Source organism: Schistocerca piceifrons, chromosome 11 (genome assembly GCF_021461385.2).
Source record: "Schistocerca piceifrons isolate TAMUIC-IGC-003096 chromosome 11, iqSchPice1.1, whole genome shotgun sequence".
Classification (NCBI taxonomy): domain Eukaryota; kingdom Metazoa; phylum Arthropoda; class Insecta; order Orthoptera; family Acrididae; genus Schistocerca; species Schistocerca piceifrons.
The window spans coordinates 101,741,200-101,885,378 of NC_060148.1; the positions used below are offsets into that span (position 1 = coordinate 101,741,200).

The following is a 144,179-nucleotide window of genomic DNA, read 5'->3' on the forward strand; positions in this document are numbered from 1 at the left end:
CTGCCTCCGGTTCAGAGCGACAACCAGAGCCGCAAGCGTACTGTACCGGCAGGTGGTGTCGCGCTGTGATTTCTTTGTCGACCTGGAACCCGAGGGCGGACACGGTTCAAATGCTAATCATTTCTGCAGAACATAGTAATGTACATGTCATGTGAATATGAGCGTCCTAGCTGTAGTCGTTCATCTGTTCTGTTTTTTTTTCTTTTTCTTCTGAACATAATTGTATTAAATGAGAGTTAGGCGTTTATTCCTAAAGGGCACTCTGCTCGTAATTTTTATTAAGTATCTGCAGACGTAAGTTTCCTGTACCATTTGATTCTGTGCAGAAAAACCTCAAGGAGGGGGCGCTAAAGTTATCTTGAACTACCTTCACTTTTGCTGTAATAAAAAATAAGCAAGTCACGTGCAAAGTTTAAGAAACTTTTACTTAAACTGATTATACACATATACAGGGGAATGCCATCTTATGATATAAAAAAGCTACAGTTGTGGTTGTCTTCCTTAAATGATGAATTCTATGTGCCTATCCTTACTGGCAAATTGGTTAATCACGTCGTCAACAGGACAATCACTGTGAGGGTGGATGTTCAAGAGAGCTGAGCCGTCAAGTCTATCCTGCTCCATCGTCGCCCTCTGCCGTCTCTCTGTATGCCACAGTGTTGAAAAACTTCTTTCTACTGTAGCAACAGATGCAGGTAGACAAGTAAATATTTTGTACAGCGTGTGCAAAGTAGGGGAGTCAAATCTCGGACAGACACACAACGCTTACATAACAGGATCAGTATCATTTATGCTCGTTTATTTGTATCTCTTTTTTAATCGATTAGCGTGCGGGCCTACTGGCGGGGGCGGCGCGCGTGGCAAGGTCAGTGAGGTACAGCGTAGTATACTCGCATTGTGTGCTGAAATATATGAATAAAAAGAAAAAGAAAAGGAAACCAACATCGTTTTCTGATTTAGATAAATCGCAGGTTGTTATTGAAAGTGTGCGTTACACTGATTGTAACAGGAGAGACTTGAGATTGAACGACGATACGTCCGTCGGTAATGACACGCGTAAGGTGTAGTCTAGCCAAGTAGCTTCCGCGGGCAAGGCCTTGTGTTACCGTTGAGGGATGTCCGGTCATTTGGTTAAGCAATGTACCGTACCGAAGCGCTGGCATACGAACAGCTGTGGCCAGCATAAATGGGAGCGTATTGCCTTAATCAGGACATTCCCTCCTGGATGCCGTAGAGTACGTGCGGTGAAAGGCGGGCGGCTTCCATATGCTTGCGCTAGCCTAGGAGGTGAATCTATTTGCGCCTTGTTAGATTCTGGCAGTAATGTTTCATTGATTGATCATGATTGGTACGAACGTTACAAAGGCTTGGCTAAGTTGCTGAAATTAAGCACTGTTAATCATGTGTGTTATTCCACTGGTGTGTAAACCCTTGAAGTGGTCGCAAGGCACGTTTCAAGCTTGGCATTCAAAGGTTCTCTTGGCCACTTGCCTGTTTGGTCGTTAAAAATTTATCTGTGAGGTTTATTTTTGGTTGTGATTTCTTGAAATTAACTCAGTGTGTGATAGACTATGCGAACAAAAGTTTTTACTTCCAGTTTAGACCAGAGCTTAGTTTTCATTTCTGTGCTCATGGGTTGGGGGCTGGTTTGTGTAGAGTCGAGGCATAGCCGGCCAAGGTTAATGTTGACCATCTTACTTAAGAACAGGCTAGGTTATTATTAGAGGCGTTGGATGAATTTCCGGAGGTGTTGACCGACCGGCTAGGGGTCACTAATAAGATCGAATATCGCGTTCAGCTTACTGATCAGATTCCGGTGCGGCAAACTCCGTATCGTTTATCTCCGCCCAAAATGCAGGAACTCCGTAAAATCATTAACCAACTACCGGAGTATGGTGTCATTCGCCCTTCCGTATCACCTTATGCAGCACCTGTATTTCTTGTGCCCAAGCCCTATGGGGAAGGGTTTAGACCCGTGGTTGACTACCGTGCTTTAAATCAGAAGGTTGTCCTGGAGTCTATTCCTCTCCCGGATTTGCACAGTTGTTTTTCTTTGTTCGCGGGAGCCAAAGCTTTCACTGTCCTGGACTTGCACCAAGCGTACTATCAGGTACCGTTGGCTGAGGAATCTAAACCGATAACGGAATTTAGTACCGATTACAACCTTTTAGAGTTTAATAGAGTGCCCTTCGGACCAGCAGCAGGTGCGGCAGTCTTATCACACCTGTTAGACTCGGTGTTAGGCGACTTTAAATTCAACTTTGTGTTCAATTATTTGGACGATGTTGTCATACATAGCGCGAACTTCGATGAACATCTGGAACATCTAAGTCAGGTTTTTGGACAATTGAAAGAGGCAGGTCTAACCGTTAAACCGTCCACGGTAAGTCGCCCGGAACGGGATATCCTTTTTGGGACATTTTGTCGTGCAAGGGAGTAACTATTGATCATAGCAGGACGCATGCTATTCATGCCTTTCCGATTCCTAAAGATAAAAGGGCTGTCGCGCGTTTCGCCGGCATGGTGAATTGTTTTAGGAAGTTCGTACCGAATTTCGATCAACTGGCCACGCCTATTAACCAGTTGCGCAGGAAAGGCGAAAGGTTTGTGTTGGGCGACTCACAACAGGCAGCCTTTGTCACCTTGAAAGCTGCAATAAGCACCGCTCCAGTGTTAGGGATCCCTGATTTCAATCGTACATTCCGTGTTCAAACCGACGCGTCGAACGTAGGGGTGGCGGCTGTTTTGCTGCGGGGGAAGGACGGGAAAAGTCGTCCTCTTGCTTACGCATCACGAGCTTTGTCACCAGCAAAGTACTCAGTGTACGAATTAGAGGCTTTGGCGGTCATATTCGCCTTGGAAAAATATAAATTCCACTTGGGACATCGTCAGTTTCGTTTAGAAACAGACAATCAGGCCCTGAGTTGGGTGCTTGCTCGGCCACGCAAGACAGGAAGAATAGCGCGTTGGGCCGTTCCAGTTCGGTGTTTGTCATATTAGAGGGGGACAGAATCAAGTGGCGGACGTTCTCAGTCGCATGTCTCAAGTCGAGGAAGCGGACGATCATTTCGAGCTAGCCACCTGTAATACGGCTGTGTTAACTGAAAATCCATCTCCGTTCAGTAAACTTAAGGAGGAACAATGACAGGACCCCGAATTGCGAACTGTGGTATACAGACGTAGTGCCGGGGAAACTGTTCCGGGTTACTCCTTGGAACGGGGGTTTCTCTGCTTTCGCACTAACCGCCATAAGGTTCCTAAATTATACGTACCCCGGAGTTTAGTGCCTGGAGTTTTCAAATATTTTCACCAGACCTTGTGCGGGGGACATTTTGTTGTTGTTGTGGTCTTCAGTCCTGAGACTGGTTTGATGCAGCCCTCCATTCTACTCTATCCTGTGCAAGCTCCTTCATCTCCCGATACCTACTGCAACTTACATCCTTCTGAATCTGCTTAGTGTATTCATCTCTTGGTCTCCCCCTACGATTTTTACCCTCCACGCTGCCCTCCAATACTAAACTGGTGATCCCTTGATGCCTCAGAACATGTCCTACCAACCGATCCCTTCTTCTCGTCAAGTTGTGCCACAAACTTCTCTTCTCCCCAATCCTATTCAATACTTCCTCATTAGTTATGTGATCTACCCACCTAATCTTCAGCATTCTTCTGTTGCACCACATTTCGAAAGCTTCTATTCTCTTCTTGTCCAAACTATTTACCGTCCATGTTTCACTTCCATACATAAATGACTTCAAATGGTTCAAATGGCTCTGAGCACTATGGGACTCAACTGCTGAGGTCATTAGTCCCCTAGAACTTAGAACTAATTAAACCTAACTAACCTAAGGACATCACAAACATCCATGCCCGAGGCAGGATTCGAACCTGCGACCGTAGCGGTCTTGCGGTTCCAGACTGCAGCGCCTTTAACCGTATGGCCACTTCGGCCGGCATAAATGACTTTCTGACACTTAAATCTATACTCGATGTTAACAAATTTCTCTTCTTCAGAAACGCTTTCCTTGCCGCTGCATTTTATATCGTCTCTACATCGACCATCATCAGTTATTTTGCCCCCCAAATAGCAAAACTCCTTTACTACTTTAAGTGTCTCATTTCCTAATCCAATACCCTCAACATCACCCGACTTAATTCGACTACATTCCATTATCCTTGTCTTGCTTTTGTTGATGTTCATCTTATATCCTCCCTTCAAGACACCATCCATTCCGTTCAACTGCTCTTCCAAGTCCTTTGCTGTCTCTGACAGAATTACAATGTCATCGGCGAACCTCAAAGTTTTTATTTCTTCTCCATGGATTTTAATACCTACTCCAAATTTTTCTTTTGTTTCCTTTACTGCTTGCTCTATATAAAGATTGAATAACATCGGGGAGAGGCTACAACCCTGTCTTACTCCCTTCCCAACCGCTGCTTCCCTTTCATGTCCCTCGACTCTTATAACTGCCATCTGTTTTCTGTACAAATTGTAAATAGCCTTTCGCTCCCTGTATTTTACCCCTGCCACCTTTAGAATTTGTAAGAGAGTATTCCAGTCAACATTGTCAAAAGCTTTCTCTAAGTCTACAAATGCTATAAATGTAGGTTTGCCTTTCCTTAATCTTTCTTCTAAGATAAGTCGTAAGGTCAGTATTGCCTCACGTGTTCCAGTATTTCTACGGAATCCAAACTGATCCACCCCGACATTTAGCTTTCCATAAAACCCTGCTCAAGGTGAGCGAAAGGTTAAACTTGGAAGGGATTGGTCCGCGATGTAATAAGGCTTGTTAAAGGGTGTGAGGCTTGTAAGATGGCGAAGCCGGATACTGGGCCCAAGAAAGGGTTCTTGCAATCTACTCGAGAATCTCGACCCTTAGATAAAATCTATATTGACTATTTGGGTCCCTTACCGCGTACCCAGAGAGGCAATCGCTTCGTGTTCGCCATGGTAGACACCTTCACCAGGATTGTGTGGTTAATTGCTAGCAGCGGTACTACTGCTAGTGTTAGTATTCAACATCTCGAAAGGGTTTTCGCTAGCCTTGGCCCGCCAAAGTTGCTAGTGAGCGATAACGCCCCCGCTTTTGTTTCTAAAGAGTTTAAACAATTCTGTTTTGACCGGGGTATTTCTCATATTACCACTACACCTTATTATGCCCAACCGTCCTTCGCTGAAAGAGTCCATAGGAATTTAACGTCCGCGCTCATTGCGTACCATTCTGGGTCACAACAACGGTGGGATTTCTCTCTCCACTGGTTTTCTTTTTCTTTTAATACCGCTCACCACGAAGCGCACAAATTTTCTCGTGCTAAATTAATGTTTGCCTTCCCGTTGAATTCTCCGTTGTCCAATTTGTGTTCGCTTAATGATCTGCTACCAGAGCAGGTCAACCCGGAGGAAATTAAAGTAAAGTGGGAGGCAGCACGAAGAAACATCAGACTGGTACATCGCCGGGAGCAGCTGCGTTACAGTAAGGGTAGACAACCCGCGGAAGTCCAGATGGGGAAGGAAGTGTATCTTAAGAATTTTTGGGGTCAGAGTCAGGCCACTCAAGAAGTCACTGGGAAGCTGCTGCCTAGATTTTTGGGTCCATATAAGGTTATTAAGAGACTCTCACCGGTGAACCTTCCACTGCAGGACCCTAAAACAGAAAGGTGAAGGCACACCTGAGTCAGCTCAAATTGAGTACGATTGATCACCGTTCAGAATGTCAGGGGGCAAACGCAGGTTTTCCACCCCCACTTCCGCCTTTAAGGGGGGGGGGGAGATTGAACCGTATCATCTTCATCTTTGCCTAGGTTTGGTGTGTCGTCTTCCAGAGCCTCGGCTTTGCTCTGCCGCGATTGCTCCGTTTGCTTTTAAATTACGGACGGCGCTGCGTGCGAGGAGAAACCTGCTGACGACGTGAGTATCGAGTGCTGCTGCCGGAGTGAGACGGGGAGTTTTGTTTCCGGTTGTGTGGCAGCGCAATGTTGCGGGAAAGGTGGTACAACTTCCTGTGAACGCACGTGATTGCTACGAGTGTGTGTACTGGGGACGGCGGCAGTCGTCCTGGACGGGCTGTGTGATAAGGAAGCTCGGGGTGGCAACAGTTGACGCGGCGGTCCACGTTGCTATGGTGGAACTGGGGCGATTGACATAGCTCGAGTTGGTGCTGGTTGCAACCTGTCGCCGAATGCTTGTCTGCCTTCTGGACTAACGGTGGGAATTTCTTGACTTGAGGTGTCTCACTAAATTTCTGCCCGTGTCGTCGGGTGTGTTTTGCTCTAAGGTCGCGTGCCACGGTGTTTCGCAATTTTAGTGGGCTGAGGCGTGCCTGAAATCCCGATTCAGTGATCTGCTGTTATATTGTCAAGTGTAACTATCACTAGAAAAGAGTGTTAACTCTCTGTGCCTTAATAACTGAACCTAAAATATTATCTGTGGTTGAAATTTTATTCTGACCCAAGTGCAATAACGATCTTGTATTTTACAATTTGTTGGGTGGTATTATTATTTAGTTCTGGCTGTCACATTTACTAAGTCGAAGATTTACGAAGGCCAGTGGGCGTCATCACTAGTTCCTGCCTAGATAGGAGTTATATTTTGAACCATGTGTTTCAATGTTTAGTAATTTTTATTTTATGTGTAATAGCGAGTTGCTGTGATGCCCTACGTGAACGATTCGCCACGTAGGTGAAGTTTCTAGTTATTCTGCTGGTCTGCGCCATATTGCTAAAGCAGGCAGTCCTAGCACAGCTGGCCGGCCGGAGTGGTTGAGCGATTCTAGGCGCTTCAGTCTGGAACTGCGCGACCGCTACGGTTGCAGGTTCGAATCCTGCCTCGGGCATGGATGTGTGTGACGTCCTTAGGTTAGTTAGATTAAAGTAGTTCTAAGTTCTAGGGGACTCATGACCTCAGATGTTAAGTCCCATAGTGCTCAGAGCCATTTGAATCATTTGAACCTAGCACAGCTTCAACCATTCTCAAATATTTATTACTACTGATATTCAGGCCCTTCAGGCCGAGTGGCGACGTCACTACCCTTTTTTTGGTTATTAATTTTATCTTGTTAGCTTGCTTCATTAAAAAAAAAACACCTTTGGGATATGAATTTTTCATTTTGTCTTTACTGCTCCTTTGGACGAAGTAAATTAACTGTTGGTTTTGCATTCATGCAGCATTATCAAAACAGCATTTGTGGTTATATTTGATTGGCCTTTCTGGCCTAATGATTAAAGTCATTCCTTTGAGTAACTTATTGTATTGGTGTATAATTAATCAAAAGTTTTGGGTCCTTTAACCGTGATTATCTCTTTATGTTCAATCTTAAGGTTGTCATTCTGACATTACAGTTGTGAATGTTCAGCGGCCCTTCAGGCCTGGAGTTTAAAAAACATTGTTGTGTTTTGTGATATATATTATATATATATATATACAGGGTTATTAAAAATGATTGAAGCGATTTCACAGCTCTACAATAACTTAATTATTTGAGATATTTTCACAATGCATTGCACACACATACGAAAACTCAAAAAGTTTTTTAGGCATTCACAAATGTTCGATATGTGCCCCTTTAGTGATTCGGCAGACATCAAGCCGATAATCAAGTTCCTCCCACACTCGGCGCAGCATGTCCCCATCAATGAGTTCGAAAGCATCGTTGATGCGAGCTCGCAGTTCTGGCACGTTTCTTGGTAGAGGAGGTTTAAACACTGAATCTTTCACATAACCCCACAGAAAGAAATCGCATGGAGTTAAGTCGGGAAAGCGTGGAGGCCATGACATGAATTGCTGGTCATGATCTCCACCACGACCGATCCATCGGTTTTCCAATCTCCTGTTTAAGAAATCCCGAACATCATGATGGAAGTGCGGTGGAGCACCATCCTGTTGAAAGATGAAGTCGGCACTGTCGGTCTCCAGTTGTGGCATGAGCCAATTTTCCAGCATGTCCAGATACACGTGTCCTGTAACATTTTTTTCGCAGAAGAACTTTAAACCGTGAGATTGCACAAAACACGTTAACTTTTGGTGAATTGCGAATTTGCTGCACGAATGCGTGAGGATTCTCTACCGCCCAGATTAGCACATTGTGTCTGTTCACTTCACCATTAAGAAAAAATGTTGCTTCATCACTGAAAACAAGTTTCGCACTGAACGCATCCTCTTCCATGAGCTGTTGCAACCGCGCCGAAAATTCAAAGCGTTTGACTTTGTCATCGGGTGTCAGGGCTTGTAGCAATTGTAAACGGTAGGACTTCTGCTTTAGCCTTTTCCGTAAGATTTTCCAAACCGTCGGCTGTGGTACGTTTAGCTCCCTGCTTGATTTATTCCTCGACTTCCGCGGGCTACGCGTGAAACTTGCCCGCACGCTTTCAACCGTTTCTTCGCTCACTGCAGGCCGACCCGTTGATTTCCCCTTACAGAGGCATCCAGAAGCTTTAATCTGCGCATGCCATCGCCGAATGGAGTTAGCAGTTGGTGGATCTTTGTTGAACTTCGTCCTGAACTGTCGTTGCTCTGTTATGACTGACTGATGTGAGTGCATTTCAAGCACGACATACGCTTTCTCAGCTCCTGTCGCCATTTTGTCTCACTGCGCTCTCGAGCGCTCTGGCGGCAGAAACCTGAAGTGCGGCTTCAGCCGAACAAAACTTTATGAGGTTTTCTACGTATCTGTAGTGTGTCGTGACCATATGTCAATGAATGGAGCTACAGTGAATTTATGAAATCGCTTCAACCATTTGTAATAGCCCCGTATATATATATATATATATATATATATATATATATATATATATATATATATATATATATATATATATATATATATCTGTACCAGTGCACAAGTGTTTTTCAATGTTTAATGAAATTATATACATTACTAGCCATTAAAATTGCTACACCAAGAAGAAATGCAGATGATAAACGGGTATTCATTGGATAAATATATTATACCATAACTGACATGTGATTACATTTTCACGCAATTTGGGTGCATAGATCCTGAGAAACCAGTAACTATAACAACTACCTCTGGCCGTAATAACGGCCTTGATATGCCTGGGCGTTGAGTCAAATGGAGCTTGGATGGCGCGTACAGGTACAGCTGCCCATGCAGCTTCAACACGATACCACAGTTCATCAAGAGTAGTGACTGACGTATTGTGACAAGCCAGTTGCTCGGTCACCATTGACCAGACGTTTTCAATTGGTGAGAGATCTGGAGAATGTGCTGGCCAGGGCAGCAGTCGAACATTTTCTGTATCCAGAAAGGCCCGTACAAGACCTACAACAAGCGGTCGTGCATTATCCTGCTGAAATGTAGGGTTTCGCAGGGATCAAATGAAGGGTCGTAACACACCTGAAATGTAACGCCCACTGTTCAAAGTGCCGTCAATGGGATCAAGAGGTGACCGAGACGTGTAACCAATGGCACGCCATACCATCACGCCGGGTGATACACCAGTATGGCGATGACGAATACACGCTTCCAATGTGCATTCACCGCGATGTCCCCAATCACGGATGCGACCATCATGATGCTCTAAACAGTACCTAGATTCATTCGTGCACCCAGGTTCGTCGTTGAGTACACCATCGCAGGCGCTCCTGTCTGTGATGCAGCGTCAAGGGTAACCACAGCCATGGTCTCCGAACTGATAGTCCATGCTTCTGGAAACGTCGTCGAACTGTTCGTGCAGATGGTTGTTGTCTTGTAAACGTCCCCATCTATTGACTCAGGGTTCGAGACGTGGCTGCACGATCCGTTACAGCCATGTGCATAAGATCCCTGTCATCTTGACTGCTAGTGATACGAGGCCGTTGGGATCCAACACTTTGTTCCGTATTACCCTCCTGAACCCACCGATTCCATATTCTGCTAACAGTCATTGGATCTCGACCAACGCGAGCAGCAATGTCGGGATACGATAAACCGCAATCGCGATAGGCTACAATCCGACCTTTACCAAAGTCGGAAACGGTACGCATTTATCCTCCTTAGACGAGGCATCACAACATGGTTTCACTAGCTAACGCCAGTCAACTGCTGTCTATGTATGAGAAATCGGCTGGAAACTTTCCTGATGTCAGCACGTTGTAGGTGTCGCCACCGGCGCCAACCTTGTGTGAATGCTCTGAAAAGCTAATCATTTGCATATGACAGCATCTTCTTCCTGTCGGTTAAATTTGGCGTCTGTAGCACGTCATCTTCGTGGTGTAGCAATTTTAATGGCCAGTAGTGTAGAAGTTGCCGACAGCAGTGCTGTATTCTGTCTGTTTACATATCTCTGTGTTTCAATAGGTATGGCTATACCAGTTGCTTTTTTCGCTTCAGTGTATATGCGGTGTCCGTCCTTTCAGACATGTCCTAAAGAACGGGCACCATATGTGTATTTAATAAGTGCTTTTGTCAAACTGACATACATATTTCAAATGACGACGTGATACTAGCAAATTCAGTAAGATGAGTTGTGGTCACTAGCAGGTTTGAAGTGATTGATGAGGCTGCTTCTATTACATGCGTTTGTGCTTTGCTTGCGGACTCTGTAGTTTTCGTCAAAGCCTGGGCAGATTTTCCTGTCTTGAGCTTCCATGCGATCAGCGCCTGCCTTTCCATATCTACATCTGCCCTCCGTAAGTTGCTTACGGTGTGTGGCGGAGGGTATTTCTGCTACCACTGTGATTTCCTCCTTCCCCCCCCCCCCCCCCTCGCTTGTTCCATTCTCGAACGGTGTGGACCGAACGGCTTTCTATAAACATTCGCATTGGCCCTGCTTTCTCTGATTTTCTGGTTGTGCTGGTTTCACGAGTCACATGTGAGAGGAAGTGATGCGTTTCCCGTCTCTTCTTTGATCGCACGCTCTCGTTTCAGCAGAAGACCTCTCCATGGTACAAAGCAACTGTCTTGTAGCGACTGCCACTGCTGTCTGCTGAAAATCTCTGTAAGATTCCTGCGTCGAGTGGACGATCTCGTGGCGAAACGCGCGACTCGTCATCGAATGTTCTCCGTCTCTGCCACTCATTCTTCCGTATGACTCTCGTACGCTCGGGTCGGTGCTCTGCTGTCGGGCATAGGCTGCACAGCGCATCCGTATAGCCGGGGATTGCGCTCTATGCGTTTGAGTGAGCCAACACCGACATTAGTTAGTTGGCCATAAGTTTTCTTCGACTGCCAGCTGCTTATCCAACGACCATTTTCCAATTCTTGATTAAAAATCACTTATCTATACAATTTACTATTAAAGGAGAGATAAAAAGTACCACACAGGAAATTCGGGCTTTTACTTTAGTAGTGGAAAGTAATTAGAGCTAAACAGCACATTTTCAGTGGACTTGCAGACCTGGAAAAAGCGTCTGAAATCGTATAGTCGACACGTAAGGATATACAGGTAGAGGGTGACACTTGCTGGACTACATGAAACCAAATCGTCAGAACTTCTGAACGGTTTGCTTTAAGACGTTCGAACTGCACGGTTGGCCTCCGGGCAAGATGGGAATTAATATGCGCATGCCGGTTTGGTTTAGCAATGAAGCCCACCTCATTTGCTTGGGTTCGTCAATAAGAAAAACTGACGCATTTGGGGGGCTGAGAATCCACATTGCCTGACACATGGTTTATGTGAGTCGAAATAACTAGGGGTTCTTCTGTAGTGTCTTCCGACACACACGCAGTGAGACATGGGTTTCTGTTGAGCTGTCGCTCTCTGTTATTTTATAGTGTACGAGGTATGTTAAAAAATTTCCTGAACATTCGTAATTTCGGACCAATGGTGTGTTGGAACGAATTGGGTTGGTATCCCTGAAAACGCCTGTGTTTAACGTGTAACTGTCCGCCCCCATTAGCTGAGTGTTCAGCGCCACAGAATGTCAGTCCTAAGGGACCGGGTTACATTCTTGGCTGGGTCGGATATTTTCTCCGCTCAGGGAGTGGGTGTTGTGTTGTCCTAATCATCATCATTTCATCCCCATCGACGCGCAAGTCACCGAAATGGCGTCAAATCGAAAGACTAGCACCCGGCGAACGGTCTGCCCAAGGGGAGGCCCTAGTCACACTACATATACATTTTAACTTGTAACTACCGGAAGTTCCGTTAGTTATGGTTCAATGCTGTAGTGAGTAGAAAGTTGTGCGAATGTCGTGATGGCAAAGTTAGAGGAGCACGGCGTCTGCATTAACTTTTACGTGAAAGTCAGGGAAACCTTTACAGAGGCCCACCAAGTGATGCGGGAAGCCTACGCTGATGAGTAGTTAAGCCGTACTCGGCGTTACGAATGTTCCACATGGTTTAAAACCTGCCGGACAAAAGTTGAAGATGACCCTCGCTCAGGACGCCCTTCGACGTCTACCGAAGACGCTGTCAGGAACGTGAACGAAATTGTGCCCGTCAATAGAAGACTGATTGTCCGAGAGAGTGCAGTAGAATGTAGCATTTCAGTTGGATCATGTCACGAAATCCTGACACAGCATCTTGGAATGCTCATAGTTGCTGGCAAGTTCGTCCCACGGCTCATGAGTCAAAACAAGAAAGATCTTTACCTTGTAGCCTTTGAAGACATTTCGATTTCACAAATGAGAACGAGATGTTCTTTAAGAGAATCATAATTGTGATGTGACATGGCTCTATTGTTATGAAGTTGATACCAAGGGATGATGTGGAAGGAAACATCAGAACCCTAGGAATCAGAGGATGGAGAAGGAAAGTAAATGGGAGGAAATTGTTGAGAAGGCTATGACCCATGCAGCTTTGTAAAGGCACAAAACTAATTAAAATGGTTTTGCAGCCTCATCAAATGTATATCTCACTTTTGTGTAGTTAAGAGTTGAAGTAATGAGAACTGGTCTGATTTTTCAACAGACTCTGTTAATAAGTTGTGTTGGTAGGTAAGTAATTATTGATTCTTCTCTCAGAAATATAACTCGTATGCATACAGGGTGTTTGGAAATATCCGTTACGAATCTAGGACTTACAGAGGTGAGTTCATAATATCTTGAATAGGAAACCACATCTGGAAACATACAGTTTCCGTTCTATTACAGTTTCAATTCAGATATTGAACTCATACACTTGATGAATTGAATGTATAGTTATCAGGTAACAATTCGAAATGAAACATAACGAAACATGGATTTATCACTTAGGCACATTTATATGTATTAGCACTTTAGCGTCATGGCCTGTGTGTTTGTACAAAGAGCTTATGTGGCTCACCATGTACTTTTATACAAGACAGATGAGGAAACAGCATATTTACTAGACGTTTTTGCAATACAGTATGTTTACATTCGTATCAAGTTTTCACCCAACACAAGAACATTTGCAGTATTCCACAGCATACTACAGTATGTAATGTATTGGTAAAGTATGTTATTTTCATCTGGTGTACGCAGAGAGCGTCAATGGCGTTGCCGCAGTGGTTACACAGTTTCCCGTCAGATCACTGCAATGCCTGACAGCTGGGCCTGCCATAGCCTGAAATTCGTTTCGATTGAAGTTCGCTGACAGTGCTGCCAACAGCCGAGCGCACGGCATTACCAATATTACTTTTGCTGTTGTTGAGGAGACTGAGGAAATAGGCCTTGTATTCAAGTGGCAAGTTTGAGCGTATTGTCTCTGAGAGAATCAGTTTGTTGTTCAGAACAGACCATTGTATAACATGCACGCCACCCACTGCAGACTAAGGGAACGACTTAGAACAGTGTATCAGGACAGCAGGAAAGATGAACAGCTGTTCTTGTTCCAGAAACATAAGAAAATTCTGAGTGATGTTACATTAGTTGCTGACATTTTAACATATCCCCTACTGTACATGGTAGTAGCAGCTTCGTGTTCCTAACTATCTGCACTGTGATTTCTAAGTATCAGTACGTGAGATATAAGAGTCTGTTTTCATTGAAGGATCGCAAACTCTAGTAACGGGCAGTTTTGAGAAGTATTATCGAAAAAATCCCTGGGAGATTCATACCATGATCCAACATGTTCAAATTTGTTTTAAAATCAACGTCTTCTGGCTGTTTGCCACTTTACCATAGAGAAAGCTAAAAAGGCGGTTATGGATTATCTCCAAGCTAATGACAACAATACCAACCTTATAACTGTTAAACTATGACACATGGCTTATGGTTTCTTTCTTTTTCGTGTGCGGTGAGATTTACAAAGAAGGTTTGAGAAACCTCCACGTGTGTGATACCACTGTTAGAGGTATTTACAAATTTTTTTTTGAATAATTTGTTTCATATTTGTCTACACTATGGCCTCAATAGTTTACAAGTGGATGAAGTTAAAATACAGCGACAAAGAGCATCAGCAGACGAGAGATCGGCGGAGGAGCGAGCCCCAGCAGCTGTTTTATAAATGTGTGCCTATTGTTCAGTAAGAATCTGGTGACAGTAGTTGTTACTGTATTTATAGGATAGACACAGCAATTTTTCAAGGTGTTTACTTAAATTATCTAGCAAACATAGGCTGTACATGCATAATCACTTTACACCAGTCTGCCATTTACTGTGCATTGCTCTGTTAGGTTCTTCAACACATCTACACCAATACTCACACTATACAAACCCTACAGGTAGGTGGCAGTGGACCATTACAGCTGTACCATATGGTACTCTTAGCTTCTGTTTTCTTTCCATTCCCATGTGGAACACAGAAAGAATGGTAAATTTAAATACTACAGTGAAATACTGTTTGTGATATCCTTTTTGTAAGCTTTTAAAATCTCCTGTTAGTTCTATTCTCTACAAGTCCAACATACTATATCAACGTTCAAGAATGGATACAAAGGAATTTTGTTGGCTGTTTTCCTGTAGACTCACTGCATTTTCCCAATATCCTGTGAAAGAATCGTAGTCTATTATCTACTTTACCTATGACTGTGCTTTTGTGGTCGTTATGGCCATATCCCTACAAACAGTTATCCCTAGGTATCTGTATGGGTTGACTGATTCTAGATTTTATTCACTGATATTCAAATCATAGAACACAACATTTTCGCATTTTGTATAATGCACAGTTTTATATTTCTGATCAATTAAAGCAAGCTGCCACTTTTTGTAACGCTATTAAACGTTATCAAGTTGTTACGATATGTGCACTGCCTTTATGCATGGTCTTAAGGGTATGTTGCGAGGAAACCGTGAGCTGGAATTTTTAAGACCAGTGTCTTCAAAGTCGATGCAAATTGACATGGATTAGGTTAATATTTTGTACATACTTATCAATGAATACTGCAGATAAACATCTCCAAAACATGTTTGCAATGAAATATCCTTATTCACTGTTGAACATCGAATGGTTGACTGATTATTGTGGAGGGTATAACTTACACAACATTTACATAGAGTAGTATGAGACATTCATAGGCTGCGGCTGATTTTGCTTGGAGCCGTATTGGATACCTTAACTTTTACAAAAACTGAGAAGAAATATTTTGCTTTAGCATCCTGCAACAGTCAGAGCCACTCTATAATTGCGATCAATAAACGTATCGACCTTTAATTTGATTACTGAAGCACTAACTTAATTTCAATTATATACTTGATTTATAGGCCAAAGTAGAGAATTTTATTGCCAGTACTCTAACTACAACCGTAATTGCACCCTTGTGGCTGATGTGTGTGTCCAGCATTGTGAACTATGTGTTGCTGTTTTGTGCTCATAGTTGACAGTCTGCCTTCTGTCTGAAGTGCAACTTCAATTCTTTTGACGGTTGTACTTTGGTGGCACAAAATAGGCAGGACAATATTAAGATTATACTAATTTTATTTTTCGCATGCGCCATCTACCATTCACGGCTTTATTAGTGCATCTCGTCACCCCTCCAGCTTTCTTTACTCTAAACGAAATTGATCTGTTGTTCATATTTCATTGAATATAACTTGCTTTTGGATACTCAATCTCAAAGAGTATTGTATTACTTTGTCATTATATCAAAGATTGTTAGCTGTTAACTGGCAGTCCCTGGCAGTCCTCTGTTTGAGAACTGACTCTGCTCACTGTAATCTTCTACTGCCTGTTTCGGCGAAAGCGAAAGATCTCTCTAGCTTTGTAGCCATTTCTTTTAAATAGCCTGAGTGGTTTCAGGTTTTACCCCTTGAGAGTGGAGTGGCATTCACACACCATCTGACATGTTAAATTTTCTGACACAATCGCCTACACAAATTCCTCATTCACATGTACATTTCCTGCAAGCAGTAGTTGGGCAGACTGATGCCTGAGGCAATGGAGATGCTATCGGCAGGGGCGGCTGTCTGTCCAGGGCTGCTGTGCAGCTGGCAGCAGGGCAGCCCCTGCAGACGCGTTGTAGACGTGATGCCTGACAGAGGAAAATGCACTGAGGACGGCCAAATGGAATATGTGGAAAAAGAGAATAGTTTCTCTGGCTTCCTGTAATGTGATAGAGGAGATCAATGTTACATGATACCTGGTAATACATCTCCTAAGTGGAGTATTACATCTGTGAGTTTTATTTCTGATCATATGTCGTTCTACAATTCTTTTTAATTTAAGATAACCTATTGCGCTTTTCAAATGATCAGCACATAACTGATTATTGCTGCAGTTGCCACACTGTAATTATGCAGATTAATCACTGAACCATCTGTTTTCACATACATGAGTAAATTTGTTCTGGTGTAAAATCAAACCCCATCACGCCAGTCAGGAACGTTAGAGCAAGAGGCTGTGGAGAAGACGTCAGCCAATAGCACGCCTCTCGAGGACGACAACGCGGCAGCAGCGACCTCCAGGCGAAGAGAACGTAAGCGCCGCGCCCATCTGGTCGCTGTCACTTCTACAGCAGCATCGAGATTAGGAACATCAAGACCAGCGACTCAGGAATTGTATATACTGAAGAGATTTCTTATTTACATGTTGCCCTTTCCTTGCCACACTTCTGTGTTATTGTCAAAGTTAGGTATTGTCATTGATTCATTTAGTAATAAGTCTCTTTAATACTATTTGCTTCAATTGCTGTCTAGATACCCCCGAAGCAGGTTTCCTAGGCACCCCATTTGCGATATCGAGGGAGGATACAACATGAGCGATGAGTATTAAGAGGAACCCAGTGCATGACGGCCACTGATTCTCTTTCGTGTTTTGCTGCCGCCTTAAATCTACATTGGCTTTTCTTTGCAGAGGCGTGTTTACATGCTTGAATAGCGTATCTTATAGAGTTTTTGCTAATCAATGTTTTCAGGAGGGCGCTGCGGAAATTTTCTTTGCTTTTGTACTTACTTTTTTGCTTGCTTTGTCTGTTTATTGCATTTCTCTCTTCCAAAATGAACAACCCACTGTTGTAACCGCAGGAACAAGCCAAGTCTAATTGCAGTACCTTAAGAATAGTACGTGGGACGAAGTTAAAACTGTAGCGTGGGACGCCAGGCGTGGCAGAAGGGCCAGCCGAGGCGGCACTCGAGCTGCAGGGCAGCTGGGTGCTTTGATAAGAAAGTAAACAGCCGGTAGATACAAACGAGGGTCTGTGCAGGGACTCATGATAAGCATTCAATTAAGAATATCAACAGTAAGCATTCCTGGCTAGAGAGAGAGGTCTGGGAGTGGAGAGAGAAAGAAAGAGGGCCCTTGGTGGGGACCGCACTACGTCACGAGGAGCCAATGAAGGGCTCAGGACGCAGTGCGTGACCATATAGGGAGAGGCGCCTCTGCCCCTCCACTCAGCCTCTGAAGAACAATAGCAACAACAATGTTTTAACGATACCAAATAAGGGCACGTTGCCTTCGACGCTACGTCAGGCCAAGCGCTGGCGGGGTCGAAGGGGAAACGCTAACAAAACCCGAGAGCACGCCGCTCTGGGCAGCTAAGTTTTGTCTGGTGAGGGCGAAGAGTTAGATAGCAGCAGCCGACTTGGGCTGGGGAACGGGCTGTAGGCAGGCAGCCGGAGATAGTCGCTGGAGAGCGTCAGGGCGTAGCCGCGGGACTCTAACGTAGGGTGTTAAGAAACGTTGCAGAACTTCTAGTAGGCAGTCGGAACGGTGGAGTCAGTCACCGTCTCTGTGTTAGACTTGGCCTTCCTGTGAGTGCAACCACCGTCAGATAGGGCGATTTGTATTCACTTAGAATAAACTGCAATTTATTAAAGTTATCACGACTTTAATTTCTATCACCTTCCTAGCCTTGTGAAAACCAGGGATTATACATCTTAGCCAGATCAAAAGTCTCCCTCTCATTACGGTCAACCGGCTAAAATCCCATCCACGAACCGTGTCGCCCAATCCCTCGCAATACCCACGCTTGGGACGCGACATAAATAAAAACTTTTTGGTGCCAGGTGTGGGGTTATCACAAAGGCGCATAGGCAAATAGGAGGCAGAGACATTAGATTTTGCTACAGCGACTGTGGCAATTGGCAGGAAGTTGTGGCGACTCGCAACTTTCAGCATTAGTAGCACCAGTACGATAGAGTCCAGAAAGGTAGTCTTCGCGGGTGCAGGGCAACGCAGGACAGCGCCAGCGCGACGCAGAGCGACGAGGCACAGAGGTGCCTGAGATGCCAGCGTTCGAGTCCGAGGGTCCGGGCCGAGCAGCAGCAGAAGCGGCAGCAGCCGTAGCAGCGGCAACGGAGGAGAGCGACGGGGTCGGCACAGCCCAGCAGACCGGCGGCCGGCGCTTCGCAGCAGCGCGGGACAGAGCGGGCGCAGAGACAGCGCGGAGCAGCGCGGAACAGCGCGGACAGCGCGGGCACAAAGAGAGCGCGGAGCAGCGCGGGACAGCGCGGGCACAAGGAGAGCGCGAAGCAGCGCAGGACGACGCGAGCCAACAGAGCAGACGGCGCACCACAAAAGAAGCGGTAATTGTAAAACTGTATTAAGAATATTGTATTTTGTTGTGTAAAGTGTTAACTTAGTTAGGATGCCCCTAAATAATGAAGTTGCGTCATCCTCCACTAGTGGTAAGATGTCAGTGAAAGAGGCTCTATGTATTGTGTCGAAAGTGTTCGAAGGGAACAAGAAGGAGTTAAGAGAATTTATCGAAAATGTCGATGCAGCTTTTGAATTAGTAAAGCCTGAGGAACACGAAACATTATTGAAGTTCGTGAAAGCAAAGATAACCGGTGAGGCCAGGTCGAGATTGCAGGTGCGTGAACGCACAGGTACGTGGCAAGAAGTGAAACACGTTTTAGAGGAAAATTATGCCAGTAAGCGTACTATAGACTACTACGCATGTAAAATTTTCCAAGCCAGACAGGGACAAGGGGAACCGATAGCAATGTGGGCAAGCAGAATTGATGAAATGCAGAGAGACTTTCGCGAAGCGGTAAACAGAGTTACGGCCAGAGAAAACTTGAAAGGTGCAATAGAACTAGTTGACTCCTTAGGAAGAGCGTGTTTTATTCAGGGTTTAAGTAATGACAGAATACAAACCATAGTGAGAAGTAGAGGCGATGAAATCACGTTGGCAGCAGCAGTGGAGTTGGCACTGCAGGAGGAGAGTGCGATATTGTCCATGAGAGAGCGGGGACTAGCCCCGAGGGTAACGTACACTAGAAATAAGGAAGCTGTAAAAAACGTGAGAGAAAGTAAAGAGTTAAAATGTTTCAATTGTGGGCCGAGAGGTCACATAGCGAGCAAGTGTAGGAAAAGCAGGCCAGAGCATAGAGTACGAGTCATGACAGGTAAAGAATTTACAAACTTTTGCTATGGGTGTGACAAGCCGGGACACACAGACATGGAATGCAGGGTGCGGTTAAGGAAAGTTCACCCGATAGATGTAAGGGAATTCAGAGGGAATCATAGAGAAACCGATGGAGGGTTACGAGAGTGGAGATGTCCACAGTGTAATTTACCAGGGAACTGCGGAGTTCCGTGCACAAGAGTAAAAGATGTTGCATGCTTTAAGTGTAAGCGGCAGGGCCACTAGGCGAAAGACTGCCACGAAGGGCCCTGGCACGCCTGGAGAAAAGGCAGGGTGCCAGTGTCGAGCAAAACAGGAAAGGTAGTACAGGGAAACTAAGAGGCGGCAAGGCCGCGCAGTCGGGCCTTGTTGCAATAGGTAAACCCATAGTGAGGGTAATCGACTGTGCAACAGAAAACGACGTGGTAATGTTGTACTGCGTAGAACTAAAGAAGTATTTAAAGTTGCTAATAGACACAGGAGCACAATTGTGTTTGTTAAAGAGGACGAGCATTCCGGTAAAGAGTAGGCTGGGAATCAATGAAACAGAAAAGCTTCGGTTAAAAGGTGCAACGAGTGAAGCCGTTTGCACAATAGGCACGGTACAAATAAACTTAAGTATAGACGGATCTGAAGAGGTGAAACAGAAATTTCACGTGTACGGTAGAGGTTTAGACATTCCGTACGACGGATTAAAAATGGTTTAAATGGCTCTGAGCACTATGGGACTCAACTGCTGAGGTCATTAGTCCCCTAGAACTTAGAACTAGTTAAACCTAACTAACCTAAGGACATCACAAACATCCATGCCCGAGGCAGGATTCGAACCTGCGACCGTAGCGGTCTTGCGGTTCCAGACTGCAGCGCCTTTAACCGCACGGCCACTTCGGCCGGCTCGTACGACGGATTGATAGGAAGAAATTTCTTAACACAGCATAGAGCTAAGCTGGACTATGCGGGTAAAATAATAAGACTAAAAGGGCGAGATATACCCTTAGTAGTAGAGGAAGAACCAAAGGGACAAGAGATAGAAGTAGATTCAGAAATAGGCGGGGAGATAGGGCCCCGGGAAGAAAGAATAATGTTGTTGAAAGTGGACGGAAAGGTACCACGGGGAATCGAAAGAGAAATGGTCATACCGAGGCAGGAGATTGCACAAGGGGTACATGTACCAGAGTCCTTAGTAAAAGTGCGAAATGGGAAATGCATTGTAAGTGCATTAAACGTGTCAGAGGACAGAGTTCGACTAGGAAATGTCAGATTAGTAACGGAAGAGTTAGAAAGAATAGCGAAAGTACGCGAAGTAAAATGTAGCACTGAAGCAGTAGGTAAGACGGAAAGTCGTGCTAGTGTGTTGCGAAGGCAACTCAGAATGGATCATTTGAATGTCGAAGAAAAGAGCGCTCTAGCAGAGGTCTGCACGGAGTACGGAGATGTATTTCATCTACCGGGGGACAAACTGTCCTATACTTCTGCAGTGAAACATAGAATACCGATTGCGCCGGAACACGCGGGGAAGGTAGTGAACGCTAGACCGTACAGAATCCCTGAAGCGCAAAAGGAAGTGCTAAAAGAGCAGATAGAACAAATGCTGAAGGATGACATAATTGTCGAAAGCAAGAGCGCATGGAACGCACCGTTACTGTTAGTTCCAAAGAAGTTGGATGCAAGTGGCAAGCAGAAATGGAGAATAGTAGTGGACTACCGACAATTAAATGACATCACGGTAGGCGATGCATTTCCACTGCCGAATATCTCCGATATCCTGGATCAATTAGGGCAAGCCAAGTACTTCTCGACGCTTGACCTCGCAAGCGGGTACCATCAAATATTGACGGACGAGAAGGACAGAGAGAAAACGGCATTCAGCTCAAACTATCAGCATTACGAATACAAAAGAATGCCGATGGGACTGAAAGGAGCCCCAGGATGTTTCCAGAGACTAATGAACACAGTATTGGCAGGTTTACAAGGTGTTAAATGTTTTGTCTATTTGGATGACATAGTATGTTATGGGAAAAACCTGCAGGAGCATAACGAAAAACTCTGGGAGATATTTGACAGGTTGCGAGAGCACCATTTGAAGTTGCAACCGGACAAGTGTGAATTTCTGAGGAAGGAGGTAATATTCCTAGGTCATTGTATCACGGACAAGGGAATATCACCGGATATGGCAAAGGTGGAAAAGGTGAAGTTCTTCCCACAGCCGAGAACAACAAAAGAACTAAAAGGGTTTCTAGGATTGATAGGGTACTATCGACGTTTCATTGCAAATTTCAGCAAAATTGCGAAACCTCTCCATGAGCTCTTAAAGAAAGGAGTAGAATACCAATGGGGAGAACGACAGAAGAATGCGTTCGAGGAACTGAAAGAGAAATTAGTGAATCCTCCGTTACTTCAGTATCCCGACTTTACAAAACCGTTTATAATCACAACGGATGCGAGTAACGCAGCGTTGGGAGCCGTGTTATCGCAAGGGAAAAAGATTGGCGAAGACTTGCCGATTGCATATGCATCCAGAGCACTGAACAAAGCAGAATAGAACTATAGTACAACGGAAAAAGAGTTGTTGGCTATAGTGTACGCGGTAAAACAGTTTAGACCATACGTGTATGGGCGAAAATTCACAGTAGTGACAGACCATAAGCCACTAACATGGATATTTAGTGTGAAGGATCCGAGTTCGAGGCTCCTAAAGTGGAGACTAAAGCTCGAAGAGTACGACTACGAGGTAGTATATAAGCCAGGAAGGCTAAACAGTAATGCAGACGCGTTGAGCCGGATAAGGCAGGAAGGAAAGGAAGAGATAAGTTCAAAGCGAAATGTGGAGGCAGAAAGAACCTCCGTAGCACAAGAAAAGGCGGAACAGAGTTCCGTAAACGTGCGGCAAGCGCAAGTGTCAGGTGAAATAGACCAGGAAACAAATAGTAATGAGGAAATTAGCACCGAAGAAAAGGAAAGTATATTAAAGGAGATGCACGATAATCCCTTGGGAGGGCACCAGGGAATGCATAGGGCATTTGAGAGGATAAAAGCGTACAAGCAGTGGCGCGGAATGAAGCGGGACATTGAGAATTATATTAGGAAGTGTCCATCATGTCAAAAGAACAAAAACACACAAATGAAAACAAGGATGCCTTTAGAAATTACAGACACAGCTGAAACAGTATTTGAAAAATGTGCAATGGATATAGTGGGTCCACTAGATGTATCTAGTACAGGAAAAAAGTACATGTTAACATTCCAAGACGATCTGAGTAAATTCACAGTAGCAGTCCCTATTGACAAGCAAGACGCTGAAACTGTAGCAGAAGCATTTGTAGAAAATATAGTATTAAGGTATGGGATTCCATCAGTTTTGTTAACAGATCAAGGATCAAATTTTCTGAGTGATGTGTTTAAAAGTGTATGTAAATTGTTGAAGGTAAAACGTATAAATACTACAGCGTACCACCCTGAGTCAAATGGTGCTCTAGAAAGGAGCCATAGAACAATTGTAGAATATCTCAGACACTTTGTAACAGGAGATCAAAGTTCATGGGACAAATGGGTGCCGTATGCAATTTTTGTGTTCAACACTACACCACACAGTAGCACAGGTTATACACCATTCGAGTTAATGTACGGAAGAAAGGTTAACATACCAGGAGTACTGCAGCAAGAAACACCGCAGGTAAGTAACGATTATGATTCGTATGTAAATAAGCTAAGAGCACGAATGCAGGAAGCCCATAGAGTGGCTAAAGATTCTATTATAAGGAGTAAGATAATCAGTAAGGGACAGTATGATTTGAAACAGAATCCAAAAGAATTTAATGTAGGGGACAAGGTGTTATTACACGACGAATCAGTGAGACGTGGTAGATCTCGGAAACTAGATTCGCAATGGAGAGGTCCATTTGAAGTGTTAAAAGTGGAAGGTCCTAACGTAGTCATAAGAGTTAAGAGAAATAAGGAAACAAAAGTACATGCCAACAGGCTGAAACAGTTCTTTTAAAATTTCAGGTATGGCATTCAAGTGGCAAGTGGTGCAACTCATCATAGTGGTAGCAACATACAGCTTCGTTGCATCAGGATACGAAACGAACGAATTCAAAGTAACCTCAATACCAAGTTCATCAGGACTGTATTACGATCACGTAGGACAAATAGAGATATACAGTACCACATGGAGAATAGTCACATATGTTAACTTAGATGTAATAACAGAAAGATTTCAAAAAGCAGAGAGGTACGGTAAGGCAGCGGTACAGAGGTGCCGTGACACATTGAAACAATTAAACGTTGGATTAATAGAATGTAGAGTATTAGATCAGCAAGTTACACATCACGTAGAAAAGATTACAGGGCTACAGCAACTCGTACAGCAACTCACAAAACACGAAACCAGAAGAAAGAGAGGAGTATTCAACTTCGTCGGACAGGTAAGTAAGATACTGTTCGGGACATTGGACGAAGCAGACGCAGCATACTATAAGGAAAGAATAGATGCTATGGAAAAGAACTCTGAAGGGTTGCTGAGGTTAACTAAGGAACAAGTGGCAGTGGTAAGGGCCACATTAGCAGGAGTAAACAGAACAGTCTATACATTAGAATCAAACGAACACATTCTAAGAACAGGCATGCAGAGACTAGAAAGGTTCATGAAGGAATACGTAAAGGAGACAGATATAGGTTTCAAACGAGTAGCAACTTTTGCCACTGTAACGGAACAAGTATTGCAATTAGCGGCAGTGTTTGGCCAAATCGAAGAAGAGTACGAGCAAATGATAAACGCCATTGTAAATGCTCAAAAGGGAATACTTCAGCCTCACATCATTAATCCAGTACAAATTGTGAAGTATCTAAGTTTAATCCGAGACGAATTAAAGGACGTGAAGTTTCCTGTTCCACTCGCGGAGTCATCAGGCTACCTCTTGTTAAGAATAATCGATCTAGATGTTTTTATTTCCGGTAGCATACTAGGGTACGTAATTAATATCCCTTTAATAGACAATAATAATTTCAATTTGTACAGAGTTCTTCCATTACCAAAGGAGATTCCAAATATGAAAGGGAGGTACATATACATACAGCCCGAGAAAGAATTTCTACTGATAGATGAATCCAAAAGGCAATACGCGAAACTTTCTGCGGATGATTTAAAATGTAAAGAATTGAGTAAGAACTAAAAACTGTGCAGACAGTCATTCGCATTGCTATCGACATTCGACCATGAGGAATGCGAAGCCAAGTTATTACAACCGGTAAGAGAAATTCCGGAAGATTGTGTGCGAAAAATAGTCGCACTGAATCAGAGCCTTTGGACCCATCTAAACAGTAACGAATGGCTATATGTAGCTCCTAAGGAAGAAGGACTGACAGTGTTATGTGGAAAAGAACCCCCGAAGGATTTATTAATGAAAGGGGTAGGAAAGATAAGTTTTTATAGCAAATGTAAAGGGTATGGAACGAGAGTGTTCATACAAACAGATAGAGTAATTCATAGTAACGTAACAAAGAAGGATATAATACCTCAAATTAATTTAGAATTTGACTGTTGTGTAGTAAACGAAGAAAAGAAGAATGTATCAATGTTAACGCTAGATTTACCACTAGAGCAGGTAGTAACACAATTAGACGACTTGAAAGTCGCTGGGAAAAGGTTGGACGATGTCCAGCGGATGGCCGAAAGGCAGGAGGAGGAACTAAAATACTCCAGATACTTTACCCATTACTCAGTAACTACATACGTAGCTATAGCAATAGTCATTGTTATTGTAATAACATGTTGTTGTAAAAATTGTAAATGCTGTAAGGAATGTTTCAAAAGTTTATGGAAGTACTTTGACGATAGTAACTGTTGTGGAAAAGTATGTATAAGAAACACTATAGTAAATCAATATCCAGAGACTAGCTTAAGCAGAAGGCAAGCTAATAAAGACACAGAAGAGGTAGTAATATACGAAAGATGTGGGAAAAACCAAGAAGATTCAGTTCTGTTCAGAAACAGGCGTTAAGTCAAATCAAAAGGTAAAATATATTAGAGGTGTCTTATGAAAAGGTGTAATCAATTTTAGTGTTTTGTCCATTTTGGAAACTGTATGTATTTGTTGAATGAAAATGGTATTTTGTATCAATGTTTAAAAATGTACCTTGATTGTAATTGTATCAATGACTGAAAAAGAAAAATGTACCTTGATGAATGTATGTTTGATAAATAATTGTTGTAGCAATGAATTGAAGAAGAAAAAAAAAGAAAGAGAAGAAAAGTGTATCTTGATAAATGTATGTATAAAATGATTGTCTCACAAAGAACTTAATGGAATTAAGTGTATATGAAAGAAAAAGAAACATATGAAGTGTTGATGTAACAAAGAAAATGTAATCAAATAAAATGAGAGAATCACAATTGACGGTACTCTGAGGAGTAACGCCAATTTCCCTGGCGGGGGAGGTGTTGTAACCGCAGGAACAAGCCAAGTCTAATTGCAGTACCTTAAGAATAGTACGTGGGACGAAGTTAAAACTGTAGCGTGGGACGCCAGGCGTGGCAGAAGGGCCAGCCGAGGCGGCACTCGAGCTGCAGGGCAGCTGGGTGCTTTGATAAGAAAGTAAACAGCCGGTAGATACAAACGAGGGTCTGTGCAGGGACTCATGATAAGCATTCAATTAAGAATATCAACAGTAAGCATTCCTGGCTAGAGAGAGAGGTCTGGGAGTGGAGAGAGAAAGAAAGAGGGCCCTTGGTGGGGACCGCACTACGTCACGAGGAGCCAATGAAGGGCTCAGGACGCAGTGCGTGACCATATAGGGAGAGGCGCCTCTGCCCCTCCACTCAGCCTCTGAAGAACAATAGCAACAACAATGTTTTAACGATACCAAATAAGGGCACGTTGCCTTCGACGCTACGTCAGGCCAAGCGCTGGCGGGGTCGAAGGGGAAACGCTAACAAAACCCGAGAGCACGCCGCTCTGGGCAGCTAAGTTTTGTCTGGTGAGGGCGAAGAGTTAGATAGCAGCAGCCGACTTGGGCTGGGGAACGGGCTGTAGGCAGGCAGCCGGAGATAGTCGCTGGAGAGCGTCAGGGCGTAGCCGCGGGACTCTAACGTAGGGTGTTAAGAAACGTTGCAGAACTTCTAGTAGGCAGTCGGAACGGTGGAGTCAGTCACCGTCTCTGTGTTAGACTTGGCCTTCCTGTGAGTGCAACCACCGTCAGATAGGGCGATTTGTATTCACTTAGAATAAACTGCAATTTATTAAAGTTATCACGACTTTAATTTCTATCACCTTCCTAGCCTTGTGAAAACCAGAGATTATACATCTTAGCCAGATCAAAAGTCTCCCTCTCATTATGGTCAACCGGCTAAAATCCCATCCACGAACCGTGTCGCCCAATCCCTCGCAATACCCACGCTTGGGACGCGACACCACCTCTCCCAGCCCCTGCTCCAGGGCCACAGCGGCAAGTTATAGATGCAACGCAGCTGACACAGATCACAAATGTTTCAGCTGCAGACTCAGCAAATCGCAACTCTACAGTACAGCAGGTGCTCACCGCTCAAGTCAATAATGCAGCCCATAATACCCGCCCTCCAGCTTCGAGTGCCGTACTGCCTTTTCGCCAGTTCAATTAATAACAAGAGGAAGCGCTCGAATGGTTGCAACAGTTTGAAGCCCACATACCTGGTCACGAATACCAGGTACTGTGAAACTCCATTATTTCTTATCAGCAGTAGGAAGTGCTGTGTTTCGCCTCACTCAGAGATTATTCCCTACCACAGCTCTGAGAGAACTTTCTTGAGATCAAGTTGTAGATTCGATAATTAACTATTATGACTAACAAGTCACTGTTGTAGAAGCTAGGCATCACTTCTTTCACTGCAAGAAACGGTCAGAACAAACATATCATGAGTGGTTAACAGATTTGGAGGGTATGATGAAGAAATTCAAATTAAAATGTGCTTTTGGTGCTCTATATTTAGATGTTATGTTGAGTGATGCGAGCATTTACAATGTAACTGATGTCACACTTAGAGAACAAATTTTGAAACTGGCCGATCCACCATTTCAGCAAGTAGTGCAAATACTAGATCAGTACAGTTCAGGTGCCATGTTGCTGATAAATCTGAGCGGCCACCAGTTTGTCGGGCTGAGTGTGTTGCTCACGAGCGGCCCGTCAGGTGGCGGCTGCCTGTGCACGCCACGCCTCGTAAACAGTTCTCTACTCAGTGTAAGCAGCTCTCTATAAGGTAATGAGAGTTGAGTCATGCCCTTAGTGCTTTTCACAGCACAAACGCAAAGATTGCCCTTCTAGACGAGTACAGTGGTATGCCTGGAGAAAGAAAGGTCACAAACAGTCAGTATGTTTGCAACGGAACAACCATAAGATTTCTGTTCACTCACAAAATTCTAGTCATAAGACCCATGTAATCAATGCAGTGTACTCAAAGCCTGCTGCAGGTATTAGCATAACTAGCAACCACAAACGTTTTGTTAATTTGCATATTAGTGAAAAACGTGTGAAATTTCAGTTGGACATGGGTGCCTCTGTAACGTACCTGAATCGTAACACATATGAACTTTTTGGCTCCCCATGCCTGTCTAAAACTAGCACGCACCTGATGGCGTATAATGGACAAGACGTTCATGTTCTCAGAAAATGTACTTTGCCTGCAATGTATCACTCACATACACGAACTGTAGCGTTCACTGTGCTACAGTGATGCGATTGTGAGAACATACAATACGTGATCGACAGTATCTGAAAACGTGGATGAAAATTACTTACAAAATCCTGACGCCCACCATCGATAATGCTGGAATACAGTATGGTGTTGGCCCACCCTTAGCCTTCATGACAGCTTCCACTCTCGCAGGCATACGTTCGATCAGATGATGGAAGGTTCCTTGGGGAATGGCAGCCCATTCTTCACGGAGTGCTACACTGAGGAGAGGTATCGATGTCGATCAGTGACACCTGGCACGAAGTCGGCGTTCCAAAACATCTCAAAGGTGTTCTGTAGGATTCTGGTCAGGAGTCTCTGCATTAGAGGGACGTTACTGTCGTGTAACCACTCCGCCAGAGGCCGTGCTTTATGAAGAGGTGCTCGATCGTGTTGAAGGATGCAATCGCCATCCCCGAATTGATCTTCATCAGTGGGAAGCAAGAAGGTGCTTAAAACATCAATGTAGGCCTGTGCTGTGATAGTGCCACGCAAAACAGTAAGGAGAGCAAGCCCCTCCATGAAAAACACGACCACACCATTACACCACCGCCTCAGAATTTTACTGTTGGCACCACACACGCTTCCACATGACGTTCACTGGGCATTCGCCCAATACACACCCTGCCATCGAATCACCACGTTGTGTACTATGATTTGTCACTCCACACAATATTTTCCTAAGAGGACAACACCTGAATTGTGCTACTTGATGTTGTCGAGTTCATTGGCACAGCCAAACGAAACTTGCTATTAGTGTATACCACAACCAACCAACGAGTGTTCCAGAAAGATCCCACAAAGTCTATGTTTTGCCTCGAATGCTTGCCTGCTGTCTTAGGGTTGGACAACGGCCCTGATTTCATGTCAAATGAATTTAGAACATTCTGTGTATGCAATGGCATACATAGCTAACTAGTGCACTGTTCCATCCACAGTCAAACTGGAAGGTGGGACGTTTTGTCAGAACTTTCAACCAGCACATGGCTGAACATCACAAGGCACACACTAGGCATCGAGCAATGCAACTGTTTCTCGTCTCCTATCGTTCACGTCCACGAGATGGAACATTGCTGGCGGACACTGCTCCACCCTCCTCAACATCCAGCGCCCAAGTAAGGACGCAGAGGATAGGTGCGAGGCGAGATCGTTCGTCGACTTGGCACTTGCATGTATCTGATTTCAGGCTGAGATGGATTGCAGGGCCGACATCACAATCGAATTAAAAAAAAGTGTATGATATTTTATGGGACTTAACTGCTAAGGTCATCAGTCCCTAAGCTTACACACTACTTAACCTAAATTATCCTAAGGACAAACACACACACCCATGCCTGCGGGAGGACTCGAACCTCCACCGCGACCAGCTGCACAGCAATCAAATTCGCCACTGTTAGTGCACAGTGATTCTTCTGTGCCTCTTCCCCAAGATTCACATATCCCGAAGACAGTGGAGCCACAGCAGCCATCAGTGGGTGTCATCACATCTTGGGACGCAACGATGGAGATGGTGCCTTCACCTCCTCTAGTCCTACCGATGGCGCTGGAACCACCCACACCGCAGCATCTGACGCCTTCTACATCTGGTTATTGGCTTCCAGAGGTGGATGCATACCCTTCTGGTCGTTTTCTGGGGGACGTTTCCGCCAGAGTGAAGGCCGGATGGTGGGGTACCACAGGAAGCCTGACATTCCCTGCAGCCACAGCTTCCAGTCAATCGCAGCGACCACGACCCTGCCTCCCCTCCCCTCCAGACGGCAGTCCGTCGGTTTGGGAGGGGAGGAAATTTCCGGCAGAAAGCCAAGCGCCGGCACGTCAGTCGGGAACGCTAGAGCAGAGAGGGCTGTGAAGAGGACGTCAGCCAATAGCACGCTGACCGATCGACAGCAGCGGCCTCTCGCCGAAGAGAACACAAGCGCCGCTGCTGACTGGTAGCGGCCACTGCTACAGCAGCATCCGAGACTGGGTACATTAAGACTACCTCCTTAGGAATTGTATATGCTGACGAGATTGTTATTTGAATGTCACCCTTTGCTTGCGACACTTCTGTGTTGTTGTCAAACTTAGGTACTGTCATTTACTTATTTTGTAATAAAAGTCTTTTATACATTTTGCTTGAGTTGTTGTTTACCAATCCAAGAAGCGGATTTCCTAGACACACCATATTCGGCAAATAGGCAGGATACAACAAAATTCAGCGTGTAATCGAAACTAATGTGCTGTAAGTACTGGTGATAATACCACTTTGAAACTACACACCAAAGATGCGGGATTGTCAGCACATTAGATACAGAAGTAAATTCGGTCGAAGATCTAAAATGAAGACGTGTTTTAAGTACAGAAGTTATGTGTCAGGAGTCTGGAGTTTTATACAAGTTCCAATAGCACCAAACGTTTACCGAACAAGTATTTATTAATAAATGTTGTGAGAAAACTGGTGTTTATTAGTAATCGAGGATTACTCAATTTCTTTTGAATTTTCAGCAAAAGGAGATTCTCTCTGATATGGCGCCTGCCGCTATCCTGTGATGTTTAGAGCGCACGCTATAATCGATTATAGTTCACTGTTCTGGTGTGAGTGGCGCTGCGGTGGTGATTTGCTGTTACATCGCTGGCGTATAATTGCAGTGGCCGGCGGAAAGTGACAGGGTAGTCGGTTTCCAGGTACTGCACGGAAGGTGAAGTTCGCTATGCCTGACCTGCTGGTGACTAGCGTTAAGGTTGTTGTGCTTCGCAATATGAGCAAGGTGGTCTGGGGCGAAGGCGACTCGGCGCTGTTCCGGCCATGCGGTGGTGAGTAATCTGAGTTGGCGAACTTGTTCAGCCTGCCTGTCTGATGTGGAGGTCGGGTGGGGTCCTGTGATACTCTGGCCCAGAGATAACTAGCTGCTGAATTTTGGAGTCGTCTGCTAGGTTGGGATGTGAGCTCGGTTGGTTAGTCAAATTTTCCGCTGGAAGCTCCAGAACCGGTTTCTGAACTTCATTCTGATGTGGGACGGCGTTGCTGGAAGTTTGTGCTGTGTGTGTGTGTGGCACGTAACGGTATTTGTTGGTACTAATTTGTTTGCTCAACTGGAGTACCTTTTGGTTATCCCGCTGAGTGGGTCGTTGCCCACCCAGTCTGCTCAGCGTTACCTTAGGTGGTATCTGTTTGTTCCTTTTTTGAAGTAATTCACATAGGTGGTTCCTGTTACCCACCCGGAGTTGTGTTCATGTGTATTTGGCATTTGATGTTTTAGGTAAAGTCTGCCTAAGAAAGGCGTTTTTGGAAAGTATATGCATACTGATTTACTGGTGCTTGGTATATGTGGTCTTCTGCGACCTGAACAACATGATCTCGTCAATTTGGTTTGTGTAACAGAATTTGGTGGTATGTTTTGTATTTTTTTCTCACTGTGTTATTATTAACTTGGTGGAATAGTTGTGTTTGGTATCGTTAAAGCACTTCTAAGACTGTGGTTTTACTATTCATATGCGCTTGGCTTTTATTGTTTTGTTTTAAGAAGCGAGAATTGCTTATTAATATTTGTGTGTGTTGGCTTCCAGCACTTGTTAAGAGCGCCCGAGTTAACGGCGCCATGGTTATCATGTGCTGTCGGGATGTCATATTGTTATTTGATTTTTAAAATTTTATCTTGTGTTGATGTTATCTGTCGTGTGTTACAGAACATAACCAAGGTGCATAAGTAGTGGACAGTTGTGGGAGGCATGTCGGGGAGCTCTCAGTGATTTATTTCGGGGACCGTTTCTAGTGGGAAGGCTTTGAAGTGTTGAGAGCTCGCACGTTTGTGTTTGCATTGGGGGTTGGCCTTGCCCTTTGGTTATATCAAATTATTATTTTGTTGTTATATTTATTGGTTGTGTGTCTCGCTTCTTTGATTTTATAGTGCCAAGTGCCATTATCTTTCTCAAGATTTTTCTTATATAAATGATTTTAAATTGTAATGCCAAGTTAACATATTAGTGGATTTTGTCTCTTGGGTAAACTCCAAAGGCACTATTGTAAAAGGTCATTTGATTTTATGGTGGCAAGACGCCGTTATTGTTTTTAAAGCTGTTTGTTTTAACTATTTGTTAAGCTCTGTAAGTTACACGAATATATTGTTACTTAAAAGAGTTTAGCATTGGCAAATTAATAAATTGTGTACAAAGTCTGCTGTTTGGATATTACTGGGCGGAAATCCGTGGATAGTTGTCATATAAGAACACACATTCCACCCTCCTTCTACCTACAGTTCTCACTCTGGTTGTAACGGTAATGGATTCGTTGTATGTACTACGTAAATATGGGTGCAAAGCAAGACTGCAGGATTAACTTTTCTGAATTGTTTATTTTAAAAGTAGCAGAGGTTACACAGAAAGCTTTATTTATTTTACTCCGTAGTCGTCTGCATTACACTCAGCTTGATCTTAGGATGTCTATGAGCGACTGGTGGTTGTTCCGCTCGGCTAGGTCTAGCGGCGTGTCCCCACCATAATTCCTGTCTTCTCTGTCGGCCCCTGCCTCTAACAGTGCAGCCACCGCCTCTGCACGGCCACGCCGTGCTGCATCGTGCAGTGGCGTGCTCCCACTTTGATCCCTGGCGTTGTGGTCGGCAGAGGAAGCTGCCAGCAGCCGCACCACAGCTGCATGGCCTTTCCATGCAGCCAGATGTAGAGGCGTGTTCTGCCAGCGGTCCCTGGCGTTAACGCCTGCTCCTACCTCCAGCAGATGGGCCGCCACCTCCCCGTGCCCCATGGCTGCTGCCCAGTGCAGTGCTGTCCGCTTGTTCTCGTCCTTCGCCTCCACGTCCGCCCCCACTGCCAGCAACGTTCGCACTTTGCTCACTGACCCATCCTTAGCTGCAGCAATCAGCATCTCGCCCTTCATGTCTCCAGATAGATTTCTGCAACAAAAGGACAATACTAACAAATTTCTTCAAATTTTGCAAAAACAGACATAATGTCTTATGGGATGACAGCAATCAGTGATTTTATAATGTTACTTTAAATCCGTCTTGATTGCAAGTTTTTTTTATTATTCATATGACCGGTTTCGGTTCATTCAGAACCATCTTCAGATCTGATATTTAAGTTACAGGAGTAACCCGTCCAATTCACCAACTTTCACATGCTACGTCACATATGTGACGTAGCATGTGAAAGTTGCTGAATTGGACGGGTTACTCCTGTAACTTAAATATCAGATCTGAAGATGGTTCTGAATGAACCGAAACCGGTCATATGAATAATAAAAAAAACTTGCAATCAAGACGGATTTAAAGTAACATTATAATTTCTTCAAAGACACACGTCTGAGGACGAAACACTATCGCAGAAGCAGAACTGTGATGAGTTCCAAGAACACATCTCCCCAATAAGGTTACCACAATACACTGGTGTCCAAAATTAAAGCAACAAACTGCGATTTCCCTGTCCTGTGTCTAATTCACGATATGATCATGCATACTGTCTACAGATGTCAGCACCATCGTGTTCTACACGGAAGACAGCATTCCAGTCAACAGACAACCAAGCTCACAATGAAGTCAGTGCACCTATGAAATGGGATAGTGTTTTCCGGGTAGTCCCACATCCACAATCTCTGTAGGCACAGTCACAGACGGTGGAGTATGGTACAGAGAAGACGCATGCCAGGCTCTCTGCAGTGGAGGGCCATAGGAAGAATGGAAGCAGCACAATCACAAACTGAAGTGGCCTGGTGGCTCAATGTGGATCTTACTGTTGTTTCTCAGATGTGGCGACAGCTGGTAGAGACAGAAACTGTCTCTCGAAGACGAAGGCAGGATCCAACAAGTGTGATACGAGAAAGGGGGCACCGCTATTTGGCTAAAAGGGCATCACAGTACTGCCTTACTACTGCATGGCAACTGGCATCACACTTCGCAGTATGCACTGGATGTGTTGTATCGAGGCAAACGTTATACAGAAGGCCACAGCAGAGTAGCCTATATAGTCAGAGACCTGTTGTATATGAACCCCTGACACATCTCCACAGAGAGTAATATGTAAAGTCATCAACACGCCAACTGGATGGCTGAACCATGGGCCAATGTTATTTTCACAGGTGAATCCCAGTGTGGACTGGAGAGTGATTATCGACAGATTTGCATATGGAGGGAACGTGGAACAGGATTTTGGAGCCCAAACATTGAGGAACAAGCCTGTTATCCAGAAGGATCTTTAATGGTGTGGGAGCGATTACGTTGACACCTCTTCATGACACTGTATGTGTGAATTGGCAAGGGTTAACTCCTGTCAGGTATCGTAACGAGATCTGGGGAACTCATATGCCATTGTTGCGAGGTGCTGTGGCCTCATAGGGATATGCCTCATACTGATCAGGTGATTGACGTTTTCTTGGAAATAGAAGATATTGCACACATGGGAGATCCCAATTTGAATCCCATTGAGCATATTGCGGATACACTAGGGAGATGGGTTGCATCACATAAGCATCCACAAACAATTCCATAAATCTTGTGAGTTGCTCTGCAGGAAGAATGATGTTATTGCCTCCACTTGAGAGTGATGACTTCATTCGCAGCTTGCCCTGTTTTTGTCAGGCGGTCACAAACTATGCTGAGCACATTAAACCAGTAGTCGAATTGGGTGTGCAGTTCTGTTAAGTTGGAAAAAAACGAAGAACATTTTTGTCTACCATAGTGGTCAGTGCTAATAGACAAGCAACACTGTGTGAAATAAATGCAGAAATCGATGTAGAATGTACGACTAACGTATCTGTGAGGACAGTGCGGCTAAATTTGGGATTAATGGGCTGTGGTAACAGATGTCCAATGCTAGTACCTTTACTAACAGTATGGTATCACCTGCAGCTCCTTTCCTGGTCTCGTGACTAAAATGGTAGGATCCGAGGCGGCTGGAAAAGCTTGGTCAGATAAGTCTCGAATTCCGTTGGTGAAAACTGATGGTGGTGTTCGAGTGTGACGTAGACCCCACAAAACTGTGGACCCTAGTTGACAACAAGACACTGTGGCTCCATAATGGTGTGCGCTGTGTTTATGTGGAATGGACTGAGTCCTCTGGTCCAGCTGAACCAATCGTTGACTGGAAATGGTTATGTTTGGCTAGTGCGAGACCATTTTCAGCCATTTTTTGACTCCATTTTCTCAAATAACGATATAATGAGCCACAACTGTCCGCAACTGATTTGAGGAACATTGTGGACAACTCGTGTAAATGATTTGGCCATCTGGATCGCGCAACATGAATCCCATTGAAGATTTATGGGACATAATCGACAGGTCAGTTCCTGTACAAAATCCTCCACCAGCAACACATTCGCAGTAGTGGGTGGCTCCAGGGACAGCACAGCAAAATATTTTTACAAGTGACTTCAACGACTTCTCGGGTCCCCGCCACGTCGAGTTGTCGTACTAGGCTGGGCAGAAGAAGGTCTGACACGATATTAGGAGGTATCCCACGACTCTTGCCACATCAGTGAATGTAGCTGTATTCTTGTCTTTCTCTGAACATTTCTATATTTTCTTCTTTCGTCGATCAGTTGCAGTATTTCTTCTGTTACTAAGGGTTTCTTCGAAGTTAGCTTCCCTTTATCTGTGTCGTCTGTCCACCGTCGGTTATTTTACATTCTAGAGATGTACACTCGTATTCAACTGAACAGCGTACTGTGTTGTTCCTTACCGCCATATCCACATCGTTGGTAAACTTCAAATACATCTCATCATTTCTCAGTACTGCATGATGATACAGCCTTCTACACTGATTCTTCTGGACGATTCTCTTGAACTTCACTCTACTCTTCATAATTATTAGATCTGTATTTACATCTGAGTACACCTTACAGTCCAATATCTGATTTCGAATCTCTGACCATGATGTAATCCAACAGCACTCTTTCAGTGTCTATGGGTCTCTTCCAAGTATACTTTTTCGTCACACGATTCCTGAACAGAGTATTCGTAAATACCATCTCACATTGGTTGTACAACTCAATTAGACTTTCATCTCTGTCATCCCAATGCCAATCCCATATATCCGATGACCCTTTCTGCTTCTCCTTCCCCTGCAACCGCATTTTAATTTCATACTTTCTTTTCTCCTTTTTACTTGTGTCATTGGCATGTGTACCTGAACTGTCGCTGTCTGAATTCGTTTGATGTCGAATCTGGTGAGAGAAACTCTGTCGTTGAGAAGTTCACAGTAGTCCGCTCTCTCCCCTATTTTTCTATTCATAACGATCCCTCCTCCCAACATAGCATTTTCTGCTGCTGATGATATACCTCAATGTGTCTTAAGATAAATGCTTAGCCTTTTCCTAGTTCACATCAGTGACCCCCAATGTATCTAGACTGGGCTTTTGCACTTCCGTTTTTAGACTCTCTAGCTTTCCAATTACAATCAAACTTCTGAATTCAAAGCTCCAAGTCATAGAATCTTATCCCACAATAACTTATTCCGTCTCTATTTCATAGTCACTTCCACCATGACAGACAATTTGCAGAGATCCAAAAGGATAACTTGTCTGGAATCTTTCCACAATGCAGATGGCATCACAACCGTTTTCCTGTTACTGTCATATTTCCTGTGGATGCAAGTTACGTGGTTTTAATTTATTAGATTCCATTGCCTTCTGCATCCTCATGTCATTGATCCCTTTTGATTCTCCAGCTTTCTAGGGGCAGTTTCCTACCTGAAGGGCAATAGAGTTCCTTGAAGCTCTATCCTTTCCTCCTCCCTCTTTGACCCTTCTATTATTGGTTGCCAGGAAGCTGATAACCTTGGCGATGAGCGCCTGTAGCTCCAAACACACACACACACACACACACACACACACACACACACACACTCTCTTTGGCCTTTGTCAGAAAGATGGCGACCTCTTAAACTGGATGACTTCTGCTGCCACTGCTCTTAATTTTTTTCAGAGGTTAAGCAGCGTCTGTGTTCGAATGTTTTCATTACTAATCAATGGCGCACTCCTAAACCATTGGTATATAACAGAAACACTGTCCCAGCATTTATCTATCTTGTAAAAATGTGAAGTAAGTCGTTTAAGAGCTTTTTGAGATTCTTGGTAACAATGTTAAAAAACGTCTTTTTCTTTTGCAGTGGTATATACATTGACGGAAAAATATTGCAGCACGAAGAAGTTGTGTGACAGAAACGAAAGTTGGTACGTGTGTTTCTACATCTGAATGATGATACTTTCTGTGGCAGTCGCGTCGCTTAAGAGTGGCGCTAGTAGTACCATTATGAGGAAGCAAATCAAGCTTGTTGTAATTACACGCTGTAACGAGCGTGAGTGTTAGTTATCTTTGAGATTGGATGCAGTAAGCTGATGTTAGTCAAAATTTCCTTCGACACGACAGAGACGCCGTTATGAACATCTCACAGAGATTAAACGAAATCTGTAATAGGGCTATGAGAAGCTGGATGTTCCAACCGTGATGCATAAATATTTGACAGGCATGTAGCCACTATGCAGGCCTCCTGGCTGCGGTGATTCCAAGAATATTCCGTCGCAAGAAGACTGGCTTCCAGACAGCCACGTGACACTACTGAGATGGAAGACCATCGTGTTCACTGTATGGCTCTGGCGCACTGTAATACATCTCCAGCAGCAGTTTGAGCAGCAGTTGGCACCAAGTAACACAATGAAGTATTACAAATCGGTTACTTCACGGACAGCTCCGAGCAAGATGCTCTGTAGCGTGTGTTCCACTGATCCCACACCACCACCATTTGGCACTTCAGTGATGGCAAACTGAAGGGCATGGTCGAACTCTGTTGTATTTTCTGACATGAAAGCTGGTTCAGCCTCGCTGCCGGTAATGACCATGTTTTGATTTAGAAGGAGCCAGTTGGGGGTCTACAACCAACCTATCTGTGTGTTAACACATTGGACCTAAACCTGGAGTCATGGTCTGGGGTGCGATTTTATATGACAGCAGGAACACTCTCGTTGTTATCCCACACACCTTGAGTATAAATATCTGTTTCTATCTGCTGATTCGACCCATTCTGGTGCCATTAATGAACAGCATTCCAGGGGGAGTTTTCCAACAGGATAACGCTAGCTGACTTACCGCTGTTGTAGCCCAACATGCTCTATAGGGTGTTGACATGTCTCTTGGCATGCTCAATCATCAGGTCCGTTCCCAGGCGAGCAGATATGGGACATCATCATACAGTAACTCCAGCATCATTCACAAACAGCATTACGGTCCCTGTACTGACCAACCAAGTGCCTCTGACATCGAACTCCATTCCACAAACTCTCGTCCAATACTTGAGCAACACAATTCATGCTTGTCTGCATGTTTTAATTCGACCTTCTCACAGTGTATGACCATTTCACGTTTCCAGTGGCTTATCTCACACCTACATTGACCTGCGATCTTGCAGTGTTAATCAGTTAAATATGTTACCCAGGTAAATGTATCCTTGATGTTTCACTACTCTGTATTGACAAGTTTTTGGTTTTGTGATTCTTTTCTATCAGTGTATTTATGATTGTAAACTATTTTTGTTTAAAGTAGTTGTCGGTTTTAGTCTTCGAAAGGCTGTATTTTTTTATGTAGGACCTTTTATTAGTCACCACAACTGTCTGATGCCCAAGAAAAAAGGAAGCCTTCACTGTCTTCGCCCTATATATTGTTATTCACATCAGTACCATGTTCCGCTCGATCTGTTCCCCAGCCTGGTTTTCTTAACTCTCTGTCAACAAAATTTTCACTCCATTATCAAGTATTTTGTTAATATGTTTCATTTCCTGCTCTTTATCTTTTATTTCCGCATGCTGTTGTTTCCCTCTCGATATTTAGCCAGCTTTCTTAACTTTTTATGTCAGTCTTTTTATGCTGAAACATTCTTCCCTTTCCATGTCTTGTTTCTAATTCAACCACAATAATTTATTTTCTACTTTGTTTTCTGCCGCTTTTCTACTGAGATTGTGCTAATCTCGTGTCCAGTATGTGCAACGTAATTTAAAGACTATCCCTGAAATTGTATTCAGCGTTATTCATTATGCTGCATAATGAGTTTCTGGATTATCCACAAAATATTCTTCCCTGTGCTCTCTATCTTTAGTCTTTCCTGCTACACTTCCTTATCGTCGATTGTCTTCTTATGTTGAATGGTTGATGCTATTTGAGTACGAGAAATTAGGTATATACTCGTCAGGCTGTCTTATTTATATAATTTCACCATACCTTCTCTGTATCTTGCTCAATTTGGCACAGACATTAAATCTAATGACATTGTACATCTGTGGCCGACCATAAAAGGTAATTAAAGCCCGATATCCTTGAATAACTGGGAGAGATATGTTTTCTTAAGTAACCTGAAACATTACTTATCCCATGTCAACGTTAAAATACTGGGTAACCTTCCTTATTTCCCCTTGAATAGGTACATACTCCTCTATTGTCCAATAACTTGTTGGATTCTACTCTGATTAATTGTAAAAGCATGTTGAATACTCTGAATTGCCACTCTTGGGCCTGTAGAATTCAGCTAGCCACTGAAATGCATTTTGCAACAATATCAGTTCACTATCAGATTATCATTATTTCACGAAGCGACAGTCAAATATCTGTGGCTACCACTATAGATCAAATATTTCAAAGAAGAAAAGTGACGTGATGACGAATTTACGCTGAAGCTGGTCTGCAGTGAATAAAAAGAAAAACTTTTGCAATGTCAGCAGTAAAACTCCCTGAGACACAGAGGGTATTACAGGTGGCGAGATATGGCTGCTGTGTCCATCTCCACTCAACGATCCGCACGCATTACAATTGACCTGGTTTTTATTGATCCAACATGCCTGCGTTAATCAGCAAGATACTGACAGTTTAGTAGAGGCTGATGTTGTCACGAATGATTTCCAAAAACTGCCACTAGAGGTTCTCACATACATCTCTCGTAGTAGGGTAAGATATGGATCTCAACTGATTCTCCTCCCCCAGTGGTGGGGTTCCCACAGACCCTTGAGAGAATATCTCATTAGAGTGTTGGGAGGGTAATCGCGGAAATGCAAGTGACGGTGGGAGTTTCAGAGATTCCTGGTTATTTGGTGAGGCAGCCCAATACTGAATAATACTGAACATGGTTGCAAGTCAGAAGAAACGAACAAGATCCGGTCTCTGCAGAATTAATTCATAATATAGCAAATCATCGCTGAAAACAGAAATTGCCTCTAACTCACCACTCGCTATCTTTGGGGAAGTATCTTACACAAGTAACTGCATTAAGTGGCTCAATTGTGTTAGGAATTGAAAATACGTCACGATGCAGACCTGTAGATCCTTGCCTCGTCAAACATCATAATTTATAAAAGAAATAAATTAATACCAGAACTATAAGATCTGCTTCGTCAAAAACACAAAATAACAACATTCGATTTCTTCACTTTAACACTGGGCTAACTACCCAACGCGTAAAGCTGTTATTGTGACAGAACTCACCGCAGGTGAGAGACGGTAGCGTCATCAGGCTGTGGAGTGGCCTGGGGAGTGGTGGGGGGCGCAGCTGTGGCTGGGCTCCGGCCGTCGTCGCTGGGGCCACTGTGCGGCTGCGAGGAGGGGCCGGTCCTGCTCTCTCCAGAGCTTCGCGTGCTGCACAGAAGGAACACTGCTTCGAGAAGGGTTTTCAAATCGAAGCCAGTGGTCAGATTACCACAGACAGTACTGCTGAGGTACTGTTCCCACACAGATAATGGAACACACACTACCAAAGACAGTAGTGGGACAACTAAGGCGTTCAGCTAATCACTTCACACATTGCATCTCCTAATTTTCTCATACTTGTAGGCTAGCATACTACACAGTATTTGGTGCAAAACAAAGCACAAATGTAAGGTTCATACTGAGCTCAACAATTATGCTTATGACAACTATTAGTCAACATAGTTTCAATACATAACAATATAAATCACAAAGAAATTTGAATGACAGTATCCCTCCAATGCAATTAATGTAGTGCTGTCGTTATGGGATGGTGTTCCTAGCTCGTGTGTTATGGGGGGTAGAATGTCAAACCGGCCGACTTGGAGCAGGAGAGACACCAGAGAACATTTTAGTTTCCACAGTCTGTACTTTTACAAATAAAATCATAAAACTTCGTCAGAATGTCCAGGAAGGATTCAGTATTCACACTCATAGCAGTGGAACTGCAAAAACATAAAGAAATAATTTTTGTTACATGTGAAATTTCGTAATTTTTCCTCTTCCTATCGGCTGCAGTTGTCGCTATAGGTACACCTTTCTTCATAAGTAAGAGAGATCCTTCGATGAATCATGCACGGCATGCAAACCATGCTTACAGGTACATGAAACTCTAGAATGTATTTAATTTATGAGAAAATGAATGTGCTGTAGCATTGTTAACTTCATCTTTAGAGAAAACTCAAGTTTTATAGTTATATTACCTAAATTTTTAGCACAGTTTTTAATCGACTTGCAAAATTCTAGAGATTTGCATTAAGGAGTTTGTGTTTAATGAGCATACCAAGTTTTAAAGTAATAGGATACTTATTATGAATGTTACATGCACCTAAGTTAAGAAATGTCTGTTTTGCGGAAAATGGCCATTAAAGTTTCTGCTTGTATGTGTCATTCCTTTAGAACTGTCCAGCACCATAAGCAAGTTCTTTTGCATTTTCTTGGTCGGTTTTCATTCTTTTCACATTCCTGACTTTATCACCGCCAAAAATAATTTATCTGTTTTCACTACACACTCTCTATCGCATACAAAGCTTTGATGCAGTTCACTCCGGTCTTTATTCCCATTTTCTCTAAAACATATTTCCTGCTTTGCACACAATCATTAAAACATGAAACCGCATCATAAACACAAATAGCAACTGCATTTTGTCCAAGAAAAATGGTTTTTGGCAATATTTCCCATACACATTGGTTAAATCTTTCATTTGGTTTTTGGGTACCACCATGAACACATTTCTTCAATAAGTTTTCATTTGCAAGGTCCCTGATATAGGTTTGGTGGCTTCCGTTAAAGTCCTGAGCCATTGGTGTCACATTTGTTGCAGCACCCTTTGTTCTGTATTTATTGCCCTGGTGACTTTGTGTAGGATTGAAGCTGTGCAAAGGGGTTTGGCCTATAATCACTAAAATTTATATTTTTTATACATCGTACTATTCAGGAAGATATGCGGTACAAAATAGGCATATCTTTGAAAAATCAATTTTCTAAAATTTTTCACATCCTCCCCTTAGCAGTCACGAATCCGACTGTTGGAGGAAGAATCTGGAGAGATGTGTGCTAAAAATCTTTTTCGGTTGTTTCGTCTCTGTTGTGTGTAAGAATGATACGAAAATAAACCTAGAACACGAAGAAATGGGATACAAATTACAAAGGGGAAATTATACCAGTGATACGATGTTGTGCAATGTCGTTAGTATGAGGCATGTTGGTTCCTAATATTATTGGTGCATTCATATTGCAAATTAATTTGTACTTCTACTTGTACTCTAAACATCACCATACACTTATTTTTTCTCCAAAATGTAAGTAATATATACAGATTGAGTTATCCCACCATCTTTTACACATTACAAACATAGAAAATCTTCTACAGAATAGGAGTTGTCAAGGAGAGACTTTTTCAGTTTATTTTCACATTTCACCTTGCCATCTGTTAGACGTTTTATATCAGTGGGTAAGCTGCCAAAATTTTTTTGCAGCTTTGTACACCCTCTTCTGTGCTAAAGACAACCTTAATGTTGATTAATAAATGTCATTTTTCTGCTAGTATTGTAATTACGTACCTCATCGTCGCTTTTGAACTGTAGTGGATTATTTACAACAAACTTCATGAGGGAGTAAATATAGTGTTAAGCAGTGGTCAGAATACCCTACTCTTCGAACAGATGTCTACAAGGTGATCATGGGTACGCACCACATATTGTTCTTACAGCATGTTTCTGGCCAATGACGACCTTCTTTCTTAATGATGAGTTACCTCAGATCATTATTCGGTATGACATTACTGAATATAAATAAGCAAAATATGTAAACTTACTGATTTCTATCTCTTCAAAATTTACTACGACTAAGTTAAAACGTGGCTAAACTAAATTGTCTTAGGAGTTCCGAAATTTGTGTTTTTTCCAATTTAAATTCTCATCAATATGGACACCAAAGATTTTTTAATTTCCCACTATGTGAATTATTTCATCACAACATGTTACACTTATCACTGGTGCAGTACCCCTGGAGGTACAGAACTGAATAATATGTGTCTCTGTGAAATTCAGGGTGGGACCATTCGCAGAAAACCAGTCAATGATACTTTTGAGAACTTTGTTCACCATGTTTTCAATTTCTGCATGTATACTGGGAGTGATTACCATACTGGTGTCACCTGAAAAAAGATCTAGTTCTGCTTGTTGTACATTAGACTGTAGATCATTTATATATGTGAGAAACGCTAGTGGACGTAAGATTGAACCTAGGCGAAACCCATACGTGATTTCTCCCCTGTCAGAATTATGTCCCTGGATTCTGTTTGTTGAATTACTAACAAGTACAAATTTTTGCATTCTTTTGATCAGATATGACATGATCCATTGGTTGGCTATACCATCAATCCCAGAAAACTTCAATTTATCAAGAAGTATACTATGATTTGCAGAATCAAATGCTTTGGATAGGTCACAGAAAATACCTACCGGTACTATTTTGTTATGTAATGCTTGTAATATCTGGTGTGTGAACATGTAAACAGCATTCTCAGTGAAGCAACCGTTCTGAAACCCAAATTGTGATTTCCTGAGGACATTATTGTTGCCAAGATGTAATACTCTTTTAGAATACATCTCATTCTCAAAAATTTTGGAAAATGATATCAGTAGTGATATAGGTTGGTAGTTACTGATGTCTCTCTTATCTGTGAAATAAAAGGTGTCGACATTCCAATTCAAAACTGAACGCTATTCATTCTGTGAATCCCAAGAAGAGCGAAGACACGGATTGAAACAAGTGTGCTGTTACGAGTCACTGTACCATAATTAATAATTCGCTGTCTGACAGATAAATTGAAGCATACAGGGAACACAGTCAGAGGTCGTTGTGGCTTTACAGTGCTGCGCTGGGAATTCTGCATCAAGAGGATCGAAGATAACAACAAGAATTCGCTTCAGCAGAGGAGGTTCGATCCGAACGAGTTTTGTCATACAAATATTCATGCACAATAGCGGTAACAAGAAAAGGATGTATGTAAATTTACGAATGTTGAATGCTGAATACATGTACTGAATATTGGAGGTCCGTTTCTATTAGAGCCAGTTAAAGTTCACACAGGATATGTGTGCCTTTTATTTTTTTTCAATCATTCTTTCAAAATTTTCTTTTTAATTATTTAAACAGCAAATATTTATTAAGATTTCAATTTATATATCACATTTCTAGTCCCCCCGCCACTATTCAATGGCAACCGTGAGACGACGCCGCCGAGAGGAATGTGAACAGACCTTTCAATTCTTGAAGAAAAAAATTTTTTTAGGTAAATGATCCATTTCAGCTGAAAAAACAAAATTCATGACAAATATAAAAAATGCACCAAAATACATAGAAACACAAATAGGTAAAATAGGGAGAGTAAATAAATTTAAATATCTTGGAGAAACTATACAACAGATTGGACTAGAAAAATCTGGAATAGATGTAAGAATTAACAAAATGGAAAGGGCATATGGTTTGACCAAAAATATTTACAACAAGAAATGAATAGGTGGAAAAACAAAACTAAAACACTGCACCACAGTGGTACAACCTGAATGTTTATATGGATCTGAATAACTAACGATGAACTACATGATGGATAAACTAGAGGTACTGGAAAGAAGGATTATTAGAAAAATAATGGGTGCAATGAAAACCGCAGATGGTTGGAAAATAAGAAGTAATGAGGAGATCTCCAAAAATATAGAGAAAATATCTGCAGTAATGGCCAAACGAAGATTAACCTTTTTTGGACATCTCCACCGAATGGATGGAAATAGACCAACAAACCAAATACTGCTATATTTCTGGAAGAAGAAATCGACAATAGCATGGATTACAGAAGTAAGAAAAGATCTTGAAAGAAACAACATAAAAGAATCAGAAATAGCAGAAAGAAGCCATTTTAAAAACAAAATACAAAATTCGGAAGGCTTTCAAAGCAGAAGAAATAAAAAATCATGAACAACATGGACAGAAGAAAAGAAGAGACTTCATGGGGATAAAATGAGGGAATCCTGAAAAAATAGGATACAACACCAAAGGAAGGAGAGGAACTGAAGTTGTTAACGTGATCCTAGTAAGTGTAAGCCAATACGATTGTAAAAAAAAAAAAAAAAAAAAAAAAAAAAAAAAAAAAAAAAAAAAAAAAAAAAAAAAAAAAAAAAAAAAACTAATGAGGCCTTTGTTGGAGGTTTACATGTCCGTGAGGTTGAAACTATTAACAACTTGAAGGAGCAAATTAAAATGAATTTCTGCCTACGAACGAGATATACTGGGAATGCGAATTTCAGCGGTTAAAGTAGGAAGTTGCTACGCTGTATGCTTATATGGCCCTGCTTGGCGCCGTCTCTCTCGCAGTAGATAATCCTTGTTCCTTCCAATTAATATCCTTTACGGAAAGTGAATTTCTATAGAAAAGACGAAGATATGTATAAAGTCAAGATTTAATTGAAGGATAGCGATTCAAACAAAATTTCATGTTTAAAATTCTTTTCCTTTTATAATTTTATTCAGAATGGAGTCAAAGGAAATGGCCATTGTTGAAAATTCATTGCAAAATACAATATGCCAAGATGGCGGAAATCCGAGCTTGGTAACAGTTGAAGGTCACGCACCAACTTGTGAAATGGCCAATAACTACCAAAACGACGAGGTTGGCGTCCCATTATTAAAAATTTGTCATACTGGTAATATAACTAATGATGACGCTCTTATGACGCTTTATGAGCCAATTTCTCAGGTCTCACCGGGAAACATTTTCTCAGATAGTGAATCTGAAGTGCACAACAGCGAAAATTCCTTTGATTATCTGCTCACAACGTCGCGGACACAAGCACAGGAAACAGTTCACAAAAGCAATGCAAATACCAGTGAGACACACACTCTGACACAGCTAATGCAACTAACACAACAGTTTGCACAGCAAAACCAGGCGTTTAACGAATTCAAGAATAGTGTTAGTCAACAGTTCAGAGAAGTGGGCAAAAATGTACGCACTGAATTATCTGACGAATTATCCGGTAAGTTCACAGAGCACGGTAAACAACTAAAACAATAAATAATTACCGACATGTCCCGCAATATAAATATGTTAACGGAAAAGGTAAGATCCGCAATTTGTAATCGGGAACAACTTGCAGCTGAGTTGAAAAACCTCAGTAAAGCATTTTGTCAAGTTCAGGACACGCAATCCCATGTGGATGCGTCGGTAAAAAATGTCACGAACGTAGTCAGCGAGCTGCAAGACGTAAGCAAAAATCTAACTACAGAAATACAAAACTTGAGTCTAAGAGTAGATCATTTTAGAGTCAGAATTTGCTAAAAACAGAGAGGTATACTATGTGTGGATGTAAAGGAAATAACTGAAAAAGCTGAAGCTGGGATGCTGGAGAAGGGCAGCACCTTTGCAGGAAAGGTAGTGTCAGAGTGCAAAATCTATGTAGGTACTGTAAAATTTGTACATTTGTGGTAAGATCTTATGGGACCCAACTGCTTAGGTCATCGCTCCGTAAGCTTACACATTTAACTTACTTACGCTACGGACAGCACTCTCACCGATGCCCGAGGGAAGATTCGAACCACTGACGGGGGGAGCCGCGCGGACCGTGACAAGACGCTTTGGACCGCACGGCTACCCCGCGTGGCCATTATGTAAATACTGTAGAGCTCTTTAGAGCTCTAAAAGACAAGGATAGCGAACTTCTTGCTAAAACAGACTGGTCTTACACGAAGCAGAGGAAAGGTTGCGACGCAGTGTTGCTAAAACTACGGACATTTCAAAACAGCATATGACAGAAAACAAAGCTATGCTCTTAGATACCTTCACTGGTTACCAACAATTCAGGATTAGCCCTTAGAAGGGAAATAGCGAAGGTTGCACAATGCAACTTGCAACTTGCCGGCAGTTGCACCTGTCGAGCAGGCGTAGTTGCCATGGATACGCCACAAGCGAACATAAACACGACTGTCACTGACAGCGCGGCCTGTTTGTCAACATTACTTGAAAAAAAAAAAATAAAATAAATAAATTGGCTCTGAGCATTATGGGACTTAATTTCTGAGGTCATCAGTCCCCTATAACTTAGAACTACTTAAACCTAACTAACCTAAGGACATCACACACATCCATGCCCGAGGCAGGATTCGAACCTGCGACCGTAGCGGTAGCGCGGTTTCAGACTGAAGCGCCTAGAACCGCTCGACCACGCCGGCCGGCAACATTACTTGAAGAAGAATGATTACTTACGGATCGACATTCCCGATATTTGCTTCTGAATGGAAAAGAACAGACCCTGTGGTCTTTATCAGAGCATTTCGACATGTTTTACCTCGTACCTGGACCGGAGCCCAGAAAATTAGATTTGTTGTTGGATACACACAGAGTGACGTTCTGCTGTGAGCTACGGACATATCGGAACGTTGCCAATATTATGAAGGGAATGAGACGGCATTTCTGGATAAGTATTGGCCTGAGGCCGTACAAGAGAGGCCCAGACATGAAGTATTCAACCCAGCTCCGTTCAGTAGCAAGTATAGAAGCTTACGAGGCTATTTTGAAAAATATTTGAATAAAACCAGGTCTGGACGAACCCGCTGTCTGACGCTGAAAATTTTAAAGAGCCGTCTTCCTGCCCACGTTAGGGGAAAACTCATTAACATCCCGGAAATTGAATTCTTTCTATCTATACTGGACTCAATAGATTTGATAAACGAAGAGAGACAAGTACAACCCAAGCCTTTTAATAAGCCGATAGCGTCACAGAGATTTATGGATAATGGTAACGATAATCACAAGGGCAATGGAGAAAGTCGTAAATGTAAAGGCGCATATAAGAGAAATGGGCAAAACCTTAGCAAAAACAACTACAAAGGGCGAGTAGCGCACGGTCAGCCTGTACAGTATGTACAGACACAAGCCTCCGGAAACAGTCAGCCGATCGTTGGCAAACGCAAAACAATACCAGACAACCAAATAACCAACAGACAGCGGAATGCGGCCAGAAAAGTAACGCAAATTTGCTGAATAACGCGTAGAGGCAAAGAGAATTTCAGTCGAAAGCCTCACAGGATACTAAGCGGTGTAATCAAACACCAACACCCCACACAGTGGAAGCTATGCCTAACTCAGAGGCCGATGCCATCGCGACGCGAGACAACTTGAACCGGTCACGGTAGGCCCCCGTTCCGTGACCTTGGAGGAGAGTGGGGCACATGTTTGATCGACACTTGCTTTATAAGGTCACTTTGAATAAAGAGGTTTAGGGTAGCATGTACAGCACAAAGAACAGAGCGTGCTTGCCCTAGCTGCCAACAGCACATGTCACTGTGTCTGTCTGTGATCTGAGCAGCCCTTCATTGTGTCTGTCACTAGAATGACACCTGCAGCGGTCAGAGCTAATGTTCGTCTTTCTTCAACCTCTTGATGAGCTAACGTAAATAACAGCTTGTTGTACACATGCAATTTAATGCAAATGACGACTACAAATAAGACCAAAATCATTCACAAAGCTATGAACGTCTTGGCTATTGCAGGATTTTTGGAGGCTAACTTACCTGCTGGCATACTCAGTTTAGTACGGTGATTTGATGAAACTCTTATGAGAATTTAACGAAAGCCTCGTGAGCCATCAGAAAATGCTATTACTAATTTCAGTGTCTGTGTTTAAGAGCCTACTCAAATGGTTCAAATGGCTCTGAGCACTATGGGACTTAACATCTCTGGTCATCAGTCCCCTAGAACTTAGAACTACTTAAACCTAACCAACCGAAGGACATCACACAACACCCAGTCATCACGAGGAAGAGAAATAAGAGCCTACTATGCAATGTCCTTAAGACATGCATGCATGTCTGCAAAAACAGATGCTGCTGTGATCTACAGCTGTGTAAAATACAGGAAACTTATTCACAATGGCGAATACGTCACTCCAACTGTACAGTTAACTGTTGACGTATGAAACTTGATATCAGACCTGGACTGGAATCAGAATTTCCCACTGAACACGAGTGGTCGCCGCAACCACTTCGTCTATGCGAGCGTGCTTCAATGACCGACCCAAAGTTCGACACATCACCGTGAGTTTCCATGTCTTGCTGTAGAACAGTCACTGTAACACTGACACAGGAAGAAACTCACTTACTGTTGTCGCGGCCTTTGCCTGGGCATGTAAATACTACCTACAGTGCCTGTGTTTAAAAACCTTCTATAGAATGTCCTTCAGACAAGGATTCATGTCTGAAGGAACAGACGAAATGTGCTCTATAATTTGCCGGCCCTTGTGGCCGAGCGGTTCTAGGCGCTTCAGTCTGGAACCGCGTGACCACTACGGTCGCAGGTTCGAATCCTGCCTCGGGCATGGATGTGTGTGATGTCCTTAGGTTAGTTATGTTTGAGTTGTTCTAAGTTCTAGGGGACTCATGACCTCAGATGTTAAGTCCCATAGTGCTCAGAGCCATTTGAACCATTTTTTTGCTCTATAATTTATTGGTGACGTATGAAAATTTGTGCCAGACTGGGACCCCAACGTGGATATCCCACTTTATGCGAGCAGTCGCCTTAACAACTTCTGCTGTTCGAGCATACTTCCAGGTTCCGGATTCGTGTCTCGTCTGGAAGAAGTTTTACTACGGCGCAAATATACAGGGTGAATCTCCTAAAACTTCGACAGAAAAAATGGCGTATATTGGAAGTGCTATTCATGTGCTGCTCTTATACAGTGGATTGGAACTACGAGCTCGTATTTTTAGCCAAACATAAGATTGTATTAGTAACTAGGAAGTATATTATTAGTGAAAAATTACACTTTTCTAAAGAGAACGACTCCTATTGACATTAACAAATTAAAAGTAGGACAAATCAAATGTCAGTGGTGTTTGTTGCAGGATTATAGTGCGAGTCGTTTTCGAGATACAATATTCTGAAAAGTTTCGACACTGCCATTTATTTGTGGTATTGAACCTGCTTCGTTGCTAGGTACAATGTTGTAATGTTTGCTTATAGAGTGCTAGTGTGTACCTTGAGTGCATTTCGACTTTCTATTGTGGTAGTGTCTGAGAATCCAAACAGTAGGTCGTAAAAGCTGGCGTCTGTATTATGTATGTAGAGTCTGGGAAGAATGCATTTCTCTCTCGTACAGTGTATGTGGAGAGAGATCCCAACAGACATCATCCATCTCACCAATTAAGGCCAAGGCAGTGGTAACACCGGATCTGGTCAGATCACCGAAGTTAAATGCTATCGGGCTGGGCTAGCACTTGGATAGGTGACCATCCGGTCTGCCGAATGCTGTTGGCAAATGGAATGCACTCAGCCCTTGTGAGGCAAACTGAGGAGCTACTTGATTGAGAAGTAGTGCCTCCTGTCTCGGAAACTGAAGTACGGCTGGGAGAGTGGTGTGCTGACCACATACCTCACCATAACCGCATCCAGTAACGCCTGTGGGATGAAGATGACACGGCGGCCGGTCGGTACCGTTGGGCCTTCATGGCCTATTCTAAAGGAATTTAATTTGCGTCTTACCAATTATTTATCAATCACTAAGGCCATTCACGTGAAAGAGATAATGTAATACCCAGACAGAGTAACAGAAAAAAACAAGTGACGACAGAAGAGGGGCAAATTAAAGTGCTTCTTGCTGTTGTAGTTGATCCGCACGTTAACTGCCCTGTAATCGCATGAGGACGTGGCACGGAATCAGGCAATTGTCGTACGTATTGTCCCCTGACATATATTCCACCACTGTCACATCTCTCTCTCCATCAAGAACTGCATGGAAACGATTATGACAAACGTGTTAACTTCTATACATGGGCATTAAGACAGAATACTCCAGGTGTATCATGTATCTTGTTCAGTGATGAAGCCACAGTTAATAAACGTGTTAAGTAAATCATCGACACATACCCTGTTGGTCTGTTGACAATCGCTGTCGGCTTCGTCAGATGGAGCGTCATCGGCCAATGGGCGTCAAAATACAGTGGGATAGTGAACTGCCGGTTCACAGGTCCGTTTTTAATATACGCAAATCTGAACGCGAACAAGTATCACAGCTGCCATCATCCATGGATGCTCTGCTATTCCTCTGCAGACTAGGAGGATCCTATGGTACCAACATGATGGCTGTTCAACCAATAGTGCACTAAGTACTGCAGTATATCTTCACAAATTATTTCCAAAAAGCCGGATTGGATGCTGAGGACCTGTACCTTGGCTGTCCCATTCCCAAGATTCTACACCTGTAGACATTTTTCTATGTGGAAAGCAGAAAGTCTCTTTCTACAGGGACATACAGACTACAGCGACGTATTACTAGAGCCTTCTTGGACATCTCCGCTGAAATGCTAGCATGTATGGAAAGGTCATTGAAACCAGACCGGAGCTGTGTTTTGCCGTTGCTGGTGCTGCTTTTGAACCCATCCTGTGATGGTCAACTGCCTCGTTGCTGGCCAGAATCCACATAATTCTTGTATGCACTTCTGCTTTTCTTTATTGTGTGCTACCACAGACACTCTGATCTGCAGATTGAGAAGGAAGAATGAGTAAATGAAATTAAAAGGAGATTTTATCGTAGGTTCAGAGCCAAATAAGCCACTGGGAGAACTTGAAAACAGCACAGCATGCGGTGTAGATGACGTTCCGGCGGAAATCTTAAAGAGTTTAAAAGAAACAGGCAAAAATGAGTTGACCTCTCTCTGCAACTACATCTACGGCAAATGTGAATGGGCAGAAGACTTTCTCGTAAGTATAATAGTCCCAATTCCAAAGACTAATTATCCTAAAAAGTGTAAAGACCACGGGACAATCAGCCTCATACCGAAGGTAGCAAAATTAGTTCTTCGGATTCTAAATAGGAGGCTATATGGAACACTGCAAGAAACACTTGGTGAAGAACACTATGGTTTCGTAAGGGGAAAGGTGAACACGAGATGCCATTGGGGTTCTAAGAACCATCGGCGAAAGATACATAGAAAAGAGCATAGAAGTGTATGCTGTCTTCATAAACCTTGAAAAGACATTTGATAGATGGTTCAAATGGCTCTGAGCACTATGGGACTCAACATCTTAGGTCGTAAGTCCCCTAGAACTTAGAACTACTTAAACCTAACTAACCTAAGGACATCACACACACCCATGCCCGAGGCAGGATTCGAACCTGCGACCGTAGCAGTCCCGCGGTTCCGGACTGCAGCGCCAGAACCGCTAGACCACCGCGGCCGGCTCATTTGATAGAGTGCAGTTCGATAAGCTGTTAGGTCTTTAGAAAAAGAAGGGAGTAAAGTGGAATGTGAGAAGACTGATGGCAAATCTGTACCTGGATCAGAAAGCTCGGGTACGAATAGGTAATGAGAAGTCTGAAGACAACAGGGTTGGGAGAGTTGTTAGACAGGGCTCTTGTCTCTCGCCGATCTTATTTAAGATCTGTCAGAAGGAAGTACTGGAAAGCTGACAAGAGGCGTCAGGATAGGTCGACAAAATATTGAATGTATAAGATTTGCAGATGACATGGCGATCCTCACAAAAAATCAAGAGAAACTGACTCAAGTGCTAAATGACCTGAATGAAGTCTTTGTAGTATATGGTATGACAATTAATAAAAAGAAAACCAAAAGCATTGCCATAAGCCTAAAGAAAATAAAAGTAAAAATTAATTTGGAGTCAGAAATCATAGAACAGGTAAGAGCATTCAAGTATTTGAGAACTTGGATTAAAGAAGATACAGACTGACAACAAGATATCAAAGTGAGAATGGCTTGGGCGGAAGAGGCATTTCAAAAGCAGAGAAGACTCTTAACTAGTTGTTTAAACAAGGAATTAAGGAAGCGATTGGTTAAGTGCTTAATATGGAGCGTGGCCTTGTATGGAGCAGAAACGTGGACTTTGATAAAGCAGAATGAGAAGAGAATTAAAGCTTGTGAAATGTGGATATGGCGTGGAACGAAGATCAGCTGGACTGATAAAGTTAGGAATTACTCAGATATACTGAGGAGAGTTGGAGAAGAACGAAGGATGTTGCTAGCGATGGAGGACAGGCAACTAAACTGGATAGGCCACAATCTAAGAAGAGATTGCCTTCTAGTTGAGACAACTGAAAGTTTCCTTCTGGGAAAGACAAGGAAGGGCAGAAGAAGGTTTCAGATGCCGAATGATGTCTGCAGGCCACAAGGTGGGTACCAAAGAATGAAGAGAAACGCAGCAGACAGAGAAGCATGGAGGGCTAGGCAGTTAAAACCTGCTGCAAGGCAGGCAACCCAATGATGATGATGATGACCACAGGTACAAGTTTTGGCGTGGGGACTTTTCAAAATACGATACGTCGTAATTGAGTCACATAGAATCCTGCACCAAACAGCATCGACATTCTAATTTACCTTACTTTTTGTTGATTAGTATCACTGGCATTGTTCCTTTTACGGAATTGAATGTTTTCACGAAGAAAACCCATTCTATGTATTGTTACAATCTATTGATAAGTGAATAACACGAGTCCCTCACTATTAATCAATTTTGTGAAACCGCACTTCAATTGTGCTTTCTATATTTACATCATTTGCAAGTTTCCAGTGATTCACTCTATATTGTATACTTGGCGTGTCATTGTATTAGCAGTTGCGAATGCATTTCTTGTATTTCATACAGCTGTCGGTCATAGCAGTGTGTGTTCCCTCAGATATGCATGCATTTGTGGAGGATATTCTATAACAAATAAAGACACTGGAAAGTTTTTACATGTCTAGGAAAGACCATGACAATAATAAGTAAGTCTCTTTCTGAGTGAGAATCAAAGCATTTGTGCAAATGCAGGATGTGGACACATGGTGAAGTTTGGAGGTCTGGAAGCGTGCTTGGATAGCCGAAGTGGTTGAGGCAAGCTGTCCCATAAAGTGGCAAGCCTAAGCTCGAGCTCCACTGCAACACAAATTCTAATATGTCGTCAGAGAACTGTACAGATGGGGTCTCATCCTACTTGCAGCTGTAAATACATTACTTACACGATGTGATCAAAAGTACCCAGACACCCTCCAAAACCATGAGTTTTTCATATCAGGTGCACTGTGCTGCCAAATACTCTATATAAGCGACCTCAGTAGTCATTAGACATCGTGAGATAGTAGAATGGGGTACTATGCGGAACTCACGGACTTCGAATATGGTCAGGTGATTGGGTGTCACTTGTGTCATACGTCTGTACCAGAGATTTCCACACTCCTAAACATAACTAGGTCCTCTATTTACGATGCGATAGTGAAGTGGAAACGTGAAGGGACATATACAGCACAAAATGTTCAGGCCAACCTCGTCTCTTGACAGACAGAGACTGCTGACAGTTGAAGACGATGGTAATGTGTAATAGGCAGACATCTATCCAGACCATCACACAGTTATTCCAAACTGCATCAGGATCCATTGCAAGTACTATGACAGTTATGTGGGAGGTTTGAAAACTTGTATTTCATGGTCGAGCAGCTACTCATAAGCCACACATCACGCTGGTTAATGCCGAACCACGCCGCGCTTAGTGTAAGGAGCATAAACGTTGGACCATTGAACGGTGGAAAAAACGTTGTGTGGTGTGACGAATCACGGCACACAATGTGGCGACCCGATGGTAGGGTGTGGCTGTGGTCAATGCCCAGTGAACGTCATCTGCCAGTGCGTGTCGCGCCAACAGTAGAATTCGGAGGCGGTGGTGTTATGGTGTTGTCGTGTTTTTCGTGGAGGGTTCTTGCACCCCTTGTTCTTTTGCGTGGCAATATCACACCACACTCCCATATTCATGTTTTAAGAACCTTTGCCACTGTTGAAGGGCAATTCAGGGATGGCGATTGTATCTTTCAACGCGATCGAGCACCTGCTCACAATACACGAGTTGTGTCAGACTGGATAGACGAGAATAACGTCTTTGTAATCGACTGGCTTGCACAGAGTCCTGGCCTGAATGCTATAGAACACCTTTGGGATGTTTTGGAACGCCGTGAACTCCGTGAAAAATGGGCCCAAAGAAACCTTCCAGCAGCTGTTATGAAGGCTGAGGATGGGCCAACACCATATTGAATTCCTGCATTACCGATAGAGGGCGCCACGAACTTGTTTGTCATTTTCAGCCAGGTGTATAGATACTTTTCATCACATAGCGTATACAAGAAACTGGATATTGTAAGTAGGCTGTTTAGGTTTTTATATTGGTAACGCCACGTAGCGCTCTGTATGAAAATCACTAGCTGTGCTGTGTGCAGTCTGTGGCTAGTTTGCATTGATGTCTGCCATTGTACTGTTGGGCAGCTGGATGTTAAAAGCGCGTAGCGTTGCGCATTTGGAGGTGAGCCGCCAGCAGTCGTGGATGTGGGGAGAGAGATGGCGGAGTTTTGAAATTTGTAATACTGGATGTCATGAACTGATATATACATTATGACTTTTGAACACTATTGAGGTAAATACATTGTTTGTTCTCTATCAAAATCTTTCATTTGCTAACTATGCCTATCAGTAGTTAGTGCCTTCAGTAGTTTGAATCTTTTATTTAGCTGGCAGTAGTGGCGCTCGCTGTATTGCAGTAGTTCGAGTAACGATGATTTTTGTGAGGTAAGTGATTTGTGAAAGGTATAGGTTAATGTTAGTCAGTGCCATTCTTTTGTAGGGATTTTTGAAAGTCAGATTGCGTTGCGCTAAAAAAATATTGTGCGTCAGTTTAAGCACAGTCATGTATAATTTTTCTAAGGGGACGTTTCAATATCAATAGTAGTGTATTTTACGACGCAGGCACGTGGTGGACAATGTAGGCTTGTCAGTACGCACACTTAGAGCTGTGTAACATAGATGAGCAGCTTGTCTCATGCTTACCTGGTGTCTGTCGGTGTCTCTGTAATCAGGTGAACCAACTCCATAAAAGTTTGTGGGTCGTTAACTACAGCCTCATCCCAGCCCTGCGTCGCCATCACACTGAGCAAGTGGGCCTTTATGAAGGAGACAGCAGCCTGCTTCAGCATGTTAGCGGAGTGCCGAATCGCGAGAACACCTGTGGCTGATGCAGTCTCGACAGACAGCTGTGCGGCCACCTGTTGCTCGCACTGCACCTTCAGTACTGACAAGCCGTATTGGTCAGCGGCGACCAACAGCTGTGGCGCCATGCTGGGCAGCTGTGGGGGCTGGAGGGTGTAGAGGTGTTCCAGCACCTGGCACAGCACAGGGCCCTCTATGTCGGAGAGTGCGAGCTGGCTGCTGCTGGCCTCTAAGGTGAGACGACGGAGCATACCCGCAAACACGGCGCTCCTGGCGGCCAAGATAGCCCTGTGCGCCACCAGCTGTGTGTTGTCCCCGGCCAGCAGAGTCACCACAGCGCCGTCCCCGGCGTCCAGCAGGGCACCCAGATCCACGGCCGTGGCCTCCTCAGCCTCATGAACTCGTCCCACTGTTAGGGCTTCTGGAACACGGTGTCACTGAGCAATCCTTTGCCCTCATTCTGTACCCTCTATACTTGTATGAGCCACAATCGAATCTATATAAACCTCCACTTAGGATATGTTTCCAATCACACGCCACTTGCAACAATATGATATACTTTCTGTATCAGACTGATGCCACAAGCGAATAGATGCAAATCATTAAAAAAACTGTTTCAGTAGGTATGTAACAGAAAATGTTTATTTAAAAAATCATTACACCCACATTTATTATTGTAGAAATCTAAAATTTTCCGTGCATAATGCAAATGAGCAGCGTTTTAACAGAAAAATATATTGAAATAAGCAGGATTAATAATTTGCAATTAATTTTAATTTTTAAATTTTATTGTTTTCTTATAAAAAGCCATAACTTATATTCTAACCATGCAATTAATCTGAAACTTTTATTGTAGTATTCTAAGAAGGTTATAAGACCAGTGAACCGCAGTTATTAATCTATGGCACAAACTGTGTCATTAAGAAAGTTTTTAATCTAGCACATCCAAAATTAACTTTTTCTACATATAATAATCTAAAAATCCGAATGTATTTGGTGGATCTCGAATTTTTTAGTTTCGAGGAGACAGCAGTACGTGGTGAACAGTTCACGAAAATTTCAAAGCATTAGAGCATATACTTTTTGAGAAAAGGCTTCTAATAACGTAAAAATTGTGAAACAGAGGAAATGATGTTCAAAGTTTATCTTCTCATATTTAAACATGTAATAATCGTACCTCAATTTTAAAATACTCCATACTGATATTCCTCATCCTTCAGGTTTCTCTTCTCTCCTCTTCGAATCCGCTTGGCTTGCATTTGCAGCTAAGACACTGATCTGTTAGCTTTCTCGTTGGTGTGAAATGCTTTTCTTGTAAACACATCAAGATATATACCAACACTCTTCAGAACTTCAATTCTGCCATTATTACCGTTATTGTGACATATAATTGCATAATAGACACCTATTTTGAGTACTTCAAGTCCACAGAATGTCCCTTTTGAGCATCTAATCCAAATTAAATAATTGAGGCTTTCATTTGCATTTTGTGTCTTTCCATGAAGACACTTCCTAAATAAAGAAGGTTTTACAACAAACCTGAATGTGGGTTTAAATGCATTCATAACATGTTCTGGTTATGAGTGTTTATGTGAATACGTCTCATTTCTGTTGTTTAACTTACACCAATCGCCTTTCGGACACAGATTGTGCATTGGTGCTTGGTCAGTGGATATGCTGAGAGCTTATATTCTTCATTTCTAGCTACTTATTCTTTTTGGTTGGTGTACCGATTTCCTTGAAACTTTCATCAGCTAAACACAATTTTTCCACCACCCATTATGCATTAATCTAGACTTCCACATAAAGGTTTGCGAATTCAACTTTCCACCTACTAATATGTGTTAGTATTGTCAAAACGTAAATAAACAACATAAAACCAAGTTTTCAGGCAAAGATATAGATGTCAGCCAAAGATATCGAAAGAAAATAGTTTCAACACTGACAAAAATTCCGCTGAAGCCACCAATTCCCCAATTGTTGGGAGAGGTGGGAGTGGCCTGCAGTGCAGATTTAATCAGTTTAACAGTATAAAGGCATTTCTAAAGCTGCTATCACGATAAAATTCGCACACAATATAGATTAAACTGTGTAGATCATGAAAATGATATTTTTGAAAAATCGATTTTTTGGACCGAAATCTCCCCTTAAAACTAAGCCCCAGAAGGCATAGAGACCTCTTATCGTTAGTCTCTTTCTACAATTATTCGCTCAGAATATCAAAATGGAGATCTATCAGATTACTAAGAGCGTCATAAGGTACTGAGTTCGTAATTTATGCAACACAAAGTTCCGATTTCTAAAGTTATTTAAGAAAAAAAATGATATTTTACGCCTGAAATCTGTATCACACCGTCCTCAACCGCCAATCCAGCATGTTTCTCTGCAGGAACTGATACCCACAGGGGATCAACTAATTGCTACCACAGTCTGGAATGACTTTCTAGAAACATTACATCAAGGTGGCGGGCATAGCTAGATGGCAACTTCTGACGTAGTCCAATATCACAACATACAATGTTGTGTACAGTAGTGGCATTGTTACACCCCCTACCCCCACCCACAATGCATAAAATTAAATTTCGTGAGGGATAAAGACAAATGTGTCTATCTGTGTTTCGATCACAATACTAAATTATTTAAAAAAAACGTCCCTCTTATTCTTACTGCTTCATAAAAGTATAATAGTTATTACATAGGCTACCATTAATTAACTTTTTCTTTCAAATAATAGGATTAACGAATGACACAATGTGGTGAAGATAGAGCTAGTCAAATGAATGTATGAACCTCATCTTCCACACACAATCCTCCTGCTATACAGAATAGTTTGTACTTTTTACCATGCACCTATGATAGATAAATCGAGACATATAAATCATGTATGCTTAAATATCTCATAAAGGTTCTTGCGATAGACCAGAAATTTCTTCATTTCTCACTTCATCCAAAAAGCATTGGCAAGTTGAAATCGTTCGATTTCTAACAGTTCAGAAGTAAGGTTTCCCGCAATCATGTGCTTTAGAAGCAGTAAGTATAGTGCGCGGATTTTAGCTTCATCCATTTTAAGTAAGGCTGCAGCGAGAGGGTGAAGCTGTCATGAGAGAGAGAAGTGGTGTAGAGGAAACATGTTTTCGAACAAGTGTATACCGCCAGTGCAGACCGTTAGTTAAATTTTGTTTTTGAGGAGTAGTAAATGCAATGAGAAAGGCTACATCAGTCTATGAAAAATGGTTGTTACAAATAAGAAGTACAAATTGTGTCATTGACTCATTAGTCTGAGGTTTAATAAAGCGTCTACAAAAGCTGAGTATAATTTATGTTTCATCATTTGGGAATCAAAAATTACCAAAGAAAATATTCTTCTTTGTAAAGTTCAGTTAATCGGTAAAGATGATGATTTGGTGTGTGTGTATGTGTTTGCAAGTCCTAGATAGTATCTGGTTGCACTCTGGTACTATGGTTGGAAGCCATTACTGCAGGGCGATATGTCAGGGCCAGTTATGGAGAGAATGCCACCTTTTCAACTAACATATTTGCCATCATTTCATAACTGATGTCACGCTACCACATTGTTCCAGGTGGTATTGATAACTAATCTTTCTTGATATAAGTTCTTTATTACACGGTATAATTAGTGCTGAAGATAGTCACAGTTCCAGTTACTACATTAGACGATCAGGTTGATCCTTTAAATGACATGTTAAATGATTATTATTTAATGCAGTTATTTTGTATCAACTAGCTCTGAGAATCCTGAGAAACAAGAAAGCACAAGGGAAAGACAACATTCCTGCTGAATTTCTCGAACCCGGAGGAATCGAAATCAGAAGTGTGTTATATACTCCTAAATGTAACACGTATGAAGAGGGAAAACTGTCCTTAGATTCTAGAGAAACATCATAATATTAATCCTAAAAGGAGGAATGTCTTAAAATACTAAAATTGCCGAAGTCTTAGCTTAGTTGTAAGTGCCTCATAAAATAAAAGCGTCCATTGTCTTCGAATCTTCGAACAGTTGACATAAGATTATCAGAGTCAGTTTGGATTCAGGAAAACCCGAAGTATCGAAGGAGGAATAATATCTTTAAACTTAATTTTAAAATGTAAATACACAGCTTATTTATATGTGCAGAAAATGTTTCATAATGTAAAATGGGTAAATAAACTTTGAGTTATAGAAGAATGTAGGAATATGCGCAGACACTGGTATGTTCTGTGGAAGCTGTATACGAAAAGAAAGGAATCTTATTGGTGTGCGCTCTACACAGGTTCCACACATGTTCAGAAATGAGTCCAGCAAGGAAGTGTGCTATAAACAATTATTCTTAATCTATTCAACGAATAGGTAGAAAGTGAGAGTGGTTTTACATGTACAGGTAAGCATGGCACAGCTGTTTTTTCTGAAAGTGAATCCAATCGAGGCCCATGCCAGTTGAATCTGAATGCCCCAGAGCCAGAATGCAGTCTCCAAAGCGCTTCTCGAGGAAATCAAACGCTCCACTGCTTCGATATGGGTCGAGCCCATTCTTGCACAAATCACATCTCGTCGAAATCACTGGCACTTTCGATAATGGAGATCAAATCATTTTTCAACACCTTCACGTACCATTCCGTAGTCACCAAAGGAATATCCACCGATTATTCGGTAAATGGACATTGCACACAATCTTCTGTTGAGAGTGAAGAGACTTTTCGACCGGCAAATGCAGACTCTCAGTCCCCCAGATGCGCCAATTACGCTTATTGACGAATCCACCCTACTGGAAGTGGGCTTAGCCACTAAACCAAACTGTATTCACATCAAAGCACTGTTCGTAAATTCTGTAGACAATAGTGTTGGCGAAACATAACGGCTGTTCAATGGCCCTGGGACCTAAAAATGGCTGATAGGTCTGAATTTTATATGGGAAGAAATGCGGGTCTTCAACAGCAATTTCTTTCAGTGTGTTCCAGTTGATTCAAAGCTGTTATGCAGCTCGTTTCACCGATTTCCTGGGGCTAGTTTGAGACAATGCAAGCGTCTTCTTGGTGTTTTCAGGCGTTTTTATCCTTTTTCGACGACCGACATTGCGAACTCAGTCAGCACAAACGCTACCCGTCTCTCAAACTTGCGAATCATATTCTCGATCGTTAGCACACTTGGACCGGTTGTCTTCAGCTTGAACTCGGTCGCAACACTTCCTCTGAGCCGCAGTTGGGCTGTTATTGCTAGCACAGCAGGCCTTCACAAGCGCTCTATGTTCAGGTACGCTGTACCGTGACGTTTTCTCGCGCAAATTGACGACAACAATAAGGCGCGCGCGCATACATGTACCAATTACAATCATGCCCCGCGGCTAACCGTACAGTTTGAACGTCATAACGCAAACCATTCAGAAGCTATGACGATTTCTTTTCATGGTTCAAATGGCTCTGAACACTATGGAACTTAACATCTGTGGTCATCAGTCCCCTAGAGCTTAGAACTACTTAAACCTAACTAACCTAAGGAAATCACACACATCCATGCCCGGCAGGATTCGAACATGCGACCGTAGCAGCTGCGCGGTTCCGGAGTGAGCGCCTAGAACCGCGAGACCACCGTGGCCGGCTTCTTTTCATGTAGATCAAATATTGTCATCCGGTATGAATAACATAAATTCCTGATTTCCATCATAAACATGTTGCTGCTGTTGTTGTGGTCTTCACTCCTGAGACTGCTTTGATGCAGCTCTCCATAATACTCTATCCTGAGCAAGTTTCTTCATCTCCAAGTACCTACCGCAAACTACTATATTGGTGATGCCTTGATGCCTGAGAACATGTCCTACCAACCGATCCCTTATTCTAGTCAAGTTGTGTCACAAATTTCTCTTCTCAACAATTCTATTCAGTACCTCATTAGTCACGTGATCTATCTATCTTATCTTCAGCATTCTTCTGTAGCACCACATTTCGACACCTTCTATTCTCGCCTTGTCTAAAATATTTATTACCATGTTTCACCTCCATACATTGCTACACTCCATACAAATACTTTCAGAAACGACTCCCTGACACTTAAATCTGTACTCGATCTTAACAAATTTCTCTTCTTCAGAAACGCTTTCCTCTCCACCGCCAGTGTACATTTTATATCCTCTCGACCATCATCAGTTATTTTGCTCCCCAAGTTACAAACTAATTTACTACTTTAAGTGTCTCATTCCCTAATCTAATTCCCTCAGCATCACCCGATTTATTCGACTACATTCCATTATCCTCGGTTTGATTTTCTTGAGGTTCATCTTATATCCTCCTTCAAGACACTGTGAATTCCATTCAACTGCTCTTTCAGGTCCATTGCTGTTTCTGACAGAATTAGAATGTGATCAGCAAACCTCAAAGTTTTTATTTCATCTCCATGGATTTTCATTCCTACTCCGAATTTTTCTTTTGTTTTCTTTACTGCTTGCTCAATATATAGATTGAATGACATCGGGGATAGGCTACAACCCTGTCTCGCTCCCCTCGTCACCACTGTTTCCCTTTTATGCCCTGGAGACCTATAACTGGCATCTGGTTTCTGTACAAATTGTAAATAGCCTTTCGCTCCCTGTATTTGACCCCTACCAGGTTCAGAATTTGAAGGAGAGTATGCCAGCCAACATAGTCAAGAGCTTCCTCTAAGTCTACAAATGCTAGAAACGTAGGTTTTGCTTTTCGTTAGTAAACCATATAATCGTAAACATACGCCATTGTCTTGCTCTTACATCATTCACCTTAGGGAAATACACTTTCTTCAACTTTGGAAGGCAAGACACAACTATAAATGAAAAACAAACGTAGTGTTGTGAGTGCAGGACAGGAGAGCATGTGTCTGCTGGAAAAACAGGTTGTCACAACTACCCAGTGGTCGCAGGAGCAGCCTTGACGCAACCATTGTCTGTCTTACTTCCATGGATAGCGTTCCTTTGTTAACTACAGAGCTATCGCATACAGATACCATTGAAACAGGCTCACAGAATTGACAGCCAGGGTGTAGTTCGTAAGAAACACAAGGCGTGAGAGAGGCAGATCGTGTCACTAACTGTGGGTCCTTTTGGAGGGAGCCACCTGGCTTGCAATGGCGATGCCTGAAACCTAGAACAAATGGGCGATGGAAGGATGCATGGGGCTGGTCGTTAATTCTTGCTGCTGCAAGGTCCATGTCTACATCAAAATTTGCGTGAGCTGTCTCTCTCCCGTTCCACTCTTGAAAGGCGCGGGGGAAAAACGAGCACTTAAATTTCTCTGTGCAAGCCATGATTTATCTTATTTTATCTTGATGATAATTTCTCCCTATGTAGGTGGGCGCCAACAGAATGTTTTAGCAATCGGGGGAGAAAACTGGTGACTGAAATTTCATGAGATCCCGTCGCAACAAAAAACGCCTTTGATTTAATGATTGCCACTCCAATTCACGTATCACGTCTGTGACACTATCTCCCCTATTTCTCGATAATACAAACCAAGCTGTCCTTCTATGAACTTTTTCGATGTTATCCGTCAGTTCCACCTGATGTCCAACCCACACAACACAGCAATACTCCAGAACAGGGGGGACAGTTGTGGTGTAAGCAGTCTCTTTAGTAGACCTGTTGCAACTTCTAAGTGTTCTGCCAATTAATGGCAGTCTTTGGTTTGCTCTACTCACAACATTATCTATGTCATCGTTCCAATTTAGGTTATTTGTAATTTTAATCACTAAGTATCTAGTTGAGTTTACTTACTTGAGTTTTGTGTGGCTTATCGCGTAAACGAAATTTAGCGGATTTCTTTTAGTACTCATGTAAATAACTTCACTCTTCTTTATTCAGGGTCAATTGTCACTTTTCACACCATACAGCTATCTTATCTAAATCATTTTGCAATTCGCTTTGGTCATCTGATAACTTTACAAGACGGTAAATGACAGTATCATCTGCAAATAATCTAAAGACGGCTACTCGGACTGTCTCCCAAATCGTTAATATAGATCAGAAACAATAGAGGGCCTATAACACTTCCTTGGGGAACGCCCGGTATAACTTCTGTTTTACTCCATGAGTTTCAGTCTATTACTACGAACTGTTACCTTTCTGACAGGAAATCAAGAAACCAGTAGCACAACTGAGGCGATATGCCATAGGCATGTAGTTTGGTTAGAAGACACTTACGAGGAATGCTACCGAAAGTCTTCTGGAAATCTAAAAGTATAGAATCAATTTGACATCCCCTGTCACTTGCACCCATTACTCATTACTTCCTGAGTACAAAGAGCTAGTTGTGTTTCATAAGAACAATATTGTAAGAATCCAAGGTAACTATGTGTCAATAAATCGTTTTCTTTGAGGTAATTCATAATGTTCGAACACATATATGTTCCAAAACCCTACTGGAAATCGACGTTTGTGATATGGGCCTGTAATTCAGCGGATTACTCCTACTTCCGTTTTGGGGTATTGGTGTGACCTGAGCAATTTTCCAGCTTTACGGTACGGAACTCCCTGTGAAAGAGAGGCTGTATATAATTCCTAAATATGGAGGAATAGCATGAGCATAATCTGATGGGAACCTGACTGCTATACAATCTGGACCGGAAGCTTTGCATTTATTAATAAATTTAAGCTGCTTTGCTCCAACCTGGATGTCTACTTCTATGTTTATCATCTTGGCAGTTGTTATTTATTGGAATTCAGGAATATTTACTTCGTCTTCTTTGGTGAAGTTTCGGAAAACCGTGTTTAATAACTCTGCCTTAGTGGCACTGTCATCAATGACTTCCCCGTTGTTATCGTGCAGTGAAGGTATTGATTGCGTCTCGCCACTGGTGTGCTTTATGTATGTCCTGTCGCTGTCCTTGATCACCGTCAACTGTCTTCAGTGCCAGTGATTGGCCGCACTGCTGCTGGAGGAACACCTGTTTCTGGAGCTGAGCCGTGCGCGAAGTCTACGACCATGGAAAGGGCTTGCTTGGACGAAATATGCACTCGCGTCTACCTGTCGCTAAAGGGTTAATAAAGGTGGTGTTTGGACATTTAAGCTGCTGATTCAGAACAGCTTATACCATGGACTTCCTTTTTGCATACAGGAAATTTTGAAACAGGTATACAGAATCACTGCATACACACATACACATCTTTCGTGCATTGCCTGTTAGCTTTTCCTTTCACACATTTGTAACCACACTCAGAACGATTATATTTTGTGTTCTGTCAAACATTTAGGTGGTTATGTCACTTTGTACGAATATCCACACACAACTGACAGTGCTTAGTCATTAAATGTTATTCTATTATGTCTCCCTACGGCCGCCACACCTACAGGAGAGCTGATACACTACTCCCTACTGAGAACGGCAAGCTATACTGCACCACGGTCGTCGTATTCCATGTCAAAACAATTTGGTCGCCGCGGAATCAAGGTTGGAGAGTTGTTTTGCTCTCTATACAAGTCTGTCTGGAGACTACAGATCGTGTTCCTCGATGCTCAAAATGCACTCACAATTCTTCTCTTACGTTCCTCCTTTGGGGTTTCTGCACCTGTGGGGAGGGGGGGGGGTTAGCACAGATCAGGCGATTGCATCAGTCTACGCCTTTCATTCGACAGTGAACACTATACTGTTATATGCATTTTATTAATTCTCTAGGATTTATCTATAATACCTGGTCTCATTCCTGAATAACGACGGATGTCTCTGCTGTATACATATTACCTCTGTTTGTTACTAGATTTTTCTGACACAATGTTAAAGATTTGTGACACAGAATTTAAAGATTAATAGGATTAACTTTAATTGTATAGGCATTTAAGTATTTAGGAACCATGTTTAGATTTTTATATATTTTACGTACTGCACCGTCGTAATTATACCTCAAAGTGGACTACCCCTGTCGCTACAAACTTTCTTTTCGCCTCTATGCATCCACACTTCAGCACCTGACCTACTGACCATAGGAAGGTACATTTTTAATGACTTGCTTGTGCCATCCGTACTTGCAAATGCTAACAGGTATAAAAACATACGCTCTGTAACAGCTATAATTATAAGTCTGCAAATGGGTTAAGTACTGATATAGTATTGTTTAGTAGACTGTTCTCACTCACCGATAGAAATATACACCTTGCACCATGTGTGTCTGTCTATATGTAGGAAGTTAAATGGCTCTGAGCCGGCCGCGGTGGTCTCGAGGTTCTAGGCGCGCAGTCTGGAACTGCGCGACTGCTATGGTCGCAGGTTCGAATCCTGGCTCGGGCATGGATGTGTGTGATGTCCCTAGGTCAGTTAGGTTTAAGTAGTTCTAGGTTCTAAGGGACTGATGACCTAAGATGTTAAGTCCCATAGTGCTCAGAGCCATTTTTTTTTGAAATGGCTCTGAGCACTATGCGATTTAACTTCTGAGGTCATCAGTCGCCTAGAACTTAGAACTAATTAAACCTAACTAACCTAAGGACATCACACACATCCATGCCCGAGCAGGATTCGAACCTGCGACCGTAGCGATCGCTCTGTTCCAGACTATAGAGCCTAGAACCACACGGCCACTCCGGCCGGCTGTAGGAAGCTATATGATTTGGACGTATAACTAACAACACACACTAAGCATTTGCATGTTATATACACTGAAGAACCAAAGGAATTTCGTATAGCGCCCCCCCCCCCCCCCCCCCCTCCCGATCATGCAGGAGTGCCGCAAGACAAGACGACGTGGCACGGCCTCGACTAATGTCTGAAGTAGTGCTGGAGAGTACTGACACCATGAATCCTGCAGGGCTGTTCATAAGTCCGTAAGAGTGTGAAGGGGTTGGAGATCTCTTCTGAAAAACACATTGCAAGGCATCCCAGATATGCTTAGAAATGTTCATGTCTGGTGAGTCTGGTGACCAGTGGAAGTGTTTAAATTCTGAAGACTGCTCCTGGAGCCACTCTGTAGCAATTCTGGACGTGTGGCGTGGTGCATTGTCCTGCTGGAATTGCCCAAGTCCGTCGGAATGCACAGTGGACACGAATGGATGCAGGTGATCAGACAGGATGCTTATGTTTGCGTCATCTGTCGGAGTCGTATCTGGACGTATCAGGGGACCCATATCACTCCAACAGCATACGCCCCTCACCATTACAGAGCCTTTACCAGGTTGACCAGTCTCCTGCCGACATGCAGTATCCACAGTTTGATGAGGTTGTTTCCATACTCGTACTCCCCCATCCACTCGATACAATTTGAAACGAGACTCACTCTACCAGGAAATATGTTTCCAGTCATCAACAGTCCAACCTCAGTGTTGACGGGCCTAGGCGAGGCGCGAAGATTTGTGTCATGCAGCCATCAAGGGTACACGAGTGAGCTTTCGGCTTCGAAAGCCGATATCGATGATGTTTCCTCGAATGGTTTGCATCCCGATTCTTGCTGATGGCCCAGTATTACAATATATAGCAATTTACGGAAGCGTTGCACTTCTGTCACTTTCAACGAAATGGTTGTACGGGAAAATTCCCACTTCATCGCTACTCTGGACATGCTGTGTCCTGTCGCTCCTGCGCCGACAGTAACACCACGGTCAAACTGATTTACATCTTGATAACCTGCCATTGTAGCAGTAGTAACCGATCTAACAACTGTGCCAGACACTTGTTGCCTTTTCAGGTGTTGCCGACCGCATCGCCGTGTTCTACCTGTTTATATGTCTCTGTAATTGAATACGCAGGACTATACCAGTACTCCAGTACGTTCTTTGCGTATTGCCCGTTGGCTTTTCCTTTCACACACTTGTAACAACGCGGAAAACATTCCGGTGGTTATGTAGCTTCGTATTTATATCCAGACATAACTTACCAGGCTTAGTCATTAAATGTTCTTCTCATATGTCTCTCTGTGAACACACACGTACTCCTTTAAAAGTACTGATCACAGACAATCGTCTTTTTTTCATATTTATCTTTTGATATACACAGACCAACGCAGTACTTTTATTTCAGCCACGTTAATTACTTAAGACTCGATTTTCGAGTTGTACCGGGTACTGGGCATGTGATTCATGCCGCTCAAAACAAAGGAAGTATTTCTGTTTAAATTCTGTGTAGTCAAATATTTTGGTTACTGAATTTTTTTTTCCTTTTCTGTCTGGTGCACACACGAATAAATCAGAACACATTCCAACGTCTCATCAGGCCACATGCAGCATTCGTGAAGCATGGATTCGCCAAAATTTAGTACTCAGACTTGTAGCGAACATCCCTGTGCTTTGTTGGTTCAAATGGCTCTGAGCACTATGGGACTTAACATCTTAGGTCATCAGTCCCCTAGAACTTAGAACTACTTAAACTTAACTAACCCAAGGTCATCACACACATCCATGCCCGAGGCAGGATTTGAACCTGCGACCGTAGCGGTCGCGCAGTTCCAGACTGAAGCGCCTAGAACCGCTCGGCCACTTCGGCCGACGCTTTGTTGGTGGTCTCTGAAAATGTGAGACGCATCGGGAACAGCAAACCTTTCAACTTGAACGGCATATCTGCTGGGACCAGTGGGATGAGTCGTAGCAGTATATCTTCTCCTGCCATGCTCCCATTTAACATAGTGGCTTCAATGATATTATCATCGTTTTTTGCAGAAAACGTGGTGCCACTGCAAATCTTAGTTTCTTTATGTTTCGAAGAGGAATGACAGCCAAGCAAATTTTCAGATTTAAGCCGTGCAGCGAAAGGCTTGGCAAATCAATGAATTCAGGAACTTGATTGAATTTTTAAGAACTTCATTCTGATTCATTGCAGTATCAATACATAGAAATACAGTCGCTTCGCCTGATACTTTGTTTTAAACGCAGAAGTTGACGGTACTGACATTGATGAATAGGTATGTTTAGGGATCCGTAGTTTATGAAAGAACTAGTTAAAATGAACTATTCTGAGAAAGGATCTGTTAGAAGTGTCCTTTCTCTTACTAACATCTAGTTCGTTTACTTCTGCCTTCCCCTACATATCGGAAATTGGAATCGTTGAGAACGAATTTCCCCTCCCTCGATACTGAGCACAGCCGACTCCCAGGACCTAGGTGTCCTTAGTCCTGACATCCTAATGGTGGACCATGCAGACGGCAACTGACTGGAAGACTGAAACCATTCCGTCAATTTGTAATCTCACCCCTCCTTTCTCTTTCCATTTATTATCCACATTAAGCAAAGTTTTTTTATCAATAGTTGAGACGTGCATAGTTTACAATAATCTTTCTAGTATGCTTAGTGTGCCATGTTGAGTTGGCTCCAGTTCTTCTTGTCTAGGGGTCTGATTCTTGAAGATGTAAATGTCAGATCAGGTCCTCACAGTTGGTTTCAACCAAATAAATTTGAATATTGTTGTCGGAAAAATTTTTGAATGTAGATGTATTTTCTCACATTTTAGTATATCATACAGTATTTTGATTTTTACCTTAATAAAGCCGAAATTAAATTGTTCGCACAAAAATACCTCCCATCACATCATAGGCATGCTTACAACTCTCTTACTCTGCGGAAATAACAATATTCCAAATGTTATACTGCTTTTCTTATCAAATGAATCCCTTGTAGTTTTATTTACATTATTAATTTGTATTATTATTTCATAAATGAATCCAGAAACAAATACAGTAAAAAGTACAGGGGCAAATAATTAATTATAGAAATTTTAGGTGTGCCAATAATTAGCAATTTGAAGTGTTTGCAAAAAAATTATTTTAACTATATATCCAGAAGTAGTACGTATCGGTTATAACATCGAAACTAAAATATCGTATGAAAATAGTTCCTTTTCGTAAATTTTAGCTCGAAATATAACATATTGTATATAAAATTATCTGAAAATCAACTGAGATAATACTGACCTGCCCTAAATTCGGAAAATAATACTGGTATCGAGAAATACTGTTGAGTAAAACGAAATGGTAGAGGAGGACACGGTAAGAAGTTCTGTTACTTAAGTTCAGGCTCCGTTTCCGAACTGTGTCAACTGCGTAGGATAGAAGAGAGAGACTGTTCCCTAAGTTCACTTAGTTCACCTCAGTCTACAGTACCCTGTAACTAAACATTTCTTTCCTGTGTTATGACTTAATTTTAGCGAAATATTTAATAAGAGCTAGTTTTTTTGTGTTTCTAGACCTTGCCAGATAAGAAAATTAGAAAGCAGGTAATCACTCTTGGTGGCAAGGAGAATGGCTCTGAGCACTATGGGACTTAACATCTGAGGTCATCAGTACCCTAGAACTTAGAGCTAGTTAAACTTAACTAACCTAAGGACATCACACACATCCATGCCCGAGGCACGATTCGAACCTATGACCGTAGCGATCACGCGGTTCCAGACTGAAGCGCCTAGAACCGGCCGGCGCAAGGAGAATACTTTCATCTTTAAAGCCTTCAACTTCCTGGGTTCCCAAGTGAAGGCCTAGGTTAAAACTGAAAACGCCCAGCCCTTTGTGTCAAGAAGATTGCATCTAAAAAAGTCGTAGAAATGTGCACTCTGGTTTGTTTTCGAAGGTCTTCAGTTTCGTACCCCGCCTCTGTCGCTGAGTTCGGCTGGCGTCCCGCCTGTTCTGGAGTGCACACGCGCGATTTCCTTGTTTACTTCTTGCCGCGGTTTCGAGTACTGCGTCCCTCTTATGAGCGAACCATGGCGTACACTTAACACTGAGTAGCGATTAAGATAACATTTCAAGTTGAATATGCACAACTACGACCTTTTGAAATTGAGAACTTTGCACGGGATGATCTTTGCCTCGACCCACGGGATGTAACTGGCATTCACTTTTCCATTATCGGAAATGTTGTAGGTGTCAGAATTGTGCACCGATATTGAGAATCAGCACGTGCAACACCTCCATTCGATCACTGTCTTTGACCTTCCATTTGAGGTCCCACCAGACATCGTCATGTTGGCTTCCAAGCCATATGCCAATGTACTCAACCACCAGGCCGACAAATGGAAAAAATTTGATACCTATCCTTTTCTCTACAGTATCCATTAACTGAAAATTGAATTAGTGAAGCATGTGCCATTATACCTGATTATAGGACGATGGAGGGCCATCATCACATATGACAGGCAGCCCCATACCTATGCTTCCTGCAACTAGGAAGGACATTCCGCCGTAACTGTCTCTGGCGCCAGCTTGGAGAGACACCACTCAACGACGCTGCCCCCATTGCGACGTCCACTGTCTATCCTGTGACCTATGCTGTGGTCAGCGCACGATCTTCAGCACAACTCACATGATCCATTACAAACGAAGACTGCCATCACAGTGACTGATCCGTCACTTGTCACATCACTGCAACCAGAGTTGTTAATGTGGGGAGAACTCTCCTGCCCACTGATGGCAACAATAGAGAAAAGGCACCTAGTGTTGTAGCGACTTCTGCAATGAGTCAACAGACAACTGCTACCATTTTAAATCTGAGCTGCATGTTGGAAACAAAAGCCGCCATGGAAGCGCCAGTAGTGGAAACATGACACTTAGATGATTACCTTCAACAAATGGCTACATGATGACAATCAAATGTTCGCTGACGCAAATTCCTCAGTCACCTTGGCCCACAAATGCTTCATGTCATAGTAGCGCAGTGGCTCATCCCACATGACTTCCCTCTTATGATACCAACTTCACTTGTGTGTGAAGTAGACGACCCACCAAACGACACAATATCTGTGCCAATGAGCTTCTGGCCATATAAGGTAGACGATGACACCATACTACCACCTTGTACCACAAAAGATAATGTTCTGATGGAGGTACTGGGCAGAGCAACGACACCACTGTGGATACCACGGCTGGTACACCCCAGACTGCTACTCACAGAGTGCATATCACATTCCAGGTAGACGTCGGAACTCAACAGTACTGACAGGCCATGCTCAACGTCAATAACATCCATGTGGAGCATAAACTGACGATGTTAAAGGATACACTGAACACAGCAGATATAGACATAGTTACCCTTCAGGATGTCTATGTCAGGGATTTTGTAGAGCCTTTCGAATACGACACACACATCACCTACACATTTGGATTTGGCATTGGCAGTGGCGTGGGGTTCTTCTTTGATGGCTTAATTACCAAAGACATCATTTTACTCCTTGGCAGGAGCAGCATTGCGTACACTCTTCATAGCACCAGATCCATAAACATCTACACGCCCTCCGGATTGGGCCATCATGGAGAATGGTCTCCTTCTTTCAGGATACCTTCATGCCACTCTTGATGGGCGTCAGGATGACTTCATTTTCGGTGGTGATTTTAACTACATTCAGGTGCCTAAGGGCCAACTGCCACACTACACTCTATGTGTGGCCCTCTCCACCACCAGAATCACCCTTCGATTCACTGACACGTGTGAATATGTACATGTCGATAGGGAGGGTTTCACACACCATGTCAGGTACTCCTCCAGCCACATAGATCGTAACTATCTCTCAGGCTCCAATGTTTGGGCAAACAAGTCACTAGAACATGGCTCATTGGCTTTTCCTATCATGCAGCCTGTATAGATACTGTCACCTTTCAATGCCAGATGGTATGGCATGGGCGAGGCCCCTGTAAATTGAATGTGTCTCCCCTACATTTTCTTGAATGTCAACAGCTCATGGGGGCCTTGTGGACATCCTGCATCTTCCTGGCTTCCTTTTAGGGTTGCTTGATTCTGTTGATAAACCAAACAGAGGAACTAGTGTCAGTGACTATCGGCCCCTGTCTTCCATGAAGTCTGACATGAAGATCTTCACTGGCTTTTGGCAGCGAACTTGAAAAGTGTTGCCTGCTTTGTGGTATACCACAACTAGGCGTCATCATGAGGTAATTACAACTTCTGGACATCCTTACGTTGATACTGTGACATGACTGCATTTATGGAGACATGGTGCATGATGGTACTCTTGGCCTCCTTTTATTCCAGCGAGGACTTTGATAGGGTTCATCACTCTAATCTGGCAGTGAAGATCCAGAAGATAGAATTCCCAGACAGCTCTGGGACACGTCATCTTGGATTACGTACCATGGTCGTCTTATACCGTCTATCCTGGTCCAAGGACTGGTATGGAATGGATGCCCTGTTTCCCCAGTCCTGTACGTTGACACCATTGAAGAGTTACTTTGCTGTCTCTGTCAACACTTCAATGACTCTTGGTATCCACACTTTTTCTTCCATGGCCTAGGTGGGAGGCCTGGTCCTCCACCTGCTCTACAGCAACGTTGTTCAAACAGCAATGGAGTGGGTGGGGTGGTACCATACTCCTTCAGTAGCGTCATTAATATTCACCAAATGTCGTGCACTATCTATAGTACATGGGCTGCCCACTGAATGTGTCACTTCCGTGCAGGTCTGTGGCATGACTACATATCTAGGTATTGGTTTTATGGGCGACTTCTGGTGATCTATGCACCTTAACAGTAAGCATGTCTTATTTTAGATCTGGCCAGAGCTCCTTGACCATCAGCTCTGAACTGTGGGCTTGCTGCAATCGATGTGCTGTGCAAACATTTATGTCACATCGCAAATCCTGCACATGGCCCAGACTTTCCCATTCTGCCATCAATTGTGAGTCAAGGCATGTTGTTTAAGGTCAGCTATGAGTTCCTCACACTTGTTAAGGGCAAAGGAGGCCTCAATGTCTGTCAGCTCCTACATCGAGGAACAGCCCTCTTTATAAGCTTGCATGTCAAGATGTTGCAACGTATTCTGACTTGCCTCACCAGCCTATTGAGAGGACCCTTACCCCAATCTCTCTCGTTGCTACAGAGCCACTGACAGATGTCTCAGCACCTTTTTCCTACTTATGCTATTTCTTTCTTGAATACAGCTACAGCCAGACCCCGCTTCCCCTCCACATCTAGCATTGGCCTAGGTAGTGTATGCGTTGCTGCAATCGCAGCTTTCACCGAATATAACTGAGAAAACATATGACATCTTCTGGTGGAATTCAGTGTGGAGGGAAGTGCAGATCCCTATGCTCATGTCAGATGTTCAGTCCACCTGATACATGACTGTTAGTGGGAAGCAAGTATGAAAGATGCGTTTCTACTAGATACATCAGATGGCATCGCCATTATGTACCACATGTGGAGTACAACGACGGCCATCTAAGCGAGGCGAGTGATGTTTAGTCTTTGACCCACCAGATGTTATTGTTCATCTCATGCATGACTCCTGACATCAACACAGCACAAATGATTCTCTTCCCAGGCATAGACTAATTTCTGTGGACTAAGATCTACTCAGTAACATGGATTCATGGACACACTGTCCACTACCTGTCAGGTGGTGGTGACAAATCATCTCTCAATTTCTGGAAATACCTTAACACCCAACATTGTGCAGTTGTGAACAACCCTAATTACCAATGATATTAATCGAAATTTCTTCAGAGCACTTCCTGCCACAATCGTTGTAGCTGGATCACCCATGCTAAAAGCATCTGACATACCTTTCTTTCCTCCATTTTACAGAATCGATTCCCATAGCAGTTATTTATACACACTTCTGATGAGATAAGCATCAGTGATCTACAAACACATCTCCACCAGCCAACTTTCCTCCAAGTGATGTTCAGGGTGATGTCTTTGTGAGGATGTGTTGGTGTGACAGAGATGGCTTAAAAAAGAGATGGTTGATGTTAATGGTGTCTTACTGACTGGAGCCTACACATGAAGTGGTGGATATTATTTGGTTTTGGGGCGGGGGGGGGGATGCTTCTTACTAAGTTTAGGGTAACAGTGGCGATGCCATTGGCTTCTTTTCCTTTGTAGGCCAACGTATAGTAAGGAATGTGAGGAATGTGGTAAAAAAAATGTGGTCAGTGCAGTGTAGCTGACATTTTCTCCACTCAGAGATTGGGTGTTGTGTTGACTTCACCATCATTTCATCTCCATTGACACGCAGTCTCCAAAGTGGCTTCAACTGAAATGCCTTGAAACAAGTAGCTGGACTCTGCACAAGTGGGTCTCCTGGCCTGGTCACATGCATCATCATTTTATTCAGTTTTATAGCCAATGAAATTATTAAATTTTACTTTCTAATTATTAGTTTTTAGGTTTTTATAGTGCTCTTGTTTCTTGGCCCCTTTACATAAAATTTAATTATGGAGCTAATTTGAAATGGTTGGTCCAAATAATTCAATAAGGAGAAACATCTCTAGAGGAGTATTTGCGTACAAAATGTCTAACGATTTTTTTTTATTCTGTGGGATATTTCAAGAAATTTGAAGATGATTTTGTATGTGATTGCTCTGACTCTGTGGAAGTTCGTTGGCAATGTGAAACAGTGTGTGGATTTATCGATTGTTATTCTTCCATTCCAAATATAAAACAACTGTGCAGCAAAACGTTCAACAAATGCATCATGTTGCAGTCACTCATTCATATTCATCTCCAAAGTCAGTTTAGTACATCTTGCCATAATACCGATAGTTAAGAGGTGCTTTCACTTCATCAGTGGCTGCTAAATACTCAGTTTTCGTACGCTGTGTACCATCAGAAACGTATTTTGTGCTATAACATCAATTGCGATCAACATTTATCCTCGATAAAAGTTATCGGAGTAGCAACTTCATTCAAAGAAACATTTATCCCATGTTTAATTGTGTATCAATGTTAATAAACGTAAATTTTATCTAATTTTCATAAGTTACCAGTGATGTGTGGTATGTATGTCGTAGAAAATCAGTGTTTGTGTAGCGCTTGTTGTAAGCAACATGTCGTATCCCATTGTCTGCATTTACCGTAAACTAACGGTAACTTTCATTTGGTTTTCGACTACAACCTCTAATAATTTCAAGAGATTAGTAGCGTTTATAGAAGGTGCTACCGCAGCTACTCCACACCTGAACAGCTACCTGAGTAGCAGCCTCTGATGTGTACCACACGCCTGACCCTTTTGGTGTGTCCCTAGAGTACTCAACCCTAGGATGCAAGTTCAAGATATTTCAGCCTGCTTTGTCACAGACCCTTCGAACCCTGTGTCAGTCGTTCCATTCGATTCAGAACGGGAAGTGCATGATCACTTTTACACTGCTTCAAATTGAGAGTCTCACTGAAATTAGATGAGCTTTCTGAAGGTTCTCTGCCAGTTGAATGATCCAATCGTGGCCGCAGAGCACAGGCGGCAGCCAGTACCACCCCACTCCCTCAGAAGATGACTGAATGGCCTCTTCAGCAGGCTGAATAAGGCAGCCAGCTATACACACTGAGTACACTTAGTGTTCCCTCCCATCTCTCTCATTTTGCCATTTCCCTAAGGAATACCTTTACTCGCCGTCCATTTGAACTTCCTACTGTTAATAGATCCTACCCTTTTGCGTTTGCCTGTTCTTGACACAGAACATACCATCAGCTGAAGTGAGTCTGAGTGATTCAGTTTCGGTTTCAGTGGAAGACAGCTCCTCAGATTCGTTGGTTAGGGTGATGAGTACCACGTGCTGAGTCATCCCTGGTCCCTGCCACCCCTGTACAGGGAGCCTAGTCCTGCCACTGACATGTCGCTCCCACCAAAGTGGATGAATGGTGACAGATCATGTACTTCCTGTACAAGCTGCTGACAGCCAAGTGGATCAGCGGGGACAGGTCATGTACTCCCTGTAGAAGCGACAGCAGGAGATGATAGTAAATCAGGTATTTGTGGCATATCTGATACATGACTGCTGGTAACTCTCCAGGAACACCCATATACAGTAGCTTCCAGGCGACTGATCTTAACTTATAAACATCAGCTAACTCTTCCCACGTTCGAGGACGGTGTTCACAGTAGGGCTGCAGTGTGTTGTGGATCACTGTTAAGATATGAAGCAGTCCGTAGGCAAATCGATGTTTCCAATATAGCTGCTGTAGCACCTTCTATAAACGCTACTAATCTCTTGAAATTACTTGAGGTTGTAGTCGAAAACCAAATGAAAGTTATCGTTAGTTTACGGTAAATGCAGACAATGGGATACGACATGTTGCTTACAACAAGCGCTACACAAACACTGATTTTCTACGACATACGTACCACACATCACTGGTAACTTATGAAAATTAGATAAAATTTACGTTTATTAACATTGATACACAATTAAACATGAGATAAATGTTTCTTTGAATGAAGTTGCTACTCCGATAACGTTTATCGAGGATAAATGTTGATCGCAATTGATGTTATAGTACAAAATACGTTTCTGATGGTACACAGCGTACGAAAACTGAGTATATTGTAGGATTTTAATACAGTTAACACCAAAAATGTTTAAAATTTATGTGAAGTCTTAGGACGTGACTCTTAGAGGAGAATTTGTCTGTCATATCTGATTTTACTTTGACGTGAAGGAAATAGAGGTAGTCGGTTTGTAAACGAAATTATGAGTAAATAGGAATGGGATCTGTTGGATTCTCCATTTAGCTGGTTTCGTGTCACATTTTGCAGTTGCCTGTCAAAGATGAACTCTGCAACATCAGAATGTCTCTCTCCCAAAAAAAAAAAAAAAAAAAAAAAAAAAATAGTTACGGTGTGGGACATAGCACAGCTAAAGGTGCATTGCTAAACCTTTGTGAAAATTCTGCCGATACGTTCCACAGACAGATTACTTTTATCACTGTACGGGTCTATGGATTACACAAGGTGATTTTTTTCTACCATGTACAATCTCTAGTGGTTGATCAATTTGAAGATAAGGAACAAAAAAAGTCAAATGATGTCCGGAAATGCATGGGGTCCCTACGCCAGAGACCATTTATTCAGTCATTCTTTGTTACAGAAGCTGCAGTGTAACACCATGCAGCTACAGTTAAAGTATGCATGATATCCTCCTAGAGGGTGATACTGTTTCTCGCACATCATGACGTTGGATGCACGAAGCCATGAAGGACGTACCCGAAATGATCAGACACTAGAGTTGGAAGAAAATGTAATCAGCACTGTGGAAGCCGACCGCCATCTCAGTACCAGGCAGTGGGCCCACCACTACAGGGTAAGCCAGACGACCGTGTGGGACATTCTCCATGACGATTGTTACTACCGTTATCAGTTACAGTGCGTGCAGGACTTATTAACGACAGACTTTCCACATCGGGACAAGTTTTGTCAGTGGTTTCTTCACCAGGTAACCACGATTCCGGGATCTGTGTCATTCATCCTATTCACAGATGACGCAACATTTACGTGGAATGGTGTCTTCAACTCTCATAACAGCCATCTGTGGGATGGTATGCAGAACGGCCATAACAGCGAATCATCAGCATCGGTGCAGCCGGAATGTGTGGGTCGGGATAACTGGCGGCCATATTTTGGGACCAGTCTTCCTTCCACGTCGCCTAATAGGCCGGAACTATCGGCATTACTGGCGGGCGTCTTGCTGGAAGAAGTGCTACTCATGATTCTAATGGTTATGTGGCTGCTACATGATGGGGCTCCAGCCCACTTTGCCGACAACGTTCGGACGCATCTCAATCGTGTCTTCCCTGGTTGATGGATTGGAGAAGGTTGTCCATTTGCATGGCCTGTTTGTTCACAGCATCTCAACTGGTGCGGTTTCTGGTTATGGGGCCACCTCAGAAGTATCGTGTGAGCAGAGCGCATTCCAGATGAGGAGACACTGGAGCAGCGTATTCATCCTGCCTATGACGCTGTTTGTATGCATCCTGGCCGGTGCGAGCGTGTGACACAGAGCACGCTACGGCGCGTATACACGCATGTATTGACGCACATGGAAAGCATTTTCAGTACATACCGTAACTGTAGCTGCGTGGTACAGCGACTGTTAGACTGCAGTCTTCGTAACAGTGTATGATTGAATAAGTGGTCTCTAGCGTGGAAATCATTCATTTCCGGACGTAAGTTCGTTAGACTTTTGTTGTTCCGCATGCTGTCATCGATCAATCCCTAGAGTTTGTACACGGTGGTAAAAACACCCTGCCGGCCGGAGTGGCCGTGCGGTTCTAGGCGCTACAGTATGGAACCGAGCGACCGCTACGGTCGCAGGTTCGAATCCTGCGTCGGGCATGGATGTGCGTGATGTCCTTAGGTTAGTTAGGTTTAATTAGTTCTAAGTTCTAGGTGACTGATAACCTCAGAAGTTAAGTCGCATAGTGCTCAGAGCCATTTGAACCATTTGAAAAACACCCTGTATACGCAACATGATGACCAAATGGCATTCCAACTGGAGCTTTCTACAATACCAAAGGCAGTGATACACTGATACCCAACGATGTTACGTAGTTCCCTCGCAGTATTCTTATGACTGCCCTGTGGGCCAAAGCAGTTACCCCAACAAGTTCCCGCCTGTGTGTACCACGGGTGCGTCTCGCCCGACTCTGCCAGTTATGCTACATGCATAACAATAACGTCTGACGTACATATAGCCTATCATGCAGGAGCAACGAACAGTACTGAATACAAGTTTGTGTGACCCTTGGACGAGAGAGATTTCTGAACAAATGAGGTATAATTATTTTATATCATCTCTCGCTGTTCTAAAAATAGAACCTCGATATATTCAAGTAGGCTACTAGTCTAGTGTGTTTGAATAAGAAAAGCAGGCAACAGGTGGCTCAGGCAGCTGAAGGGAAGCTTTCACACGCTCGCATTCACACGGCGCTGGCGGGGACGTCTCAAACCAGAGATAAGACTACCGTGATTAAATAAACTAGTGAAAGGTCTCTGCTGGATTCCTTTTATGTTAATTTCTTAAATCTGTTGTCATTTACGGCATAAAGTCCTCTTCTAAATTTACTGTGGCGTTTCTGACTATCTGGGAGGAGACTGAGCAGTGAAACGTGTTACTTTTACACATAAACAAGAACGATGTGTCACACTACTACACTTTAAAACACAGTTTATATGTAATTCATGTCACACAGTCTCATACGGAACCTACATCCGCTTTCTTTTATATACTGTATATGATAAGATACTGTCATCCCCCTTCCCTTCTGTGTGAGAGGATGAATGAGCAAATGTATTTCTAGTTGCATGCTTGAGGGTAGCAGACAAGCCTGTCTGCTAGAGAACAGTAGGACCAACGTCGGAACAGGTAGCTACGCTTTCTAAAGGCAAAGAGGTTTCTATCCCTAGTATGGTCCTGTCCGTCCCTTGCCATGTTGGTATAGGAAGCTGCCTCTCTGGCCACTTCCGTTTGTATTTGTGAGCCACCCTCAGGAAGGGACCAGGTCAGTCTGTCCGCGGCGAGCGTCTGAAGTGGTAAGATCTCCGGCTAAGCGCGTGTCTGCTAAGTCCGTAGGACAATGGATTTCTTAAGTTCAGCCTAACTGAAAATTTAATAACCTTTATTTCAGGTTTAGCTCTAATATATCTAATGTTATCTTAAATTGCAGCGCAGTGTAATTCGAGTGTGGAGTTCAGAATATATTCCGGTAGTTGCTTTGTCACTACTTTGTGAGCAAAGTGGAACCACGTGTTGATCAGTAACTCTAACTAGCATCATCAATCTTCAATGCGAATGTGCGTGAGATTATAACATCTCGTCTTGACAATATTTTTCAATATAGCAACTTTTCTTTATGTTCAACCCACAAAATAAAGCAACAACATTACAGATGACCAGCTGAGATGGGCTTGTTTCCTCCGTGGATTAAATCCTGTTAATGTGAAAGAAGAAGATCTGATAGAATGGATAAATAACTGGATTGTAGTCTCAAAGCACATGGATGAAAACAGTTTGTCACTTTTGCTACATTGCCCTATTCTGCTGGCATACAATCAGTCTGGTAACTGGGCACTTATATATTAAGTCTCATTTGAAATTTGGCTCTGTACCCTCTCATAAATTTACTACGTAAATTACAGGCATTTCTTCAAATTTCCACCTTCTAATAACTGAATGCTGAGACAGAGCATAGGCAAGGTAACTGATGCCATCTGGGATTTATTGCAATGATCACTCTAACACTAATCATTTTATGGAAAAGCTTGAACCATCTGTGTTTATTTTTTCATCATACTGTATTATCGGACTTAGTAAAGAATTTTGATATTTAAAAAAAAAAAAAATAGAAAAAAACATGTCTAATGTTGTTGCTTTATTTTGTGGTGTAAGCGGAACTGATATCCAATAAATGCGGGTTAAAAGCTGTGAACTGTTTGGGGAAGTTAACCTTTCATTACTGCGCAACTGTTTCACAAGGTAACCAGTCCAGCTTACCAAATTCCCAACCAGACTAACATTAATTACAATCTTTTAATAGTGATACGACAACCGGTGATATGTATGTAAAAAAGAGAATTTAAATAAAAAGAAATAAATCAGTTTATATTTGGAAATTTATTTTAACATTTATCATTGAAATTTCAGCATATTAAACTCGATTCATAACTAAGCTGGTGCCTTATTTAGGATTGTGAAAATGTGAGATTGTAATCTTATGGAACACATCAAATACGGAGCCAAGATTGGGAGACTGCATACAACACTGCATTCATAAAAAACACACGAAGAACGTTGAAACATATGCAAGAGGAAATTAACCACAACCAACTGATTCAATTTTCACCCAAAGAAGTTACGTTCGTAGCACAATCCTGTCTGTCATGTAATTACCACACACTGGTATACTAAATTCATACTAACTCTCTGTGAAATCTTCCCGAAAAGAATAGCTGAGGGCTACTTTGATGATTACACCACATGCTTCACGTGGTCAACTTGGTTTACACAAAGAGTGTAACTCCACAATAATTTTGATAATTAAAATAAATTAGATCGAAAAGCAATTTACTAAAGAATAACCTCGAAGTGGTTACTATCGTCTTACTAATAACCTGATGGGTCAAACAATTGTATAAGCACGTGTTACTGGTCTCACAAAGTACACCCCACGTGGGTTGAACATAAAGAAAAGTTGCTATATTGAAAAATATTGTCAAGACGAGATGTTATAATCTCACGCACATTCGCAATGAAGATTGATGATGCTAGTTAGAGTTACTGATCAACACGTGGTTCCACTTTGCTCACAAAGTAGTGACAAAGCAACTACCAGAATATATTCTGAACTTCACACTCGAATTACACTGCGCTGCAATTTAAGATAACATTAAATATTTTAGAGCTAAACCTGAAATAAAGGTTATTAAATTTTCAGTTAGGCTGAACTTAAGAAATCCATTGTCCTACGGACTTAGCAGACACGTGATTAGCCGGAGATCTTACCACTTCAGACGTTCGCCATGGACAGACTGACCTGGTCCCTCCCTGAGGGTGGCTCACAAATACAAACGGAAGTGGCCAGAGGGGCAGCTTCTTATACCAACATGACAAGGGACGGACAGGACCATACTAAGGATAGAAACCTCTTTGCTTTTAGAAAGCGTAGCTACCTGTTGCGACGTTGGTCCTACTGTTCTCTAGCAGACAGGCTTGTCTGCTACCCTCAAGCATGCAACTAGAAATACATTTGCTCATTCATCCTCTCACACAGAAGGGAAGGGGGATGACAGTATCTTATCATATACAGTATATAAAAGAAAGCGGATATAGGTTCCATATGAGACTGTGTGACATGAATTACACATAAACTGTGTTTTAAAGTGTACTAGTGTGACAGATCGTTCTTGTTTATGTGTAAAAGTAACACGTTTCACTGCTCAGTCTCCTCCCAGATAGTCAGAAACGCCACAGTAAATTTAGAAGAGGAATTTATGCCGTAAATGACAACAGATTTAAGAAATTAACATAAAAGGAATCCAGCAGAGACCTTTCGCTAGTACCAAAAGAACCACTTGGACCATGAGGTGTTTTTAGTAGTAATGGATGAAACACTTACGTGAGTTGTCGGCTGTTAATCTATGTACGGTGACTTCTGTATACGATTCCGGAAAATAAATTCGTAAAATTCTCAGTGCAAAACTTAAACATTTACTTCATTACTTCACAAAAAATTGCTGTACATTATCATACCCAGCCTCATAGGAATCGAAAAAAAATAATTTTTACCTGTGACGGAAACTGGGCGAGTGTAGCCACTACACATGACCACCGCCACAAAAATGCGGATGAAGCAACTAGCGTTTCTGCGGAACATCATGGTAGGTCGCAGGTGTCGAGCCAAGTAAAAATCTTTTCCCTCAAAGTAACTTTACCGAACTTGCCGTCTGATGAAGAACCTGGAATTTTACAAACAAGTGGAATCACAAAACACAATTCTTTGCAACTACCTGTATAGTAAATAAAGAAGCGTAAATTAATATGAATTACACCATTTTACAAGATGAATATCATTCCGTTGACCCGAATATACAGTGTGATTCACGAAGGTATGCAAATATTTCAATATGTTATTCTACAAGTAAAACTAAAGAAAAAAGTTCGTGTAAAGACAGGTCCGCAAATGTTCAACTACGGAGTTACGGCTAATAAAATATTTTGCCTGAAATGATCCAACTTCGGTAATATGTAGACATCGCAAAACTGTACGAGGTTACAGTAAAGCACGATTTCCATTTAATCTGTTGTTATTCATCTGGTGAAACTAAGAAGAGTTGCTCCAGGCGTGTATCTGCAGTAGTTTTTCAGAACATCCAGTGAAGCAAAGAAGTAACTTCGTAAAATTTTTAATTTATTACTTGGCCCAATTTGTTTTTTAAATTCGAGGCGACTGCACAAAGATTTCAGCAGAAGTTGTAGAGAATTTAATTTTGAAATAATGATGCTAATAACTTTAACTGAAACTGTATGAATTTGTCAGATAATCTGCTTTTATTAATACCATATTACACGTGAATTCATGTTACAGCGGATAAAACAAAGCTCAGTGTTAAGGAAGTTGTACAGTGGGCATACAGTTTCACAATACATTCACAATAAATGTTCAAAAACGTGTCCACTGACTTCAATGAATTTAGCTACACATGTATGAACTGATTTTGTTGCTCGTTTCAGTTCCACAGAGTTGTTCTTAATTTTGCCTATTGCATTCACAACGCTAACAAGTAATGCCTCACGTGTATTGACTTTGTCCTCATAAACTATGTCTTTCACCCATCTGCATACAAAAAAATGCATTGGTGTTAAATCGGGCGATCTGAGTGGCGACAGACGTGTAGCACCTCGACCAATCCATTTATGGCGAAAATGTTCATTTAAATGTGTAGTGATGGGTTGGCGAAATGCGGAGGCGCGCCGTCACGTTGGAAACACATTTGAAATCGCGTAGCAAGTGGAACATCTTCGAGCAAGCGGGGTTTTCTTCTTGAAGGAATAGTAAGTACGTCTCGTCAGTTAGACGTGCTGGGATAATATTTTATTAGCTTCATCATATCAATGACGACGAAGTAAATGGAAAACATGCTTTACTTTAACCTCGTACAGTTTTGCGATGGCTTCGTATTAGTGAAGTTGCTAAATTTCAGGCAAAATCCTTTATTAGCCAGAACTTCGTAACTAAACATTTGCGGACAGATGTTTACATGAACTTTTTCTTTAGTTTTACTTGTAGGATAACATACTAAAATATTTGAGTATGTTCAGGAACCACCATGTATACTGGCTGATCAGCTCCACTGTTTAAGACAAATACTGTCGAAACAATTTAAGAGATGTTTCAATTTAAGAGATCGTTATAATGTTTGGACCCTATTAATTGCGAGAAACTGCTGTATGAGCGACGTATAGTCCGTTGTGATACTCATATTAATTACAGGAGACAGGGATCAACTTGGCTTTTTCAAGTGAAACCATAGTGTATGTCTATACGTGGTGATCTGGTACGCAGAGGGAGAGAAGGACGGGGCTGTGTCTCGCCTACAGCAGTGGCGTTAGCCAGCTAGACGAACCTCAGGCGGCTAGAGACACGCCAGCGTGTGCTACCAAGTGTGGTGCTGGCGGGAACTGTGCTCCAAGAAACATAGGGTGAATAAAAATGCGTCATCCGATTTCAAAACTATCGTGACTGTTACGTTATTTGACGTATGTGTATGAACAACTTACTTGTGGAAAGAGCAGGCCCGAGTTTTACACCATTTCAGCCAGTCAGCAGCAGTGTGCGCCCGTTTCAGTTCCAGTAAAAATGGTGTCGGGACAACTGAAAGCGCTTTGTGTTCAAAGTTTTGCGCACTGCGGGTCAATAATAACCGTTCAGCGCGATATTCGTGTGGAACATCCTACAGCACAGATCGTTAGACAATGGGATGAACAATTCCAAGAAACAGGTTGTGTGCGTAAAGGCAAATCGCCGGGCCGTCTCCGAGTGTCTGACGAAGATGTCGAGCGCATCCGCCATAGTTTAACAAGGAGTCCGCAGCAATCCGTTGGCCGCACAGCACGACACCTCAACATGTCCCCGATGTCCGTCCTGGCGTTTGTTGCGTAGACGTTTACACACGAAACCGTACAAAATTCTGCTACGGCAAGCTTTTCGTGAAGGTAACAAACGACAACGTGTGGAGTTCTGTAATTTCGTTCCCGGAAAGACGGAGGGTGACAGTTCTCTTCCACACTTAGAGCTTAGTGACGAGGCAAAATTCCATTTAAATTGACAATTTGGATATGATCTATGAGGACGTGCGTGCGAGTGCGCGGAATAATTACAATAATGGCCCACACGCTTCGCAACAGCACGTAGCAAACTGTGTCAACGGAATGTCGTACCAGCATAACAGCGGACAACCAAACGCTCAGCGTTACAGCAGTCATCATAATTTCAACCGCCGCAATGGAAAACTACATAGCAAATATCCAAACCAGAATAGATACAACCTGATTTATCAAAACACACAGCGACAATACGGTAACTCACCAAAAAATCACAATTGTAATTACAAGCATCCGAACTACTGGAAATGTAATGGAAAGCGTCACAAGGGAAAGAAATGGAACAATAATATCGGGCCACAACAGTATAGTCAGCCAAGTCACTTCACTCTCTCACATCAAAAGAATTCTTTGCAGCCTCAAAACGCGACACTTCCTCGCCAACTCAACCGACAGTTCAGGAACAATAATCAGGACAATCCGTCGCATGCTTTTCTTAACACCGCCAGTCACAATAGCCAAGGAAACCCGACAATTTTTTTACATGGAGGCGAACCAAGCATCAAACGCAATGTCATATGACACGCAATTAAGTGATACACATTTCGTATGGTATACGAACGCCAGTTTTGAGCCTACTACTCAAAAAAATTAACTGTCATTTCAACTCCACCTATGTCGGAAAACTAGTAGCAGCTTCTTTATGCCTCCACAGGGAAGCTGCGGAACAAAATTACAACACCCTGAAGTAACATTAGACGACAAGTTAAGACAAGCTCTCATATCTTTAATCACTCATGCCAACCTAAGAAAAAAGGCGCATGACAAACACATTACCAAAGTCTTATCGTATCATGTAAATGAACGAGTGCTTTTAAAGACCGACTTCAAACCATTTTTTGACTTATCATAAGAATTGCAAGTGGCAGTACTTGTATGAAGGACCATTTATTATACTAAGAAAGCCGCACATTTGTTACTATCTATTAGCTGACCCTGTGTCTGGATGCATAAAAGGATTGTTTGATCATGCAGACTTAATATATATATATAAGTGTACATAAGAATATTGCACAGGACTAACACCCTGTCCACCTACCTCCACAAGAGAAGTTATTTATGTGTGTGCCTGAAATGAAATAGATTTATTGTAGGAGAGCAAGATTTGCCTTAGATGTAAGTTTTAAGTTAATTGAGCCATGAGCAGCCACAGCCAAAGAGCTGAAAAACAAATAATATAGGAGGGACGTGCTAAGTGCCACCTGATACCACTAGTTTTAAGTATAACAAAGCTCTCTCCTCTTGAGTGAAATAAATTAAAATGATCATTCGGACCAGAATGATATCTCGTAAACAAAAGTTGATTAAGGTCGCATACTCTTAGGAGGGAAATGTTTTGTTATGTATAAGGAGTGTTTGATAACAATTTTTATGAGACCACCTGTGAAAAGCAGTTGATACAGACCGCAGCTTAGCATATATGTGTCAAATAAATCAATAATGATCCAGGTAGCAGGAAAGAAGTGTGCAACTCAATTACTCTTATTACAATACCGAGAAAACCGTATGTGCTCATAGGAATTTTATGGCAGAGTGCAGCTGAAGTACTTACAAAGATCAATTATAAGTAAAATAATTTAGTACCAGAAGTATTTTATATATTAAAAAAAAATTTTTTTTGGGAACCCAATTTTACGATACCCAGAACAGAAGATAGCTAACAGACACTGTTCACCGCTAATGCATGGTATAAGTAATTTTAGATATGTATAGAGAAATGCTTGGAGAGCTGGATCGGACGATACTGAGACTAATGCATCGATTTAATTACGCTAACTACTTATCATGGAAAACTAGCGTGATAAGGCACAATTTATGTTACGCTCATCATTTCATACGTCATTAAAGTCTATTGTGTTTTCCTCTAATCAGTATCCTTATCTTCCTACTTTATCTAGTAGAGAAGTAAATTTTACGGACTGACAGCAAGCTTGATTCGTACAGACTGTACGTATGGATGGTCGTTGACAGAATATGCATATTCTCCGCGAACCGCGAATTCAATTAAGGTTTGTTATGTGCAACTGCACGACCGAGAACACTAAGCTTCCCAATTTCCCTAATGGAAACTTGAACATGAACTGTTCATCCCATGAGCGAAGCCATAATGACTATGTCTTCAAACAAACTACGTAATTAACAGAGAAAAAATATGAGCTGAACTTGAGAAAAGAGTAATTATTGTAAAAAGAGAAGAGTAACAAGTTTTCGAACAAGGTGTATGCCCTAAACCTAAAGTACTTTGGAAGCACAAACTATGAATAAGAGACACTTTTTTTCGTCAGGCCTTATAGTCATAGAGATTATTTTTCCCTTGTAAATAATATTTAGACATAATATGTATACCGAATGTTAATTCGGTAGTAGGTGACTATGGATTGGGGGTAAGAAATGAAAGACTTAGCCGCCTGGTAGAATTTTGCACAGAGCACAACTTAATCATAGCTAACACTTGGTTCAAGAATCATAAAAGAAGGTTGTATACATGGAAGAAGCCTGGATATACTGATCGGTTTCAGATAGATTATATAATGGGCAGACAGAGATTTAGGAACCAGGTTTTAAATTGTAAGACATTTCCAGGGGTAGATGTGGACTCTGACCACAATCTATTAGTCATGAACTGTAGATTAAAACTGAAGAAACTGCAAAAAGGTGGGACTTTAAGGAGATGGGACCTGGATAGAATGAAAGAACCAGAGGTTGTACAGAGTTTCAGAGAGAGCATAAGGGAACAATTGACAGGAATGGGGGAAAGAAATACAGCAGAAGAAGAATGGGTAGCTTTGAGGGACGAAGTAGTGAAGGTAGCAGAGGATCAAGTAGGTAAAAAGACGAGGGCTAGTAAAAATCCTTGGCTAACAGAAGAAATATTGAATTTAACTGATGAAAGGAGGAAATAAAAAAATGCAATAAATGAAGCAGGCAAAAAGGAATACAAACGTCTCAAAAATGAGATCGACACGAAGTGCAAAATGGCTAAGCAGACATGGCTGCAGGACAAATGTAAGGATGTAGAGGCTGATCTCTCGGGGGGAGGGGGTAAGATAGATACTGCCTACAGGAAAATTAAAGAGACCTTTGGAGGAAACAGAACCACTTGTATGAATATCAAGAGCTCAGATGGAAACCCAGTTCTAAGGATAGAAGGGAAAGCAGAAAGGTGGAAGGAGAATATAGAGGGTCTATACAAGGGCAATGTAATTGAGGACAATATTATGGAACTGGAACAGGATGTAGATGAAGATGAAATGGGAGATAAGATACTGCGTGAAGAGTTTGCCAGAGCACTGAAAGACCAGAGTCGAAACAAGTCCCCGGGAGTAGACAACATTCCCTTAGAACTACTGACAGCCTTGGGAGAGCCAGTCTTGTCAAAACTCTACCATCTGGTGAGCAAGATATATGAGACATGAAACACCCTCAGACTTCAAGAAGAATGTAATAATTCCAATCCCAGAGAAAGCAGGTGTTGACAGATGTGAAAATTACCGAACTATCAGATTAATAAGTCACTGCTGCAAAATACTAACGCGAGTTCTTTACAGACGAATGGAAAAACTAGTAGAAGCCGACCTCGGGGAAGATCAGTTTGGAATCCGTAAAAACACTGCTGCTAGCGTTGTGAAGCCGTCAAGTTACTGTCACGTGACTATGACAAACGGACGTAACACAGAGTACGCTGCGCTCAACAATCCAGTTTCCTTTGCACAACGATCGCGGACTCCAAATGTGTTTGAAATACTTACAATATAAAATCTGATAAAACCATGAGTTAAGCACTTATATACCTTATAAAATCACCAAGACACTAATCTGAAATGTCTCAAACTCGACTTTGACAATTGCTACCGGACTTGTAGATCAGGCCAAGTAATGACGAAAACTTGTCGACCCAAATAAAACCAGAAAAATAAATAAATACGATAACAGAATGAGACCTTACGTACATAAACATTATTGTTATCCTTACCTAATCCACTTTTCTTTTAGACTAAGTTATTAGTAAATAAGGACATTCTAATACAGATTATCTCTGTAGTTTTCATGTACGAGAACATGATTGGAAACTCGAACATGCATCAAGTGAAACAGAGACCGCCACCAAACGGCTCAACACGTTGCAGAACCAGTCTTCCAGTTCCTGATCCACGACAAATTTCCAACGCACCATCATATCCAGACAAACACTTCAACCTCCACAGTGAAACTGATGCCCTACGTTTCCTCCACTGTGAAAGTGCAATCAATTTCCCTCACTCAAGTGTAGTGCTGCCATTTATACCTGAAGTTCTACCACTCCCAGTGCAAGTCATACCCACCCAAAGCGCAGTGAAACATTTTTTTTTTTTTTTTTTTTTTTTTTTGCATGTCATGAAAGCCATAAATCAGTAAAGTGCTAGGAGTTTAGCGCAAGAAATCTACGTCCAGAGCACGACAAAAATATTCCTATAAATGGTTTAAATGGCTCTGAGCACTATGGGACTTAACTTCTGAGGTCATCAGTCCCCTAGAACCGAGAATTACTTAAACCTAACTAACCTAAAGACATCACACACATCCATGTCCGAGGCAGGATTAGAACCTGCGACTGTAGCGGTCGCGCGGTTCCAGACTGTAGCGCCTAGAACCGCTGGCCCTGTAAATGTCACTGTATAACAAGAATGTCAGTTCTTTGTAATATATTTTTCCAAGAGTGCACACTGCTCCCAGACTTCCTGCGAAGTCAAATTATTTATTTCTTTGTTATTTTTTAATATTTATTATGCCATGTATAATGTATCTATGTATATGTATCTTTAGCCTAATTTCATTGTCTCTTACCGAGAAATGAACATCTGTTATCCTTGTATAATACATTAGAACCAGTCCGGTTCAATAGTCATGTAATTACTCCATGAACAATTTACCATCAATTTCAGTCGTACGAATATATTTACCTGTTATTCTTTATGTCAACCACTTTGCCTAATGTCATATATGAAATCTATTGTAAAGAATTCTAGCAAGTAATACTAATTTGATTGATGAAAGCAATAATATTACAACTACGCGTGAGTCGCGATGATCCTGACGGAGTGATCGCGCCGGCCCGGGGTGGCCGAGCGGTTCTAGGCGCTACAGTGTGGAACCGCGCGACCGCTACGGTCGCAGGTTCGAATCCTGCCTCATGCATGGATGTGTGTGATGTCCTTAGGTTAGTTAGGTTTAAGTAGTTCTGAGTTCTAGGGGACTGGTGACCTCAGAAGTTAAGTCCCATAGTGCTCAGAGCCATTTGAGACACTTTTTTTTGTTTTTTTGTTTTTTTGGAGTCATCGCTCCTCACTCGGAAAGTAATGTAATATTAATGGATTTCAGATACTTTGCAAATGATGTATTTGTCATAAAGATGCTGAGCATCACAGCGCGAGAGTAAAGAGACGAAATATTTTTGTAACGTGCGCCTACACCAAGACGCGCGTCCAGCGTTTAAATACTCTAAATAAACACTATGACCCGCTGGGCGCAGATATTTAAAATTATTGCCGCAGCGCTTGATACAAGAATCAGCGAAACAGAAGAAAGAACAATCTATCTTTTGTTAAGAAATATTCCAGAGACTTCATTACTCTGGTACTTTGGTCGCTGACATGTTAAGACGTTCTACATAGCATTGCTACCAGTTGTATTTTTATCTTATGTAAAAATTATGTGAAACAACGAAGAAACGTCTCGGTAGCTCGGGTGAAGAAGGAACGGACTGACAAAGCAGCAATTGTTGGACTGCGCCATGTACAAAATAAATATCAGTTGTAACCCATGTACTTATTCTGTACTTGTCAGTGTCTAGAAGTTTAAAGCCAATTTGTTCAAGATATATTAATATTTTACGATGGAGTAATTTTCTTCTTATCTTTTTCTTTCACTGACCAAAAATGATGTTCAAATTATATATTTGCTTTGTACAGGTTCGCTCTTTATCGCAGTGTCTCGATTGTATTTGGGACACCACTAATGTGTTCAACTTCCGATCTGTTAATCTTTCTCTTACGAAATTCGACTAATTTGCTTTCATTTCTATTTTTATATTCACATAGGTCCCTTAGGTATTTTCACCGAAGATTCTGATAGCGTGAAGGCAATCCAGGTCAAAAGGTCAATTAACAAAACCCCTTGGATTAATCAATCAGTACGTCTCCTGAACACAATCGAGAACCGACGCATCGGTGATCAATTGATCAATTAATAATCCTTCTCTCTTTTTAAGTCGTACTGAAAAACGGCCACACAGGATAGCTGTAAGTACGCAATCTAGTGTTAGGTTTTATTTTGCCAGTAAATATTACCAATTAATAGTGACAGCATCATTATTATTATATACTACTATTTCTTATACAGAATAAGCAAGTTCCCAACGCCAGAACAGGAAGTGAAAAATGGCTAAGCAGTGATGGCTACAGGACAAATGAGAGGATTTAGAGGTATACATTACTAGGGGTACGATAGATACCGCCTACAGAAAAATTAAAGAGACCTTTGGAGAAAAGGTGAATCTAAATGGATATCAAAAGCTCAAATCGAAATCTATTCTAAGCAAAGAAGGCAAGGTCGAGAGGTGGCGAGACTATGTAGAGGGTCTCCACAAGGGCGATGTACTTGAGGGCATTATTACGGAAATGGAAGAGGACGTAAGTGAATATGAAATGGGAGATATGATACTGCATGAAGAACTTGACAGAGCACTGAAAAACCTACTTCGAATCAAGGCCCCTGGAGTAGACATCATGCCATTAGAACTACTGACAGCCTTGGGTGAGCCAGCCCTGACAAGACTCTACCATCTGGTGAGCAAGATGTATGAGACACGTGAAGAACCCTCAGACTTCAAAAGGAATGTAATAATTCCATTCCAATCCCAAAGAAAGCAGGTGTTGACACGTGTCAAAATAACGGAACTATCAGTTTAATATTTCACGGCTGCAAAGTACTGACACGAACTCTTTACAGACGAATAGAAAAACTGGTTAAGCCGACCTCGGGGAAAATCAGTTAGGATTCCGTAGAAATGTTGGAACACGTGAGGCAATTCTGACCCAACGATTTATCTTACACTAGGGAAAGGTAAACCTACGTTCCTAGCATTTGTAGACTTAGAGAAAGCTTTTGACAGTGTTGACTGGAAGTCTCTTTCAAATTCTGATGGTAGCAGTTGTCAAATACTGGGAGCGAAAGGCTATTTACAATTTTTGCAGAAACCAGTTAGCAGTTATAAGAGTTGAGGGGCATGAAAGGCAAGGAGTGGTTGGGAAAGTAGTGACAGGGTTGTAGCCGATCCCCAATGTTCCATTGAGCAAGCAGTAAAGAAAACAAAAGATAAATTTGGAGTAGGAATTAAAAACTATGGACAAGATATAAAAACTTTGACGTTTGCTGATAACATTGTAATTCTGTCTGAGTCAGCAGAGGACCTGCAAGAGCAGTTGGACTGAATGGACAGTGTCCACAAAGGATGATATAGGATGAACATCAAGTAAAGCAAAACGAGGATAATGGAATGTAGTTGAATTAAATGACGTGATGCTGAGGGAATTATAGTAGGAAATGAGACACTTAAAGTAGTAAAGGAGTTTTGCTATTTCGGGAGCAAAATAACTGATGATGGTCGAAGTAGAGAGGATATAAAATGTAGACTGGCAAAGGCAAAGAAAGCCTTTGTGAAGAAGAGAAATCTGTTAACATCAAGTATAAATTTAAGGGTCAGGAAGACTTTTCTGAAAGTATTTGTATGAAGTGTAGCCATGTATGGAAGCGAAACATGGACGATAAATAGTTTACACAAACAGAGAATAGAAGCTTTCGAAATGTGGTCCTACAGAAGAATGCTGAAGATTAGATGGGTACATCATGTAACTAATGAGGAAGTACTGAATACAATTGGGGAGAAGAGGAATTTGTGGCATAACTAGACTAGCAGAAGGGATCGATGGTAGGACATCTTCAGAGGCGCCAAGGGATCATGAATTTAGTATTGGAGTGCAGCGTGGAGGGTAAAAATCGTAGAGGGAGACCAAGAGATGAATACGCTAAGCAGATTCGGAGGATGTTAGATGCAGTAGATGCTTGGAGATGAAGAACCTTGCACGGGATAGAGTAGCACGGAGAGCTGCATCAAACCAGTCTCTGGACTGAAGACCACAACAACACGTTCCAGTTACGACGAAGTTGTTTTAAAAGGACCAAGGTAGACCATTACCTTGGGGCGGATGTTTGGTCACCTAAGTTCCTGAATCAGAGAGAGCGTAAAAATTTGTTCCACACAGTGCTGGCGCGTGTGACAACAGGTATAATTGTTGGTCCACTATCTTAATCTCTACATTAGCACACTGTTTACTTGTGTTCTGGGTGCAAGATTAATTTCTGTAGAGACTAGGCGCCTTTTAGCGTGCCCGTTTGATGTGTCAAATAATAGATTGAGCCAATAGGTCGCCGGTTTGAACTGAGTGGCTTATCATGATTTTCGGTACTGATTTGTAACTTCGAACTGTCTCTCGGAGCGAGGACTGTAAATTTTAAATCATGTCAGATTTCTTGAACAATTGTGTTGGAAAACTTAATGAGTGGAAGCAGCTCTTATTTCAGATTTTGCTTGTATAGAGCGTCTCCATATTGTTCATGAAGATATTTTGGTTTTGTTGTCTATGTAACTAGTAAACCTTTTGCCATTGGTTAGTGTACTAAGAATTTATTTGACTACAAGCCTGATATACATTTAATTTCACTTATTCATTCTTTCATTTTTTGACCTATTATTTCATTCTGTTTGAATTTAACTGAATGCGTCACTCGGTGTTAAGTTCGAAGCAACCGCTGTTGTTGATCTGTGAAGTGTGAGTAGTGTTGCTAGACGGCCTTAGAGTAAAAATACAGTTAAATTTTGTTAACGTTTCATAGGCTGTGGCTCATATAACATGCGAAATTCATTAATCACGGATCTCTGTAATTTTTCAAGTTATCGAGTTTGATTGATGAATTCGTATTGTATAATAGACTGTTTAATTTGGGCACCAGCAGCACCTTACCCCTCCAACCTAGCTCCCTGCCACTTGAAGTATTGCACGCAAGAGATAAACCGAATGAGGTAGCACTGTCTTAAACTGACTGGCCTTGTATTCGGGAGGGTGGATGCTCTACTCTTCATCTACTCATCTAATTTAGATTTTTGTGGTATCTCTAAATCATATCCGGTAAATGCTAGGTTAATTCCTACTATAAGGTCACAGCTAACTATTTGTCGCACTCTTGCCATTCTAGACCTATAAGCCTGCAAATGTCTCTGTATATGACTTACATTAGTTTATCGTTCGTAAATTGTAATATCAAGACGTGTCCAGTATGCCTGTAAAAAGTGATCTACTTATTAAAGACTATTACTATTACTACTACTACTACTACTAACGTCATTACAACAACAACAACACACAAATGCTAAGTAATCTTACATACGTGTTCAACACGTGCATGGCAGGGTGATCAGGAATTTTCTGGACATAGTGCAACACACTCATGTGGTCATATTACCGCATTCGTTCCTCAGTTTATCAACATTCAGAGGTACAGTTTTCAGTCCTACCTTGCCTTCTACCGATAATGGTCGATCTATCGTAATCGCTAAGTAGCATACCATGCAGCTATAACTGCTGTTACCAAGATCGTACCCAGTACCTGAGCTAAGGGCCAATTTCTACTAATTTTGTGGATGGGGAATGTGCGGAGAAAACAAAAGCCTGGTTAACATGTGTGATCGACGTACTATCATGCCAGTCTCTGCCATAGCAAGGCTGGTTACTTATGCAAAGTGGTAACAAACCCAAGAAAGCAGTAACAGGTTTATTTCTGGAACGTCCTTGCAGATTAAAACTGTGTGCTGGACCGAGACTCGAACTCGGACCTTTGACTTTCAAGTGCTCTACCGACTGAGCTACCTAAACACGACTCACGACCCCTCCTTACAGCTTCACTTCCGCCAGTACCTCGTCTCCTACCTTCCTACTTGCCCGCGAAAGGCAAAGGTACCGAGTTCGAGTCTCGGTTAAGCAGACAGTTTTGATTTCCCAGGAAGTTTCATATCAGCGCACACTCCGCTGTAGAGTGAGAGTTTCATTCCGGAACTCTCGCCTGCTTCAGTTGTCATTTGGATCCGACAAGTTTACATAAAAGCAACTTTCGTTCAAGAACCACTGCTAGTAGCACCAATACATAAATTGTGCTGTAAGAAGCAATTGTAAGTAGCTTTCAAAGCTAACTGTCGCGCTACAGGTCGCGGAAAGTAATTTAGAAAATAGAGAAACATCTCGGTCTCACTTTAGTTTTCCCCATTTTCATAGCCGGCACTTTTCAGTGTGGACAACACTAAGAACAGGAGACAGCCAAATTGAGGGAAGTTACACGCACAGTATATACCTACCGTACGTTGATGGCAGGAGTACGGGGAGACTCACCAGACACGTCGGGCGCCGTGGCAGCCAGAGCTGTGGTGGTCGGCAGCGAGACTCGGCTCTTGTCCTGGACTGGGCTGCCGCCTCCCACCCACTCTGTCCGCAGTTTTCCGCGAGACCCCCTCCCTCCCCCACTCCTTCCCCCTTCCCCCTACGTACCGACAACGATAACTCTTGCATAGGTCTGACGTTCGAAGTACACTCCAGGAAATTGAAATAAGAACACCGTGAATTCATTGTCCCAGGGAGGGGAAACTTTATTGACACATTCCTGGGGTCAGATACATCACATGATCACACTGACAGAACCACAGGCACATAGCCACAGGCAACAGAGCATGCACAATGTCGGCACTAGTACAGTGTATATCCACCTTTCGCAGCAATGCAGGCTGCTATTCTCCCATGGAGACGATCGTAGAGATGCTGGATGTAGTCCTGTGGAACGGCTTGCCATGCCATTTCCACCTGGCGCCTCAGTTGGACCAGCGTTCGTGCTGGACGTGCAGACCGCGTGAGACGACGCTTCATCCAGTCCCAAACATGCTCAATGGGGGACAGATCCGGAGATCTTGCTGGCCAGGGTAGTTGACTTACACCTTCTAGAGCACGTTGGGTGGCACGGGATACATGCGGACGTGCATTGTCCTGTTGGAACAGCAAGTTCCCTTGCCGGTCTAGGAATGGTAGAACGATGGGTTTGATGACGGTTTGGATGTACCGTGCACTATTCAGTGTCCCCTCGACGATCACCAGTGGTGTACGGCCAGTGTAGGAGATCGCTCCCCACACCATGATGCCGGGTGTTGGCCCTGTGTGCCTCGGTCGTATGCAGTCCTGATTGTGGCGCTCACCTGCACGGCGCCAAACACGCATACGACCATCATTGGCACCAAGGCAGAAGCGACTCTCATCGCTGAAGACGACACGTCTCCATTCGTCCCTCCATTCACGCCTGTCGCGACACCACTGGAGGCGGGCTGCACGATGTTGGGGCGTGAGCGGAAGACGGCCTAACGGTGTGCGGGACCGTAGCCCAGCTGCATGGAGACGGTTGCGAATGGTCCTCGCCGATACCCCAGGAGCAACAGTGTCCCTAATTTGCTGGGAAGTGGCGGTGCGGTCCCCTACGGCACTGCGTAGGATCCTACGGTCTTGGCGTGCATCCGTGCGTCGCTGCGGTCCGGTCCCAGGTCGATGGGCACGTGCACCTTCCGCCGACCACTGGCGACAACATCGATGTACTGTGGAGACCTCACGCCCCACGTGTTGAGCAATTCGGCGGTACGTCCACCCGGCCTCCCGCATGCCCACTATACGCCCTCGCTCAAAGTCCGTCAACTGCACATACGGTTCACGTCCACGCTGTCGCGGCATGCTACCAGTGTTAAAGACTGCGATGGAGCTCCGTATGCCACGGCAAACTGGCTGACACTGACGGCGGCGGTGCACAAATGCTGCGCAGCTAGCGCCATTCGACGGCCAACACCGCGATTCCTGGTGTGTCCGCTGTGCCGTGCGTGTGATCATTGCTTGTACAGCCCTCTCGCAGTGTCCGGAGCAAGTATGGTGGGTCTGACACACCGGTGTCAATGTGTTCTTTTTTCCATTTCCAGGAGTGTATTTCTGCCATCTGATCTTAGCCGAAGCACTAAGATATCTTGCTCTTACGCAAACCCAGTGAGTGAATTCAAGTCAAGTATTGTGTCATCCAGTGGCCATACTGGCACCGTAATGGAAGATGGTGCACTCGGTCTTTCTAAACTGTTACACCGGAAATACGGTCGCTCCTTCCAATCACTGGATGAACACTGAAATTGCAGAGACTGAGATAAGCGATCGCGCAACACAGTGGCTGGAATCGCTTACTAGTAAAAAGCCCTGTGCGCCACATCAGATGCTGCTCATTCCCAGGCTCAGTCCGCTCCATTCTCACTGCGACGTACTTTGCCAGCAGGAGGTGTTCATTTCCGTTGCCTTTCTCTCTCCTTCTCCGAGATACGCACGCCGGACAGAAAATTGTTCCCTCTCAGGAGGCGCCTCGCACTTGTCGTCAACACTAAGTCCATAAATTATATGAAAAAATTCGTGAGATGGTATCATATTTTAAGAGTATTTTTCTTTGCATAATTAGAGAAAAAATAGTGAAAATCGAGGTAAATTGTTCCAGCGCCTGCAGACATTTTAATTTTCATTATTTTCACTTGCGTTGAGGTTAATATTCTTAGAAATAAGTTATTAATGTAAAATCAAAACCTTTTTGATTTCATATGAAAATCGGAATGGCTATGCTACACACACTTCACTACTCACAACCTTCAGCGGACATCACAGCATAACTTTGTTATTTTTGGCTGAAATAATTCAAAAATTCACAGAAACTATTCGAAACATGAATGAAAATTGTCAAAACTTGATTAAATTGTAATTAATTCCTTGCACCCAAAACAAAATCCCAAAAAATCTGTCAAACAACATCTTAATGTGGTTTCCCCCAATAACCCGAAGAAATGGTATCAAGGAATGGTATGAAATATAAACTCAAAACATCACCGCCATTAGTGTTGAATGCTGTAACGGCGCAATTCGGCGAGCGTTCTGTGTGCTGTCTCTGGAGGATGCATTTCACGCTAGAGATTGTTGTGTGGTGCTTTGGGATTCTACATCCTACTCCACACATCAAAAACAATTTTGCATCAGCCCAGTTCCCATAACTCCTGAAAACAGGACTGTTCAGTGCTGTCACTAAACCCACACAAAGATGTAAACAACCATGAATGACGAGCGCCTAATAGATGGACGCGTCCGACAGCCGATCAGTTCCAGTCATTCCTCCAGGAAGGAGGTATACAGCTCGTTTTGTATGTAGTTAAACCATGCCTAGACGGCCAATACCAGGTTTCGATCGCGTGTGGATTGCTACTTTGTACCAGCAAGGGCTCTCAACAAGAGAAGTGTCCAGACATCTTGGAGTGAGCCAAAGCGGTGTTGTTCGGACATGGAGGAGATACAGAGAGAGATAGGAACTGTCGATGACATGCCTCACTCAGGCCGCCGAAGGAGTGCTACTGCAGTGGATTACCGCTATTTTCGGAGTTTGGCTCGGAGGTACCCTGACAGTAGCGCCACCATGTTGAATATGCTTTTCGTGCAGCCACAGGACGTCGCGTTAGGCTGCATGATGGGCACCTTGACTCCTGATGTCCTAGGCGAGGGCCATCTTTGTAACCACGACGCCATGCAGCGCGTTTCAGATAAGCCCAACAACTAGCTGAATGGACCGCTCTGGACTGGCATCACGTTCTCTTCCCCAATGAGTGTCGTATATGCCATTAACCAGACAACTGTAAGAGACGTGTTTGGAGGCAACCCCGTCAGAATGAACGCGATAGATACACTGTCCAGTGAGTGCAGCAAGGTGGAGGCTCACTACTGCTTTGGGGTGGCATTATGTGGGGCTGACGTACGTCGCTGGTGGTCATGGAAGGAGCCGTAATGGCTGTACAATACGTCAATGCCATCCTCCGACCGATAGCACAACTATATCGGCTACATACGGGTGAGGCATTCGTCTTCATGGATGATAATTCGCGCACCCATCCTGCACATCTTCTGATTGACTTCCTTTAGGATAACGGCTTCTCTCGATTGGAGTGGTCAGCATGTTCTCCAGACCTGAACCCTATCGAACATGCCTGGGATGGATTGAAAAGGGCTGTTTATAGACGACGTGACCAACTAACTACTCTGAGGGATCTACGCCGAATCTCCGTTGAGGACTGAAGCAATCTGGACCAACAGTGCCTTGATCTTGTGGATAGTATGCTAAGACGAGTACAGGCATGCATCAACGCAAGAGGACGTGCTACTGGGTATTAGTAGTACTGGTGTGTGCAGCAATCTTGACCACCACCTGCTGAAGGTCTCATGCAATATGTGGTTTCAACAAGCAATAAAAAGGGCAGAAATGATGTGTATGTTGATCTATATTCCAATTTTCGGTACACGTTCAGGAACTCTCGGAACTGAGGTGACACAATTTTTTTTTTTTTTATGGGTGTATATTGTGGGCCCAGTAATGCTTTTTAATGTGAACAAAAACCACGGTGTTCATTCCAACGCGGTGTTGCCCTCTCTTCTGCACACATTGCGCCGTCGGTGGACATTACGCATCGTTTGACAAGAGGCCAAACGGCGAGACGCCTGAGCACACTGCACGGCGCCAGGCAGCTGCTGCCCATTCGCTGTGGTCGCTGGCCCACAGGAGGTGTACAGTCGTGAGTGCGGCTGTGGGAAACGTCATTACCGCGAAGTGTCAGATTCCAAGTGTGCTCTCTGTGCAGTCCGCTTCTCTATGTTCTCTGGGAAACTTTTTGAGAATGGTGCGTATTAACTGACAATAGCAACTCCTGTCAGCTTTGGCAACGTGTGGCCCTCTTATTGCGTCGCTGTCAGTTAGGACCTTGTTACGATCACTGTCCTTGCACCGCAATGCGTGGCTGCGTGTAATGTACCATTCCTTTTTGATACCTATGTACAAATGAACCAGCTTCAGACAACGTACGGACAGAGGCAAGTACAAACACGATAGGATCTTTTTGCCAATTTATCACGTCCCGACATCGGCCTACCGTCTTGTGCTCATTGCATACAAAACAGCCGGCACTTTCAAATCGATTGGCTGCCTCTACTGAAGTTACGTTTTCCAGCATTTCTCAGGACTCCAGAGTGATATTTCCCGAGGTGGCCTTCTCTTCAGAAGATAATTAATGTGTTATGTCCTAGCCAGTAATGCCAACCGAGCCCGCTGCCAAAAGGTTGGCAGAATCAAAGTACGGACGCCGTCCGCATAAGCAGCGCCAGCGATACAGGAAATCGCCGCAAGTCTGCGCGCGCCACCGCTGGCTTCTGGCTTCTTAAGCGCTGGAGTCGCGAGCGCTAGGACAGTTCTGTATTCGCCGCTCAGTTGTATACTCGCCACCGAATTGTGTACTTGCTAGTCAGTTGTGTGTTCATCGCAGCAGAGTTGTTGTTTGTCGTCAGCCGACGCTGACCTAGCCGCTCCGACTCGGACAGATTTCTGTAGACACCGAGTTCACTATTGTGTTATTGTATCTTCATAAATGAAAGATAAGTACCGACTTTTATTTAATCTGAGTGTTTGGGCTTTCATCTTTCTGTTTACTGTTCCAGCGGACCGGTCGGCCCGCTATTAAAAGTGTGGCGGTGACTTCGTAAGCCATTTCTACAGCCAAGGTTTGTCGCTACGAACACCGCCACGAAATAATGTCATATCTTACAGCCATGCTGATGGTTCCATAGTATTCACACTATCAACTGCTTTCTTTAGTATTGCATTTATTGCATTATTTCCGATGTCTGAGGATATTTAACCTGTCTCATTTGTCCTGCTCACCACGTGGAATAATTTGGTCATATCTGGCTCTCCCACGCGCCTCAATAATTCAGAAGTAATGTAGGTCTACGCTAGGTTCATTGTTTCGAGTTTAGGACTTCCACAGATCTGTGAAATTGTTATCCCAGTATAGTATCTCTTATCACACCTCCTCCTACTTCTCTTAGTCTTTCTGTAATGGTGTCCTCAAGATTTTTTTCCCGTTATATTCATTTGCTTATCCGCCATCTGTTTGCCAAGCTACGTGTTCAATCCACCTCCATTACAAACTCAGTGCAGTCGTAATTCCACCTTTCACATAGGCCTGTACTCAGGTACATTTATAAACTTAGGTTTCAACAACATTTTTGTGGGTTTGCGACCGCATTGTCAATATATATAAAACTACCCACGTTTCCTTTCCTGTTGTAAGCCACACCTTCTTCAGGGTATTTTTGTTTACTGCTGAATCAGAAAACATTGTTTCTTATATACCTGTAGACATGGCTGTTATCTACTTCTGATAGGCTCTCCGGTTTCCACCAATGAAAAGAAATAATAAAAACTCCCACAGTGACTTCTAACATCCCTCTCCTTCATCCTCAACAGTCTCAAACTCTGGGAAAAGGAAGTTCTGAAGCATATCGAGATATGTGCTTCAGTGAACAATGTTCTCGGCAAAGAAAAATGTACTGTACAACTTTTCCTGTGAAACTACACAAAACACATCAAATTTTGGAGAATTCCTGCCATGTTGTACAACTTCATGTGGTTGTTCCGTGCCCCACATTCAGACGACTTCATTTACCAACAGGATGGGGCACTGCCACGCTGGCGTCTTGAAGTGCGGGGATTTTTAAATCAAAGAATCACCGAACGATGGATTGGTAGCGATGGACCGTATGATTCAGCCCTACATTACGGCCCTACATGGTCACCGAACTTGATTGTATGTGATATTTCTTGTGGGGGTTTATAAAAGACTCTATGTGCCTCGGTTATCAACATCAATGATTGAGCTGAGATATCGCCTAACACCAGCTGTGGAAGCCGAAACTTGCTCGCTGTAGTGTGGAACAATTTGAATACCAGATTGACATATGCCATTCACTTAAAGGGTGTAAAATGAACACCTATGAAAAGGTATGAAAAAAAGACATTCTGGGTTTGCCGTTAATTAAAAAAGAATATTCGTTGTAACAGTGTTGTTCAGTAAGTGATGCCCCACATTTTTTTAAAAAGCCATTCATATACATAAACAAACGTCCTTGTTGCTGCACCACATTTTATTTTTGTTCTGTGTGCCGACGAAGTTGAGAAGATGTCACAGCCTTAGTACAGTGTCTAAATGGTGTCTACATACGATTCACGTTACAAGTGGCATGCTTTTATTGAATTATTGTGTGCAGAAAAAGAAACCGTTGTGAACATCCATAAACGCTTGTGTGCAGTGTATGGCGATGCTGCAGTTGTTAGGAGTTCAGCTGGGCGATGGGTAAAGAAAGTTACAGCCTCAGGAAATGCAGAAACAGAGCTCCATGGTCAGCCACGCTCGGGACGTCCTGTCACAGGCACTGCTCCGGACATGCTGAATAGTGCGGATGCCATTATTCGTGCCGACCCGCGCATCACAACTCGACAATTGGCTCTACAGTTGTCGGTCAGCAATGGAAGTGCGTCTGCAGTGAGCGACACTCTGGGATATTGAAAGAGGCGCTCACGATGGGTTCCACGAGTGCTCACAGCGGACCACAAGATTCAAAGCAAGGTCTTTTCATCTGAATTGTTGGAGCGTTTTGAGACCGACAGAGAGGCCTTTCTGTCACGGATCGTTACTGCGGACGAAGGCTGGGTGCGCCACTTTGCACCTGAAACAAAAAGGCAGTCCATGGAGTGGCATCGTCCTCGTTCACCACAAAAGAAGAAATTCAGGACAATGCCCTCTGCCAGAAAAGTCATGGTGACAGTCTTCTGGGATTTTAATGACGTCATTCTCATGGATGTGATGCCTAGACGGTCAATTATTAATTCAGAGGCATACGTAAAGACTCTGAACAAACTCAAGATCCGTTTCCGACGTGTTCGATCAGACAAGAATCCGGCAGAAATACTGCTCCAACACAATAATGCCCACTCGCACAAAAAGCAGAGAACACGTGAACATATGGGCAACTTAGGTGGGACATCACTTCATCATCCATACTACAGTCCAGGCGTGGTAACCTCGGCCTTCCTTCTCTTTGGGCCACTTGAAGATTCTCTATGGGGAACACACTTCGAAGACGACGAGAGTGTCAGTGATGCAGTGAAAACAGGACTACGCCTACAGGGAATAAATGCACTTCCACAACATTGGCGTAAGGCCATTGATCGTCATGGAGTCTACGTAGAAACATAGGACATGGACAACACATGTTGATGTATATTGTCACCTAATTCTGACTCTAAACAGTAAATATGTTCTGAGACAAATAACGTGGGGCATTACTTATTGAATGACCCTCGTATATGTATATTAGTTACAAAAATGTTGTTCTTGTTGTGGTCTTCAGAGACTGGTTGGATGCAGCCCTCCATTCTGCTCTATACTGCACAAGATTCTTCAAGTAACAACTGCAAAATACATCCTTATGAATCTGTTTAGTGTATTCATGTCTTGGTTATCCTCTATGATTTTTGCCCTCCACACTGCCCTCCAACACTAAACTGGTGATCCCTTGATGCCTCAGAACACGTCCTACCGACCGATCTCTTCTTCTAGTCAGGTTGTGCCACAAATTCCCAATTGCCTTCAGTACCTCCTCATTAGTTTAATTGATCTACCCATCTAATCTTCAGCATTCTCCTGTAGCACCACATTTCCAAAGCTTCTATTCTCTCCATCTCTAAACTAATTATCGCCCATGTTTCACTACCATATATGGCTACACTCCACATAAACACTTTCATAAAAGACTTCCTGACACTTAAATCTATAATCGATGTTAACAAATTTCTCTTCTTCAGAAACGCTTTCCTTGCCACAGGCAGTCTACATTTTACATACTCTCGACTTCTACCATCATGAGTTATTTTACTTCCCAAATAGCAATACACATCTAGTACTTTGTGTCTCATTCCTAGTCTAATTCCCTCAACATCATCTGATTCAATTCGGCAACATTCAATTATCCTCGTTTTGCTTTTCCTCCTTTCAAGACACTGTCCATTCCGTTAAACTACTCTTCCATGTCCTTTACTGTCTCTGACAGAATTGCAATGTCATTGGCAAACCGCAAAGTTTTTATCTCTGCTCCATGAATTTTAATTCCAACTCCAAATTTTTCTTTTCTCTCCTTTACTACTTGCTCAATATACAGATTGAATAACATCAGGGACAGGCTACAACCCTGTCTCACTCCCTTCCCAAACTATTGCTTTCCTTTTATGCCCCTTAACTCTTATAACTGCCATCTGCTTTCTGTAAAAATTTAAAATAGCCTTTCGCTCCCTGTATTTGGCCTCTGCCACCTTCAAAATTTGAAGGAGAGAATTCCAGCAACACTGTCTAAAACTTTCTCTAAGTCTACAAATGTTAGAAACGTAGATTTGTCTGTCCTTGACCTACCTTCTAAGGTAAGTCATAGGGTCAGTATTCAGAAATGTAGACTTGCCAAATCGGATTATTCTTTCAGAGACAGCATGTATAAGTAAAACGGTGAAGTAATTTTACGTGAACCTGTGCATTGAACATTTCATAAATTATGCAAACAGAAGTCCTTTGTACATCCTTTTCCTCCTCCGCAGACCCGTTCTTGGAAGAACAGTCAACAAATCATTGGGCCACAGTTACGCTGTTTGTCTGTTGCTCAACTGCAGTGGTGGGTAATTACTTCTCACGAAAAAATAAACAAACGTTGATAACGACTGTTAGCGGCCTGGGGCAGTGGTTCGCTAGCGATATGGGGCGCCTCGCCTTCCTTAAATCGACTTCTTCCTACGTCACTCCGATAAGGCGGACGCGTGCGCAGTGCACCGGAGAGGCAGTTCCAGTTCGCAGCCTAGCAACATGACGAGAGCTGCAAGGACGTAGCGGCTCATTCGTCTTGTACTGCACTCATTTCTTCTTTTTGTTTGCCAGACCCAGGTCGACGATATTTCACAACTGGAGCAAAAACTTGATAGTGGCATCGACCCTCCCCCCAACCCATCGTCTGTTTGCGATAGGACACAAAAAATTAAAAAAAAATCGATTTTTGAAACATTGTAAGACGTGTATATTTCTATTGTCTATTGTAAAATCACAGTTTGTGAAATATGTTTATATTTTATTAATAGGATTAAGTAGGTATAATTAATATTTGTCATGTTGGAAATAATTGTGGTAGCAGGGAATATCTGCATCAAAGTATTGTTGATATAATATTAAAAAGGGCGGGAGAAACCGCGTATGGATACATTTTAAGAAAAGAGCGGGAAAGACCGCGCATTGATACATTTTGTAGAGGTAACAGGGATTGTCTGCTCCAGAAAGCATTGTCGGCAGCAGAGACCGCACTTTAGCGTTCGTAGGAAGTCAGTAGTAAGCGAGATGTGAAGCGAGTCGGTAGCAGGTCTGAAGCGAGAGGTTGAGAGGAGCGGTGTGCCAGCCAGCCACCAGCTATCATTTACAAGAGATTATAAACAGATGTACAGAGACATCGGCTAACTATTATAATAAGAGGAACTAATATTATTGAATTAATTCTTTGCGCAACTCAAGACTACTGAAGTTATGATTGCGCAATGCTAGTTGTACGATTATTGTAAAAAGTAAGTCCCATTTGAACGTTTGTAAAATCATTTCATTACCAACAGTAAGTATTTGAAGCGTTTTCAGAATATAATTAATTTTTGCCAACAATGTTGCATTACTGATTACAATCCATCCCAAAAACTATCAACATAAAACTTTGCAAAAATTTTATTGTTGTCAAGAAAAAGTGTAACTATGAATTACGTAACTTCAGTCAAATTAATTATAGAATAACGTCAGCTTTGCTATTAAAGAATAACGTCAGCTTTGGTAATAAATACACCCACTTATTACGACAGTCCACCAACAGGTAATACAGTATAGTAAAACGGAGTAAGTATATTCATGTCGCAGTTCGATGTAGGAATCAGATGGCGATCCAGTAACAGTAAGAAAGGTAAGGAACAGTTTTGGGTTATTGCAGGTAATGACTGAGGGCCACGACGACGACACATTCTATGTTTCGTCGAAATAATCAGAAAATCACTTTTAATAAGCAGCAATTAAATTTGTATGCGAAGATTGAGAAAGAGAATAAATTTCAAAGGGAAGATTTCATTTGTTATTATTAAGCAAGAGGTAGAAACCCTAAGGGAAGGTTACATAGGTTATTGTAAAAGGGAAGGTTATCATTAACAAAAGAGGCATAGAGGAGACGGGAAGGTTTCAACACGTGTTCATTTTTCAGCGTGCATCTTTCTGATGAGTTCGAATTATGAAACATATACGTTCGAGAATATGTAAGGCTTGTTATTCGGTCTTAAGTCTGCCAAAGTGCAGTGCCACGCCTCTTCATACAGCAGTCTTCTCTCGCACGACGCTGTCTTTCGCTCTATGCAATTCAAATGTGTATATTTTGTATTGGAAGCCATCAAGAGTATATTCAGGACAGTGGAAGTTGAAAAGTCCTGTGGTGCCTCTCCTGCTCATAGTCGACCGATTTGACATCCTAACCCTCTTATAAAAAATCTCCCAATTAATACTTGGTTGCGTTATTTGTGACATGGAGAATAAGAACTCTTCAGAAAATTTGCACTCTTTGTTGCCTCCATCTACATCTTCGTGGTTACTCTGCTAATCGCACTACATTGCCTGGCAGAGGGTGCAATGGGCCACCTTCAAGCTGTCTCTGTACCGTTCCACTCTCGAATGGCGCGCAGGGAAAACGAGAACTTAAAGTTTTCTGTGCGAGTCCTGATTTATATTATTTTATCGTGATGATCAGTTCTACCTATGTAGGTGGGTGCCAAAAGAATGCTTTCGCAATCGGAGAAGAAAACTGGTGGTAGAAATTTCATGAGAAGATCTCCTTTGTTTAATGTTTAATACTCCAATTCACGTATCATGTCTGTGGCACTATCTCCCCTATTTCACGGTAATACAAAACGAGCTGCCCTTCTTTGTACTTTTTCGATGTCATCTGTCAGTCCCACCTGATGCGGATCCCACACCGCACAACAATACTCCAGAATAGGGCGGACAAGCGTGGTGTAAGCAGTCTCTTTAGTAGACCTGTTGCACCTTCTAAGTGTTCTGCCGATGAATCGCAGTCTTTGGTTTGCTCTACCGACAATATTATCTACGTCATCGTTCCAATTTAGGTTATTTGTTATTGTAATCCCTAGGTATTTAGTTGAATTTACAGCCTTCAGATTTGAGTGATTTATGAGCCCCGAAATTTAACTGATTTCTCTTAGTACTCATGTGAGTTACTTCACACTTTTCCTTAATCAGGGTCAACTGCCACTTTTCGCATCATACAGATATCTTATCTGAATCATTTTACAATTCGTTTTGGTATTCTGATGACTTTACAAGATGGAAAATGAGAGCATTCATCTGCAGACAATCTACTTGTTAATAACTTTCTCATTAATGTGACACAAAGTTAAATGTAGGAAACATAAAACCAGTAAAAACAAGAGACAATCAACAGAGTACACATTTCTTAAATCCGAATGTCCCGGCACTTTTTTTGTCACTAATCTTGCTACAGCTTTACACTCCGTGATTGCATATTTGTGAAACAATCCATTACCACATCAAAGTCCGTCAAATGTTTTGCTACATGAAAAATGAAAGTATTGCTGTCTGATACTGAAAAAGCTGTGTTAATGCAAATATTACCCAACACCGGTGTGGTTTCTCGATTTGATTACATCTATTTCCCCACTGTCTGCTAAATAAAAGGAAATGGGCCTTTCTTATATTGCAGCATTTGTAACACACCTGATAAGTGACACTGTTTTTGCATAAATGGTCGTTTCTGTGTACTTTATTTAAATAAATAACACAGCAGAAGATAACTCATGAAGTACTAATATCAAATGGCTATTATGGCCTACTACAAGCAAAAAGTCTTATATTAAGAAATAGTTTCACATTTCGTTCATACGCTCCACTTCCTCAAGCATGAGATCGACAAGTAGTAGTACCGAATTTTTCATACAATTTTGGAATCGGCAAATTCTTCCTTATAATTTGTGAGGTGTCCCCGTTTCTTCTCCTTCCTCGTTCTAACACATAATCTTTTCATCACAACTATTGCTGCCACTGTCTAAACTTAATCTCTGGTTAATTTCAGTAACCCTGCCAGCGGCACAGGTTCAGTTATCCCGCTTTTATTCGCCAGTTAGGTGTCATTGCGTGTTCGTACGACGCGTTTCCCGCACTTTATCGATAACAGAACTTAATGCGGCTACTAACCGGCAGTAACAACTGGTAATGTAGCGATTTGGCAAACACTTTGTCAAAATTTCCTTTTGTTGGATACACCCAGAACATAATATGTGATCTTTCCAACCTGATAGTCTGACTTTATGAATTTCTCTGGTAATAATAACAACGCTAATCATTCGCACACCCAATCAACCACATAAACAAACAGTGATCGGCATTCATCCGTTCGGGTTTATTTGGCTGAGCTCGTATAGCACCATCCCCTTTTTTTTATTTCTACACGCGAAGGGATTTCCCTGGCAGACACACCACGTAAACTATGCATGCATTAGAAAAAACTTATTATTCGTTCAGAAATCAACTCAGAATTTATTCAAAAATGTTCAAGAAACAACTCGTATGCGTTTCAAAATCATATGAATGATCGATAAACAACATGCGTTGGATGATTTTTTTCTTCAAGAATATGGCTGGGCGCCCAGTGAAATTGCTTTCTCCCCTTGATCCAGGCTTGAAACTTTCTCGTCCAGCCGTTTTAAACTGCGTGCAACATTATGTTGATAATTTTCACGTTAGATCGATCATATTCAAGTGAATAAACGAGTTTTATCAGGTCATACGCCATTATCCTGTTTTAAACGGCGTTGTCATTGGTAGGGTTTGGGGAAGATGTTCCAAATGTTTTCATGTTCCGGATTTAGATATGTTCTTCTCCTTCCTTACATCCGAATTTTTTCGTTAGATCAGAACTGACTATCTGAAGGTTCCCTTGCCTCATGTTAACTTTTGAAGATAACACGGAGCAAACGAGTGTTCATACTGTCAGTGGCGTGCTGTTGAAACTTCCAATGGCAGGAAGATGAAGAACAGCGCTGAGACCTGAACAAGAACGAGCTGTTTATCGTAGGTCGCATGGAGCAACCAAGAGTAGCTAGCTACTGAAAAGAAGCGCAGGGCATTTTCATTTCGAAGAAGGATCATGAGATCGAGGTAAATATGATACGCCTGTATCGTTGACATCAACCAAGAATTACGGAATATGTATTACGCTCACAGAAACCTGCTATGTAAAAATCAACATGGATTCCATATATAGAGATCCTGCAATACTCAGCTCGCTGTGTTCTTCCGTGAGGCCCAGGACGGTGTATACACCGGTGGCCAGGTTGCTGACGTTTTCCTTGGCTTCAGGGAGGCATCCGACACAGCCCCACACTGCCGTCAGTGGAAAAGTAAAATCGGGACTGTTATGGTGGGAGAGCAAAGACTTCCTATTTGAAACTCTGCACGAGCGTCTTCATAGCAGCTGTAGTCTGCTGATGAGCATTCTCATGAAAAGGAACATTGCCTAAAGACAGTGTTCCTCTTCGCTTCTTCTGAACTCTCCCTTACGGTCAATTTTCTCGAATCGCCTTATCCAATCAGGGAACAAGAACATCAGCTGACATTCGCTTCTTTTCCTGACTACCTGCATCATGAACATCCCGCTTCAAATACCTCGCATGACTGCCACTCCTCGATATCACACGTCACGGCTGTTTCTCATGGGCCGCATGAAATCAGGCTGAATCCCTCGGCATAATGAAATCAAATTACAACACACACTCCTCACTTGGAGCGTGTGTCTGTTGTTTCAGCCATCAGTACGTGTTCGTTTTGTGCTCAGAACTGGAAAGTGCGACGAGGCGCGATATATCGGGATACGAGAGACACTGCACAACACGTCTGAGCAAAGTTGTCTGAAGTCCATTTGACGATAAAATCCAAGAAATCAGCACCATTTCTCCGGAAATATGCGCAACCACCGACTGTGCAGCGAACGATAAAAAGGATAAAAAGAAGTACGTGCAGAAAAATCGTCCAAATCAACCTTAAAGTGATTGTGTCCAAGTTTCAATTAATACTGTTTACATTGATCAACATTATGTGCATTTAAAAGTTACGCAAGTAATAGAACGCAAGTACAGAATCTGATATCTGTCCCATCACTATGTCCAGATATTACCAATAGATTCTTGCAACCTTTGCTTCTAGATTTACGGCAGCATAAGGCATGTATTGAAAAGAAATGTGACAAGTGTGAACGAATGTGGGAGAGCGTGTTTCACGGCCAATGTGCGGACGAAACAGCAACCAGACTTTCTAAGTCTGGTTGCTGTTTCGTCCGCACATTGGCCGTGAAACACGCTCTCCCACATTCGTTCACACTTGTCACATTTCTTTTCAATACATCTTGAAACGCACAAATTGCAGATATCACATAGATTCTTGCAACCTTTGCTTCTAGATTTACGGCAGCATAAGGCCTACAATGTCTGGTTGCTGTTTCGTCCGCACATTGGCCGTGAAACACGCTCTCCCACATTCGTTCAAACTTGTCACATTTCTTTTCAATACATCTTGAAACGCACAAATTGTTATTATACTTCTGCCAGTGTGATCAAATCTGCCTCAGTTGCGCTTTCAGTGAGGGAGAAAATATCTGCGAAAGTACATGGAACGAGGCAAACTGGTATCTTGAATCCTGATTTCAAATTCATGAGAAGAAGTACAGGGCTGTTCGTCCCACGCATCTGCTGCTATTCTGTCCTTGAAAAGTGAAACCAACTGACTGCCATATGAGGATTCCACCAAAGGATATGCCGAACTGTACGACGTGGCCGATGCTCGAGGCAGTCGTTTGTTTGCTTTCTCCTGTAGAGCCCATGTGATTTCGGTTCAGGTGGAATGAAAGTAACAAGATGATTTAGTGTAATGATTATTAAAAAAATTGATCCTGTTGTCACTTATATTGGTGTAATGAGCTGTTTTCAATCACACTAAACTTGTAGCTTATAATTTGTTTGTATGAAATTATATTTGTGGAAATTAAGCCTATCATAAGTCTGCAGGACAAAAGTGTGCATTTTGTAACATGGAGACAATTCCACGGAAAATATTCAAAATTGCTATTAAATAACAGATTTGTGTAATATAAATTTAAGTACTAAAAATAGAATGGACTTAATAAAATGAAAGCGGCGAGAATTGCTAGCCTTGTAATACAGATGCTGGAGAAGTGATTTTTGAAAAGATTTTCTCCTCGTTCAGGGATTCTTTGCTTTTCGTAGAAGAAGGAAAATCTTTCACCCGCAGATGCAGAGTCTGAATCAAAGCATTTCGCGAACTTCATTGGTGAGTGACTTCCTCTGAGGAAAAAAATGAAGACGCTGATTTTCCGGGTCACGGATCGGGGACGCTGGGTCGCCAGTGATAGGACGGGCTTCGCCTTCAGTGAAGCGGCGTGTTTTGAAATACAGCGACGCGTGAAGTAAGCGATGGATCTGGAAGGCTGTCTCGGCCCGCGAGCACAGCAGGGGTGTCTGGCGACAGGTGGCTGCCCTGCACGAGGCGGCCCTCTGCGTCTTTTACTGATCTCGTTTTCTGTTTAATTTCAGATGCTATGTTTCCCTCATTGGCGTGTGATATTATGTTGGCAATTTTCACATTACGGAACCGAATAAAACTAATTTTACCAAGACATTCTCATTTCGCCATTACAGGGTGTTTCAAAAAGAATATATTTACTTCGAGTGCATACATTTATTAAACCTTACGAAATACGAATGTGAAACTTTACACTCATATCTACAAACCTCTCAAGTTCAGATTAAAGAAGTTCAATATGTCCTCCATCAGTGACACGAACAGCAGCACATCGATACTCAAATTCCTCCCATATTTGGGCAAGCATGTCCTTCGTCACTGATGTTACAGCAGTACGGATCCGGTTCTTCAACTTTTCCATGTTCTGTTGGAGTGGTCGTACATACACGTTGTCTTCAACGAAACCCCACAGGAAGAAGTCAGAGGGTGTCAAATCCGACTCGGTGACTGTGGAGCCCAGCTGGGACATGCTAACTCGCCAGCTCCTTGATGTCCAATCCAACGGTTCGGTAGAATTTCATCCAGATATTCACGTACTTGGCGACTCCAGCCAGTGGGTGCCCTGTGTTGTTGAAAAGTGAAGTTGTCTTCGTGCAGTCTCAGAAACAACCAGTTTTGTAACGTAGTGACATACTACTGACCGTTAACCGTGTTTCCATCACAGAAGAACTGGCCGTAAACAGATGATCGGCATATCGCACAAAACACATTGACTTTGGGCGAATCTCGTTCAGTGGCTGTATGCGGGTTCGATGGCCGCAATTTCGAACATTCTCTTTGTTTACCTGTCCACTAACATGGAAGGTCGCTTAATCACTGATCACGATTCGTTGTGCGAAAGTGTTATCATTGTCAATAGTGTCGAGAATCTCGTTAGAAAATTCCACACGTTTGCGTTAGTCAACAGGACGCAGAGCTTGTAACAGCTGTAACTTGTACTGCTTCATAACCAACTGACGTCTCAAAACACGCCAAACTGTTGTTGTACGCAGTTGTAACTCCCGACTGGCACGACGAGTTGATTTTGAGAGACTGTGTTTCAAAGCAGATTGAATTCGTGCAACATTTTCTTCAGGAACACGAGGCCGGACCGGACTCTTTCCTTTACACACACATCCTGTATCTAGAAACTGTCGATACCATCTGGATCAATTTGTTACCTCAACATGAAACGTCTTTGCACTGTAATCACGGAACTGCACTTCGCAAACTCTAGAACTCAAAATGATTTCAGCTGTGGAGTAGCCATTTTAAACATATCACGCTTACCAAAGAAAACAGGAGACCACTGACATGTAGCGGCTATTAATATGAACTAGACTATGTATTCGTTTCTCCAATAGCTGAACCAAGGCGCAGCGATCGGTAGTTTGGACTAAATAATACTTTTATAATACATATATTCTTTTCGAAACATCCTGTATTTTTCAAAACGCTTCGTCAGTGGTGAGGTTTATGGATGCTGCCATTCTTGTGTTCCGGGCTTAGGGCAGATTTGCTGTGTGCCTTTCGAATTTTGAGTAGCAAAGGACTGATTATATGAACACTCATTTACTACGTGCTATGTTTCCAAACAGGGTAACTCTCGTTTCACTACACTTTCCGCAAACGTGACGTCATCTTGATGTCACACGCAACATCGACGACCTCATCATCGACTATCAACTTTCGGTAGCCTTCGATACGAGCCACTGACAAGAGTTAATGCCCAAGTACTGAAGATTTTCAAAGCCACGTCATTCTTGGATAGATTTATTATAATTACTGCAATCATAAAATGTTACATAATGATTTATCGATGGTTAATGTCTTCATATAAAAGTGCTCTCTCAGTGACTTATTATCGTCAATAATTTCCAGATTAAGCATGGAACACGTTTGTTTTATACTTTGTAGTATATCGTTCTAAGCTAGCAGAGCACCGAAAATTTTTTACAAACACGTTGTCATTATCGTATAATGCAACTTAAGAACGGACCATCGATGTATATATTCAGGAGAAAATATGAGAAAAACTTCACAAGGTTAACTGATTGTGTAACAGATAACGGCGGGGTTTCTGGAGTCGGATATTGTGGGTTCCCATCCCATGACATGCAAATAATTTTGTCATGTTATCGCTGGTAGCACATTCTGCGACTCTCTTGTCAATGTAATACAAGTAACTTGCGCAATAAAAGATGTTATTTACATTTTGTGTGAGGATGAAATAAATAGAAATATCCGAGTGCGCGCCTATGCAGGAACTTATGAGGACAGCTTAAATTGTTGCGAGTGAAACAAGTAACCATAACATCCATATTCCTCCCTCTCGTAAATATTTCACTCTCTATTTCCGAATAAGTGCCGTGTTCGAGTGTGAGGTTAGGCTGGAACCTAAGAGCAAACTTTAAACTTCTGCGAGTGAATCGACGTGCAATAACATTCATATCCTCCCTTGTCACAAAATCGATAGCCGATCATGCGGTCGTCCATATTGTGACTGAGGTCAAAATGAGGTCACGTTTGCGAGAAATTCATGAAACGAGATTTACCCTTTCAAACATCCACATGAAGCACACACAAATCTTGCCACCGATTATTCCTTTCAAAAAATAAAAGCGAAATGTGTATAGCCTCACAAAGTGCATTTCTTCTTGTTTCTGTCAACCGTTATCTAATGCTCCATTTGGAAATCTCCACGACCAATAGTACTTAAAATTTATCAAACACCCATATGCGAAAATCCACACCTTCATGGAATTTCTTCAGTATTACTAAATGTTACTAACTATTAAACTATGCTCACTGCAAAAACCCACCAGGCCAGTCCTCGTTCTCCTACCATTTTTCTTTCTCTTCCTCTAATAGAATTCCACTCCTGCATTACAACTAAGCTTTCGTCGCCATTAACCACTTGAATAATTTATCTCAACATACACTGTCTCACTCTTTCCACCAACTGCTGAGCTAGCAGGCGTATGTTACATTCGTACATACCTTGTCCCCGATAATTCATTTGCTATGCTGTTGGTAGTAGGTTACTCACATTCAAATCTTCTCATTTATTATTAGACCTCTTCTTGTATTAGCTCTATTTCATTTAGTGCTGGTAATCTCATACTGACCTGACTTGATCTTCATGTTACCGCATTTCACTTCTACACTACATCCAACTTGAACGTATTCTCTTTTTAAATTTTCTAACCTATCTACCTACTTAAGGGCACTAACACCTTACACTCCGACCTGTAGAATACCACTTTCGTTCTTCTGATTAAGTGCCATTTTTGAGTAGTCGCAGCCTGGAGATCGGTTTCGGCTATTATTTTACGTCCGTAATGTTTTGTCTGAGACTGTACCATCACCATTTAACGATGCAGCAGAGGTACATCTTCTTGGAAAAAAATATCAGTCGTAGTTTCCTCTCGTTTTGAGACATTCGCAGTAGCAAGACAGCATGGCCATGTTGGCTGATGTTAAATGGCCACGCCAGTCAGTCATTCAGACTGGTGTTACAAGACCAGTCAATCGTCCAGACTGTTGCCTCTGCAGCTGCTGAGAAGCCCTCCGCTGCTTGTCAGAAGCCATATGTTGGTCTGGCCGCTTCACATATACCGCCACAATGTGGTTCCACGTACAGTAAAGCCATGCTAGATGCAGGCAAGACATTCCACCTTGGGAATTCGACGGTCCATATCACCTACAGATTTTATCATTTATTTTTCGTGCCATACTGTATACGGACAAAAAGTAATATTTCGGTAACTGCCGTTCTTCGAGGTGTTTCCATTTTAGTGGACAGCAGAATATTTACCATAGCAGCAGCCGCCTGAGATGTGACGAACCTTGTTAGGTAGGGGTGCATCTTACTGCTATGCCTCGAGCATGTGTTCCAATTAAAAGAATTTAGGCTAAAAATACACTGTAGCAGGAACAAGATACTGATAAAACCTAGAGCTAAGGAGTGAGCTCTATCTAACTCCGTGGGCAGGCTGCAGAGCAGAAATCCCGTAATGTGCAGGGCTGCAAAACCCTCGAGTCTCCAAGAACAAGCCGGACGACGCACGAGTATCAGATCATACACAGTTTACGCCATCGACAGTCATTCGTAGAAAAATTACTGCGTTCGTTTAATAGGCGAGGTTAATTTTTCTGAAATACTGTAGAATTTTTCAGATGGTAAACGTGATTCTTGTGGTAGTCGTAACGAAGTTTGAACTGAATGCGTCAGGCAGTTAATTGATGACTGTAATCTGAAGATGGCACTGTATCAGTTGCTTCTGTAAATGAGGAATAAAAATGTCGCACTGTCATTAAACATTTTAGTTTGAAGGATTGGGCAGCCGAACAGATCAAATCAGAATGACGTCAAGTCCGAGGGACTCAGCACAGCGTGTACTGCCAGGAGCAGAGCTGCAGGCGGAGCGCGGTTTGGACACTTAGAGACTTCAGCAGAGCAGGAGACGGTGACGACACCCGTCATGTCGCAACACATGCTGGCTGACACGGGGTGATTTTTCACTGAGAATACAAAGCAGTGTCGGGGAATGTTTAATATCGATGTGCAGGGAATTTTACTCCAAATCAGAGATGAAGAAGGTGACAAAACATTGGACATGGACCTTTGAAGTGTGCAAGTGGAGGCTGAAACCATTGTGTTAGCTGATACTCCGTTGAGCAATATGCGTACAAAACAATGGCAAATCAATTCCATTACGAGTCATGGTTTTCTCTTTTCAGTGATTTTACTGGGCGCTAAGGATTAATCTTTTGGTAAATGGAATTATGATTCGTTGCGCTTAAACATTTGATACAGAGTCACATACATCAACAAAATATTTAAGAGCAACGGAATATAATTTCATATACCGGAAGACTAATCGGTAAGGCCCAATAAAAGCACGCAGAAAGAGATGACTATAGTTCGCATTAAAATTACTTTAATACATTGTAACCACAAGTGCATATTGCACAATGATTCGGATGGGACATATGAAACAAACAAAGATTACGACCACTATATGAAATACAAGAAATTCAGGAACAGATCTAATAACAAATAAGAAAATTAGAATGTGGGTAAGCTGCTTCCAGCAGCACAGCGAATTAATCACTATGGATAAGGTAACACTCACCAAAAGAGAACAACTTCATAAGCCTGATTTCTCAACACTTGGTGAAGAGACTTAGGTGTATGTTGAGATAAATTATTCAAGTGGTTAATGGGGACCAACATTTAATTGTCATGCAGGACTGGAATTCTATTAGAGGAAGAGAAAGAAAAATATTAGGAGAACATGGACTGGCCTCGTGGGTTTTTCCTGTGAGCATAGTTTAATCGTTCGTAACACTTACTAATACTGAAGAAATTATAGGAAGGTGTGGATTTTCACATATGGGTGTTTGATAAATTTTAAGTACCATTGGTCGTTGAAATTTTTAAATGGAGGGTTAGGTAACGGTTGACTGAAACGAGAAGAAATGAACTTTTATTTTCTGAAACGAATAATCGGTGGCAAGATTTGAGGATGGTACATGTGGATGTTTGAAAGGGTAAATCTCGTTCACGAACTTCTCGCAATCGTGACGTCATTTTGACGTTACTCCCAATAGAAACGGCTGCATGATCGACTATCGATTTGGTGACAAGGGAGGATATGAATGTTACAGCACCTCGATTCACTCGCCGCAGTTTAAGCTGTCTTCTTACGTAGGTTCCAGTCTCACCTCACACTTGAAACACGGCACTTATTCGGAAATAGAGAGCAAAATATTTACGAAATGGAAGAATATGGATTTTATTGTTAGTTGCTTCAGTCGCTAAAATTTAAGCTGTCCTCTTAATTTCCGACCTAACCACGCACTCGGAAATCGCTATTTAATCCATCCTCCGTTCACAAATCTGACACTATGTAAATAACATTGTTTATTGCGCAACATACTTGTATTACATTGATAAGATGGTCGCAGAATGTGTTAGCAACGATAACATGAAACAATTATTTGCAAGTCATGGGATGGGTTGGAAACCCACAACTTTCGACTCGACAAACCCCACCGTTATCTATTATGCTAACAATCATGTGAAGTTCGCCTCCTGTCCCGATCTCCATATTCTCCCTTGAATGTATAGATGTGTAAGGGTCTACCGGTTGCACGCAGCTGTACGGTACGTAACACGTGCTCGCCAGCCGACCTATGAGGAGTGCCGACAATCTGCTCGGTCAGTAGACGTGCGTTCGGCCGCAGTGCGACGCAGGGAGTAAGCCACTGGCCGCCGTCTGCAGCGCGCCGTATTAAGTAGCGCGGCCTCGGGTGTAAATATGTCTCTCTTTCTTAGCTCACCATGGAGACTTTCCATACAACCATAATTATGCCAGACACAGTGATGATGGGTGCGCCTAGAGTGCGCGTTTTATAATCAGCCTTTGTTAATAAAACTGTTTAAACTTACTTCTCGGCATTCGTGTATTGCCGCAACTGAAGGACCCACTGCTCTCAAACCTTGAGAAATATTTCGTCTAATTATCATCTGGAACAAGAACACAAACAACCCCCTGATGGAAGTGGTGTCAGAAGTGGGATTATTACGGAAAATCTACAGTCCTGAAGAGGTGCAGCACAACGTGAACTTCGAGCACCAGCAGCAGCATCAACATCTTCCGACTATGCGGGGACATCCAACGCTGGAATTCAAGTTGGTCTACTCCAGTTTGGATACAATACGAAAGGCAGTGATGGATTTTTATTTTACATTTGAGTCACTCATTGGCGTTAAATTAGCCGAACTGACGCAATCCAGTCAGAGTAACGTCGTCGATCTACAAACTGTTATTACTGAACTGCAAGAAAAGATTCGGCAGTTAAAAGCAGAAAAAAAACAAGCGTAACATTCCGAGAGACTTGTCAAATGATAGTTCATGCAGTACAAGTGCAACTACAATAAATAATTTTTCATTATCGCCATCAGGACCAGTTTTTAGCGGGAAACTCGAAGATGATGTGAAGCTGTTTTTTCGTAAACTTGAAGGTGCCGCCCTGTTAGGATCATGGACAGATTCCGATAAGCTAGTGGTTGCCAAATTAAGAATGCATGGAGCAGCACAAGATTTCATTAGTGCAGAGCCTACTTGCGTGAAAACGGAAGATTACAATGAGTTTAGAACGATTGTTGTTCAGAGACTTAAACGTAAAAACGCGATCGGATTTTACAGAGAGCAGCTTCACAGTTTGCGAATGTGACGAGGCGAATCTATCGAGCAGTTTGCCGAAAGAATTCGAAACATCAACGCTCAAACGTATAAGTTAGTAGAAGATGAGAATGAAAATCGCGTTCAGTTGTTCAAAGCCGACCAGAGAGCCATGGACACATTCATTCATGGTTTGCACGGAGAGGAAGTAAGCAAAGCTGTTAGATTGGTACGATGTAAAACGTTTCAGGAAGCAGTAGAATCAACTGTTGGTTTCGTAGAAGCACTAAGACGACCGAATGGGATGCAGAAACAAGGACGCAGAGTTTACACCACAACAGTACAATGCTGCAAAATCAGGGTCACAAGCGTAAGGATTGTAAAAAGAATCGAATCTGCTATCATTGCGGGATGCAGGATCATGTTTCGAGAGATTGTCGCAACAAGAGGAAAGGTAATGCGAACAACAGACAATCGGCCAGATCTTTAAACGAGTAGCTGGACGTAGGGGCCACCCCTCTGTCGGCCCCCTGCTAGAGACAGTGATTCCTGTTAGTTCCAGCGAAAATCAGACCGAAAATGACTTCGTAATAGGTGCCGTATATCGTGGGAGAAACATCAAACTACAGAAGCACAGACCTCATTAATGTGGTGTGACATAGATAAAGAGGATACGTTGAAACCACCGCTATTAAAAGTGCGAGGATTAAACAGAGGAAAACTACGTAACTATGGAGGAGTTGGCGTAGAATTAATTCTAGGCCAAGCCAAGATGAAGGTGAAAATAAAGATAAAGATAATTACACAGCAATGGTGCAAGTAGTTTCAAATAACGAAACGCGTTACGACGTGATTTTCTGTCCGCTAAAGAGGCAGAGATATTTGTCACAGAAAGAAAGATCAGACAAGGCGGTAACAACTACAATCTAGGAAACAGTTCTTCAGATGTTAATCAAATTAGCAGCTATACTGACGCTTTGGTAATGCACCACCCAAATGATGAATCATTTCAAACGGTCCAAGTCAATGTACAAACAGATCAGCCTCAGCTAATTCCCAAGGGAACAGGAAAGACAATCTATGGCGATCTACGTTGCAGTCACTCTGAGGCTAGGAAGGAACTTTGTAATTAATTGAGCGATCCAAGAAAAGTGAGTTACTGGATAAAATACATTGTTATGTTGCTAGAAGTGTATGTGTCGGTACTATGGTGAGACAGGATGTCGCAAAAGTCCCGGTTACAATAACGAATATGAGCAATGGGGAAGTTGTTTTGCCACGAGGAACAAAAGTTGCTGAAGTGTCGAGTGTAAGGAAAAGTGACATAATACAGATTCCAGATGAGGTAACAAGTGCCGCAGTTATAAACATAGATGTTTGTAGCAGTACCGTAAAATTATAATAAGGAGCCAAAGTTAATAATGAACTGAAGCCCAAGATTTGGAAGAAGATAGAACATTTGACACCCGATAAAGAGAATATTTTATCGCCTGTTTTGTTGGAGTATGCAGATTTATTCCGAGAACGTGCAACTTTACCTGTCACTCATTCAGTTCAGCATCGTATTCATACAGGGAATGCAGCCCCAATCACACAGAAACCTTACCGAATACCATTCAGTCAATGAGAGTCGGTAGAAGACATGGTTAAAGCACAATTAGAAGCTGGAATTATAAAACCACGAGATCACCCACCATAGTGTTCACCTGTTGTAATTGTAAATAAGAAATCAATTTCTGGAGAACCACAGTTCCGTTTTTCTGTTGATTACCGATCTTTGAATGCTGTGATCACAACCGATATTTACCCCTTACCAAATTTAGTGGAAACCTTAAATTACTTGGGCAGATGTCAAATTTTTTCAGTATGTGATTTGACAAATGGTTATCACCAATTAACAGTGCATCCAGATGTTCACACAAATATTTCATTTCTAAAAGCAATAGGAGTATGCAAGTATCTTCATATGACATTTCGACTTCGTAATGCTCCAGCTAAATTTCAACGCCTGATATATTCAATTTTACCAGGGCTCACTCCAACAAAGGCACTTGTTTACTGTGATGATGTAATAATTTTTGGTGAAAACATGAAGCAGTGTACTCAGAGACTACAAGCTGTTTTGAGCCTATAAGAAGCGCAAACCTGTCTTTATCAGTAGATAAATGGCATTTTGCACAAAGTAAAGTTAACTATCTTGGTCATGTTATAACCAGTGAAAGTGTTCAACCCGATGAAAAATTAATTGAAGATGTAAAGAATTTTCCTGAATCACAGAATTTGAGAGAACTACAATCATTCTTGGGATTGTCAAATTTCTACAGACAGTTTATTGCCAGTTATGCAAATACAGCACGTCCAATGACACAGCTACTGAAGAAAAGAGCCACATTTAATCGGTCATCAGAGTGCGAAAAAGCAATGGATGAACTTAAAATTGCTCTATCCACAGCCCCAGTGTTAGCCTATCTAGATATCAGTAAACGTTATATTCTTTTAACTGATGCATACAATTTTGTCCTAGGTGCAATTTTGTCTCAAGAAGCTGATGGTCATGAACATCCAACAAAGCAGAATGGAATTATACTACTACTGAGAAGGAGCCTTGTGCTTTGTTTTTTGGTACAACACATAACAACTGTTTCTTAACAGGAAGAGAATTTACAGTTATTGCAGATCATGCCGCACTTAAATGGTTATTGACCTTAAAGGGTCCAAGTTCCAAATTAACAAGATGAGCATTAAGACTAAGTGAGTACCAATTTAAGGTTATATGACGACCTGTGAATGCTAATGCAATGAGTGGAAAAGTCAATGTTTGTGTTACAATAAGTCGAGAAGAAGAGTTAAAGGCAGCTCAAGAATTTTGTCGAAATAGATAGATTATTGTAGAAAATCACTAGTCACGGAAACCTCCTAGATATTCCAGAAAGCATTAAAGAGCAAATCATCAGAGAACAACATGATTCTTTATTACTGCGACATTGTGGTAAAAAAGCAACAAACATTAAAATAGTTCAAATGTTTTGGTGGCTGAGCCGCAAAAGCTGACTTTTCAGGATTGTTTCACAATGTGATTCCTGTAACAGACGGAATAATGTAGGAAAAAGTAGAGCACCGTGCAAGAAGTGCAAGCGACAAGCAAACCATTTGAATGAGTAGGACTAGACGGCATAGGACCGTTGCCTGTGACTAAAGATGGAGACAAGTACTTATTGTCAATGTTAGATCATTTCTGTAGATACCTTCTCATGATACCAATACCTCATCAGAGCGCTAAGACTATAGCTACAGTTTTTGTAAGCAAATGGATTCTTAACTTTGGATCACCATTAAGTAAATCTAGTGATCTCAGAACGAATTTTATGAGTGGATTACTTAAACAGATTTGTAAGCTCATGCAAATAACTGAGTTAAGGACTACACCAGCACACCCTGAAGGAAATGGAAGAGTTGAGCGAGTCCATAGAACAATCATTAAAATGGTTAGCCATTGTGTGATCAGCAAACACTACAACTGGCATGTCTGTTTACCTTACTTGGTAAGTTGTTACAAGGGCAAAATGCACAGCTCAACTGGCCTAAGTCCATGTGAGATCGTCTGTGGAAGAAGAATGCGTTCACCCTAGGACTTTACGAGATAGACTGCCGGAATCAGCAATGAACATGTAAGGGATCTAGCATGCAAGCTAAAGAAGCATGGAGGGGAGTGAAACCGCGAAATCATCAATCCTTTCTTCAGCAAGCAAGACAACGACCACCAAGCAGCAGTGCCACAGTATTGGGTTGGAGATCTTGTGTATCTGAGCAATGTGGTGTTAAAGAAGAGTCAAATGAAAAAGTTAAGAAGTTTTGGAAAGGACCATATCCAATCTTGGAGGTGTTGTCGCCAGTCACTCTTAAGCCCCAACAGCCCTTTCGTTCGACTGTCGTTCATGTCAATCGTGTAAAGCAATTTCTGAGTAGATTTCCTGTAGTATTCCAAGATGACGAGGACAGACCGAGAGGCAGATCTGCTCTTCTTAAACCCAGGAGACGAGAATCGCGATGTAACGGTCTAGAATTCGAGGCCGAGGCATCACCAAGTCCTGAGCGATCCTGTTCCAGAGACCTCTGCAATCTGCATAAACGTGTGTAGGTATGAGAGTGCAATGCATATGCCTATTTCAGCCATGTGCTTATGTGAATATGTTGTGAAAATTTTGTACTGAAGCTATTACAACAGTGCACAAGTGAAACTAAACCTTTTATTCCACCGGTTACCACAAGAAACTCATTTAATTTATGTTCATTGTTAACTCTACTATTTAGACTTAATTAACCATTGTTCATTTTTATTCTAATGTTTCCTATGATAGCGTATTCTACTTATGCTGTAGTCGTAGTACCACAGAGTGTAGGTGTTTTGTTTGAAGCACTATCAAACATGGTAGTTTCAACAAGTAATTCAAAACTTGTCCTCAAGTACAGTCTGAGTGAAACCCAGCAATAGTTCAGTTCTGTAAAGAAGCAAATTGATCTAATTCTTTCTGTTAAGGGTAATGGGTACATCTTCGTGTAATAACTGGGTCACAGCCAGAATGCAGGCAGAGTCTACATTTACTAATTATGAACAAGAGTTTTACTGTTTTTTAAAGCCTTTGCCACACAAAACTTTAATCAGATATAAACGTGCCTGGTTGGATTTTGGGGGAAGTATCCTTCGTACCATTACTGGTACTTTAACTAGTCGAGATCTACTGGAAGCTAAAAGCAAAGTATTAGCTCTTGCACAACAGTCCAGTACAAATTCAACTTACATCTCTAATGAAATTACCGTATTAAAGAATATGCAAAGAACCATTACTAACTACACAGTTTTCATTGAACAGATTGTAAAGCATTTTATCTCACATTTCCACGTAATTCCTAATGAAATGAAAGCAAAAATCCAAGAACTATTCCAAGGATTAAATTCTGTGAGTGCACACTTAAATTAAAAAACACTTTTGTTAAGGATTACAGATAGTTTATCAAATGCTAGAACTGATGCCCTTAACTTAAGAACAGCCTTAGAAAGTAGTTGAAATGATTGTTTGAGCAGTGTACTACTGCATCCGGAACAATTTTTATAGATCCTACTATCAATTGAGCGAGAGGTAGATGCAACCTATACTGTGATTTACCCTGTTAACTATTACAATTTATAAAATTACTATAAGCAAACCAGCACACACTCTTTAAAGATTGAATATGAATTAACTGTTATTGCTTCTATACCCATTGCTAGATCAAAGAATAATTTTGAAATGTGTAAGATTTATACTTACCTTGTGAAAAGGAGACAGGCAGGGATTCAAGTAAGATACGTACTGAATGATTATCTACTGATCAGCGTGCATCGAAGATATTTTGTCAATAAAGGAAAATGATTTGCGTATGTGTAAACGTAGTCATAAGTTAATTTGCGCTGAATCAGAAGTATTCTTAGATAGTAGAGTGTATAGCTGTGAGAAAGATGAATCATTCTCCAAGAGATGATTGCCCTAGAATTTTAACGCATCTTTATCATCCATTTCTTAAATGATGTTTGGAAGGTGTAATTGTCTCATTTTACTCCAACCTTGATGTCACATTCACATGTAAAAATTATGATACAAGTGAGCTACCCTTTACACTCAAATTGAATAATAGTGGATTAATCTTGAATGCGACACATTGTGATTTATCATGTGAACTATTTTATATGCCTAGCATATTCCCTACTACATTTCATTCAACTGGGCATTTGCCATTAATGAGAATGTTATCTGCTTATTAGAGTGATTTATACATATTAACATATGGAAAACATTTCTTATCAAGGTTTTCCAATTGCAATAATTTAATTAAGGATATCCATGGAAATGTGATTTCTTCCTATAATGAGTTAAGCTTCATTGAAGCAGCAAACAGAATTAAGTCCTTCGATTCATTCAGTAATATTAATGCATACTTGCTTGTCAGTATTGTGTTTTTATTGCCTTTATCAAATGGTTTTTTTGTCAACAGCATTTTTCATGTATGAAATTGTCATCCTGAAGGCACGCTTCTCTGTACCGAACGTTACTCCGTCTGCAAATGAAATACATGTTGCAATGCCTTCTGATGCCACAAATGGCGAAATAGATTCATAACGCCCAGGAAGTCGTTTTGAGCCACCTATGGTTGCTCCTCTTCTCTGGGGAGAGTGATGTATGGGTCAACCGGTTGCACGCAGACATACGGTACGTAACACGCGCTCGCCAGCCGACCTATCTGGAGTGCTGACAATCTGCTTGCTTGTGCTCATCATGCCAAGTGGAACCACCACACATTCTGATGTATATGTGATGACACTGAAGAAACTTCAAGCTCGGCTGAGTCAGATTCGACCACATCGGCAAAAGCAGGATATTTTGCTGTTGCACGACAATGCACGGCCACATGTCAGTCAAAAAACCATGGAAGCGATCAGATAAATCGGATGTACAATACTGAAACACCCGCTTTACAGTCCTGACCTGGCTCCATGTGATTATCATCTCTCTGGGAAACTGAAAGAGCCGGCCGCGGTGGCCGTGCGGTTCTAGGCGCTTCAGTCCGGAACCGAGCGACTGCTACGGTCGCAGGTTCGAATCCTACATCGGGCATGGATATGTGTGATGTCCTTAGGTTAGTTAGGTTTATGTAGTTCGAAGTTCTAGGGGACTGATGACCTCAGCTGTTAAGTCCCATAGTGCTCAGAGCCATTTTTTTGGAAACTGAAAGATTATCTTCGTGGAACAAGGTTTGAAGATGATGACTCCCTTGTGCACGCTGCCAAACAGTGGCTCCAACAGGTTGGTCCAGAATTTTACTGTGCGGGTATACAGGCGCTGGTTCCATGAGGGCGTAAGGCAGTTGAGAGGGATGAAAATTATGTGAAGTAATGAAAACATTGTTCCTAAAGGATGTATCTACACACTGTAAAACTTTCAAACATGTAGAATAAAAGATGGATTTAAAAAAAAATAGTGTGCATTTCTTTTGGAGTGACCCTCGTATTAAGTTCATTCATTTCGTAAAAATTAAATTCATATTACTTAAAATTGGTATATCATAGTGATTTTTTGCATATTGTCTCTGGAACTGTCTCAATATATTGGAATGTTCTGCTTTTCATGTTACTAAATATACAATTCCTGCAAAATTATGAAATCTTAATTTCTACAAATATAATTTCATACAAACAAATTATGAGCGTTTTTGGAAACTGATGATTACATGGATATAAGCGACAAGAGGCTCAAATTTTTTAATAATGTTTATGCTAACATATACGGAACTGAGAACTATTTAATAAACGTACATAGGCGAAGAGTAGAACATACAGTGTTGAGTGCTGCGTAGTCGTCGAATGCGGGGTGTCTAAGAAACCTGCTTTCTCGTATCGCTAGGCAACAATTAGAGCAAATCGTATTAATGAGTTTTATTAAAAAAAGGAAAAAATACGATAGTTAACTTTATGTTACACTGATGTGTAGCAAGCACAGGGCGACATGCAAAACAAGCAATGCTGTTCAGTATAACAATTGCCATGTCTGTGTTACATAGACTGCACATGGAAAGTATCTAGCGTCGATGCTGCTACAGACGCCGCTAATCTTGAAGCTACTGTTCAGTTGGGCCGTGGCCAGTCGGGCGTGGCGTGCATAGAGGCCGCTGCTGTCGCGTTGTCGTCCTGGAGAGGGGTCGGCCAGCCTGCGGTTCGCTGACGTCTTCCTCACAAAGCTCTCTGCTCTGTCGTTCCCGACTGGCGTGCCGGCGCTTGACTTCAAGTCGACGAGCGATCTCGCGTCGCGCCCACCGCCGTCTGCTGCCGCTAAAGAAACCGTGAGAAACACAGGCTGCACCGTGTGACGTGAAGCGCTACCTGCGGCCTTGCTGCGGCGTCGGATGCCGAGGAGGGAGGAGCAGGTGGACGGCGTGACAAGGAGTGCCCTTAGGAGCGGTGTCCCTTACACATGATCTGCAAACTAAATCTGATGATCATAGAACAACATTAAGTGTATTTATGTAATTTGATTAGTTTAAGTAATATTTGAACAAACAGTTAGAAATCAGTTACACGTGGATCAGTACGTGGCAAACAGGTTGTGAAAAGCAGCTAAAAATGACATCATTAGCTGACGGTAAGCCATTAATCGAGCTTCTCTGACTGACACCTGCGTGGAACGGAAACAAACTTCTTAGTATAGCAGGGGTCCACATGGCCGCTCTGACAGGACCAATACACGGAATTTGCATTTGCGAGAAATGTTAAGTCGCAAAAAGAGTGGGGCACAGACGACGGGAGAACACACATGGAAAGACCACACCAGAGGCCTCGGAAAGCTTCTCGGAAAGGAATGCTTACAGACTGACAACGGGAGGTCTTTGACAAGCACGAAAAACATTGTCCCTGTGTTTCTTTTTTTCAGGACGGAAAACAGACCGGAGGAGAGCACCGCTATTTTTAACAAGTACTCGCATATCACGTGATGAAGAAGTGGACAACACGAGGTTCCATGTGAACAGCTTGTTTATTGGCGGACTGAGCTGACAGGAAAGAAACATGAGTGCTATAGGGCAGAAGGCCCCCCAATACGCTTCTCAAGCCTCATTCGGCCCTGAAACGACGCAAGTCGTACCGCAATCAGCACTGGCCGCTACTACCTGTGGTAGGGGATGAACACATGGTACACAGGGAGAGAACGAAGAAGACATACAGAGCGGGACCCTCGGTAGGAGGAGAGGGCTCTTCAGGCCAGGGCCATGTGTAGACGGAACACTTCCTGTTCTGTAAGCCTAAAAGAGTTTTTTAGTGAACACTTGTGTTCATAGGGTTGGAAAATCTCGTAACACCTCTGGAGTGGAGATTTCCGATTTCGACCCGAGTTAGTCACCTTCTGCGGAACAAATAAGAGGGCAGAGCTGTACACGCCGCTAAGACAGAGCGAGTGGACATTGCCAATAGTTTAGCCTGACGAAAACTCAGGGTAGGTTTCCGACTGATGACACAGCTGTGGCCAGAACAGCGTCGAGGTTCAGACGTCCGCACACCGTCGACGTGCCGCCGCCATCAGACGCCACAGCAGCCGCCGACAGAGCGCGCTGGATGTCGTCTTTCTCAGGCGCTCAGTAAGGCAGTCACTAACGTGTGCGTGCACGGCAGTTCTACTGGAGATTCGAGTTGTGTTACGTATTTTCCTTCCATTCACTTGCGTCCAAGCTAGCCACGTATCGTGTGTGTGTTCATAGGGCTTAAAAGTCGAGAAAGGTATCGGTAAATATATGTTATTGCCCAGCTAAAATAGCATAGACAATAGGGCAATAATGAAGTATTGCGAGTGTAATATTTGGGATGGTAAATTGTTTTGTGATCATCGTATTGTAAGTTACGCTGGGGGTTCTTTTCTCTTGTAGAAACGCTTTTGAAAGGTTGCTATGTGTTCATGTATCACGATTAAGTTCATTTGTGCATTCGTCAGTATCTTCCTAATTATGCAGGATTTTCCAATGTCACCAACTACACACTTGAACCCAATGTTTTTGCTGATTCTATAATAAAAAGATTTAGTGCAGGTAACAGTTGTTTCTGTGTTCTAGAGTAGAGGGTTTCCTTCCCTCAATGAAATATTTTAGGGCATGTGTGTTGTCTGTTATTCTGATGTTTAATCGCGATCCAGGATCTCCTTACCTTGCAGGGCCTGAGTTCACAGACACGTTAGTCCTGCCAGATATCTCCGTCTGTGGCAAGTGGCAGCGTCCGGGGAAGTACGTTACAACACAAGACGTTTCCAGGCATTCTAGCACACTCTATGTGAATCCGGACAAGTAGGGTATCAAGAGGCTGCCGTTGTATGCGGGATTACTGTGGAAGGTAACGACAGTGTAATGGTAGCTTTCCCAAAACAACAAATATGTTAAATCATCAAAACTTCTACAGAAGTAGAGAAGCTGCCGTTGATAGTATACCTCTGGATGCTTTTCAGCGGTTATTAGAAATTATTGGCAGAGAGTCTGACATTTTGGCGGTTTTCATCCCAAAGTACTATAACAGATAGCTACTGCAAGACTGTAGGTTGATAGTATGAATTAATACTGATTGTAAATGCTGTTACAAAAAGATTCAATATATGTTGACACTGTTCCTATATATTATGCTTCACTTGCTGCACCTGCGATGCCGTCGAGCACCTGTGCTACAGTTCATGTCACCACACCAAGTCCACGAGGCATACCTCGTGGGAGTAAATGCTTCACACGTAATAAAGATTGTTCTGACTCTATAAATGATCATTTTGCTCAGCTTTACACGACATACAACTATGTATGCTTCTTTATTTATATACCAAGCTAGTATCGGATTTTCTTATCAATCAGATGGTTTCCTTGTATGAAATCCTTGTCAATAATATAGTAGAAAATCTTGTACTCTTTCAATCACTATAAGCAGGAATTATACGATGTTTACGCCACCCTATACAGGGTGTTTTTGTAAGAGCATGCAAAAATATAACAGGGCATAGAGAATGTTCCACTGAACAATTTGAGGTATGGAACCTGAAGTGGAGCAAGCCATTTTAAGGATGTATGGAAGCAAACCTGTCTACAGCTTTGTCCAGCATTACTGTTTTCCAGCTTACTTACAACTAACATTCGTACAAGTTTATACGTACTGTGCTCTTTATTGACATGTACATAGTTTATCTCTTGCAAGAAAACAAGAACGACGAACCTTATTCAGACGGTTTAAATGGCTCTGAGCAGTATGGGACTTAACATCTGAGGTCACCAGTCCCCTAGAACTTCGAACTACTTAAACCTAACTAACCTAAGGACATCAAAACCAGCCATGCCCGAGGCAGGATTCGAACCTGCGACCGTAGCGCTCGCGCGCTGAAGCGCCTAGAACCGCTCAGCCACACCGCCGGCACGAAGCTGATTACTAAGAAGTCATGATGCAGGCTTAGTTTACTTTACATGTCCATAAGGTGTCTCTGTTGTACCGTACTACATTGTCCCATGACAGAATGTGCGCCCGCAGAAGTTCCAGCTTACCGAGGTAGCCGAGCAGTTCTAGGCGCTACAGTCTGTAACCGCGCGACCGCTACAGTCGCAGGTTGGAATCCTGCCTCGGGCATGGATGTGTGTGATGTCCTTGGGTTACTCAGGTTTAAGTAGTTTTAAGTTCTAGGGGTCTGACGACCTCAGATGTTAAGTCCCATAGTGCTCAGAGCCATTTTTGAACAGAACGTGCTATAAATCAACGACAGAACCATTCATTACTCAGTGCCATACAGAGACGTACTGACGTGCGCCTCGTGTATGGGGAAGTAGGTTGCAATGCTCTCGCTGCTGAAACATTGTATACGGAACGATTCCCTAACAGGCATCATCCGTCACGACGACTGTTTATTTCTCTCGATCGACGAATACTGGAGACAGGTTAATTGGAAAGCAGCAGTGAGGGACCTGGAAACATGAGGTTCATAGCAGAGATATTTGCCAGGTTGCGTCATAAGTTCGTTCCCCGATGTTATGCTTGCGTTGACGTTAATGGTCGTCAGGTACGTAAGGTACGGTAGAAATGGTACGTTCATTGTGTCAACAACGGAATTTGCAGATAACAGTAACTAATATAAATAAAAAAGTACTCAGCAATGTGATTTTATTCGTATTATCTCCTTAAGCTGGCTATCCCGATCCCAGCTTCGCTACCTCTAATTGTTCTATGGAGCATTCTCTATGTCCTGTTAAATTTTGGCACGCTCGTACGGAAACACGCAGTATATTAGACTGAATACCTTATGGAGCTTCTGTCACTAAAGCAAAATAAATATACCAAGAATTGAAACATATTGTTCAACTGGTTTGGACTGGTCATACTAAGTCGCTATTTTAGGAGATGGGAAGAATAATGACAGTCATAATTCAGAAATAAAGAACTCCTATGATTAACTCACAAAGCGAAAGATTCAACAAAAGGGCAAAGGTAACAGCTGACACTAATCAGGAAATCTGGATTTCAGTCATGTTGTGGCACAAATTTAAAGGTGTCACCAAGTTCTATGACATAACAGAGCAAGGTCAGCATACATGACAGGTTAGCACTGATATCATTTCATTTAAGTGCACCTTCAGTTTCTTCATAGTGTCTGACATACACTTATTTTCAGAGCCTTAATGTAATTTCTCTTTCAATCGCTGCTGAACGATGTTTTGGCATTAGATTCTGTTTCCTGTCAATTCACATAGGGTGATACATTATTATGACATTTTACGCCAGTAGAGAGAGAAAAATTTGAGCAACAAAGCAATGGAGATAATTGTTTCATAAATTATAAACGTGGAATATACAGGGTGGACCTAAAGTCTTCGTAAAATTATTATTACTCTTTTTTAAAGACTATTAAACTTACAGATTTGTAGTTTGTTAGAAAAGAAAGAATAAATCACGAACGTTTTGCAATGAGGTCCAAAATCTTCAACTTGTGCACCGTTTTTTGCTCGAAGAACGTCTAATCGATATTCGATTTCACGCCATACACTTGGCAGCATTCCTAATGTAACACCATCAACAGCATCTGTTATCCTTCTGCGATTTGACAAACTGATCTAGCATTTCGGTGTAGATGGTAGCTGTTACTTTTGTTTGGACAAAACAGATATGGCCAGTGACTTTGTTGTGGATTCAACCACGCCAACATTAATTTTAATGGAGTCCCTAACATGATCTCAGGCAATGTGTGTCCGAACCCCGTATCCTCAGACTATGGTTGTTAACCCAACTTCATATGTGGAAAGTAGCTTCATCCGAAAAAAAAAAACGAATTTATTGAAATCATTGCTAGTGTCGATTCGGTCCAAAATCTTAGTTGGAAATGTTTCTCGACAAGTTCCATCGTCTGGTGTAAGGCGTGTCTTATATTGACCTTACATGCATAAAGGTGTAATCTGTTGTATAGAATTGTTCGCACTGTGGTGCTAGGAAAGTCTGATACATGGGATGTGCATTGAGTCGATCTGGAAGGGCTTCTCACTGACAGAGGGCTGCCCTGTTCACAGAAGATCCAATACAGTGCTGTTTTGTTTAAACTTCATGTACCATTCAACAATACTCGTTCCATCCGGTGCTTCTCTTCCGTATTGTTTTCGAGAATACTGCTGCTCAGTAACTGGATATTTCTTCTCATGATAGCAATGAATACACTGTGCCTTGTCTTCATGTGGCGCCATTTCACTACAATAGCGATTGTAGTGCTCTCCACTCAGTTTCTGCCTGCGGTAAAGGTATGCGAACAATATGATATTATATTCTTATACCACGAGCTACACATTTCTGTGTTCTATATTTTTCTAAAACAGATGTAGATAATTGTGGAAAGATTTCTGACCAAATATCTTTGTTAAGCATAACAAATTTGTTTCTCGCTTTGTCATTTCTCTGATAAAACCGTAAGTTTCATGTGTCACTTGTTAGTATTCGCACATACAGTAATACAGAAACGTCAGTGTAACGTGTAATATGTGCAGGCAGGTCGCCCACATCGGCCGTTCGATACGCACAGCTCATGACAGGTGCGTGGAACATAGCCGTCATATAGGGCTACAACAGTCCGCAGCTCGTGGTCGTGCGGTAGCGTTCTCGCTTCCCACGCCCGGGTTCCCGGGTTCGATTCCCGGCGGGGTCAGGGATTTTCTCTGCCTCGTGATGACTGGGTGTTGTGTGCTGTCCTTAGGTTAGTTAGGTTTAAGTAGTTCTAGGGAACCGATGACCATAGATGCTAAGTCCCATAGTGCTCAGAGCCATTTGAACCATTTGAAGGGCTACAACAGTCGGAAAAATCGGCCGTAGCATAACATTGCTTAAACGAGGGGCAATGTATGAAATCTGATGAAACTGTGAAAGTTGCCATTCTTTTATTGGTTTTTGGCGCAGTGTCTATAAGGAGGTAATTAAAATCAGGCAAGCGGATACTTTGATTAATAGAGACAATGTGTTTCTTCTTAGCAGGACGTGGAACCCTGTACTATCCCACTTACATCTACGAGGTTACTTTGATAATCACAATAAAGTGCCTGGCAGAGGGTTCAATGAACCACCTTCAAGCTGTCTCTCTACTGTTCCATTCTCGAACGGCACGCGGGAAAAACGAGCACTTACATTTTTTCTGTGCGAGCCCTGATATCTCTTATTTTATCGTGTTGATCTTTTCTCCCTATGTAGGTGGGTGCCAACAGAATGTTTTCGCAATCAGAGGAGAAAACTGGTGATTGAAATTTAATGAGAAGATACTGTCGCAACGAAAAGCGTCTTGTTTTAATCATTCCCACTCCAATTCACATACCTCCACTATTTCACGACAATACAAAACGAGCTGCCCTTCTTTGAATCTTTTCGATATCATCCGTCAGTCCCACTCGATGCGGATCTCACACCGCACAGAAATACTCGAAAATAGGTCGGACAGACGTGGTGTCAGCAGTGTCTTCAGCAGACCTGTTGCACCTTTTAAGAGTTCTGCCAATGAATCAGAGTCTTTGGTTTACCCTACCCACAACATTATCTACGTGATCGTTCCAATTTAGGTTATTTGTAATTGTAATCCCTAAATATTTAGTTGCATTTGCAGCCTTTAGGATTGTGTGACTTATCACGTGATCGAAATTTAGTGGATTTCTTTTTGTACTCATGTGAATCACTTCACACTTGTCTTGATTTAGGGTCGATTGACACTTTTCGCACTATACAGATATCTTATTCGTTTTGACCATCTGATGACTTTACAAGACGGTAAATGACAGCATCATCTGCAGACAACCTAATAGGGCTAGAGGGCTATACTAAGATTGACTCCTATGTAGTTAATATAGATCAGGAACTATAGGGGACCTATAGCACTTCCTTAGCGATCGCCGGATATTATTTCTGTTATACTCGACTTTCCGTCTACTACTACGAACTGTGACTTTTCTGACAGGAAAACACGAATCCAGCGGCACAACTGAGGCGATGTTCCTTAGGCACCCAGTTTGGATAGAAGACGCTTGTGAGGAAATGTGTCGAAAGCACTCTGAAAATCTAAAAATATGGAGTTTGATATCCCCTGTCTGTAGCACTCATTACTTCATGAGTATAGAGAGCTAGTTGTATTTCACAAGGCATATTTTCTTAATCGGTGCTGACTATATGTCAATAAATCGTTTTCTTCGAGGTAATTCATAATGGTCGAACACAGTACACGTTCAAATACCGTACTGCAAATCGACGTTAGTGATATGGATCTGTAACTCATCGGATTACTCGTAATTCCCTTTTTGAGTATTAGTGTGACGCATCAAAACAGAACGTTCCTCGGTGCGGCCAATCCGAATGCTCGAAAATCTTGCGACATATCGTCGCCGCCGGTGTTCTGCTAAGGGAGGCGCCTGCTGGCCACTTTTCTACGTCAGAAACAGTGATGGGAGGCCGTGTACGGTACGGATGCTCCCAGCACTCAGCCCTGAAACGTATAATTTCCTGCCGCTTTCTACGTACGAGATAGGTGCCATTTCAGTTCCCCCTGATTATTTATACCCGTGAATATGTTTTTAATTACCAGTTTTTCGCAGCATTAATGATTTTCCGTCCATTTACACGCGTGTATTTGGTGTAAAGTGGCTGGTTGGTTGGTTTTGGAGGAGGAGACAAGACAGCGAGGTCATCGGTCTCATACGGATTAGGGAAGGACGGGGAAGGAAGTCGGCCGTGCCCTTCCAAAGGAACCATCTCGGCATTTGCTAGGAGCGATTTAAGGAAATCACGGAAAACTTAAATCAGGATGGCCGGACGCGGGATTGAACCGTCGTCCTCCCGAATGCGAGTCCAGTGTGCTAGCCACTGCGCCACCTCGCTCGGTATTGGTGTAAAGTGGTGTGAGTTCACTTTTTCGTGATTATTTATACCAGTGACGATGTTTCTTACTATCTGGTTTTTCAAGATATGTGCGAGGGTCATTCATTTATTAACGAGACACACCAAAGTCAAGAGTCGTTTTGTTGGCACTTCCCCGAATGATTTTAGAAATTCTGATGGAATGTTATCTACCCTTTCTATCTTATTTGATCGTAAGTCCTCCAAAGCTCTCTTAAATTCTGATTCTGATTCTGATACTGGATTCCGTATCTCTTCTGAATCGATTTCTGTTTCTTCTTTTATCACATTATAGAAATCTTCCCCCTAACAGGGAGTTTCAGTGTATTCATTCCACCTATCCGCTCTCTCCTCTGTATTTAACAGTGGAATTCCCGTTGCACTCTTTATGCTATCAGCCTTGCTTTTAAGGTCACGGAAGGTTATATTGAAATTCTCATTTTCTGTGTCAGTCCTTCCCACAGTCATTTGTTTTTCAATTTCTTCGCATTGTTCAAGCATCCATTTCGTCTTTGCTTCCCTGCACTTCCTGTTTATTTCATTCCTCAGCGACTTGTATTTTTGTATTCCTGAATTTCTCTGAACATTGTTGTACTTGCTTCTTTTGTCGATCAACTGACGTATTTCATCTGTTACCTATGGTTTCTTCGCACATACCTTCTTTGTACCTACATTTTTCTTTCGAACTCCTGTGATTGCGCTTTTTAGAGACGTCCATCCCTGTTCGACCGTACTACCTACTGAGCTATTCCTTATTGCTGTATCTGGAAAGAACTTCAAGCGTGTCTCGTCATCCCTTAGTACTTCCGTATCCCACTTCTTTGTGTGTTGGTTCTTCCTTACTAATATCTTGAACTTCAGCCTCCTCTTCGTCACTACTATACTGTGATTTAGTCTATATCTGTGCCTGGGTACGCCTTACAATCCAGTATCTAGCTGATATATTCCCGTATCAACCAGTCTTTTCCAAGTATACTGTCTCGTCTTGTGATTCTTAAACATAGTATTCGCTATTACTAGCTGAAATTTAATACAGAACTTAGTTAGTCTTTTCACTCCCTCATTCCTTGTCCCAAGTCCATATTCTCTTGTAACCTTTTCTTCTACTCCTTCCCCTACAACTGAATTCCAATCCTCCATGACTACTAGATTTTCAAATGTGGTTCTGAGCACTATGGGACTTAACATCTATGGTCATCAGTCCGCTAGAACTTAGAACTACTTAAACCTAACTAACCTAAGGACAGCACACAGCACCCAGTCATCACGATATTAGACTTTCATCGCGGTGTATGTACTGCACTACTCTATCAGTATCTTCATATTTTTCTCTATTTCTTCATCTTAATCTTGCGATGTCGGCATGTATACAGCTCAACTATCGTTGTCAGTGTTCGTTTGCTATCGATTCCGATAATAGCAACCCTATCACTGATCTGTCCACTGTAACACACTCTTTCCCATACCTTCCATAACGAATCCTACTCCTATTATAACATTCTCTGCTGTTGTTGGTATTACCCTATACTTATCTGCCCAAAAATCCTTGTCTTCTTTCCATTTCACTTCACTGAACTCTTCTATATCTTGATTGAGCCTTTGCATTTCCCTTTTCAGATTTTCCACCTTCCTACGACATTCAAGCTTCGGACATTTCACGTCCAGCCTCGTAGAACGTTATCGTTTCTTTGATTATTCAGTATTTCTCTTAGTCACCTCTTCTTGGTAGTCCCCCCCCCCCCCCCAGATCCAAATGGGGACTGTTCCGGAATGTTTTGCCAATGGAGAGATCATCGTGACACTTTTTCCATTACATTTCCTTGGAATTTTGGACATATTTTCACTTCCCACCTTTCAAATTTTTACAGTCATCAAAACTATGACGCTGCTGTGAGCTGCAAATTAATGTCACACTATCTGTTATGAACTTCGTCATTATATACACACCATGGGGCGTGGGTCGATTACATTTGTTAAGAAGGTTCTTTCATAGTGTTGTGCATCTAAATAATAATTCGTATTCAACAGACTACTGCAGCCTGCTCTTAGTGTGCTCCCTGCCGCCGTTGGATAAGCAGCTGCCAGCAGCAAGTCGTATACTCTTAGCTCACTTATTTGTTACATAGTTTAATTCTTAATTTCTCTGCGTGTTTTTGGGTACTTGCATAGTTTAACTCATAAATTTCGGGCGTATTATAGTATTTGAGATTTGTAGCATCGCGTTTTAGTACCTGAGTAGTGTAAAATCGCGTAGTGTCCTTCTGCCGCCGAGCAGTGTGTCTGCAGTGCGCAAGTAGCAGCAAGTGGCTTTATTAGCGTTCATATAAGTGTAGTAGTCAAGTTGAAAATTTGTTTGAGTGTTCTTAGTGCACTTGTTTAGTTAAATCCGTCAAATCATTGTGTAGTTTCGTAATTATCAGGGGCAGATCTGCATTTTAATATCTGTGAATTGTAAAGTCGCGTAGTCGTCTGTCATTTGTTTATTCCTTTCAAATAGTCTTTGTACGTTACTGACAGTACAGTTCCGCCGCCAAGCAGTGTGTCAGCAGTGCGCATGTAGAAGCATTACTGCATTTACTAGGCAGTCTTGTATTTTAATAACCGTTTAAATTTTGTGTCGAATTGTTCGTGCTCTCAGTAGACTATTCAGACGTTCTTTGCACAACAATGTTTAGCATGGATAGGGACTGCGACTACTGTGTTCGGATGCGGGTTGAGTTGGCATCCCTTCGCTTCCAGCTTCAGGCAGTGTTTGCTTCGATCACACAGCTGGAGGCTGTGGCCAATGGGCATAACTGTGGAGGTCCGGACGGGGGTTTGTAGGGGACGGCCAGCTCGTCCCACACATCCCCCGATCGGACTTTGGCTGTGGCTGCCTGGGATACTGCCCACATTGAGGCTGACCCTCACCTATGGTAGAGTGGGAGGTCGTATAGAGGTGTGGCAGGGGGCGAAAGACATTCCAGAGGGCTGAACGGAAGGCCTCTACAGTTTGTCTGACGAACCAGTTTCAGGCTCTGTCTCCAGCTGATACTGATCTTCGGCCGGACATGCCAGCTTGTCCTGTTCCAGAGGTGCCCTCAGTCTGCAATATCCGGGCGGTCGCAGAGGGTGGGCTTACTGGTAGTTGGGAGCTCCAACGTCAGGCGCGTAATGGCGCCCCTTAGGGATATGGCTGCAAGGGAGGGGAAGGAAACCAATGTGCACTCCGTGTGAATACCGTGGGGAGTCATTCCAGATGTGGAAAGGGTCTTTCCGGATGCCATGAAGGAAACAGGCTGCACCCATCAAAGGTGGTCGCTCATGTCGGCACAATGATGTGTGTCGCTATGGATCGGAGGAAATCCTCTCTGGCTTCCAGCGGCTATCTGATTTGGTGGACTGCAAGTCTCGCTAGCAGGATGAAAGCAGACCTCACCATCTGCTGCATCGTCGACAGGACTGACTGCGGACCTTTGGTACAGAGCCGAGTGAAGGGTCTGAATCAGAGGCTGAGACAGTTCTGCGACCGTGTGGGCTGCAGATTCCTCGACTTACGCCATAGGGTGGTGGTGTTTCGTGTTCCGCTGGATAGGTCAGGAGTCCACTACACCCAACAGGTGGCTACACGGGTAGCAGGGGTTGTGTGGTGCGGACTAGGCGGTTTTTTAGGTTATATGGCCTCGGGCAAGTACAGAAAGGGCGACAGCCTCAAAGGGTGCGGGCAAAGTCAGGACATGTGGAGACCAAGCAGCAGTCAGTATTTTAATTGCAAACTGTCGAAGCTGCGTTGGTAAATCACCGGAACTTCAAACGTTGATAGAAAGCACCAATGCTGATATCGTTTCAGAAACGGAAAGCTGGCTGAAGCCAGAGATGAATTCTACCGAAATTTTTACAAAGGCACAGACGGTATTTGGAAAGTATAGATTGCATGAAACCGGTGGTGGCGTGATCTCCTTACCTTGCAGGACCTGGGTTCACAGGCACGTTAGTTCTGTCAGATATCTCCGTGTGTCGATAACTTTTCTCGAAGTATTTTACTACACTTGCACCTTCCAAAATTGAATAAAATGCAGAGTATGATGAGCTACTCTTGCCAAATAAAGAGACTGAAGCACAGCAAATCGTTATGCAAATTGAATTTTGTAAATAAAAAATATAGCCTCTGCACTAGAACTGACACTATTGGATGACATGGCAAATCATCGTGCTGCATTACCTTTATTACTGAACGGTATTCTGCTACTTATTCTCGTCCATTATCTGTCCTTTCCAATCGCCATGTAGGGCACTATGAAGATAGTCTTCAGTTGAATGCTCACAGGTAAAGTCGTCACAAAACCGCACCTAGATCTCATCAGTTGAACATATTTACCACCAAAAGCTGGAATTTATCTCAATTTCCAACAGGATAACACATGGAACTGCCCTATGTCGTTCCACACCAGCACCTTTTCACAGACTGAGTTTTTTCCCACCTATTTTCGACTGGGAACTCTGAGAAGGGATGGAGAGTGGGGGAGGGCAGGTGGGAGAGGGAAAGTGGAAAAAGGGGAGGGTGAAAACCCGTGCCTTTATCGGTGTGATGTTGCGGCATCTACACCAGGGGGCAGGGGAGAGGAGTGGGGATCCATCATCTCGAATAAATTAAAAGTGTCCCAGGGCGAACACTATTCCCCTACTGCTGTACGGTATGTGGGGGATGGGAAGTGGCTCAGGGAAGTTTGACTAATTGTTTAGTACTCTTATGCATACCTGCACGTTGTTCAGTTATGCTTCGTAAGCTTATAACAGTAGATATGGCATTATTCACCTTACTGTGATCGTGTGTTAAGATGGCACTGCACGTCAACCACGCGGGTAAACATAGTAAATTATCCATTACTGAGTAATAATGTTATTTGATTTAGTCGGTTTACTTCTTCACAACAATAAAAAATGATACAACATGAAATCGCCAAGGATGTACGTCATCGAGCAGAGTCTTACGCAACAACCCTCCATCGCAAAGGTAGTGTGACGTGAAAGCAGTTACTCGGCCTGACATCGCTATGCCTCTCTTCGTTGCATTCAGTGAACTCGTACACGATGTGCATGTTGGCCAAATACCTACCAGAAAACCTTTCCATCTTTCCGTGTATCTCTGCCGACGTTCAACGGACACCACTGGAAAAACATACAGGAGGCAGGAGCGTGCCGTACCGTATGTAATCTTGAGGGCGAGATTTGAAGTAGGCATTAGTATTGTAAATAGCAGGTGTGCTGAATGAATGGAACAACTTTGTCTCCAAGCTAGGCACACACCAAATTCTGTCGCACTATTGTGCATACGTTTCCACTGTAAGAGATGTACAAAGCTAACTGCAGCAAAATACCAAACTAAATACAAAAACTCAGATAAAGCTACCAGAGAGAATGAGTCTCTTATACCGAAACACTCAGAAGGTTTCCCTGAAAATCCTCTGAAAGTTTGTAGGTGGAGATGTGGTTCACACTGTATGATAAACTACAGGGTGTCTTTAAAATTAATTCATTCATGTAGTTTCGTGAAAAACTGTATGGCAGAAAACACTATCATGCCGGCATAATTATTAACGTCCATTTTGGGTATTTTTATTGTGAGTTTTCGTATTCCAAGTCACAGTAGTGCATGTGCTGGGAGATGCAAGCTACCTATGAAGTAATGAACTATGAAATATTTAGGAGAGCAATGCTTATCATAGAGTATTATGAGAACAATTTTGACAATGACACCGCATTTAGTTGCAGTTTCTTACCGGTAGCTCGTTGGTTCGATTAGGAAGACGGGTTTTGGTAGGAGCGTAAGGTATGATTGCTTTAAACTAACGTTGACATTTGTAGCAAGTACTGTGCATTGCGTGTTACAAGCTTGGTGACAATTTTTGTGACTTTATGCCAACACATGAAACATATGTTTTTCAAAGTGCTTACTTCAGTTACTTAGCGAATCTAGATCCGACATGTGAAACAAACCTATAGCAGAACAACACTCAACATTATACAATTTTGTGACACGAATGTTTCAGTCGATTTTTCTACATCTTTTCTTGACCGAGTTAATGTTCGTCGCCCTAGACGACAGACAGTATTTGTGGAACGTACAGGCCAAAATGAGCACAGTTACAGGAAGCTTAATAGAGCCACCATGCCACAGGTTACCATCCACATGTCTAAAGTGCCCCTATTGCTTTAGTTGTTTCTTTCATATAACCAGAATATTTTTTTTATTGGGGGGGGGGGGCGGGGTGTTCTCAGTCTTCTGACTGGTTTGATGCGGCCGCCACGAATTCCTCTCCTCTGCAACCGTTTTATCTCAGAGTAGCACTTGCAACCTACGTCCTCTGTTATTTGCTGGACGTCTTCCAGTCTATGGCTTCCTCTACAGTTTTTGCTCTTTACAATTCCCTCTAGTACCATGGAAGTCATTCCTTCACGTCTTAACGGATGTCCTATAATCCCGTCCTCTCTTTTTGTCAGTGTTTTCTACTTATTCCTTTCCTCTCCGATTTTGCACAGAACCTCGTCTTTTCTTTCACTATCAGTCTACCGAAGTTTCAAATTTCGTCTGTAGCACCACATCTGAAATGCTTCGATTCTCTTCTGTTCCGGTTTTCCCAAAGTCCATCTTTCAGTACCATACAGTGCTGTGCTTCAGACATACATTCTCAGAAGTTTCTTCCTCAAATGAAGGCATATGCTTGATACCTGTAGACTTCTCTTCGCCAGGAATGCCCTTTTTGCCAGTACTGGTCTGCTTTTGATCTCCTCCTTGGCCGGCCAAAGTGGCCGAGCGGTTCTAGCCGCTACAGTTTGGAACCGCGCAACCACTACGGTCGCAGGTTCGAATCCTGCCTCGGGCATGGATGTGTGTGATGTCCTTAGGTTAGTTAGGTTCCAGTAGTTCTAAGTTCTAGGGGACTGATGTCCTCAGAAGTTAAGTCCTATAGTGCTCAGAACCATTTGAACCATTTTTGTCCTCCTTGCTAGAGCCATTATAGGTTATTTTGCTGCCTAGCTAACAGATTTCCTTAACTTCATCACTCCTGATGTTAAGTTTCACGCTGTTCCCATTTCTAATGTTTGTCATTACTTTCGTCTTTCTTCGATTTACTTTCAGTCTGTATTCTGTACTCATCAGATTGTTCATTGCATTCAGCATACCTTGTAATTCTTCTTCACTTTCACTGAGAGTAGCAGTTTCGTCAGCGATTCGTCTCGTCGATATCCTTTCACACTGAATTTTAATTCCACTCCTGAACCCTTCTTTTATTTTCATCATTGCTTCTTCGACGTACAGATTGAACAGTCGTGGGGAAAGTCTACACCCCTGTCTTACATCCGTTTCGGTTACAACGCTTCGTTCTTGTTCGTCCAATCTTATTTTTACCTCTTGGCTCTTTTATATATTGTATATTACCCGTCTCTCCCTATACCTTACGCCAATTTTACTCAGAATTTCGAACATCTTGCACCATTTTACATTGTCGAACGCTTTTTATAGGTCGACAAATCCTATGAATGTGTCTTGATATTCCATTAATCTTCCTTCCAGAATCAATCGCAATGTCAGAATTGCCTGTCATTTGCCTTTACCTTTTCCAGTGCCAAATAGATCGTCATTTAGCACACGCTCAATTTTCTTTTCCATTTTTCTATGTACTATTCTTGTTAGCAACTTGGATGCATGATCTGTTAGGCTGATCGCGCGATAATTCTCACACTTGTCAGCTCTTGCTGACTTCGAAATTATGTGCATGATGTTTTTCTGAAAACCAGATGGCATGTCCCCACACTCATACGTTCTGCACACCAACGTCAAGAGTCGTTTTGTTGCCAATTCCCCCAATGATTTTAGAAATTCTGATGGAATGTTATCTACCCTTTCTATCTTATTTGTTGTAAGTCCTGCAAAGCTCTCTTAAATTCTTTTTCTGCTAATGGATTCCCTATCTCTTCTAAATCGACTCCTGATTCTTCTTCTATCACATCAGACGAATCTTCCCCCTCTGCATTTAACAGTGGAATTCACATTGCACTCTTTATGCTATCACCCTTGCTTTTAAGGTCACGGAAGGTTGTTTTGTCGATCTTACATTCTGAGTCAGTCTTTCCAATAACCATGTCTTTTTCAATTTCTTCGCATTTTTCATGCATCCATTTCGTCTTAGCTTTACTGGTCTTTGTGTTTATTTCATTCCTCAGCAACTTGCATTTTTGTATTCTTGAATTTATCTGAACATTTTTGTA

The 144,179-nt window shown here is 42.4% G+C and overlaps 2 protein-coding genes across 5 annotated transcripts; one reads left to right on the top strand and one right to left on the bottom strand.

Moving 5' to 3' along the window:
* Positions 1 to 18,904: 18,904 nt before the first annotated feature.
* Positions 18,905 to 19,867, top strand: LOC124719751. Its single transcript, XM_047244951.1, has one exon. The coding sequence runs from the start codon at positions 18,905 to 18,907 to the stop codon at positions 19,865 to 19,867; it is 963 nt and encodes a 320-aa protein (XP_047100907.1).
* Positions 19,868 to 32,636: 12,769 nt separating this feature from the next.
* Positions 32,637 to 96,604, bottom strand: LOC124720285 (poly [ADP-ribose] polymerase tankyrase-1-like). Of its 4 annotated transcripts, none has more exons than XM_047245598.1 (5): positions 96,550 to 96,604; positions 83,477 to 83,646; positions 56,392 to 56,968; positions 40,775 to 40,924; positions 32,637 to 33,211 (listed from the first exon to the last, which is right to left on the bottom strand). In XM_047245598.1, the coding sequence occupies exons 2-5, from the start codon at positions 83,565 to 83,567 to the stop codon at positions 32,725 to 32,727; spliced, it is 1,305 nt and encodes a 434-aa protein (XP_047101554.1). In that variant the 5' UTR covers positions 83,568 to 83,646; positions 96,550 to 96,604; the 3' UTR covers positions 32,637 to 32,724. The 4 variants fall into 4 exon arrangements, with proteins under 4 accessions (XP_047101554.1, XP_047101552.1, XP_047101553.1 ...); XM_047245596.1 differs by having other exon boundaries at positions 56,392 to 56,971; XM_047245597.1 differs by lacking the exon at positions 96,550 to 96,604 and adding an exon at positions 96,516 to 96,547 and having other exon boundaries at positions 56,392 to 56,971.
* Between the last annotated feature and the right edge of the window lie 47,575 nt (positions 96,605 to 144,179).

Bases quoted from the DNA above. Each gene is read 5' to 3' on its own strand.
- LOC124719751 (XM_047244951.1), top strand. From the start codon at position 18,905: ATGTCAGTGAAAGAGGCTCTATGTATTGTGTCGAAAGTGTTCGAAGGG.
- LOC124720285 (XM_047245596.1), bottom strand. From the start codon at position 83,567: ATGATGTTCCGCAGAAACGCTAGTTGCTTCATCCGCATTTTTGTGGCG. The intron at 56,972-83,476 runs GTAAAAATTATT...ACCGTGTTCCAG, and splicing joins TCGCCCAGTTTCCGTCACAG to AAGCCCTAACAGTGGGACGA. The intron at 33,212-40,774 runs GTGAGTTCTGTC...CTTTTGTTGCAG, and splicing joins GCTACCGTCTCTCACCTGCG to AAATCTATCTGGAGACATGA.